We start from the raw sequence: 144179 nt of genomic DNA, 5'->3' as shown, positions 1-144179 counted from the left end.
TACGCCTTTTTTTCTCCCTCGGCTTACTTACGTACAGCCGTATCGTATCCCCCTCCACATGGATGTGTAATGGACATCAAAATGTGGAAGAGAAGGTCTTGCTGGCCGTCTTTGCCAAGGTTGAGAGTGCGGTGTATTTTTGATTGCCCCGGCCGTCTTTGCCTAGCTTGGTTAGTCGGGTTGCCGGCGGAGAATAGATACTTTTAGGAGTTTTCTTTGAGGAAGATGAGTAGGCAAAGGGATATGAAGGGGCGTGTTTGAAGACGCTTGGTTACTTTGCTTTGATTGACATTTAACTTTGCGTTGCGATTGACATTCCGTGTACGCATGCCTGACATGTGTCTCTTCGTTGATTGGATGACGCTTCATGGGCTGCGTTTTGATTGGTCCTCCTTTATGGGCCTTTGCCTATAAATACCAGATCTCTGAAGTGAAATTGGTTACTAATTTCACTCATTCTAAAAAATTTTCTTCTTTCCAAAAATTCAAGTCTTTCCCTCTCTTCCGATCTTCACAATTTTTACGTCGGCGTAGCACTTTTCTTCAAGGTAAACCGAAAAACCTTTTCAACTTTTTGTTTTGTTTAAGTAATTGTTGTGAACCATGTCTTCTGCTGATGCCGGTCCCAAGATTCGTGCGCCGGGGTTCCCCGTCGCGTTTTGATGAGGAGGAGGCGGTAGCCGCAATTCCGTTAAGGTCGAGGGCCCTAGGTCTCCTTCCCCCGAAGTTGACCGCAGAGTTCGGAGCAATGGGAAGATGATGTTGATGATGAGGAAAGGAATCCTTCCGGTGCGGAGAGGGCGCGTGATCTTGCATCATTACGATGTCCGCACCATCGGCCCCAATCGTGCTTGGACCGATGGGCTCGCCGCCGCTTCCGCTCAAATTTTTCAAGAGCACTTCTTTTTTGGCAAGGGGTACAACATTGTCATCCCTGGAGAGGGTCAGGCCGTCTGTTGCCCTCCCCCGGGTCACATTGGCGTATATATGAGGCACTTGGAGTATGGTCTCCGGTTTCCTCTCAATATGTACGTCTCTTCCATAATTCAGGCGATGAACGTTGCAGCGGCGCAGCTTCACCCTTTGGCCGTTAGGACTATAGTCGGCTTCGTGTGGGCCGTGTCGTCGGGGGGTGATCCCCACGGTAAACTTATTCCGCCGAATTCATTTTCTTCGAATGAATGTTCAAGGTGGCCGGGGATGGTATAGCGTCCAGACTGAGCCAGGCTATCTCACCGTGCCTAAGCTCACCTCTTGCAAGGGCTGGAAGGAACGGTGGGTGTATGTCGAGGTCCCAGATGATTATCCGTTGCCTCGGTCTTTTGAGCACCACGTTAACTTGCGGTGCGAGAGCAAAGGGGAGCGTGAGAAGATGATCCCCAAGGGCAAGAATAAGATGGACGCCGGAATGTCTATCTTAATGAGGACGAAAGCGAGTGCACCAAGCTTTTCGAGGTCGATGATGATGGGGCGCCGAAGGTTTGGTTGCCCCCGACGCAAGTCATCTTGATGGACGAGCCGCTTTGCTATGTCGGCCTCATACCGGCCCTAGCACAGGGTGAGTGGGGTCGGTGTGAGGCCCATTTCTGCTTTAATGTTTTTCGTTGTTTGTTTCTTGACATGTCCCTTTGTCTAAGTTTTACTTTGTTTCTTTTACAGAGCACTTTGGTCCCGAACTGTCTGAGCAACTCCTCGAGAAGATGGGGCTGGACAAAGACGGAAACGTTAAGGAGAAGAGTCCGAAGGTCGATGTGCATGACCGCCGTCCGTCGCCTACTGACCTCTTGAAGGGCTTGGACGAGACGGCGGCCCAGGCCAAGGTAGCTGCTGCCTTGCCTCGCCGGGTCCGAAAAGCCAAGTCTACGGCGGCGACGGTGTCAACCTTTGTTCCGCCTCCACCAGAGGTGGAGGTCGTTGACATTGTCGATGGAGAGGATTCCGATGCTGAGGGATCTCCGCTTAGGCGCAAGAGGAAAAGATCTACCCATGCCACCGATGCTTCTGCTTCCGTCGCTCATGTTAATGCCAGCGCCGAGGAAACGGGTCAACCGGCCAAGAAGAGCAAGCCCTCCGGTACAGGTTTAACTTGCGGCTCAGATTTAGCCGGCTCATTAGATATACCTGATGACCGGCTCTCTGGTATGTCCATGAACGTTGACGTGGACTCTTTGGTTGAATTTTTTGTAGATCAACCGGCGCGATCATCCCAATTACGAGCGGCGAGTTGAGAAGAGGCCTATGCAGACGGCGGGAAAAAATGTCGACTCCGTACTCGCGTCGATATCCAACGACCGCTCATAGCGGAGGGTACAAAGCGAGCCGAAAGATTGGGATTTGGTCCGAATCGGCGGCTCTCGTATTAGGGAGCAAGAAAAGGCCTTGGCCGAGACGGGACCGTTGATAGAGCAGCTGAGGCTCGATGTTGTTGCCGCAAAGGGGGTGGCCGGAAAGGCTAAGCTTGACCTCCTTGCCGCACAAGCGCGGGTCGAGGAAATTGAGAAGCTGCTGTCGGCCGAGAAGGCCAAGGTAGAGGCTGCTGATTCTGCCGCCGCCAAGTTGAAGGAGGAACGGACAGTACAAGGGCGGCTACGACGTTGTTGTCGCCCAAAGGGAGGAGTCGAAAAAGGCGTATCGGCTCCAAGCGGAGTCGCATAGGGAGACTAGTGCTATCCTTGCCCAAAGGGAGAAGGATATTGAGACGCTTCAAAGCACGATTCTCCCTCGCATGTGTGCTCAGTATAGGGACCTGACCGAAGAAGCTTTCAGGGAGGTGATAGATGAGGTCTATCCGGATGGCTCCTTTCTATGGACAAAATTTGACGAGCTGTTCGACGATAGGCTCGAGGCTAAAGAGAAGGCTGCGGCGGATAAGGCTGCCGCGAGGATGCGAGGCCAAGAAGGAGGAGGAGGCGACCGCCGCAAAGGCGGCCCTTGCGAGAGAAGACGAGGGCGGCCAAGGAGGAGTCCGCTAGACAAGGCGTGAGGATGCTAAGGCTGCTAAGAAAGCTGCGGCGGATAAGGCAAATGAGGATGCTAAGGCCGCCAAGAAAGCCGAGGATGCTAAGGCGCCCGGATCGCATCTAAGTCGCTCACCGAGGGTAACGCTGGCGATGGCGGTAAGGGCAAGCAAGAACAGCATAGGGAGACGGGCGGTCGTCACCGCTCACCCGGCGTCTCGGATAGCTTCAAATATTCGGGGCCAACTATTAAGCTTTTTCTCCCCGCCATCCTTTTGGCGCTTCAAAGAACCAGTCCGTAACCTTTTGCTTTACTTTTCCTTGTATTTTGTAAGACCTTGGTAGGTAGAGTCTTGGCTTTATCCCAAAGGGGACGGCCGTCGTCTGTATTTCTCCTTCTTGTAACTTTGTTATCTTTTTCTTAATGAGAATTTGCTTGTTTTGCCTCCGGGCTTGGCCGAGGCCTTTGATTTATTCCTTCACTTGTCTTCTTGCGTTAATTAATTGAGCGCTTTTCGTTTTACCTTTGGCTTCAGCCGAGGCGCTTTAGAATGCGTATCTCAACTGTGTTTAACGTCTTTAAACTCGGTCTTAATTTGCCGAGGGCGATTCGTTAATTAATTGAGCGCTTTTTCGTTTTTACCTTCGGCCTGGCCGAGGCGGTTAGAATGCGTATCTCAACTGTGTTTAACGTCTTTAAGCTCGGTCTTAATTTGCCGAGGCGATCGCGTTTCACTCGTCTCTTCCCGGCCAGCATTCGGGCAACGGAGTTTACGTTTTGACCGCCGTTGAACATATGTTAGCATATCGGCTCGTCCCCCCGTCACTCCCGTTAAAGGCCGGGATGATCGAGGTTTTGCTCTGTCTGCTTTGTGTACCTATGTTAGTATGCCTTCTGATTGGGGTGGATTAACACTTTGATGAAAAACTTGGATGACTCCTCATTAGATATGAATATGCATTGGGGTGCCAATAATTGTTTTGGGCAACTCCGCTGTTATACAAAGTATTTTCTGAGATTGTCGGTGTTCCAATGGCTCATCAAAGGTACATCTCCCATGTCCGTTAGCCGGTATGTACCCGGCCTCATTTCTTCAACTACCTTGTAGGGACCCTCCCGATTGGCCGTCAACTTGCCATGGATGTTTCCTTTGTTGGTGGCAAATGACTTCCTTAGGACCAGATCTCCTACTTTTAAGTCCCTTTTGTGGACTCTTCGGTTTGTAGGCCCTTTTCATTCGGCTCGATATCTTTGCTAAGTTGAGGCGTGCCGTATCTCGGCTTTCTTCGACCAGGTCCAGGGAGGTTCTTAGGCCTTCCTCGTTTTCATCCGGGTTAAAAGTGGCCGTTCTCGAATGTTGGCACCGTCGCTTCAATCGGCGGGGCGCCGGACCCGTAGACTAGGTGAAAAGGATCGTACCCGTTGCCTCTTTCTCCGTGGTCCGGAGGGACCATAGAACGCCGGGTAGTTCATCGGCCCATCTTCCCTTGAGGTCTTCAACTGTCTTCTTCAAGCCGTTGAGGATCGTTTTATTGGTCGCCTCACTTTGTCCGTTGCTCGGGGTGGCGGACGGAGGAGTATGCAAATTTGATGCCGAGTTCTTCCAACCAGCTCATTATTGTGTCACTCCAAAATTCTCGGCCATGGTCGAACACCATGACTTGGGGTAACCCAAAGCGAGTTATGACATTTTCCCGGATCACCTTTCTTACGGCCGCCGCAGCTTCGCAGTAATCGCTACGGCCTCAACCCATTTTGTGAAGTAGTCGACGGCGACGATTAGGAACTTTCTTCCTCCGGATGCCGTTGGAAATGGCCCTAGTAGATCCATTCCCCACTGTGCAAAGGGAAGGGGATTAAGCACTGTTGCGAGTCTCGGGAAGGTGCGTGTATCACCGAGCGTGCATCCGACGCTTGTTGCATTTTCTGGTTTTGTTTCTGGAATCCTCAAGCATGGTGGGCCATAAGTAGCCGGCTCGGAGAGCTTTGTGGGCTAGTGTTCTTGCCCCCATGTGATGACCACGATGCCTTCGTGTATTTCTCAAGATTAGCTCTGCATCGGCCGGACCGACACACTTCGAGAGTGGCCTTGTCACGGACCTCCTGTATAACTCTCCTTCGAATACCAAGTACCTTGCTGCGATCCTCTTTATCTTTTGTGAGAGGTTGCGGTCCTCCGGTAATTTATTTGACGATTTATACCCCTTTATCGGAGTCATCCATGTCGTCTCGGTTTCCACGTCGCACACCATGCCGATGGTTTCGTCAATGCTTTTAGCGTTCTGATGTCCACCAAAGACGGTTCGGTGATATTCTTTATGGTTGAACCGCCGCTTTTGAGAGAGCGTCGGCCGGTTGTTCTCGGACACGGGATGTGTCGCATTTTGAATGACTTTAATTTTGAGGTCTCGGCTTTTACCTTTTCCAGGTATCTTACCATCCCATCGTCCCGAGCTTCGTACTCTCCTTCGTATTGGTTAGTCACCAAGAGAGAGTCATTTTCAAAATGATGTGTTACGCCCGGCGGCTCTCGGCTAACTCAACTCCGGTTATCACTGCCTCATATTCGGATTCGTTGTTTGAGGTCGAGAAGGTAAATTTCAAAGCGTACTCGAACTCGTCCCGTTTGGGCCGATGATAAGGATGCGGCTCTGAGCCGTTCGTTGTGGAGGATCCATCGGTATATACTTCCCACATGCCGGGACATGACTCTTCCGATCGTGCACTCGGCCAAGAAGTGCGCGCGCACCGCCCTTTTATCGAAGGCCTTGGTTTGTATTGAATGCCGAAGCCGGATAGCTCCACTGCCCATTTGATAAGTCTGCCTGACTGTTCGAATTTTTCCAATGCTTTTTCCAACGGCTGGTCGGTTAAGACCGTCATGGGATGTGCGTCGAAGTAGGGTTTCAACTTCCTTGCGGCAACAACCACGGCAAAGGCTGCTTTTTCAATCGGGGGTAGTTTCTCTCGGCAACAACAGTATGGCCGGGTGATAAAGTATATTGGGTGCTTTGCTTGTTTTCTTCTCGACGATTACGACGATCGACCGTGGCCGAGGTTCTTGCTAAATATAGATATAGCGTTTCCCCCGGCGTCGGTGGACAGGGTCGGGAGAGTTTGCGAGATGGGCCTTGATTGTTTGAAAGCCGTGCTCTGTTCCTCCCCCCTGAAGTCTTTATTCCCTTTTAGCACTTTGAAGAATGGGGTGCTCTTGTCGGCTGACCGAGAGATAAAACGGGCAAGGGCCGCCATCCTCCCGGTCAGTATCATGACCTCTTTGCGATTCCTCGGCTCCGGCAGGTCTAGAATTGCTCGCACTTTTTCTGGATTGGCATCAATTCCCCTGGCGCTAACAAGCACGCCGAGGAATTTGCCGGCCCGGACACCGAAGTTGCACTTTGTAGGGTTAAGCTTCATCTTGTATTTCCTTAGTGAACAAAATGTCTCGTGTAAATCGGCTAGGTGCTCGCCGTCGGACTTGCTTTTGACAATAGCATCGTCGACGTAAGCCTCAATGTTTCGCCCTTTTTGATTTTGGAACACTTTGTCCACCAGTCTTGTGTAAGTCGCGCCGGCTTTTTTCAAACCAAACGGCATCATCTTGTACATGTAGGTGCCGTGTATGGTGATGAATGCGCATTTAGGCATGTCTTCCTCTGCCATGAATACCGATGGTATCCTGAAAAGGCGTCGAGCGAGCTCGGATTGTGTAGCCTGCCGTTGCGTCTATTAAGCTATCTATCCGAGGCAAGGGGTAGCAATCTTTCGGGCATGCTTTATTAAGTTGCGTAAAATCAACACACATCCTCCACCCCCCTGACGATTTTTTAACCATTACAACATTAGCTAGCCATTCAGGGTATGTACAAGGGATGATAAAGCCTGCATCTAACAACTTATCAACCTCGGCCTTGATGGCATCTTCCTTTTCGGCCGAGGAGTTTCTCACCCTCTCGCTTCACGGGCGAGCGGCCGGGGAGTACGTTCAGCTTGTGAACGATGACTTCTCGGCTTACACCTGGCATCTCGGCGGCTGAGTACGCGAAGACGTCTTTGTTCCTTCTCAGCAGGTCTAGGAGGTCGGCCCTGAATTTTGGTTCCAGGCCGACACCGACAGTCACGGTGCGTCCTGGATCAATCTCGATCTGTTCGGTCTCAGCCCCTTCGACCATGGCGACGTGGTTGGTGCTCATCGGTTCGTCCTCCTGTCTTAAGGATGGGTTCTTCCCTTTTTCCTCTTTCTTTGCCACTTTGAAGGATTGCATGTTGCATCCTCTGGCCGATATTTGGACGTTGACCACCTCGTCTTTTTCGTTCTTTGAGACGAGTTTATGAACCTCCCCGCGGTCCGAGACATACATCAGTGTCGGGGCCCGATGGACATTACAAAGATCGACCTCACTCAGGGTGACACGACCGATGAGAACGTTGTATGCGGATGAGCCGTCGATGACCACGAACTCGGACATCGCATTCTTGGCCGCGTCGGGATCGGCCGCCGAACATCACCGGTAACTTGATAGACCCCAGGGGGACCAAGCCTGCCCCGGAGAAGCTGTACAATGGGTTGGTGCATGGGCTAAGGTCCGCAATTTTCAGGCCGAGCCCTAGAAAGCACTCCCTGAACATGATGTTTGTGTAGGCGCCCGTGTCAATCAGGCATCTCATGACCAGGTGGTTAGCTATGTCTAAGTGGACTACGAGTGGGTCGCTATGTGGGGCGATGACTCCTTCGTAGTCCTTCTTCCCAATAGTTATGTTCGGGATGTTGGAAGCGCGGGCGGCTGTAATGGGCACGAAGTTGACGGCCCGATCTGATTCGTTCAGTGCGCTTGTGCCGTGAGCGGATCCGCCGTTCTCGTTTCCCCGACAACAACATGAATTGTCCCTATCCGTTCAAAGACGGATTTTTTATCCGAGCCACCGGTGTTAGTCTTTTGGCCTCGGCAATATACTTGCCGAGGCTCCCTTTTGGATCGGCTCTTCAATGGCATTCTTCAAATGCCGGCGATCGTTGGTTAAGTGACCGGTGTGGCCGTGGTACTCACGATGCAGGCTCGTGTCACCGTCCCCCTAGGTTTGGGGGCCTTTCCCACTTCTGCCCCTCGTTTCGCTCGGGAGAAGACCTCGGCGGCCGATACGACCAAGGGGTGTGATCTTTGTACTTCTTATGGTAGTACGGACTGAACTCCCCGGCGTCCGGCGGGTTACGCTTCTGGCGGGCTGTCGGTCCGCGACCTATTATTGTCACGGCGCCCTTCGTCCGGCTTGTCCTCCCGGTGGCTCTTTCTTTCGAGTGCCGGCCTCGCCGTGGCCTATCCATATTTTGTGATAGTCTTCGACCTTAATGGCCTGGTCGGCCAATTTCTGGCGGACTCAAGGCTCGAGCCACCGCACTTGATGAGCTCGTTTTTCAAGTCCCCTCAGGGGAGGCCTTTCATCGGTCTGCGAAGGCCGCTAGTTCGCTTGTTCGCTCCCTAATCTGCTGAACCCTGGCATCGAACCTCTTCACATAGCTTCGGAGTGACTCGCCTCCCTCCTGCCTGATGGTCAGGAGATCCGACGTCTCGACGGCTCTCCTTTTATTGGTAGAGTACTGGGCCAAGAACGCGTCTCTTAGGTCGGAATAGGAGTATACCGACCCATCGGGTAGCCCCTTGTACCAGCTTTGCGCCATTCCAACCAAGGTGATTGGGAAAATTCGGCACCAGACCTCGTCAGGTTGCTCCCACACCGACATGTGAGACTCGAAAGCCTCGGCATGATCGGTTGGGTCGCCCTCTCCTTTGTATGATATAGATGGTAGCTTTAGCTTTGGCGGCACTGGTCTCTAGGACGTAGGCACCGAGGGGTGTCGACCACGTGTCTAATGACACGCGGCGATCGGCTCCTCGCATCCCTAGTCCGGCCCCTCTCCCCGTGGCGGGAAGGGCTTCTTCTCCGACTCGGTGAGTCGGACTCCTTCTTCGACTCGGTGAGTCGGACTCCTTCTCCGACTCTGGTGAGTCGGACTCCTTCTCCGACTCTGGTGAGTCGGACTCCTTTCGCTCGTCTGGGGCATGCCTCGTGGGTGTCGCGGCGACATCGTCCTTCCGCGAGTGCGGGAAGGGCTTAGTTCTACCACTGACACTCTGGGCTCCCCCGGCGTCTTGGTAGGCTCAGCCTCTCTTAGTGCTTCGTTCAGGTTTCTCGGAGTCACCTTTTGGGCCCTAGCTTCCTGGACGGGTCTCGCCGCTCTTGTCGGTGTGACAGTGTGAGCCGGCGCGCTGACAATCAGGTCCAGGAGCTGCTTCAGCTTTGCTGCATCAACCACACGCCCCATGATAGTGACCTGGTCGGCGGGCAGCGGCGTATCTGGCATTATTGGCATCCCGAACTCCGGTTGAATTATCCGGCTGGTGGAGGGCTGCACAACTCCAGAATTGTGGACGGTATCCTCTGGGTGAAGGGGCTCTTCGGTTACGAACACCTCTTGTTCTTTTGACATCTTCTTAGCTTTTTGGGTGGGTTTCTTTTTTTTTTTTTTTTTTTTTTTTTTGTGTTTAGGGAATGACTAGCTTCTAGTATCTGTTTTCCCACAGACGGCGCCAATTGTTCCGGGTATGATTTCCGAAGCAGGTTTGTTTACCACGCTAGCTTTGTCGAATAATGCCTCTTCTAGCCTTGACTGCTCTCCTCGGCCTCTCCTGCAACGATGAGCAAACTGAGGGCTTGGCTTTGTGCCAAGCGTACTCACTCCGACGCTCAAGTCAGTGAACTTATTGTGATTAAGTAGTATGTAGCTTGATGACGTGTATTGTAGAGAGATGAGAGAGATAATACCGATTTAAGTGGTTCTTAGGTTAGATTCTGGATCCCTTCCTCAGTGAGGATTGAGGAGTATTTATAGACTTTCACCTTTTGTCACGTAGTGGCCAAGTGGGCCAAGTGGCGTAGCAGGTGGAAAGACTGATCTACCCTCGGCCGAGAGACCTATGGCAGGCCGGCGAGCCTGGTTGACTCCATGCCGAGGGTTCTTGGATATGAGTACGCGGGTATGTGCCCCGGCTGGTAGGTTGCCATGCCGAGACCCAGGCTGGCAGGCCGAAAGGCTGCATCGGCTGGGATGTCTAAGTCATTGGTTTGTTGTGGATATCTTTGACCTCGTTCAATATGTTGACTTGGTCAGCGGGCACAGAATATGCCCCATCAATATATATATATGTAAAGATCATGTGAGTCCCCCTCCTTCCTTTGAGTCTATAAGTCCTCCTTATGGCCATTGGATGAGCAAGTTGGAGGGTTGAGATTGAAAACAAAAAAGAGGGAGTAATATCTAATTAAGCACTCTCCCTCTCTACTCATCCTAATTAATCACAAAATCTTAATTAATCACTAATCTAATATATCTACTTTTCCATTCACCATTCCCTCTCTCATCTCACATAATTTCAATCCTCCCATCTCTCTAAAAACTCAAAATCTTTCAAAAAAAACCAAATAAATAAAAAAACTCAAAAAATCACCCAAATAAAAGAACTCAAAAAACCAAATAAATAAGCCAGATCTGACCGGCGGCCTCCCTACCAATCTTCGATCATTAGCACCCTCTTCTGCCGCCTCTCTCTTCCTCTCTCCACCACCGATGGCCGCCCCACGCCTCTCCTCTGCCGCATATCTGCCTCTGCCACCCAAAACCGCCACCCCTCTAACCCGTCACCCACCCTAGGAAAATAAAACCACCCTAACCCGTCACCCACCCCCGCACAACCACCCACAACAACAACCCTGCACAACCCGACAACAACAACACGATGCACAACCACAACACACAACCCGACAACAAAACTCTGCACAATCCGACAACCCGCAACACCCCTGCACAACAACAACATCATATCGACACCGACACCACTGAACGCCACCACTAACCCACCTTTCTCCTCTTTCAACCTCCACCACAAAAAAACCAATAAACGAGATCAAACCACCTCAACCCGCACCTCCTCCTCTCAGATCCGACATCCTCATTTGATCCGACATCCTCCTCGCACCTCCTCCTCTCAAATCCGACATCCTCCGCGCGGCTGCTGACACCACGCATTTCCTCTTCTCCTTTTCTCTCTATTTTTTTTCCAGATCTGGAGGTGTTTGGTGGTGTTGTGGCTGTCGTGGTGGAGGTGGTGGTAGTGGGATGGGTTTTTGTTTTGTGTCTAGAAGATAGAGTTCATGAATTATACGAGTCATCGAAAACAAACTCGAAAATACCAAAAAATGTCGATTCCACATGAGTCTGTTGGTTTTTTAAAAAAAACAAACTCGAAAAATGTCGATGATGGTGTTTGTTGTGTTACATCCGACGCGGTTGGTTTTTTAAAAAAATAACAAAAAACGATTCCACATGAGTCTTGGTTTCAGATCTGCTTTTGGTCATTTTTTTTTTTTTTGAATTTTTTTAAATCTTATTTATATTTTATGACATCTTTTTATTCTATTCTTAGATCTATCATATAAATCTCATTGTTTCTAAATAAAAAAAAACGACTACCACGCACCCCTCATATCTTATCTTAAATCTCATTGTTTTGGTGGTGACGGGATGTGTTGTAGTCGGGGGTGCTAGAGATCGGTGTTCCTCAATGTTTTTAATTTTTTTTGGTTATTTTAGTTTATAGATCTTCAACAAATGAAGATAAATACTAAAATCTAAGTATATTTGTGTTTATGTGTAGATCTTCAACAAATGAAGATGAAATACGCATGCATCCTCTCCTTTCATTTTGTCTTGGTTTTTATGGGTGTTCCGGGTATGATTTCCGAAGCAGGTTTGTTTACCACGCTAGCTTTGTCGAATAATGCCTCTTCTAGCCTTGACTGCTCTCCTCGGCCTCTCCTGCAACGATGAGCAAACTGAGGGCTTGGCTTTGTGCCAAGCGTACTCACTCCGACGCTCAAGTCAGTGAACTTATTGTGATTAAGTAGTATGTAGCTTGATGACGTGTATTGTAGAGAGATGAGAGAGATAATACCGATTTAAGTGGTTCTTAGGTTAGATTCTGGATCCCTTCCTCAGTGAGGATTGAGGAGTATTTATAGACTTTCACCTTTTGTCACGTAGTGGCCAAGTGGGCCAAGTGGCGTAGCAGGTGGAAAGACTGATCTACCCTCGGCCGAGAGACCTATGGCAGGCCGGCGAGCCTGGTTGACTCCATGCCGAGGGTTCTTGGATATGAGTACGCGGTATGTGCCCCTACCGGTAGGTTGCCATGCCGAGACCCGTGGCCGGCAGCCGAAAGGCTGCATCGGCCGGGATGTCTAAGTCATTGGTTTCTTTGTGGATATCTTTGACCTCGTTCAATATGTTGACTTGGTCACGGGCACGAGAATATGCCCCATCAATTTGCCCCCAGCGTAGTCTATGCCGTGGTATGGGCTCCGATGTATCTTTGAGTGTATATTCTCGCGCAAGTGAAAATTTTCTCGCCCCGCTTTTTCTCCCTCGGCTTATTCTCAGACAGGCCGTATCCGTATCCCCCTCCACATGGATGTGTAATGGACATCAAAATGTGGAAGAGAAGGTGCCGCTGGCCGGTCTTTGCCAAGGTTGAGAGTGCTTAGGTGTATTTTTGATTGCCCCGACCGTGCTTTGCCTAGCTTGGTTAGTCGGGTTGCGGCGAAGAATAGATACTTTTAGGAGTTTTCTTGAGGAAGATGAGTAGGCAAAGGGATATGAAGGGCGTGTTTGAAGACGCTTGTTCTTGTTGCTTTGATTGACATTTAATCATTTGCGTCGATTGACATTCCGTGTACGCATGCCTGACATGTGTCTCTTCGTTGATTGGATGACGCTTCATGGGCTGCGTTTTGATTGGTCCTCCTTTATGGGCCTTTGCCTATAAATACCAGATCTCTGAAGTGAAATTGGTTACTAATTTCACTCATTCTAAAAAATTTTCTTCTTTCCAAAAAATTCAAGTCTTTCCCTCTCTTCCGATCTTCACAATTTTTACGTCGGCGTAGCACTTTTCTTCAAGGTAAACCGAAAAACCTTTTCAACTTTTTGTTTTGTTTAAGTAATTGTTGTGAACCATGTCTTCTCGCGATGCCGGTCCCGATGCCGTGCGCCGGGGTTCCCCGTCGCGTTTTGATGAGGAGGAGGCGGTAGCCGCAATTCCGTTAAGGTCGAGGGCCCTAGGTCTCCTTCCCCTGAAGTTGACCGCAGAGTTCTGGAGCAGTGGGAAGATGATGTTGATGATGAGGAAAGGAATCTTTCCGGTGCGGAGAGGGCGACAGTCTTGCATCATTACGATGTCTGCACCATCGGCCCCAATCGTGCTTGGACCGATGGGCTCGCCCGCTGCTCTGGCTCTGAATTTTTCGAAGAGCACTTCTTTTTTGGCAAGGGGTACAACATTGTCATCCCTGGAGAGGGTCAGGCCGTCTGTTGCCCTCCCCCGGGTCACATTGGCGTATATATGAGGCACTTGGAGTATGGTCTCCGGTTTCCTCTCAATATGTACGTCTCTTCCATAATTCAGGCGATGAACGTTGCAGCGGCGCAGCTTCACCCTTTGGCCGTTAGGACTATAGTCGGCTTCGTGTGGCTGTGTCGCTTCAGGGGGGTGATCCCCACGGTAAACTTATTCCGCCGAATTCATTTTCTTCGAATGAATGTTCAAGGTGGCCGGGGATGGTATAGCGTCCAGACTGAGCCAGGCTATCTCACCGTGCCTAAGCTCACCTCTTGCAAGGGCTGGAAGGAACGGTGGGTGTATGTCGAGGTCCCAGATGATTATCCGTTGCCTCGGTCTTTTGAGCACCACGTTAACTTGCGGTGCGAGAGCAAAGGGGAGCGTGAGAAGATGATCCCCAAGGGCAAGAATAAGATGGACGCCGGAATGTCTATCTTAATGAGGACGAGAAGCGAGCACTCGAAGCTTTTCGAGGTCGATGATGATGGGGCGCCGAAGGTTTGGTTGCCCCCGACGCAAGTCATCTTGATGGACGAGCCGCTTTGCTATGTCGGCCTCATACCGGCCCTAGCACAGGGTGAGTGGGGTCGGTGTGAGGCCCATTTCTGCTTTAATGTTTTTCGTTGTTTGTTTCTTGACATGTCCCTTTGTCTAAGTTTTACTTTGTTTCTTTTACGAGCACTTTGGTCCCGAATCGTCCGAGCAACTCCTCGAGAAGATGGGGCTGGACAAAGACGGAAACGTTAAGGAGAAGAGTCCGAAGGTCGATGTGCATGACCGCCGTCCGTCGCCTCGACCTCTTGAAGGGCTTGGACGAGACGGCGGCCCAGGCCAAGGTAGCTGCTGCCTTGCCTCGCCGGGTCCGAAAAGCCAAGTCTACGGCGGCGACGGTGTCAACCTTTGTTCCGCCTCCACCGAGGGTGGAGGTCGTTGACATTGTCGATGGAGAGGATTCCGATCTTTGAGGATCTCCGCTTAGGCGCAAGAGGAAAAGATCTACCCATGCCACCGATGCTTCGCTTCCGTCGCTCATGTTAATGCCGCCCGAGGAAACGGGTCAACCGGCCAAGAAGAGCAAGCCCTCCGGTACAGGTTTAACTTGCGGCTCAGTTTTAGCCGGCTCATTAGATATACCGATGACCGCTCTCGGTATGTCCATGAACGTTGACGTGGACTCTTTGGTTGAATTTTTTGTAGATCAACCGGCGCAGTCTGTCCCAATTACTGAGCGGCGAGTTGAGAAGAGGCCTATGCAGACGGCGGGAAAAAATGTCGACTCCGTACTCGCGTCGATATCCAACGACCGGCTCATAGCGGAGGGTACAAAGTGAGCCGAAGATTGGGATTTGGTCCGAATCGGCCGCTCTCGTATTAGGGAGCAAGAAAAGGCCTTGGCCGAGACGGGACCGTTGATAGAGCAAACAGGCTCGATGTTGTTGCCGCAAAGGGGGTGGCCGGAAAGGCTAAGCTTGACCTCCTTGCCGCACAAGCGCGGGTCGAGGAAATTGAGAAGCTCGCTTGTCGGCCGAGAAGGCCAAGGTAGAGGCTGCGATTCTGCCGCCGCCAAGTTGAAGGAGGAACGGACAGTACAAGGGCGCTACGACGTTGTTGTCGCCCAAAGGGAGGAGTCGAAAAAGCGTATCGGCTCAAGCGGAGTCGCATAGGGAGACTAGTGCTATCCTTGCCCAAAGGGAGAAGGATATTGAGACGCTTCAAAGCACGATTCTCCCTCGCATGTGTGCTCAGTATAGGGACCTGACCGAAGAAGCTTTCAGGGAGGTGATAGATGAGGTCTATCCGGATGGCTCCTTTCTATGGACAAAATTTGACGAGCTGTTCGACGATAGGCTCGAGGCTAAAGAGAAGGCTGCGGCGGATAAGGCTGCCGAGGATGCGAGGGCCAAGAAGGAGGAGGAGGCGACCGCTGCAAAGGCGGCCCTTGCAGAGAAGACGAGGGCGGCCAAGGAGGAGTCCGCTAGACTGAAGGCAGCTGAGGATGCTAAGGCTGCTAAGAAAGCTGCGGCGGATAAGGCAGCTGAGGATGCTAAGGCCGCCAAGAAAGCTGAGGATGCTAAGGCTGCCCAGATCGCATCTAAGTCGCTCACCGAGGGTAACGCTGCTGATGGCGGTAAGGGCAAGCAGCAACAGGCATAGGGAGACGGGCGGTCGTCACCAGGCTCACCCGGCGTCTCGGATAGCTTCAGCTATTCGGGGGCCAACTATTAAGCCTTTTCTCCCTGCCATCCTTTTGGCGCTTCAAAGAACCAGTCCGTAACCTTTTGCTTTACTTTTCCTTGTATTTTGTAAGACCTTGGTAGGTAGAGTCTTGGCTTTATCCCAAAGGGGACGGCCGTCGTCTGTATTTCTCCTTCTTGTAACTTTGTTATCTTTTTCTTAATGAGAATTTGCTTGTTTTGCCTCTGGCTTGGCCGAGGCCTTTGATTTATTCCTTCACTTGTCTTCTTGCGTTAATTAATTGAGCGCTTTTCGTTTTTACCTTTGGCTTCAGCCGAGGCAGTTTAGAATGCGTATCTCAACTGTGTTTAACGTCTTTAAACTCGGTCTTAATTTGCCGAGGGCAGTTGCGTTAATTAATTGAGCGCTTTTTCGTTTTTACCTTCGGCTTGGCCGAGGCAGTTAGAATGCGTATCTCAACTGTGTTTAACGTCTTTAAGCTCGGTCTTAATTTGCCGAGGGCAGTCGCGTTTCACTCGTCTCTTCCCGGCCAGTTACCGGGGCAACGGAGTTTACGTTTTGACCGCCGTTGAACATATGTTAGCATATCGGCTCGTCCCCCCGTCACTCCCGTTAAAGGCCGGGATGATCGAGGTTTTGGCTCTGTCTGCTGTGTACCTATGTTAGTATGCCTTCTGATTGGGGTGGATTAACACTTTGATGAAAAACTTGGATGACTCCTCATTAGATATGAATATGCATTGGGGTGCCAATAATTGTTTTGGGCAACTCCGCTGTTATACAAAGTATTTTAAGATTGTCGGTGTTCCAATGGCTCATCAAAGGTACATCTCCCATGTCCGTCACCGGTATGTACCCGCCTCATTTCTTCAACTACCTTGTAGGGACCCTCCCGATTGGCCGTCAACTTGCCATGGATGTTTCCTTTGTTGGTGGCGGCTGACTTCCTTAGGACCAGATCTCCTACTTTTAAGTCCCTTTTGTGGACTCTTCGGTTGTAGGCCCTTTTCATTCGGCTCGATATCTTTGCTAAGTTGAGGCGTGCCGTATCTCGGCTTTCTTCGACCAGGTCCAGGGAGGTTCTTAGGCCTTCCTCGTTTTCATCCGGGTTAAAAGTGGCCGTTCGAATGTTGGCACCGTCGCTTCAATCGGCGGGATCGCTTCGGACCCGTAGACTAGGTGAAAAGGACTCATGCCCGTTGCCTCTTTCTCCGTGGTCCGGAGGGACCATAGAACGCCGGGTAGTTCATCGGCCCATCTTCCCTTGAGGTCTTCAACTGTCTTCTTCAAGCCGTTGAGGATCGTTTTATTGGTCGCCTCACTTTGTCCGTTGCTCACGGGGTGGCGGACGGAGGAGTATGCAAATTTGATGCCGAGTTCTTCCAACCAGCTCATTATTGTGTCACTCCAAAATTCTCGGCCATGGTCGAACACCATGACTTGGGGTAACCCAAAGCGAGTTATGACATTTTCCCGGATCACCTTTCTTACGGCCGCAGTCTTCGCAGGCACTGCTACGGCCTCAACCCATTTTGTGAAGTAGTCGACGGCGACGATTAGGAACTTTCTTCCTCCGGATGCCGTTGGAAATGGCCCTAGTAGATCCATTCCCCACTGTGCAAAGGGAAGGGGATTAAGCACTTTGGTTGCGGTCTCGGGAAGGTGCGTGTATCACCGGAGCGTGCATCCGATGCTTGTTGCATTTTCTGGTTTTGTTTCTGGAATCCTCAAGCATGGTGGGCCAGAAGTAGCCGGCTCGGAGAGCTTTGTGGGCTAGTGTTCTTGCCCCCATGTGATGACCACAGATGCCTTCGTGTATTTCTCGTCGATTAGCTCGCATCGGCCGGACCGACACACTTCAGGAGTGGCCTTGTCACGGACCTCCTGTATAACTCTCCTTCGAATACCAAGTACCTTGCTGCGATCCTCTTTATCTTTTGTGAGAGGTTGCGGTCCTCCAGTAATTTATTTGACAGTTTATACCCCTTTATCGGAGTCATCCATGTCGTCTCGGTTTCCACGTCGCACACCATGCCGATGGTTTCGTCAATGCTTTTAGCGTTCTGATGTCCACCAAAGACGGTTGGTGATATTCTTTATGGTTGAACTGCCAGCTTTGAGAGAGCGTCGGCCGGTTGTTCTCGGACACAGGGATGTGTCGCATTTTGAATGACTTTAATTTTGAGGTCTCGGCTTTTACCTTTTCCAGGTATCTTACCATCCCATCGTCCCGAGCTTCGTACTCTCCTTCGTATTGGTTAGTCACCAAGAGAGAGTCTGTTTTCAAAATGATGTGTTACGCCTCGCGCTCTCGGCTAACTCAACTCCGGTTATCACTGCCTCATATTCGGATTCGTTGTTTGAGGTCGAGAAGGTAAATTTCAAAGCGTACTCGAACTCGTCCCGTTTGGGCCGATGATAAGGATGCGGCTCTGAGCCGTTCGTTGTGGAGGATCCATCGGTATATACTTCCCACATGCCGGGACATGACTCTTCCCGATCGTGCACTCGGCCAAGAAGTCTGCCGCCGCTTTTTTATCGAAGGCCTTGGTTTGTATTGAATGCCGAAGCCGGATAGCTCCACCGCCCATTTGATAAGTCTGCCTGATTGTTCGAATTTTTCCAATGCTTTTTCCAACGGCTGGTCGGTTAAGACCGTCATGGGATGTGCGTCGAAGTAGGGTTTCAACTTCCTTGCGGCAACAACCACGGCAAAGGCTGCTTTTTCAATCGGGGTAGTTTCTCTCGGCGGGCAACATGATGTATGGTGATAAAGTATATTGGGTCTTTGCTTGCTTGTTTTCTTCTCTCGACGATTACGATCGACCGTGGCCGAGGTTTCTTGCTAAATATAGATATAGCGTTTCCCCAGTCGGTGCGGTCCGGACAGTCGGGAGAGTTTGCGGATGGGCCTTGATTGTTTGAAAGCCGTGCTCTGTTCCTCCCCCCAGTCTTTATTCCCTTTTAGCACTTTGAAGAATGGGGTGCTCTTGTCGGCCGACCGAGAGATAAAACGGGCAAGGGCCGCCATCCTCCCGGTCGAGATCATGACCTCTTTGCGATTCCTCGGCTCCGGCAGTCTAGAATTGCTCGCACTTTTTCTCGGATTGGCATCAATTCCCCGGCGCTAACAAGCACGCCGAGGAATTTGCTTGGCCCGGTTCACCGAAGTTGCACTTTGTAGGGTTAAGCTTCATCTTGTATTTCCTTAGTGAACAAAATGTCTCGTGTAAATCGGCTAGGTGCTCGCCGTCGGACTTGCTTTTGACAATAGCATCGTCGACGTAAGCCTCAATGTTTCGCCCTTTTTGATTTTGGAACACTTTGTCCACCGTCTTGTGTAAGTCGCGCGGCGTTTTTTCAAACCAAACGGCATCATCTTGTACATGTAGGTGCCGTGTATGGTGATGAATGCGCATTTAGGCATGTCTTCCTCTGCCATGAATACCTGATGGTATCCTGAAAAGGCGTCGAGCAGGCTCAGCATTGTGTAGCCTGCCGTTGCGTCTATTAAGCTATCTATCCGAGGCAAGGGGTAGCAATCTTTCGGGCATGCTTTATTAAGTTGCGTAAAATCAACACACATCCTCCACCCCCCTGACGATTTTTTAACCATTACAACATTAGCTAGCCATTCAGGGTATGTACAAGGGATGATAAAGCCTGCATCTAACAACTTATCAACCTCGGCCTTGATGGCATCTTCCTTTTCGGCCGAGGAGTTTCTCACCCTCTGCTTCACAGGCGAGCGCTGGGAGTACGTTCGGCTTGTGAACGATGACTTCTCGGCTTACACTGGCATCTCGGCGGTGAGTACGCGAAAGACGTCTTTGTTCCTTCTCGGCAGTCTAGGAGGTCGGCCCGAATTTTGGTTCCAGGCCGACACCGACAGTCACGGTGCGTCCTGGATCAATCTCGATCTGTTCGGTCTCAGCCCCTTCGACCATGGCGACGTGGTTGGTGCTCATCGGTTCGTCCTCCTGTCTTAAGGATGGGTTCTTCCCTTTTTCCTCTTTCTTTGCCACTTTGAAGGATTGCATGTTGCATCCTCTGGCCGATATTTGGACGTTGACCACCTCGTCTTTTTCGTTCTTTGAGACGAGTTTATGAACCTCCCCGCGGTCCGAGACATACATCGGTGTCGGGGCCGGATGGACATTACAAAGATCGACCTCACTCAGGGTGACACGACCGATGAGAACGTTGTATGCGGATGAGCCGTCGATGACCACGAACTCGGACATCGCATTCTTGGCCGCGTCAGACTGGCCGAACATCACCGGTAACTTGATAGACCCCAGGGGGACCAAGCCTGCCCCGGAGAAGCTGTACAATGGGTTGGTGCATGGGCTAAGGTCCGCAATTTTCAGGCCGAGCCCTAGAAAGCACTCCCTGAACATGATGTTTGTGTAGGCGCCCGTGTCAATCAGGCATCTCATGACCAGGTGGTTAGCTATGTCTAAGTGGACTACGAGTGGGTCGCTATGTGGGGCGATGACTCCTTCGTAGTCCTTCTTCCCAATAGTTATGTTCGGGATGTTGGAAGCGCGGGCCGCTGTAATGGGCACGAAGTTGACGGCCTGATACAGTTCGTTCAGGTGCCGCTTGTGCCCGTGAGCGGATCCGCCGTTCTCGTTTCCCCCGATGACAACATGAATTGTCCCTATCCGTTCAAAGACGGATTTTTTATCTGAGCCACCGGTGTTAGTCTTTTGGCCTCTGGCAATATACTTGCCGAGGCTCCCTTTTTGGATCAGCTCTTCAATGGCATTCTTCAAATGCCGGCAGTCGTTGGTTAAGTGACCGGTGTGGCCGTGGTACTCACGAAGACAGCTCGTGTCACCGTCCCCCCTAGGTTTGGGGGGCCTTTCCCACTTCTGCCCCTCGTTTCTGCTCAGGGAGAAGACCTCGGCGGCCGATACGACCAAGGGGGTGTGATCTTTGTACTTCTTATGGTAGTACGGACCTGAACTCCCCCGGCGTCCGCCGGGTTACGCTTCTGGCGGGCTGTCGGTCCGCGACCTATTATTGTCACGGCGCCCTTCGTCCGGCTTGTCCTCCCGGTGGCTCTTTCTTTCTGAGTGCCCGGCCTCGCCGTGGCCTATCCATATTTTGTGATAGTCTTCGACCTTAATGGCCTGGTCGGCCAATTTCTGGCGGACTCAAGGCTCGAGCCACCGCACTTGATGAGCTCGTTTTTCAAGTCCCCTGCGGGGAGGCCTTTCATCGCTGTCGAAGGCCGCTAGTTCGTGTTCGCTCCCTAATCTGCCGAACCCGGCATCGAACCTCTTCACATAGCTTCGGAGTGACTCGCCTCCCTCCTGCCTGATGGTCAGGAGATCCGACGTCTCGACGGCTCTCCTTTTATTGGTAGAGTACTGGGCCAAGAACGCGTCTCTTAGGTCGGAATAGGAGTATACCGACCCATCGGGTAGCCCCTTGTACCAGCTTTGCGCCATTCCAACCAAGGTGATTGGGAAAATTCGGCACTGCACCTCGTCAGTTGCTCCCACACCGACATGTGAGACTCGAAAGCCTCGGCATGATCGGTTGGGTCGCCCTCTCCTTTGTATGATATAGATGGTAGCTTTAGCTTTGGCGGCACCTGGGTCTCTAGGACGTAGGCACTGAGGGGCTGTCTGACCACGTGTCTAATGACACGCGGCGATCGGCTCCTCGCATCCCTAGTCCGGCCCCTCTCCCCGTGGCGGGAAGGGCTTCTTCTCCGACTCTGGTGAGTCGGACTCCTTCTTCGACTCTGGTGAGTCGGACTCCTTCTCCGACTCTGGTGAGTCGGACTCCTTCTCCGACTCTGGTGAGTCGGACTCCTTTCGCTCGTCTGGGGCATGCCTCGTGGGTGTCGCGGCGACATCGTCCTTCCGCGAGTGCGGGAAGGGCTTAGTTCTACCACCGACACTCGGGCTCCCCGGCGTCTTGGTAGGCTCGGCCTCTCTTAGTGCTTCGTTCGGGTTTCTCGAGTCACCTTTTGGGCCCTAGCTTCCTGGACGGGTCTCGCCGCTCTTGTCGGTGTGACGGTGTGAGCCGGCGCGGCGACAATCGAGTCCGGGAGCTGCTTGCTTTCTTTGCATCAACCACACGCCCCATGATAGTGACCTGGTCGGCGAGCGTGGCGTATCTGGCATTATTGGCATCCCGAACTCCGGTTGAATTATCCGGTGGTGGAGGGCTGCACAACTCCTCGAATGTGGACGGTATCCTCTGGGTGAAGGGCTCTTGATTCGAACACCTCTTGTTCTTTTGACATCTTCTTAGCTTTTTGGGTGGGTTTCTTTTTTTTTTTTTTTTTTTTTTTTGTTTAGGAATGACTAGCTTCTAGTATCTCTGTTTCCCCACGACGGCGCCAATTGTTCCGGGTATGATTTCCGAAGCGTGTTTGTTTACCACGCTAGCTTTGTCGAATAATGCCTCTTCTAGCCTTGATCGCTCTCCTCGGCCTCTCCCGCAACGATGAGCAAACCGAGGGCTTGGCTTTGTGCCAAGCGTACTCACTCCGACGCTCAAGTCAGTGAACTTATTGTGATTAAGTAGTATGTAGCTTGATGACGTGTATTGTAGAGAGATGAGAGAGATAATACCGATTTAAGTGGTTCTTAGGTTAGATTCTGGATCCCTTCCTCAGTGAGGATTGAGGAGTATTTATAGACTTTCACCTTTTGTCACGTGGTAGCCAAGTGGGCCAAGTGGCGTAGCGGTGGAAAGACCGATCTACCCTCGGCCGAGAGACCTATGGCGGCCGGCGAGCCTGGGTTGACTCCATGCCGAGGGTTCTTGGATATGAGTACGCGGGTATGTGCCCCTTACTGGTAGGTTGCCATGCCGAGACCCGTGGGCAGCCGAAAGGCTGCATCGGCTGGGATGTCTAAGTCATTGGTTTGCTGTGGATATCTTTGACCTCGTTCAATATGTTGACTTGGTCAGCGGGCACAGAATATGCCCCATCAATGGGTAGAGATGGCTAAAATTACACTTTTTGTTGTTAGAATTACACTTTTTTTCTGTTAAAATTACTCTTTTCTCCATTAAAATTACACTTTTTTCTGTTAAAATTATACTTTTTTCTGTTACAATAACACTTTTTTCGGCTAAAATTACACTTTTTGTTGTTAGAATTACACTTTTTTCTGTTAGAATTACATTTTTCTGTTAAAATTACACTTTTCTTCATTAAAATTACACTTTTTTCTGTTAAAATTATACTTTTTTTTTGCTAGGATAACACTTTTTTCGGCTAAAATTACACTTTTTGTTGTTAGAATTACACTTTTTTCTGTTAGAATTACATTTTTTTCTGTTAAAATTACACTTTTCTTCATTAAAATTACACTTTTTCTCGTTAAAATTATACTTTTTTCTGCTAGAATAACACTTTTTTCGGCTAAAATTACACTTTTTCTGCTAGAATTACACTTACTACTATTGGACTAATGTTACACTCTCCATGGACTTGGTCATATTCTCATATTCTCATTGGACTAATGTTACACTCTCAATGGACTAAAATTACATTCTCAGTGGACTGAAATTATACTTTTCTGGACTAAAATTACACTTTTCTGGACTAAAATAACACTCTCATTGGACTGAAATTACATTTGTCTGGACTAAAAAAATACTTTCCTGGACTAAAATAACACTCTCATTGGACTGAAATTACACTTTCCTTGACTAAAATAACACTTTTTGTCGTTAAAATAACACTCGTAAAATGCTAAATTACAATAACTTGTGATAAAATTACAAAAATTCAAAATATTATTCGTTAAAATCAGTCAAAAAAGACTGAAGTTAAACTCGTAAGACGCAAAATTCTCGTAAACATTCCTTAAAATTACAAATTTCAAAATAATATCCGTCAAAACCGCTTCGTAGATTAAAGTTACATTTTTTGCTGTTAGAATTACACTCGTAAAATCCTAAAATGTCGAAAACTTGTCTAAAAAAAACGAAAAAAAACTGAAACTGGAAAAGTGTTAACAAAATTTTCATAAACTTTGAAGTATAAGATAAATGGTGGTGTTAATTGTGTATGATAATGAATTAGTAAATGTATTATTAAAACTAGAGAGAGAAGTGAATTAATTAGGGTTAAGTGTGTTTTTTACTTTCAATCTCAAGCATCCACCAAGCATGATCTAAGGGATATGGGAGGGACTTATGGACTCAAAAGATATGAAGGACTTAAGAGAACTTTGCTCTATATATATATATATATATATATATATATATATATATATATATATATATATATATATATATTTTTTTGTTTATATATTTAGGTTACATATTATTTGATACGAATTATTTATCTACTCGTAGTCTCGTACTCACCCTAAATATGTCACAGGTGCACGAGCTTTCGAGTTTGCTAAGCGGGAGAAGTGTTTGTGTCAACAAGCTGAGAGATATGAAAGCAAGTTGCAGATGCAGGCAGAGGACCTTTGCACGCTAGTTCGCAGTCTTTTAGGTAGAGCTTTCCACCCCACCATTCTTATGGAAGAGGACATTACTACAGGTGGTTTACTTCTACATGAGGTAGTACTTTACTTCAACGATCGTATGCAGCCAATTGAGGTTAATGCTCCTCGTTATAACTGTGAGCCTAATGATCTAGTTACTTTCTGATTAGTCTTATAGAGAGAGTAGTCGTTCTAATCCCCTACCATCATTAAAAATGTCAAGTTGTAGACTTTAGCTTGAAACTCGGAAGTGTGCTTATCTGCATTTCTTTTGTTACTCCGTCCGTGTCTATATCCAAGATGATGAAGACATTGATCCTATGTCAAATGGATGGACATTGTTTTGCAAATGGCTATGTAAATTTTGTCCTTTCGTTACTGATCAAGTAGCGAGAAACAATTCTTCTTGCATTCATTTGAACTTTGAAAGTTTGTATATAATTGATGGTTTGCTGATTACTTTGGTCATTTGGTTCCTTGATTATATCATATTTTTCACATTACTTGACTAATCAGCTGATTGAGAATGCTGTCTTCCGGCCTGTAATTTTGGCCTGCCTCGACCATGGCACATTGTCTTAAATGCTTATTTACAAGCTTATGCTTATTTACTTTGGTCATTTGGTTGCTTATTTACCTTCTTTTTATCTCGAGCCACTTTTAGTGGCCGTTTGATTACTTTCGTAGTTTCGTTTTTCATCAACACTAAAAATGTAGAGGAATGCTGATAGTTTCTGTGCATGGCGTGTAGAGTTTAAAATAAATAATAAAAACTGATAATATTTGCATGTTTTTGTAAACAACAAATCTACATACCAAATAAGAGTCGAGTCTAAACTTTGTTATAAAATAACTAGTTTTGAAACCCGTGAAAAATCACGGGTCCTATACAAATTTTCTTTTTTTTATTAATACTACTTATATAAAACAGATTTTGATTTGGAAACATTGCAGACGATAAAATAAGATAGAAATTATGAGATTGAACATAATAACACGGTAATATAAACAATAATAATATGAGATTAGTGGGGAATAGAGGCATATCATGAGTAACTCTTCTTCTCCTCTATTAACAACCTAGTAAATTAATGGGATTTAGGCATTTAGTAGAGAGTTTTTTTGAATGTATATGTTGAACGAATGACGTTGCTCATTGCTCTGATGATTCATGATTTATGTTAACTCGTAAATTTAATGATTTGCATTCTCAATTCATCATACTCAAATTAAATAGTCTAATTACATGTATATAGAAATAAGTTGTTTATATAGAAATCAATGATTAATACTTATACATGGGTTATGTATTATGTAACTTCAAGATATTGGTGCTCCGGAGATTGAAGATTTTCTTAACCGCCGATTTACCAAAGGCGGTCAAGTTTTTCTCCTTCAATAGGTAAAAGAAAAATAGCCTACAAAGTGAATGAAGTAAGACTAATATAGTAATTGAATACATTGAATACGTGTCTCTCCATTTCAAATTTAATTATCATTTGATGGTTTTTTTTTCTCTTGTAAGATTATCCGTGGATGTTGTGTCGATACTATCACTACAACTAAAAGGCCAAGAATAACTAATAGGCTAAAAACCTTAGCATAATTATTGGAACAAAAATAGATAGGCTAATATCAATTAAAATGTCAACGACATAAAAATACATCCTCAATATGGTGATTACTCCATTCACGAGCTTCAGATTTGATCATCCATATGAACACATCCTCCAACATCAAATATCGTGTTAACTGATATTGAACTAGTAATATCTAAAATAAAAAAAATTGATAATTCTTAAATTGTGTTCTGTACTCACCGATTGTCATGTATTAATAATTAAAATAGGAAAATCTCCCAAAAAAACAAAAATTCCAAGAAAAAAATGAGAAACATCAAGCTACCTCTTAAAAAATCCACATACTTCTCGATTGTCATTTGCACGTATTGATCCCCAGGTATGTCATGCTCCTGAAAATTCAATCAATTGTACAAATTAGTATTATGCCAAAATCAATTGTAAACGAAATACAAAATTGCATAAGATATACCGAGTATATTTAAAATATTATCAAATAAGTTTGACCAATATAGTAAAATCTTATAATGGAAAAGAGAACATGAGAAAAACGAATGAGCTGTAGGCTGATAAAAAATTATAAAAAAAATGCATGTCTATTGTTGCTCATGAAATAAACATTATCATCTCAAAAAAAAAAAAGTAGTAACTAAGAAGTCATAATATCATCAAAAGATTTAAGGTAAACTAAAAATATGAATCATTATAAAGAAACTTGAGAAATGAGTTATGGAGAAAGAATATGAAAAGTATGGTTAAATGCTTGTGGTGAATTGAATAAAGTATTGAAGTGGAAGAAGATAAAAAGTTTGTTGTCTTCTTTAATTTTTTTTAATATTGTAATTGTAAGAATAAATATTAGGGGACATAAAAGACAATAATGATGATATGATGAGACTTGTAATATGGCTTCTTGAAATCATGTGGTTATATCAAATGTCATTTAAAAGTGTACTCAATGTTAGCCTTTTTATACTATTTATTATATAGATTTTAAAGAAATAAATAGATGGAAGTAGAGGAGAGTAAATGACAATAAGTGACCTTATCAAACCGTGTTGGATTATATTGAATTCAAGCCATATCACGTCGGGTCAAGTCGTGTACCAGCTTGGGTTTGGTCACTATTAAGTCTAATTATTTATCGCATTACTGCAATTTTTATTTCTAAATTTAGTTTCGACTATTATTTGGTACTCCCTCTGTACCACACCAATAGAGGTGATCATGGGCCGAGCCAATGTAGGCTTGGGTCGGGCTTGGATGTGAAAACGGCCCATATGTATGGGCCGGGCCGGGCCTATTTAGCGAGCCCAAGCACGGGCCTTATGGACTAAATAGGGCTTTTTGTTCTAAAATGGACTTTTTTGGTTGTAAAATTTACGACATACCGAAAGATATTTATTAATGTCCTAATTTGTATTTAAATGATTTTTTTTTGAGAAAACTAAGGATTTCATTTATAAATTTTCTCAACATGAATTTTTGTTGTCACGAAGCTTATAATTGCAGTTTATAGTTTGTTTAATGCGGAATTAGTTTAGGACCTGTGCAATACATGCACGATAAAATAATTTTTTTTTTCAATAAATTACTTATATAATAGTCTCATTAATTTTTCATTGAAGTTTTCTATTCATTGTACTCTGATTTGAGGGAAAAAAAATTGAAATTGAAAAATAATCAAGAATATTGAGTAATATGTTGAAATGTATTTTAAAGTTTTTTTTTTATACCACAACCAGAAAGGCCAAAAGCTGGCGATTCCAGTTTAAATTCTCTCAGTTTTATTTTGTCATGAAATAATAAGAGCGATTTGTAGTTTTGTTTGAGTCGTAGTATTGTTCAAGTCATTCTCAAATAATAACATCAATTAAAGATTTAGCAATTTATAATTTTATATAAATTTTATTTATAATTTTAATTAAAAGATTATAGGTTAGAATTTACTGAAAATAATATAATTTGATGAAAATATTAATTTTAATGAAAAGTAATTTGATAAAATAAATTATAAATTAATAGTTTTCTTATTTCTATGAATGCACATAAATCGTAATTAGCTTCCTTAATAAAGATATGCTTTTTAAAGGGGAAAATTGTGAGATCACCTATTTTTTTAGTATATATAGGATAAGTTTCTGTCAAGCCATTATTTCTAATAATAGCATTATTGAAAGATAGAAATTTGTGCAAGTAGTTTATAAATTAACAAAAAAAATATTTTATTTCTCATTTGAATACCATTATATCTCATGTGGTATAACAATAACCGTATAACCAACACATATCTATCCGAGCTTATGTATAACTTTTTTGAATTTTTTTTTTATGTTTAAGTGGACGAGTTCAGTTTCATTGTAAAATGAAATAGGTAAGCAGATGATCGGGATTCTGTACGCAATAAGAAAAGATCATAATTCATCAGTCAAAACGTTTAGAAGAATTTAGACTCATGCATGGTTGCTTGACATTAAGTTAGGACACAATTTCACACACATTCACATGGGAATGTTGCAAATCATAGCACTCAAATTAAAGGCATATACAATGACAAAGCAACATATGAGTTCGTTGATAACTACTTATGACGTATTTGTAGAATCGTCACTTCGCATTTTAGACGGTCTTAACTTAAGACGAGAAAATTGTCACAATTTTATAATAAAAAGCGACTATTTAATAATAAACTAGACAGTTAATTTTCATCAGAAAATGTTAACATTTTATCGTAAAATGATCACATGTTAGTATATTAATTAGAATACAGCCCGTCTGAAACGGGAATTATATGACTAATTTCATATAAACATTTGGGATGTTCAGATGAATCATACTCTTCAACTGTAACATGTGGGACGAAAGAAAGATCGTCGAAAGAAACAAGAGTTATTGCATTTCCAATCTACCATAACAAAGCCATGTGATAAGAGCCTTCATTTGTTGGGTCATCACATTCATGCATACTATCCAATTCGTAAACTTTCCATACCAAAAAATACTAGAATGAAACCGTCATACAATTATGTTAATGTAAAACCGCCTCACTTTTAAAGTTGGACATTATCCACTTCTTCAATTTATGATCGATAGTTTATGTAATCTCACTATATTACGACTTCATAACAAAATAATTTACCGACTCTCTTGTCCTTATAACCAAATTTCTTGAAGTGCTAGTTTCAGTACTACCATACTCACATCTAATTTTATATCAGTAGTAATATAATAGAGGCTAAGCTGATGGTCACACTGGCTCTGATACCATCTCAAAAAACCATCTGAATCAAAAGTTTAAGCTGTTGGTTGAAGTCTCAAGATTGGTGTTATACTCTAACACTACCATCTTCCTATAAATACCTATCTCAACCATAGCAAAAGCATCACACACTTCAAACTTTCCATCCAACAATCCCATTCAATTCTTTCAACCTCACAACAACTAATCTCCAAAGCGATTTTCGAGATGGCAATCCGATTCCAAAGAGTACTCACTACCGCGAAACAAGTCCTTAGTAACAAAGTCCCTAAGGGATACATTCCAGTTTATGTAGGTGATAAAGCAAAGAGATATGTAGTGCCACTTTCATACTTAAAACACCCTAATTTCCAAGACTTATTACACAATGTTGAAGAAGAATTCGGGTTTAATCATTCGATGGGCGGCCTTACTATTACTTGCACTGAAGAAACATTCTTCAATCTTACTTCTCAACTCAAGTAATTAATATTATATCTTGAGCAACATGAACATAAACAATGTCATGTTGTTTCACAAATTGTTCCACTAACTTTTTTTTTCTTTGGCTTTTTTTGGTGCTGATAAGGAGCATCCCTTACCGACAGCTAGGTAATATCCGACGAGGTACAGGAGGGAACTAATGGACAAACCCCTCTTAAGTTTGGTTTTTTTAATTTATTCGCAAGTGTGTCAGGAATCGAACCCTGACCGCTTGTTTAATTTTTTTTTTTTTTTGAAGATGTAAATACTTCTTCTACATATCCATGAACTTAGGAGAAAAATCGTACAAATGTTGTACTTTTCACCCATTTGAATTATTCAGAAGGGTGGTTTAATTTTATATTTATATATACATTGATGAATTCATATTTTAGACATGATAATCACTGTTTTTTACGTACGAACGTACCTTTTTTTTCTTGCATGCACGATTATTGAGTACTTAGCCTACATAATAATTTTCAAAATTGCTTTTAATGTAAAACCATATCATGATTATTGATTAAGAGTAGTAAAAGGTCACTTACATTATCAAAAGGACAATTACAAAGTGCAAGGGGTAGTATCGAGCAAGACTCGTATAGTACCACCCTCTCACGTACTTTATGTAAGGTCTACCGATCCTTGCATTTTGAATAAATAGAGTCACTAAAGTTCAACAGAATTGTTATATAATTTAAATTCTAATTCAATAGTTTCTTAAGATTATATCCTAATTATAATTATAATTTTTTTAGTGATAATAGGTTACAAATTTCACTATATATGTAGCAAAAGATAACGTGTTTGTGGAAATCATGGTTATTATGATCATTCGACAACAAAAATAGGTCATTGTTCTTTCGTATACAAGATTTACTAAATTGTATACTACTTTTTCTATATATCCTTCTTATTTCTACTTTGGTGTCAAATGAGGCACAAGATCAGTATACTATGATATAGGGGCAGGACATTCTAACCTTTGACCTATTAAGACGATACCTCTGCTATAACCAGGCCCCGACCCGACTCCTTCCCCGCCACCCCTTTCCCCTCACCTGACATACCATGCAGCAATTATTAAGACGAACGTAATCGTCACAATTATCACAATCGCAATTATAATCATCACATTTACTTGCAATTACAAGAAATCACAATACAAATTATTATTATCACCCATATTCTACTCACCAACTTCACAACAGCTAGAAGTCTCTAATTTAATCGGTCAACATATTTTGAAAAAAAAATTACGTATGTTTATAATTGATCAACGTATTTTGATAATATAATTGATTAGTTCAATTATTTTATGGATAAGTGGCCTTTAACTCCTAATTAGACTTTAATATGACAGTTGAGTTGACAATTACGTTTATAGTTTACCAAAAACCAAAAATGCATTTTAATATCCAACAAATTTCTTTTAATACGGTCTTAACCTAAGATGAGAAAAATATCGTCATTTTATAATAAAAAAAGTGAATATTTAATGATAAAAAAATGTTATAACTTAAATTGTCACTTTCTAACAATAAACTGATATTAACTTTTTATCATAAAATGTCCACATTAAATCGTAAAATGATCACATTTTATAGGTCTTAATTTCAGACGGATACCACTCGTCTGAAATGAGAATTTCCATTAATATCAAGTTGAAGACTTGAGCTACAAGTATTCATTCTTATTAGTTTTCCTTCTTATTATTATCGTGAGGTGGTGGACTTTGTTATTCGATAAGTCTCTATGCGTTATTTTTTGATTTCACACACTTCATGAATTTTACATAACATAGGTTTGGAAAGTTCGAATTCAATAAAATTAAATTTTCACCCATGACACTTTTGCAAGAATAAGTAAATATCTTGAGAGACGATGGACTTATAATAAGTTTATTATATATGTGATCATTTTATAATATAAAGTAATATAGAATGGTATAATAAAAAAAAAAGGGGTACGAAGCATATAAAATAGGTTACTTACTTGTATAGTCACGGTCATTGACAAAATAGGTATGCTTATTATAAAGTACTCGTAGATAAAATTGCGTTAAAAAGCCACTTTGGGTCACGATAAAGCGGCGTTCACTCGTTTGTCAATGACTGTGACCATACAAAAGTGACTTTTTAACGCAATTTTATCTACGATATTGTGACCCAAAGTGACTACTTTAAAAAGCCACATAGTACCATAATCGACAATGAACTTTTTTTTTTCTGGGTTAATTTCAACTCATTTTAGTTAAGCACAACTCTATTCAGTTCAGCTACATTCAGTTCAATTCAGCTCATTTCTTTACAAATAACTCTTATTTAAGCTTCATTTAATTCAAATCAACTCCATTCAATTCAGTTCAGCCCAGCTGTCAGTTTAGATGTTTAGTTCAGCTCCTTTTAGTCGAAAAGAAAATGCCCAAACACATAAAAAGGTACGAAAAAAATAGTCTTACATTAACTTGATGTGAAACGGTCTCTCACAAGTATTTGTAATTTTACATAATAATGATTAATGATCCACTCGGAACTAAATATCAAAAAGTGTCAAAATCCAAAATTAACTTTCTTTACTTATTGTGTATGGACGAATGGTACAGTGTTGAATTGGTGCTTCTTCAATCCAGTACTTGTTTACGGCTTAATGGTACGGTATTGAATTGGTATTCCTTCACAAAAATTAATGTTTATCACGTACATTCACTGGACTTTGTACTTGCATCTGGATCTTTCCTAGATTTAATTAGGTCAATTTACATTGTTACCGTCAAGTCCGACGTAAAATCTTTATATACGTACTTTAAATGTATTAACCGTACACTCTAACCAAAGAAAATTTTTATATTTTACGGAGTATTCTATTTAGATTATGCTTAATTATTCATAGCCAATTTTATTAATTCCGATTTTCTTATAATCCGACGAACATAAGAATTACCTTTTTGTAACATTCGATATTAGTTGAAACTTAAAAAGAAAGCTTGAAGCTTAAAAAAACATAAAATTAAAGATTTGGGAAAGAGAGATCATTTCCTTTCCATGGTTCTACATATAAAATCCTACAACTAGATTTTTTTACTTTGGAAAAATCCTAGTAATCTTGATCAAACATACATAATCTAAAGAAAATCCAAGCAAAAGAACACTCACAAATTTTAGGCAAAACTTTTAATTTTGAAATCTTGTTATTCTTATTTTGCCCCTTAGTTTATACTCCCACCGTCTCATGCATTGTTTACTTTTTTTATCCTTTGTCAGCCGTATCTTAATTAAAGATAAACAAATAATTGAAACGGAACGAATATCTTACTACTCCATATAATATGAGCAAGTCGCAAGATAGTACTTAAGAAAAATTCTACATGTTCCAAATATAATAATTATTCTCCAACCTAGCAAAAATTGCCCTTTCTTTCCCTCTTGTACAACATAAAATAAAAAATCAAAAAAAATAATAAGTCAATTAATTAATTATTTTTAATTAAGTCTAGAGAATCTTTCAACATGTAATTATTCATAATTAAATTTTTATAATATTACAAAAAAATCCTTTAGGGTTCCTATAAATTGATGGTGCATAATGCACAATATTATCAATTCAATCAACCATAACAATAACAATATAACATAAAACATTATATCAACCATGGCAAACTACAATGCAATGTTGCTTCTGTCCTTAATTCTTAGTACAAGTATTATGGTTTTAGGGCAAAGCAATGGTGACATTGGAGTTTGTTACGGACTCATCGGCGATAATCTCCCACGTCCGAAAGAGATTGTAAGTCTCTACCAAAAACTCGGTATTAAAAAGATGAGGATATTTCAGCCTTACCCTGAAGTGCTTGAGGCTCTTAGAGGTAGCGGTATCCAACTCGTCTTGGGTACGCTAAACCAAGATATACCGTTCATTGCTTCAGGGGAAGACGCGGCTCGCGAGTGGTTTATGTCTCGTGTTCAACCTTACGTGAACGATATTGATATTTTGTATATCAGTGTTGGGAATGAGGTTATACCGGGGGAATTCAGCGAGTCGATTTTGCCTGCCATGGAAAACCTTCAGAAAGTTCTTGACAGTAATAATCTTGGTATGTCTATGTACTCTCTTATCATGTGTTTTAACTTGTTCGGTTTATGCCTTGAATCTGTTAGTTGTCATTCTGAAAGACTGACACTAGCTGATATAAACTCTCTAAGTCGCACCCTATCAGTTATTCTGAAAATGTGACTTCTGAATCAATAAAACTCTCTTCTCATATCTGCCTATGGACGTAGTTAACACACCATTAACCACGTAAATCTGTATGGTGCTTTCTTTACGTTTGCTTGTATCTTTTTTTGCTTTCTGTTGTAATTTAACACAATTATTTACAGCTTTTGGTCGAGTTTCTTTCTGACGACTTAACAAGGTTAAATGAGCAAGTTTGGATTTTATTGATTCAGCCTCATCCTAGGTCAAATTAGCAAACATTTATCATGTTTTTCAACTATTTACGGGTTTTGGTCAAATTGAGTCAAGGCAAGTTTCGATTTTATTGATTCAGCCTCACCCTAGGTCAAGTCTAGTCATGTTACTAGCAAACATTTATCGTGTTTTTCAACTATTTACGGGTTTTGGTCAAGTTGAGTCAAGGCAAGTTTGGATTTTATTGATTCAGCCTCATCCTAGGTCAAGTTAGCAAACATTTATCATACTTTTCAACTATTTACGGGTTTTGGTCAAATTCATCAAGTCAAGGCAAGTTTCAATTTTATTGATTCAACCTCACCCTAGGTCAAGTCAGGTCATGTTATTAGCGGACATTATTTATCGTGTTTTTCAACTATTTACAGTTTTTTCTAAAGAATTCATTTTCCATTATTTACAGCTTTTGGTCGAGTTGGTTCGTTTCTGACGATTCTGTTTCTTCCTTGAAAAAAATAGGTACGAAGGCAACCACAGTGGTACATGCAATATTATTAGGAACTTCATTCCCACCCTCAGAAGGCAAATTTTCGGACAAATCCGGTCCGTTTATCACTGAAATCCTAAAGTTTCTATCTTCACAAAAAACACCCCTCTTAGTAAACCTCTACCCATACTTTCCCTACGCTGAAAACCCGACTGAAATACCATTAGATTACGCGCTATTGAGTTCAACCGACACATTCGTCCAGGACGGACCTCTAAGTTACACAAACCTCCTAGACGCAATGCTTGACGCTTTCTACTGGGCAGTGGAGAAAGAAGGCGTAAATGACGTAAACATAGTAATATCGGAAAGTGGTTGGCCACATGGCGGAAATGGAGATCTTACGACTTCTGAACTCGCTTCGATATACAATAGCAATTTTGTAAAGCGGGTTGAGAGCGGTAATGGAACGCCAAAGCGACCACAGGCGAAAATTGAAGGGTACATTTTTGCATTGCTTGATGAAAATTTGAAGGAACCTGGAGTTGAAAGAAATTGGGGACTTTTTACTCCCACTTTGCAACCAAATTATGTTTTGTTTTGATTGAAATTGTAAATTATTTTTGGTTTTTTTTCATGTGTGAAACAAAGAAGGTTGGAAGACCATTATTTTGTTGATTTAATATATACGGAGTATATATTCAATTATTTATTTTTCATTTCTGATGTACTCCGTTCTAATCATTTGTTATTTCTCATAATTTATCAAATATATATGAAAACTTACTACGTCTTTTAACAAAATTTTGATTTCGGCCTCGTGAATTGTGATAGTCGATAGCTCAATTTCTGACTCTAAAAATGTACACAAAAACTTAAATGTGAAGGCCGCGTGTATCATATGTGAGACCAATCCAGTAACCTTATATACGTATGTAAATAAGCAATAACACGTATGTAGGCTTGGTTTCACATAATCACATGAGACGAAACAACCAATATGATAATGACCAACTCAAGCAACTAGACTTAACAAGGAAGCAAAAGAATCAATGAAGTTTGATAGTAATAAAGAGTACATTAGAAGTCAATAATTAGGCTTTGACTTCTAATGTACTCTTTATTAGATAGAATGTGCTCTAAGTGAACCACAAGCTAAAATGATTGTAATAAAAGGACACAGGAATTGTGGGCTTGGAGCTGAGACATTCTACCAATAATATCGATCACGATTAATAATAAAAGGGTCAGGGACCATAGTTGAATGACCCTAATAATACAAAGAGATTATTAACGAATGAATTGCAGGTCACTATCAAAAAGCCTAATATATAAGATTATCACCTAATATAGAAGGGTTAGTAAATGATATATGTAAAAGGTCTATAGTTTTACATAAAGTTAGTCTAACTCCGACTTACATAAGAATAATGTGTTCGACTAAACAATTTTGCATTAGATTTACCGGCTAGGTAAATACAAATTCGATGAGAATAAAGATTCCAAATTAACAAAATAAATATAAAATTTCAAATTAAAGAAAGAGCAGGGATCATATCCTTTCCATGGTCCTACAAATTCTTAAAAAATGATCATCTTTCCAAGAGACCGTAATTATATTGAGCAACAAGTATAATCTATAGGAATTTCCTACAAGAAAATAACTATGGCATAGTAGAACACTCACAATATTTAGAGCATGTTTGGCCGCGATTCTGAAAAATGAGTTTTTTTTTATCAAGCTTAATTTTTTAAAAGTGTTTTTCAAAAGCAGAAGCAACAAATTGCTACTTCTATTTCTATGAGCAAAAATATGGATTTTTAGCTTTAGAGAATTTTTTGTTTAACTTTTAGAAAATGTTATGTTTGGCTAAAAATTGTTTTTGAGTCCAAAAACACTTTTACAAGCTAGGCCAAACACACACTTAGCCAAATTTCTAATTTACATAATTTATGATCTTATTTTTATACTCCGTATCGCCAATTTACCATACCTTTTTAGCGAACACTAAAATACCCGTTCATCCCAATAATTTGTTTACCATAGGTACAAAGACTCGAAGAATATATAAAAGGTAAACGAGATTAAATAAGTGCATAATCACTAGATTCTCAAGAATATTTTATACTCCCTCGGTCTCAATCATTTATTTACCTTTTGATTAAAATATACTCAGACCCACCAAAAATTACACACTTTTACTCTCAAAAATATTGAAGAAGCAATCTTTTGGATTTTTTTGCAGATTTTTCAACATTTAAATGATGGAAACTTCCCTTAATATCACAGAAATTTCCTTGTATAAATTACATCGATTTCTTATAAATTTGCAACGCACAAACATTCAATTCTTATTACTCCATCCATGGCAAACTACAATGCAATAATACTTCTATCCTTGATTATCCATACAAGTTTTACAATTTTAGCACGAAGCGAAATTGACATAGGAGTTTGCTATGGACTTAACGGAGATAACCTTCCGTCTCCAAAAGAAATCGTAAATCTTTACCAAAAACTCGGAATAAAAAAGATGAGGATATTTCAGCCGTACCCTGAAGTGCTTGAAGCACTTAGAGGAAGCGGTATTAATCTCACCTTAGGTGTTTTAAACGAGGATATACCGGTTTTGGCGTCCGGGATAGAGGCGGCTCACTCGTGGTTTGTGTCCCATGTTCAACCTTATGTGAATGACGTTGATATTATGTATATTGGTGTTGGGAATGAGGTCATACCGGGTCAATTCAGCGAGTCGATTTTGCCTGCCATGGAAAATCTACAAATTGTTCTTAAGAGTAGTAATCTTGGTATGTGATCTGTTCTTACTGTTTTACTATTACCTTTCTATGTTTTACGTGTTGTACTCAGAGACGAAGCTAGGATTAAAAACTACTAGGGCTGAAATATCAATTTTACCTATATTTCTAATCGTAGTTATTTCTTATGGAGAAAAAATGTTATTGCGTATGTTTCTTTCCCAAAAAGTCCGTCCGAACCAGGGCCTGGTCGATTGTGTTTAGCTTCGTCCCTGGTTGTACTCAGGGACGAAGCTAGTATCAAAAACTACTAGGGCCAAAATATCAATTTTACCTATATTTCTAATCGTAGTAGTTATTTCTTATGGAAAAAAAATGTAACATTGCGTATGTTTCTTTCCCAAAAAGTCCGTCCAAACCAGGGCCTAGTCGATTGTGTTTAGCTTCGTCCCTGAAAAACTACTAGGGTTGAAATATCATTTTACCTATATCTCTAATCGTAGTTATTTCTTATGGAAAAAAAGTTATTGCGTATGTTTTTTCCCAAAAAGTCCGTCCAAATCAGGGCCTGGTCGATTGTGTTTAGCTTCGTCCCTGGTTGTAATAATTTTGTTAACATTTTTTTCCCAATGTCACTTTATTAATCGAATGATTATAAACCAACCCAACACGACTCAAAATTCAACCAATTCGTTATCGAGTAATAATTTTCTAACATTTTTGTTATCTTCTTTGAATTAAGGTACAAAGGCAACCACAGTGGTGCATGCAGGAGTGTTAGATACTTCATACCCACCTTCAGCAGGCAATTTTTCCGAGAGCGCCCGTCCTTTTATCAGTGAAATAATAAAGTTCCTATCATCCCAGAAAACTCCCATCTTAGTTAATCTCTACCCTTACTTCCCCTACGCTTCGGATCCGACTCATATACAATTGGATTACGCGCTACTGGGTTCAAGTAAACCATCCATCCAAGACGGAGCTCTAAGTTACTCTAACCTCCTCGATGCAATGCTTGATTCTTTCTACTCAGCAATGGAGAAGGAAGGTGTTAATGATGTCGATATAGTAATATCGGAAAGTGGTTGGCCACATGACGGAAATGGCAATTATACCACTCCGAAACTTGCAGCTACTTACAATTATAATTTCATACAGAGGATTAATGGTACTGGGACACCGAAAAAACCCACAAGCACAAATAGAAGGATACCTTTTCGCCATGCTAGATGAAGATTTGAAGCAACCCGGAGTTGAACAGCATTGGGGACTTTTTAATCCCAGTATGCAACCAAATTATGTCTTATTTAGTTGAATTTATCCAAGCTTGCTTTTTAAGTGAAGCGGATATAAACATATACTCTCTAGTCTCTACGTCTTATTTAGCTGAATTTATGTAGGTTTTTTAAGTGGAGTCTCTACGTCTTATCTAGCGACGTCTTATTTAGCTGAATTTATCTAAGTTTTTAAGTGAAGCAGATATAAACATATACTCTCTAGTCTCTACGTCTGATTCATTTGTTCTCTCTAGTCTCTACGTCTAGCTGAATTTATCTAAGTTTTACATATCTAAGGTAGCTTGTACTCGAATTGCATTGATTATATATAAGCTTACGACATAGAGTATTCGACAAAATTTGGATGTTACTCTGTACTTGATAACAAAGTTTTAAAAGCACTTCTCTAACTGTAAATAAGATCACAAAAGCTTGAATGAGACGGTCTCACGTGCAACACAAGATACCTAAGTATCCAGAATTGGTCTCGAGTGACACTAATTAATTGTATAATTTGAGAGGAAAAGAAAAAAGAAAGTTATTTGTATCAATCAATAATATTATTATCACAAACGACGCTACTCAAATTGTTTATCAGACACACTCTAAAACAACACAAACTCAAACTTACGTTGCTACATGCTCCCTAAAGAACGTTCATACAACTTAAATTTGGACCTCACAAACTCACACAAACAATTAACAAAAAAGTTATAAAACGGTCATAACATAAGATGGACCATTATCTAACCTATATACTAAAATGAAAATTACACACTGGTTTAGGCTTTTATTGTAAGACGGTTTCATATGAGAGTAGCTGAACACACAAACAAACGGTATACCCGAACAATAATCAACAATTTTCCGAAAGCTAGCGTGACAATCTTCGACGATGCTTCTCTTTTTCAGTCCTAGCGCAAAGCAATACGTGTTTCCCCAGGCGATCATAATGTAAAAACGGGTATTTAGCAATAACACCCTCTGTTAAACTATTGAATAGCGATGCTAGTCTTTCCGAATGGCCTGCTACCTACAACAAGAATACAAATAATTACATATATGTAAAAGGATCGTTTCACATGTTAAAACGGTTTTATGCAATAATAGGAGTAATGGAAGTACTAACCTCATTGCATCGAGTAATTGCAGTTTGAACGACATAATTACCCGTTTGGTCGAGAAGGATTTTCAAGAAGTTTTGATCTTCCATTATTTCTTTGATTATGCTTTCCAAATGTTCGTTTGTGCCAAACAAGATACATTTTTCCACAACGTGACAAGCGTATTTGTTCATACAAAAGTATGCAAATTTACCATACAAAGACCTTATTATTTCATTCGAAAACCGTTCTTGTGGCTTCGAAATTACATATTGTACAACATAGTTTCTGCAACAACCGAAAAAAAAATCAAAAAGGCGAAAAGAATTGATGTTATTAAAAGCTAGCATATTAAGGTAGCTAAGCGATGAATATGTGACTCATTTTCCAAGGAAAAAACTTGTATACCGCATAGGCATATAAGACCGATTTATACGGAGTATGTGAGATCACCTCATTTCCGAAAAACTAAATGAAAAGTATATATATGAGTATTTGGGCTGCTCTCACGTATGAAATAATGTCATACAGTACGGGCATACAACACTCGGTCCGCGTTCGCATGTTATGGCTAATCAGATGCTACCTATGTTGCTACGTATAATAGGCAATAAGTATACTTTCCCTAATCCATTACCTAAAAAAATGTACTTTTTTCCGTTTCAGCCATTTATTTACTTTTAATCAAACGTAAATAAATGATCAGGATGGAGACAGTATGTGAGTACTAAAGAAACAATACATAAAATTGCATATCCATGGTCAGGTAGGACATACCCATAATCATTTTGGGACAACTCGACTGCATGAGAAACGATTTTGTTCAGAATGCGATCACGGTGTGGACCTCTATGGCCATGTTCTAGACATATATGCAACGCACAACACCCGAATTTGTCCACAGCTATCTCCATAAAATGTTCAGCTATATCATCAAAAAGGGGCTACATTCAAACAAAAACACAATTATAAATCGATAAATCACTATGATTCGCCATTATCCTTCTTCACTTTATTTACGATTAGGATTATTACTACGATCCTACGAGTATACGACTATACGAGGTAGTAGAGTAGTGTCGACCTATAACATTTTATTTACCAAAATAAGCACACAAAAGAGCTTGATAAGTTAATAACTACTTGTATCAAGATAATTACATAAAACAACAAGCGGTTTTACAATGATATCTACGTAAAATTATCTTATACTAGTGAAAACCGATATAATGACAATGTATAAATATTCAATGAAGAAGAGAAGATTATAAATCATACCATAATGAGATCATATGCAGCTGGTCCTTTGAGAGAAGAAAATAATTCTGTGACAAAATAATAACTGTTCATATTTGTAATAAGAGTCAACATGACTTCCTTCATCATTGACAAAATTATTGACTTTTGTTCAGCATTTTTTCCATCAATCTTCTTGATTAGTTTCTGCATCGCACGAGACCTATAACAACCAACACAAAATCAATTAAAACGTATACATACAACATAAAATCACAAAAAAATTCATAAACGACTTCTATTATTACTATAAAGTTTCAATTTTGAAACAATCCTTTGGTTGTTTTGCTCATTATCGTGTGATTTTCAAGTTCTGGTCAATCTCGAGTCATACCATCCATCATGTCCAATTTGACTTGAGTCACTCGAGTCAAATAACTTTTGTTAGACCCGATCTCTTTGTTTGGTTGGTTATTCTTCAACTAACCAACCAAACAAAGTCGATTTTTCTCATGACCTGATTTCAAAACCCGTCAACACCAAAAACAACATCAATCAACAAGTACAATAGTTCAAGGTATGTACCCATGATTATCCAAGCAAATATCAACAAAGTATCTCTGATTAACCATAGCAGCCTTTAAAATTAGGGTTACATCTTGATCATCACAATAATCCAATAAATTCTGAAAAAATTGACCACCATTATGAGTAACAATTATCTCCCTTAATTCATCCTTAATCTCACTAATTATCATCTTAATCTCTTCCTTATTTGCTTTCTCCAACATTTGATGAACTAATTTACACTTTTGATGATCTTTCACATAATTACCAACATTTCCTCTTAATTCTTCCCAACTAATCCCCAAATTAATTCCATAATTCTCATTCCTAACCCTATTAGGATTATAATTATAATTATAATTACCCCTAGAACTATTATAATTATAATTATAATTATTATTCCGAACCCGGTTACGAGAACCCGAAAACTGATTATTCCCAGTAATTTCAAGATACCATAACATTGCTAAATATTCATCCTCAATTCTACTGTTAATTGCTCTTCTCCTATTCATCGCCGCGGTTGCCGAAGAATTAGGGATAATTCTAGGGTTTTGATAGGAGTAATTATTATTGCTAAGTATATGATTAGCAAGAATATTATCATGATTATTGTAGTAATTAGGTCGTCGGAAAAGTTCGGAATTTTGAACATTAATTGGGGATTCTGAGATTAAATTGAGATTGAGATTATTGAATTGTTGTTCTAGGGTTTGTTGTTGTTGTTGATAATTGAGTGAAGAAGAAGAAGGAAATGAACGCCATTGAAATTGATTAGGGTTAGGATTAGGGTTAGGGTTCATGGTGGAAATTAGAAAAGGGAAAATGAGGTTTTAGGGTTTATGGAAATGAGGGTAAATATTCATACAAATGAAGTAAATGAGGTAAGTGAGGTAAATATTTAAAATATAAAGAATTGGGTAGTTGATTTGGGTTAAAGTTCTTAATTATGTGGATTTCTTGGTGATTGGTTTAAGTAAAAAAGATTAGATTTTTTTATTGTGGAAGAAGATTGAAATGTGATATGTGATTATTAAGAGTATATTTTTGATTAAATAATTATAAAAAGGGTAAAAATAATCAGTTTAGTGTATATGTTAAGTATAATATAATATCAAGGATGATTTTTGTCCTATTTTATAAAATTAGTTTCTATTTTCTATCATAAAATGCTAAAGTTTGTATATTTTATTCCCTAATGCAAAGTTTGTATATTTTCTTCCTCAATGCAAAGTTACACTATTAAATATCTTTATATGTTAAGGACGAAGCTAAGCACGTGCTGACCAGGTTATGCCTCGGGTGAACTTTTTGGAGAAATGTCATTCATGTTTTCGAAAAGTTAACTTGATCAGAAATGTTGATAAAATTTGTATTTTGGCCACTGTCGATTTTGAATTTAACTTTTTTTTTTTTAGAAGAAAGGAGCAATAGATAAATAGAACAGAAAAAGAGTTAAGAGTACATCACGGGGGAAGGTCGGGGGAAAAAGGCGCACAGGCCAAAACAGAGTCTAAAGTACAAAGGTCTACAACAAAAGGAGGGGGGTGATCCCACTCAAAACAACCCGACAAAGTACTAGAGTCTCTAATGGAGTGGTGGGCAATGGCATCTGCGACACGGTTGGCCGATCTCTTCTCAAATACAAGCTTCAAATGCGGGTAGTCCTGCAAGAGGGTCCTACACTCAAGAATAATGTTAGTAAACGGTCCACAGGGGACAGAGGGGCATAAAATTGAGGTAACCGCATCAAGACAGTCAGAGGCGATCAAGACATTATTCACAAGGACTCTAGAGCGTAAAATCCCATCCCGAATAGCAAGGACCTCACAAAGGTAAGGGTTAGGACCAAGGAAGCGGGTGGACCAACCTAAAACCCAGGAACCAAAACCGTCTCTGATGACACACTCCAGGCTAGCTAAGGAAGAGGAGAGGGAAAAGGTCGCGTCAACGTTGGTCTTAAACTAACCAAGCGGCGGAAGGGCCCAGCTCAAAGGGTAGCTAAAGGCATCAAGGTGGGTGGAACTCGTAACGGGGGCAGTGAGAGAACGGTTAGAGGCACAGGTCCAGGCAAAGGATTGGGAGGCGACCGAGGCACAGAAGGTGGAAGGGGAGGGAGAGGTGGATGCGGGGGGAGGGGGGGAGGTTAAGTCACAGCGTCGCAGCCAAAGGCGCCAGAGGATGAAGGTGAAAAGGGTAATCCAACTACGGGATTGGGAAGTGCAGTTGTCATAGATCCAGTGATGAAGGTCAGCATTGAAAAAGGAATCAGAGACGTTAAGGATAGACCAAGAGTGGGAGGCAAAGCTACAGTCACGGAGGGCGTGGAGAGAGGTCTCGGGAATAGAGGGGTTAGGACACAGTGAGCAGGACTAACAGGGCAAAATGTTCTTACCAAAGAGGGAAGCTTTGTGCGGTAGTTTGTTCCACCACACAAGCCAGGGGAGGACTTTGATTCGAGGTTGGGTTGGGAGGTCCCAGAGCCAGTTAAGGTTATCAGGGAAGGGAGAAAGGGTGAGGGTGTGGGTGGGACGGCACAGGGAGGAATAAGCATCACTGACAGAGAACTTGCCTTTGGGGGCAAGGGAGGTGGAAAGGATATCGGGTCTAGGAATAATTGGGATGGGGATGGAGAGAATGTTGTTGGTGATGTAACCGGGGAGGACGAAGTCAAGGGAGTCAAGGGCCCAAACTCCATTGGAGATAATAGAGCATAATTTAGCAGTGGAGGAAGAAAAGTTTAGGGGGCCTAGAACGAGGGTTCTGAGAGGACCAAAGTCAAGCCAAGGGTCATCCCAAAGGCTGATGGTGGAGCCGTCTCCAATCTAACTTAATCCCTGACTATTCCTCCATTATGCAAGGGAAATGAGATAGCAACGCTATGGCATTGGATGATTTGGAGTTCCAGTTTTTTTTATCTCATATGTGTTTTGAATTTGATCATTATTGCATATTTGTATCGGGTTAATATTTTATTTGTACTTTTTTTTTCGAATTTATTACACATTTTTACCAACTTTCTTATATATTAATACTTGCTTTCCACTTTTAAGTATCCCGGACCCTTAAGTTTTACTTCGGTTCTCAAAATCGTTTTAATTTTTATTCTTGATTTAAATTCTAAGTTTTTATAAAACACATCCGGACTTCGATTTTTTAAAGCCTATAAATTTACTTTGGCTTTTGTATTACGTTTCACTCCCTTTTTGTTTTTTACTTTTCCTTTTTATATTTTCGTATTTTCGTATTTTGAGGTGTACGTTCATCCATGGACGGTTTTAAAGGATGATTTATGTCAGCCGACTCCAAATCATTTTGGGATTAAGACTCTGATGTTGTTATTCGAGACAAATGATGAGAACACGGTACTATACCTCAGTATCACATGATAATTGGCCATTAATTTTTTATATTATTAGGTCTATTTCATTTTTCACATTCCTTGTCTTTTTATATACGAGTACAAAGGAATAGATAACAACTCATTGGGATGGAGGAAGTACCTTGTAAGGATGAATGTTTTCGACGTCATATTGATCTAAGATCAATTGAATAGTTCGATTCGGGCCGACTAATGAGTCTTGGAGTAGTTTAATATCAGCCCAACTTATCTACTAATTGGGCTGGGATAGAGATCCAAGTTTATTGGGCCAACATACACATGCGAATATTCGGCCTATAATCAATCAAGCTAAGTTATTGTTCTTCCTTTGCTAAATGCTCAAGAATTATGACATCTTGTCCACACATTAAGGTTTTGTATGAACATGAATTAGTTGATCATGAGTCTGTCACCCTCGGGTGGCTTATCTATTATGCCTGGTTTGCTGACTATCACGTATGCCCGAAGGTTTACCCAGTGCGCACCAAAGTCTAAGGCCTTGTTTGGATAGAAGGATTTGGAAGAAAAAGAAGGGGAGGGAATTGGAAGGAGACAATATCCATTGTTTGGATAGCAAAATAGGGGTGGAGGGATTTGGAGGGGAAGGATAATGGATCCCTTCATTTCCTTCCTCCAAGCCAAAATGTTTCCCTTCCAACATAGACAAGATTTGGAGGGAAAACTCCACCTCTCCATTCTCCCTCCCCTTCCCTTCTCTCCCTTTCCCTCCCCTCCATCCCCCTCCCTTCCCTTTCCCTACACTTTTGCTATCCAAACACACCCTTAACATTATTCATTTTCTTACATCCAAGTTATCGGTTCATGGCTACAAAAGCACTGATCGGATGCTTGCGTATTATCTAGGACTTCTCTGAGGGCTATGCCAAAGTGGTTAGTTTCGTCTTCTGAGATATTGGGTGGGGTTTTCTGTCTCTGTGTAGACTCTTCAAAATCTAAGTATGAGTTCATGTTAACGAAGAATACTCTAACGAGTATACTCTGAAATCTGTAATTCCTCAAGATCAATAATATTCTTCCCTTCTGCCTGTGGACGTAGCTAACAAATTGTTATTGAACCACGTAAATCTGTTCTCTTTTTCACGTTCTTTATTTATCTTTCTTACATCTGTTATAATAATTGCAGCTAATGGAATGTGTGAAATGTTGGTTCATTCGAGTTGACTTATCTGTATGTAATACTGCAGAAAGCGTATCCAGTTGATTGACGCCTGCATAAAACAATAACGTTATGAGGACTCGCCTTTTGTTTCACAGAAGTTTTCCATAGATTTAAGCAAAATTACTATTTTCATATAAAAAAATCCTAGAACGGTTGAGCTGAGCAAACAGAGCGACTAATACAATGAGTTTTCCTTAAATGACTTATTGGACTGAGATTTCGTCTTCTACTTGTTGAATTTACAGATATCGAATACATTAAAACAGGCTGTTTGACTGTTTCTGATGTTCGGCATCATATCAGAGTCTAAGGTTCAAGTCGAGGTTTGATTCAAGTGGTGGAGCCAGTGTTGGTGGCGGTTGAGCCACTTGAAAATCAACGCGATAACAACCTGGCCACATCGTATTTGCAGGGCCATCAATAAAAAAACAGGAACTGCTATTATGCTCAGCATCTGAATCTCTAAATCTTGCAGCAATCGCATACGCTTCTCTCTGTGATTTCTGTACCAGGGACTGTGAATGCACACCAAGCGACCGATGCATCTGTGAAGAACCAACTGGCCAATCCATCACCGACATCATCCGTTGAGAATGAAACCTTCTGGCAGCACCTCTTTCTCGCTTATGCGCATTCTGATGACCACCTAAAGCCTGAGAACTGAAAAACTTTCTCCTGCAGAAATTGCAGGAAAATGTCTTGACAGGAACTTCTTTCGAACCTGAACCTTGTCCTTTCGATAAACCAAGATTTAACCAGCCTCGATCATTTGTTTTCCGCTCGCCTTGATCATTGTTTGATGATGCATCACTCACTCCCTCATCCTGAAACCTCATCCTTTCGCCGTAACTCTATAAACTCAAGAGAATATCAGTAGAAAATCGATGACTCGGAAACTTTGAATTGTATGAGTGATTTTAAGGTGGGAGATGTAGACATTATATCAGATGTTTAGTATGTGTGGACCCATTTAGTGATGCTTTGCAACTTGCTAAAATAAGAGACAATCATGTATTAGTCATACTGTTTGGCTATGTATATGAAGCTTAGGATTCCACTTTGATATGTTTGTCTACTTTTGCTTTCTCTAGTTAGTTATCATCATACTTATACCAACTTTACATGCCACTTATCTACTCTTTGGTGTGACCTAAACAACACCAACACCAGTTGACTACCTGACAAACTTCTTCACCAACTCGATTGTCGGCATCTCTGTAACCTATCGCTCAGTTTAGTTCAGCTCAGCTCAACTCTATGCAAATTTCAGCTTATTTCAATTCAGTTCAGTTCATTTCAGCTATTTTCAACCTCAAAAAGAACAGGGCCTTTCAGCTTCATTCATTTTAGTTTAGCTCGGCTCTATTCTGTTCAGTTTAATTCAGTTCTGTTCATCTCTTTTTTGCAGAAAAGAATATGGCCAACATGTTTCACCTTTATAAGATTAGGTGGGGTAGGAGATCATAGCCAAAGTGTTGATAATAGAGATATCATACGAAGTATGTATTTTTGGTAGTATATGCATTATTGGTTTAGCTCCATCACTATGTTATCCTATTAATTAAAATTTAAGAGGCTCATATTTGTGATGTTCCTGATGTATGGTTCTCGTTCAGCTAATATAGTAATGTCATATCCAATGAGATGGAAACCACTCAAATGATAACCTAAATCAGTGTCAAGAATCATTAATTGGGTTTTAGCAATATCGGATGAAAATTTTCATCCTGGGATTTCGAGGATAATATTAATGCCTATTTCTACATGAAAAATATAAATTTACTCTTTTTTGACCTAAAAATTGGACCGAAATTCACCGAGAAAGCTTTCGTTTCTGGTGTCCTGGGCCCTCGATCGGAAAAGAGCCCGTGGCTCTGCCACTGGCCGCTGTAGTTAGGTTGAATTTGAATGATCATAAATTCTCAGGTGAAATGATTTCATGTACCAAAGTGGAACGAATTGAGAGGTCCCGGGTTCGACTCCTCACGGAGAGTCTTTGCGATTCTGTCATCCTAAGGATGTCTTACATGACACATGTGGTTTGCGGGATATTGCGTATCGATGCGCTTTGATTCAACCCCTCGTCACCAAAAAAAAAAAAAAAAAAAAAAAAATGATTTCATGATGCGAAAAGTCACTTATATTCTTTTCCAATTTTTTGTCGATTAGTAATTTCATCTTTTTTTTTTTTAGTGTAAAGATGTCTTTTAAAAGACTTACTAGTGGATAATCGTGTTTCGTCGTTATTCGTAAAGTTTATTATGATGTTTTTTTTGGTCTCATACTCACAACTATCTTATGAAAGTTGAAAGGATATGTTAAGACTCTTTTAGTATAGTAAAAATAGTGTAGTAATATCAAATCCTAAATTATTTCAACCGCTGCCACTCTCTTCCACACACCTCCTCTCCTCTTCTCCCTCTACTCGATCGCCGGAGATGGGTTCTCCTTTTAACCTATCTCCAGCGATTACCCACGTCTCTTGTGTGTCTCGGTCCTCTTTGGCTTCGTTTTACTCCGCTTGCTAGTGTCGGAACTGCGCTCCTCGATTGTCCGGTGGACTGGCCTGGTTTGGGTGTTTCGTTTCGTGTCTCTGAGGTCGTTCTGTTCCCTCGTTCTCCTGTCCTGTCATCGAAGGTCTTGCATGCAACCTATGGGTGTTTCCCCTCTCCCTCGCCCCTTCCCCCACCCCTGGTAGGTTTACATCGTCCTTGAGGTCGTCTGTCTTGTCGACGAGCATAGCTTTGTCTTGGTGTCGTTGTTTTTGTATATGGTGGTGGTTTTGGGACAATCTGGTGTTTTCCCTTCCCCTCGCCCCTTCCCCCACCGATCGGTCCCCTCTCCTGTTCTTGTTAGTGTCGGTCTGAGTCGTCATCTGGTTTGGTTTTGTTGCATGTAAGCCGATGGTCTTGGGGGGTTTGGTTGGAATTTGGAGTCTCGGAGTCTTTGTCGGGGTTTGGTGTGGGTCTGCCGTGTCTTCGTGGTTTGTTTGTGGGGTCCGTTTTCTTTCTTTGGTGGGAGTGAGCCCTTGACTGCTAAGCTCCTTTGTGTCTGTTTGAGGCGTGTTTGGTAGGGTGGAGTTGGGATTTTGGTAGTGGCGTTGATTGGGTCCGATGCGGTGGTTTCCACTTGTTAATGTTTTATCTGTATGTACCGTGTTTTTTTATTGTACCGAATAATAACCTTTATAGGTTTATCTTATCGACTTCTTCATGGATGTCTGTGGTGTCCTGTCCCCTTATCTATGGGTTGTTTGCTTTAGTTGTCGGGTTAATAATGGCAAGGGTTGCTTTACATGCAGTTTGTATTGTGCCCTTCTCTATCCGGATTTCAGAGATAGTTTTGGTTTGGAGGTTGTTCAAGTGGTTCTCTTTATTGCCAGGATTTCACTTACTCGCTTTCCTGGAGTATGAGTCCTATGGTCAATGGGTTCAATTTCTAAGGTGTAGGAGAGTCATCTCCGCCGATGGCAGACTTCGTCGTCTTGCTTATCTCTTTTTCTTTCTTCATTCTTTTCGTAAGAGTGGAAGTACATCTTGTCATAGCCACTCTGTGACTCGTATGTGCAGAAGTCAAGCGTGCTTTTGAAGCTGGTTCGGGTGTTCATGGTCAATCCTCCGTTCTTTTCCATTCTGCCATCAATCTAGTTTATCTTAATGTTGTAGTTTTAGTTTCAAATAATGTTTATGTAACCACTAGGTATGGCTTTGTAATGCTAGATTTAGCTGTCGGGATTCTAGTGCTACCTAGTCGAATAACTTACTTTGTAACATTGTAAGTTATTCTCCTTATGCTGTCAAAAAAAAAATATCATATCCAGAAAATTTTCTATCTAGGATTTCAAGGATAATATAACGCTTATTTCTACATAAAAATATAAATTTATTCTATTTTACCCTAAAAGTTTGACCAAAATACACCAAGAAAGCTATTGTAGTTAGGTTGAATTTGGACGATCATAAATTCTCAAACGACATGATTTCATGATGCGAAAAGTGACTCATATTACTTCTTTTCAATAATTTTGTCAGTTAGAAATGACGTGTTTTATTTTTTAACTATTGAGTAAGACGTCCTTATTAGTGGGAATTGTGGAAACTGGTTAATCGTGTTTTTGTCGTTTATCGTAAAGTTTATTATGGTGTTTTTTGGGGGTGAAGTGGGTCTTACTCACAATTAGCTATGAAAGTTGAAAGGATATGTTAAAAGTCTTAAAACTGTTTTAGTATAGTAAATGTTGTCTGTGTTTCAAAGAACAAGACTATCTATGTGGGTGCTTGCATTTTGTTTGGGAGATCTTATTTGCATTTGGAGGCATGTCAAATGTACAATAGCAAAAAGCATTATCAACCACTAGAATTTTTGGTGAACTCTTTGTCGGCTTTTTTTTACAATGAGTCCGTATAACACATGTTAAAGATACGTAAAAAGGTAAGTTCACACAAAAAAAAAAACCAACCTCCTAAAGCCTCGCTCTTTTAGACCGAAACTATATGAAATTATGAACTGAACTGAAGAATAAAAATGAACTTAGCTTAACTACATGAACTGAATTATTTTCATAACAACATAAAGACTTCTCTATGCATAAATATCGAAAAATTGCTTGATGTGATAAATATGAACATGTACGAATAATGCGAACGATAATTTTTCTCGAATCTTGATTCTAACATGGTATTAGAGCTCATCGCTTTGTGCCATGGGTTTGATGAACCAAAATTGGCCCGACGAACAAAAGAAAAAAACATGCGCGGCAAGGGGGTTGAAGATAACTCCCAGAGCGTCCTACAACGATGGATAAGGAAAGGATGGACTACTTTATATACCAAAAAGCTACTCCTATTCCTTAACTTCCGATACTTTGAATTTGTTTTTTTTTTTTTGGTACTTAAGAGGGGCAAAAGCCCCGTTATCTAACTACTAGCTATTACACGGGGAATAGCTACCCCAAGGATATCTTCTCTAAGAATGTTTCGCAAGTCCGTAGGTGGATACTCTAAAAAATGTACTATCGTACTAGCTTGTACTCCTCGATTAGCCATAAGATCAGCTGCCCTATTCGCTTCCCGATAAGTGTGCTCCAATTTTACCTCCCAATGAGGCTCGGCTATAAGCTTCTTACAGCTTTGGACGATAAATTTGAGGTTGTTGCTCATGAGCTGGTCTTCTAGCACAATCTTTACGCAAGGCGCATTATCCGTATGGATTAAAAGTTTGTTAAACCCAAGCATTTTAGCTTTCTTCAAACCGACTAAAAGAGCTAGAAACTCCGCCTTCATTGACGAACATGTGCCACAGGAAAAATAAAAGGCATTGATATAATTACCCGTCTCATCGCGGAAGATACCACCACCTCCTGCTGGACCCGGATTGCCTTTAGAAGCTCCGTCTGTATTTAATTGGACCCAACCATGTGGAGGGGGAAGCCATCTGATAAAGATTTCGACATTCGGTCTTCTAGGCTTAGGAATGAAAAAATCGTAAAAATCAAAGGCATGTTTCGAACTTGCAAACTGTTGGGCCAAAAAAGCATACGGGTTTGTAGGGTTTTCGTTATCCCTTCCGAAGACAATGTTGTTCCTCCATTTCCAAATCCACCAACACGTAATGGCGAATTGCATCGGCCAATCTTCCTCGGAATTTAGAACTTCATTGCTAGCATTCTTATCAATCCAAGACGGGAACTGGGAATTGTAGAAGGTATTCGAATTTCGAACACCCACCAGGTTCCAAATTTGCCTAGACACGGGACAAGACCTTAACAGGTGTTCCGTGGTCTCCTCCTCATTATCGCAGCGGGGGCAAGTTGGGTTGTCTCCCAACTTTCTTATCACACGGTTAACATTAACCATAAGACGGCCATGGGCCGCAAGCCAAAGGAACATTCGGATACGTTGTTGGACAGGTAGCCTCCATATCATTCGCCATGCCGGAGACTCGGGTACGAGAGAAGGTTCATCACCCTTTAAGAATCCTAATGCCGATTTAATGGAGAATTTCCCTGATGTAGTACCTGACCAATACAAGGTATCCTCGAGCTCATGATCAGATTCGAGGTGAATTGATGCCATTTTTTGAAGAACATCTTGCGGCAGATAATTAGAAAAATCATCCCATTTCCAACCATTATTTTCACACCACATATCACTCACGGTGAAGTCTTGAATTTGTTCAGGTACGGGTGCTAAAATATAGTCAGATGGGCGTAATCCGTCAACCCATGCGTGATTCCAGAAAGAAGTACGTCTTCCATTACCGACTGCGTTAGCTGTACCTCGAATAATGGTCTTGGATTGCTCTGTTATTCCTGCCCAAACATTGGACATACCATTTCTTGGCTGGAAGACGTCTATATTACACCGGTTGTTACAATATTTAGCGCGTAAAACTCGTGACCAAAGCCGTGTTGGCTCAGCTAGTACCCTCCACCCGAGCTTCGTCAAGAATGCTGCGTTCGCTTGCCTCGCTGAAACAACCCCTAAACCACCCATAGACTTCGGTTTCTGTAAGTTCTCCCAAGACACGAGATGTATCGACCTTTTGCTCTCGTCCCCGCCCCATAGAAATCTTCGAGATTTCTTATCAATAGTATCGCATATAGAGCGTGGGATTTTAGCCGATTGCATACTATAATTGGCGATTGTAGTCAAGGTAGATTGTACGAGAGTAGAGCGTCCTGCTATTGATAGACGTTTGGTTGCCCAACCCGCCAGTCTCTTGTTGATTTTTTCCTCGAGATGGGCAAAAGTATGACGGGTAACACGACCGTTGATGGTCGGCATTCCTAGGTAAATTCCTAGGTCATCCGTTTCTTCAAATTGAAGGATGGAACTCACTGCATCTTTTATATTATGGTCCGTGTTGCTAGAGAAGAAAACTCGGGATTTTGCCTCACTAACTTTTTCCCCTGAAGCGCGGCAAAAATTATCAAGAACGTACCTTAACACAAGAGCTTGATCCTCTGTGGCCTCAGCAAAAAGTACCATGTCGTCGGCAAAGAACAGATTAGTTATGCTTGGTCCATTGCGACAAAAAGTAAACGGTCTCCAATTATTATTACGAACTTCCTGATCGATAGCTTGTTGAAGTTTCTCCAAGCACATGACGAATAAATAGGATGACAGGGGGTCTCCTTGCCGAACTCCCCTTGATGGGATAAATTGAGCAGTCGGTTCTCCGTTCCATAGAACTCTCATTCGAGTTGAAGTTACACAATCCATAATAACATCAATCATTAGCTGAGGAAAACCCATATCCTTGAGAGTGTCGTATATAAAACCCCAACGAAGACGATCGTACGCTTTCTCGAGGTCGATTTTAATGGCCATATACCCTTTTCTTCCCTTCTTTTTCCGCATTGTATGAATCGCCTCCTGGAAAATAACTATGTTGTCCGTTATTTGTCGCCCCGGAACGAACCCACTTTGCGTTTCTGAAATCACGTGTGGAAGGACCCGTTTCAGTCTATTTGCCAGCGATTTGCTAATGGTTTTGTAAGCTACATTGCATAGGCTGATCGGGCGGAATTGGGTGACTAACTCCGGATTATTTATCTTTGGTATAAGAACTAGGTGTGTGTCATTGAGTCCCTCTGGCATTCCTTTTCCTTCTAGTGCTTTTATAACCATTTCGCATAAAGAGGAAGAAACGAGATGCCAATTCTTTTGATAAAAGAGAGCTTGAAACCCGTCAGGACCCGGAGCTTTAAGCGAACCCATATGATTAATAACTTGCTCTATTTCAGCTATAGAAAACGGTTTATTTAGCCACTCCCAATCATCATTGTTAAAATCTTGGAAAAGATTCCAGGGTAGTTGATCATTTTCAATTTCTTGCTGATCAGCAGTATATAACTTCTTGAAATAGTCCACAACAATATTCTTTATACCTTCCGGATTTTCAACCAGCTCTCCTTCTTCATTTTTTAACGTGGTTATCCGGTTTCTCCATCTTCGTACTAGAGTACTTACATGAAAATATGAGGTGTTGCGATCTCCGTCCTTAATAAAATCGACTCTTGATTTTTGGTACCATAATAATTCTTCCTGTGCTAGAACATCGTCCAAATCTTTGCGCAAATTCGCTTCCAAAATAATCAAGTGTCGTTTGCGAGCAATGGATAATTCACGTTGGCATCCTGCAATGCGCGCTAAGAGTTTATTTTTTCGTCTGAATATATCGCCAAAAACTTCCGAGTTCCACGTCTGAAGCTTCTGAGAGAGGCAATCTAACCGAGATGGAAAATTACCCGTGGAAGGCCAATTGCTATCTAAGAATTCCTGAAATTTTTCGTGTGTGAGCCAGCAAGCTTGGAATCGAAACGGTCTTCTCACTGCGTTAAGAGGGGCAAAACCATTTGGTGATATCAGGAGCGGACAATGATCAGATTGAATCGCAGGTAGGTGGCGAACCATAGCATCTTCAAAAATAGTACTCCATTCTGAATTGCATAAAGCTCTATCGAGCCTCGCACTTTGACGGGTTTCTACAGAATTTCCTCTCGCCCATGTATGAGCAGCTCCAGAAAAGGCTAACTCGATAAGATCGCAATTTTCGATCCAATTGTTGAAGTTGTTACATCTTCTCGCCATGTTGTCGTCACCCCCATGCCTTTCACTAAGTGTTCGGGTTTCGTTAAAATCTCCTGCCAGTAACCACGGTCTGTTATTGTTCTTAGCAAATTCTTCCAACTCAAACCATAACTCTCGTCTATTTGAAGGATCCGGACTGGCATAAATTGCCGAGAAAAACCATGGAGGTTCACCATTCCTAGAAATTTCTAAGGTCATATACTGAAAGTGCTCTGCAACTGGGTGTATTGATACAAAATCGGTTTTCCAGTACAACCAAATACCTCCTCTAAATCCTATAGCGTTAACTCTCGAATGCCCATCATAGCCTAAGATATTGCCGAGTTTGATGGCATGATCACCATCCATATGAGTCTCAACAAGCGCAAGAACAGTTGGTTTATACGTTTTAACCACGTCTTTAATGGCGATTATTTTCTTTTTGTTTCCTGTACCTTGGACATTCCATACCATGAAAGTAATATGGGGTAGGTTGGGACATAAATTTGGTATTCTTGTATTCATAAAATCTGGTAAATAATTTAGGGAAGATAGATATGCATTGCTTACAAGTTTGAGAATTCTATCAATACTCCATGGTATCGACATCTCCATTGCTAGACTCGAAGGTTTGTCCTTCACTAGGTTGATCTTGACCTCCATTACTGGGCATTCTGATATCATCACTGTCAAGTAGGGAGCTTCCATCTCCGGTGACAACGACACTTGTATGCTCGATGTCGGGGGGATCACTATGAATTGCGGGTGTTGTGGAAGAAACTGTGATTAGCTCTTATCCTAACTCCTCATTGATTGGACTATAACCTAGAAGTACAAAAATGATTCCCAAATTCTTCAATCAACTTTCATTATTAGACCTTGCATTGTGCACCTAAGCTTTTTTCTACTTTTAAGGAATTATTTCCTTGTGGTACAAAAACTACTTGTAGAAAGCAATTACAAAAAGAGGCTTTCCAATTTCGCAAAGGCCATTTACTAGTTGCCATAGTACAACTGATATTTTAGGCAACATAACATAAAACAATAAGTCTTATTTCCGACGATTTTATTTTCAGACCAGAAAACGTTACCAATTTTTAATAAAATGTAACTATTTAATGACAAAATGTTATAACTAATAAACTAAAGTTTCACTTTTTTCCTTGAAAATGATGGTAACATTTTATCAGAAAATAGCTTCTGAAAGAAGAATTTGCGAACATAAAAATCTCATTATCAAGAAGTTCTTATAGGTAGTCGGATTCGTGAACAGAAGCGAAACTTTAACCCAGATAAATGTCACAAGTCACAAGTCACGCGGTACAATCTCGCGGTATAACTCACAAGTAACGCCTATTAATAAATTTAACAAAGGTGAAAAGACCCGAAGCCTACACCTTTGTCCAACAATAAGGAGGTTTATCTATGAACCTCTCAAATAGTGAACAAATCCCGATGACAGACCTCTACTGCTACTGCCCTAACAAACGAGGTTTGGAGCCATTAACTCTGGTAATAGAAAGAGTTTTACAAAAGTATAATGAAAGAAGCGCGATAATTTTAACAGACTATTTATCGATCTCATCTCTTATCTTTTGTTCCGAGAGGGAAGTAAATGGTAAACAACAAAACTGAATAGACATGTCCGAGATAGCGATTCTAGCCAAGCTTACAAGTAACGAAATGAAGCATCTATTGATGGAACTATGCAAAGCTAAACGAGAAGAGACTGAAGTTTATGGATCTCTGATGTTTCAACATCAGAATGTGTTTTCTCTGAACCTCAAAGTCGATATTGGTTCGATCCCAAGGTACGTCAACGTGAAGAGTCAGATTAACATAGATGGCATCCTTTTTTCTGCTATAGGGATTTAAATTCCTGGAGTTACTGTGGTTCGATACACACGTCCTTTAACGTGAATTGCATCAGGGGATCAAAGTTTTGAAACAGCATAAGTTAGTCAGGATAAGTTTCAGTTGGTGCCGAAAGAGACCACCACCAGATTGACCAACAGGAGCGGGAGTGATCGATCTAGGCGGTAAAGGGTAACAACTAACTATGCCTATGGTACATAATTCACCAATGACATCCATAAAACAGGATTGCGCTTAGAAGAATCTAAAAAACAAAGGGGCAAGTGGAAGAATGTTGTGAGAGATTACAAGCTTTTGACCGTCACAAGCAAGACGGACTGAAAAAAAAAAAAAGAGGAGTGGGACAATGCCATTTCGCTCACATCTGCACTTCAGCGACTATCAGTCAGAACTCAGCGATACTGAAGAAGAGTATAACGCAGCAATTACGCGACTATTTATTAAGGCATCACAAACTACTACTACAAAAACAAGTCACTGATGGATCAATCTATCTATAACCCAAGAAAAACAAACCCTGTTCGGTTTGATGGAGGCTCATTCCACAAAATACACAAAAAAGTAAATCAGATTCTCAGAATTCAGAACTCGAGCATCTTGTGGGTCTACCATGGTCAATAATAATACGCCAATTCCTGTTTAAGATTGTCTTAACTTAAGATTGCTCACACCCGATTAAAATAGAGATGGAAATAAAAGGAGGCTATGGGAGGCTTTAAGTTAAGACGGTCTTAAGCAAGAGCAACTGGTAAGAATAATTACAAGTGTGCAAGAATCTAATGATGGATTTTATGTGCTACTTGCAGTTCTAAACTAAGTACTTTAGACCAAAATAATTGGCCACTATGGACAACAACAACAACATTAGATCTACCAAAGCAACAAATCTGGAAAGGCCCTACATAACACAATTCAAGTTTTACAAATTCTCGTTTAGAATCGATATACGTGTGAAACGGGTACAAAACAATCACATTCGTGATTAACAGTGAACATCAGATGTGTAGAGAGTACACATAATTGTAGCTGTTTCACATATACAACGGTTTTAGTGAGACTTAGTTTTCATGTTTTCCTCTCCATACCACGCCCGAACTTGAGATTAAAACACAATTAGCTGCAGAGTGCAGACTGCAGGAAGAAAAAGGACCCCTTCACATAGACCTGGCAAACGGGTCTACTGGATCAGGTGCGGGTTGGTCCATTTCGGGTTTGACAGACTCTCGAACACTTGACAGTTGTAATCTTAGACAAATCGACAACTCATTTTAAGCCTAAAACACGAGGATTTTTCATAAATGGTTGTGTCGACACTAGAAAAATGCACCAACTGTAGTCAATCACTATAGTTCAGACTTCAGAGATCCCCACTGGCTACAACCAAAGCCTACCAGCTATTACAGTTACCATATATTAATAGCGAAAGCGAAAAATAGCCATGTGGTAACTGCAAATCCCTCAACTGACTCTCTTCTGTAATTGTAATGAGTTGTATAAAACTATAGATGCGGCTTTCCAAAGCTATTCGGTTTCATGCTCTATTATGGCTGGTCTAGCGGTTAGCAACTTAGGATAAAGTTATTAGGTACATCAGGACTTAGGTTCCTTTCCTCTCACTGCACTACCTTGCATCTCATTGCGGCTAAATTAACGATGCTCGTTTACAAATGGTAGTTTTACATCACAGAAACCTGGTTATGGCTAGGGTTCCTAGTGGGTATAAAGCTGTCCTAAACTCAAATGAACATATTTGAAAAGAATACACAAACACTACATCTTTACATAGAATGCTAAAGCTTTGGGGTATTATTCTCGGCATTTCTATCTTTTTCCTCGTGAAACGAGTAATTAGCCAAGCAGTGAAATATAAAAAGGTTCTTTGAGTTATGTATTAACACATACAGATAATTGACTGAAAACAAGAGCCCGCAAACATAGCATAACGAGTTAACAACTACAGTCAATCATAAAAAAACAGCGAATACTTGTTGACAAAAAAAAAAAAACTAAAGGTAGAATTGACGCAAATTTTGTTTTTCTTCTTTTGTTATAAAGAACCACCACTGCTACAGCAAATTGCAATACGAAAGAACTAACAATGTCGACTAAACTTGACCGTTTATAGAAATAGATGTATGCCCTAAGACGAAAAACTGATTAAGTCAACTGTAATCATGTGCTTAACAAAAAAACAATAAGCATTATTTTCATAGTTTATTAATTCCAAGACCAATACTGCGTACCAGACACCCGCTGGTATCTTTGAAGAACTCTTGAGTCAAATATGCTGATATATGATCCATAACTTGTTCAAGTACCTGAAAATAAACATAAAGCCGTCACAGTTTGTACACAATTAGTCTTCATAAACACCAGAAATGTAGCTTCCACAGATCAACATTTATAGCACAACTTTGAAAATAAAACTCAAACCCAATACAAAGAGAAAATTGATTTTTTTTTAATGGTCGTTCCACCAAGGTAATAAGACGTGCGTATACTGTTTCACTCTACCTAAAGCAACTCTTTTCCATTGCCAATGTGCCTAAAGAATCCATTACTCTTCGTTATATACAATAGTCGAATAGAGCAAAATGGTCTACTAAACTGTTTTCACTTCGCACATTGTAAAGTAATAGCCGGTCAACCGTAAGTCCGTAACTCTCATCATTTTTTCCGTCTATTTTCAACATAGGATAAACGTCTTTGACATCCAATGCCACTTATCACGTTATAGGCGAGACATGTGAGACTTCAAGTCATTGAAGTAACATTGACATGTTATATATTGTACTTTGACCTAAAAGAGCTTTTTTTCTCACAATTTTCTTAAATCCTACTGCGTAGAAGAAACTTTAGAAGCCAGAGTACTGATAAACCTTAATGTATCATGCATGTAGTCGTATCTTTAATAAGAAAGTGAGGTTTTTTAGGACCCTTCACAGAAAAAGAATATAATTAAAAAATATGTCAAGCAAACTACTGCACATAATGCTGAAATGGACATGTTGAACACTTGAAACCATATAATATTAACATATGAGACAGAAGGCAACCTAAGCAAAGTAAAAATTAAGATCCCACATCATCAGCCAACAATGTATTATCACAAACGCGGACTGTCTAGAGATAAATAGGTAGATACGCCTAAATTCGAACTGGATATACTCCGTAATTTAACAACCCCAATTCATGAAACTCCAAACGATCCAATAATGTGAGCTCCCAACAGAAGATGTTGTAACTAAGTTTATTGACTTGCATTTCAATTTCACAAAATTTCCAAACAAGTTCGACAAGGACATTAAGAACAGAACAAAGGGCCGCACATTAAGAAACTTGTTGAAGTAGCAGGGTCTATAGCTCGTGAAAGTTGTCTTTAGTGCTCGTGATTTTAAGCCAAGGAATTGTACATTTGATTCAAAAACAAAAACAGAAAAGATGTCCCATTAACAAAACATTGAGGAAAACTTATGTTACTAAAACTGAAATGCATAGAAACAAGGAATAAGGAACAGAATAACAACCTACACATTCAAACTTCAGTCCTTTTGATGATTGAAAGCTCCAAGAACGATCACCCATCTTTTCCATTTTTCCCTAAAGACCCAATCCCAACTTTTCTCAAACAACCATACATCAATTTAGAAAACAAATTCTAACAAAACCTTCACCATCTTATTAATTCTACATGCAAGTTATTTGAATATTTCATTTAAATGTGCTGTGTCACTGTGTCAACAGAACACATCATATGGCACGGCAAAATACTTGGGCACTTCATTATAGGCCAAAAATACAAAAACATTTCATAACAAAGATTTGTCGATTCTCCGACATGCATTCGTGTTCGACATTTGTAGCGGAGTCTAAGTAACATAGATCTAATCACTGATTTGCAATGTTATAGCACCAATTCACAAAGCAAGACATAACTCAACATAATGTCAAACAGAATAAGCCAGCACAGTTTTTAGAACAATTATCATAAAATGCGCCCTAGAAACGGACTCACGCAAAGTGAATACTAGCGATCCTGACAAGAACGGCAGAAGGTACCATTGCATAGCTCACTAAAAGCCCGCACATCAAGAGACAGGTGGCCGGTCAAACACGGCATAGTGGCAGCATTACCAAACGGTAGAAGCGACTGTACACATCCAAGTTCTCCGAAGTTCCTACAATTGTAGCACACCACACACAAGTCAAAAATGCACCCAAAAACCCACATTAACAGCACTGAGTTTCGGAAGCAGCAAATCAAAAATATCTAAATAACCAAAACAAAAAAAATGCTGTGGCTAGTAGTTCTAAGGCAATCTAGGTATACTTGACACAGTTACACTATAACAGTATTTATGTAATTAAACTATTTGGCAGTAATAATAACCAGAAAAAAGACCAAAAGTTGAAGAAGAAATGGGTGAAAATGCACGAAAAAAAATACTAACTGTGCGACAAATGCAGACAACAATCTGCTCCCTACAAGGGCTACAACAACAAAATTACCCCAATAGTTCAAGAGCTCCAACATATAGTAGAGTAACAGTGAATTCAAGGGCTCCCCCAAGTCTTATTTCTGACACATAAGTTGAGCAAGAAATAGGTGAAAATGCAATAAGAAAAATGCCAGATTGAGCGACCAATGTAGAATTGCAGATAATAATCTAACCCCCATAAGGACTACAACAACATTACCCCAATAGTTCAGGGTATCCAACAAATAGTAGGGTAACAGAATTCAAGGCCTCCTGCAAGTTGTAGGTAAGAAGGAACGAGATGTACACAGTCTTATTTCCAAGGGACACATAAGCAACACGCCAACACAAAGGGTGGTTCAAAATTACCCAAAATGAAAACTACGTCCAGATCCACCTCAAACAGCTACCAGCCTACCACTTCCAATAAGAAAAGGCAGTCATTTTAACAAGTGATTTTGCTATATTTTTTTCATTGGTAATACAAGATCAAAGAATAATGACACTTCGGCTGAATTGGAGACGAAAAACTTGATCAAAAGCTAATGCATTGACCCAAACAGGTTTGAAACTTGATATAGAGGAGACAATACACTGACAAAGAAATAACAAGAGTAGCAAAGAAAATCACGAACTTAAATCCGACGAATGAATAATCACCCAAAAGTCTCAATAACATGTTGTAGTTAAAATAAGACGACAACTTTGGACAGTAAACACAAAAACAACAAATACCCAGTAACAATTTTGATAAAAAAAAATGAAGAGGATGCAATTAAATAAAGACAGTTAGTACTCTAATACTCCCTCTGTCCCGGCCATTTGTTGTCCTATTCCATTTTTGGGTGTCTAGCCAATTGTTGTCCTTTCTATTTTAAGAATAAACTTGATGAGCAATTTGATCATTCACGCACAATTCGGTCCACTTGTCTTTTAGTAATTGACCCCCTCCTCTTTCATTGGTCTTTGTGCCAAAACCAAAGGACAACAATTGACCGGAACGAAGGGAGTATAACATTATAGTTAAAAAGATCGCAACTTTTCACAGTAAATACAAAAACAACAAATACCCCAGTAATTTTGATGATAACTGAAGAGGGTACAAATAAATCAAGATAATTACTATTCCAATACAACATTATAGTTAAAAAGATTACAACTTTGGACAGAAAACACAAAATCTACAAATACCCAGTAATTATTTTCAAGAAAAATGAAGAGGGTACAATTAAATCAATATAATTAATTCACTAATATACTACTCCGTCTTATTCATTTGTTTACCTTTAATTAAAATACGCTTACGAATAACAACAACAAAAGTAAACAAATGATTGATACGAAACGAGTATAACTGAAAGAAAAAAGAGGGTAGACCTTGAGGGAGAAAAGGAAGGATGGCGGCGAGAGGACGGCGGAATGCGAAAGCGAGGGGCGGCAGAAGGCGGCGGAGAACGGATGAATGAAGAAGATCTTGCAGTTGACATTACTGACCTTGTTATTGAACCAAATCTAGCTGCCATTTTTCTGGGATCTGTGAAATTCAACTGTGGTTTCTCGTTTTCTTTGCACTACTAAGGTTTTTCCAGGGTTTAGGATGAGGTGAAGGTTGATTTTTGTTTGACCCAATTTGCTGGTGGGTTGGGTCGTGTTTCGTGTCGGTCCAAGGTACGGGAAGGTAGGTTTTGTGTCGTGCCGGTGAAATAGAATTGGTGGCCTAGACACGGTTTACGGTACATGACCTGGGGTGCCCAGGCAATTCCTTCCATTCAACTTTATTTCTATGTACTAGTTTGGATGCCCGTGCGTTGCAACGGGGTAATTAACTTAGTAAACAAAAATTGGTTATAAGGTCTTAATATTTACATCTTATGTCTTATCATTTATTTAGATATATCAAAAGTCAAAACATCTTATTTAAGAGACTCAAAAGATGTTAGGTTGGTAACTAAGTTTCAAGGATGCCTCATGTTCCGGGTGTAATTCCAGAGCAAGTATTGTTACCACCCGTGGCTTGTAGAATGATGTCTTGAGTTGAATTCCTCTTGTCTTTATCGTTCCACTCGGCCTCTCCTGCAACAATGAACGAACTGAGGGCTTGGCTTTGTGCCAAGCGTACTCACTCCGACGCTCAAGTCAGTAAACTTAAGGGATAAGTTGTTACTTGGCTAAATGTATATTGTAGAGAGATAAGGAAGATATTACCAGATGAATAGTGATTCTTAGGTTAAATTGTGTATCCTTTCCTCAATGAAGGTTGAGGAGTATTTATAGGCTTTCACCTTTTGTCACGTAGTGGCCAAGTGGCCAAGTGGCTAGCAGGTGGAAAGACCGTTCTACCCTCGGCCGATGGACCCATGGCGGGCGTAGGGTCTTGGATATGTGTCCCTGGTGATTGGCGGGCCGAGACCCGGTGACATGCCGATGGGTTACATCGGCTAGAGTGCCTAAGTCGTTGACTTTGCTGTGGATATCCTTGACCTTGCTCAATATGTTGACTTGGTCAGCGGTGCAGAATATGCCCCATCAATTTGCCCCCAGCGTAGTCTATGCCGTGGTATGGGCTCCGATGTATGCTGAGCGTATATTCTGCGAAAGTAATTTCTAAAACTTTTTCTGTATCGGCTTCTTCTATCTCGGCCTGGTTCTTCTTAGGCCGTACCATATCCCCCCTCCACATGGATGTGTAAAGGGCATCCGATGTGGAAAGGGAAGTGACGCTGGCCGAGACCAGAGTTGGGAGTGCCGGTTGTTTTTGATTGCCCCCGGCCGGTCTTTTGCTAGCTTGGTTGATCATGTGGCCGGCGGAGTGCAGATACCTAGGAATTTGTTGAGGAAGATGAATGGGCGAAGAGAGGTGAAGGGGCGTGTTGAAGACGCTTGATCACTGTTGCATTGATTGACGTTTGACTGTTGCGACGATTGACTTTCCATGGTTGCATGTCTGACACGTGTCTGTTAGCTGATTGGCTGACGTTTCATGGGCTGTTCCCTGATTGGTCCTTCTTCATGGGCTTTTCCCTATAAATAGGGCAGTTATTCCGCGAAATTGGCCACTAATTTCATTCTCTCCAAAATTTTCTTCTCTCTAAACTTTCAAAGGCTTCTTTGTCTTCTAATTTCCAGAGTTGTTACTCCGGCGAGTGTTTTTCTTCAAGGTAAACAAACAAATTTCCTCACTTCTTATTTTGTTAAGTAGTCATTGCTATCATGTCTTCTCACGACGCCGGGGCTAGTACTTACACGCCGGGGTTCCCCTGTCGCGTCTTGATGAGGAGGAGAAGCTAGATGCCCTCCCGATGAGGCACAGGGGCCCTAGGTCTCCTTCTCCTGAAGTTGATCCTCAAATTTTGGAGGAATGGGAGGATGACGATGATGTCGATGATGACGCAGACGATTTTGGTGATAACGCTGAAAAGGCTCGTCCTAAAGAGGGGAGGCGATGATGCTATGGATCACGGTGACGCCTTTGTAAGGTCCGCCTTGACCGTGCTTGGACCCATAAGTTCGCCAGTTGTTCCGGCGAGACATTTTTCGAGGGCCATTTCTTCTTTGGCAGGGGGTACAAAATTGTTATCCCTGAGGAGGGTCAGGCCGTCTGTTGCCCTCCACCGGGCTACATCGGCGTATACATGCGGCACTTGGAGTACGGGCTCCGGTTTCCGCTGAATGAGTACGTTATGGCCATCATTAGGGCCATGAACGTTGCCGTTGCCCAACTGCACCCGTTGGCTATGAGGACCATAGTCGGCTTTGTCTGGCTTTGTCTCTTCAAGGGAGAGGCCCCAACGGTGAATTTATTCCGCCGGCTTCATCATCTCCGGCCATCAATCTCTCGGCGCGTCGGATGGTACAAGGTGTGCACATGGAGCGGGGTTATGTCTCTGTTGACAAACTTACTTCCCGCAAGGACCGGAGAGATCGGTGGGTATACGTTAAGGTGCCGGATGACTATCCGCCGCCCCGCTTCTTTCAAAGACACAAGTTAATTTGCGGTGCGAGACTAAGGCGGAGCATGATAGATGGGTCACCGGAAAAAGCTCAAGATGGATGCCAAAGCAAGGTCCTTCTTAAAGAGGATGAAAACGCGATGAGGCTTTTGAGGCGGACAAGAGTGGGGTGCCGAAAAGATGGATTCCTCCAACGCGATCATTCTTCGGGATGAGCCGCTCGCCTGTCGGCCTCATACCTGCCCTAGCGCAGGTGAGTGGGGTCGGTGTGAGGCCCATCACCGCTCTCAATGTTCCTGTTTTTCGAACTTCGATTTATTTCTTCTACTTAACTCTTGCTTTGTTTCCTTCGCACCACTTTGGACCGGACTTGTCGAGGATATCCTCCGGAGAATGGGCCGCACAAAGATAAAACCGTTGCTAACTTGCATCCCAAGGCTCTAACCCATGACCGCAGGACGTCGCCGAATGATCTCATGGATCGGCAGAACAAGAGCTTGAATGTGGTGGAGGCCCGTGGCGAAATTTGTTGGTAACGTGCCGCGCCACACGCGAAAAACAAGGTCTTCGGCGGTGATGGCGTCGACATCGCTTCCACCTCCCATTCCCCCTGTTCGAAGGCAACGGTGGAGATCGTTGATATCACCAATGGGGAGGACTCTGATGAGGAGGGGTCTCCCCTTGTCCGTAAGAGAAAGGGGACACCTCTACCGCCGCCGTTGCTTCGCCTGGCGGCGAGGAAACGCGTCCTCCGGCCAAGAAGGCCAAGCATGGTACTTGATCTATTCTCGGGCTCGATTTAGCCGGTTCATTAGGCGCTGCGATGACGCGCTCTCCGCATGTCTATGCATGTTGATACTGATGCTTCCGTTAAATTTTGCGGATCGGCCATTGTCGGCCGTCGCTCTTAATGAGCGAAGTGGAGGAGAAACCCGCGCAGTGGTGATCATAACGTCACCATTGACTCTTCATCCCGAAAGGCTTCCCCCTCCCGATTGCAGTCGGTGATCGAAACGTCACCACCGACTCTTCATCCCAGAAGGCTTCCCCCTCCCGACTGCAGGCTGGTGATCGAAACGTCACCACCGACTCTTCATCCCAGAAGGCTTCCCCCTCCCAGCTTGTAGCGGAAAGCGCGAGGTTGATCGAGGAGTCGGCGAGATGGAACGAGGCGACCGGTGCTCGCATTATAGAGCGAGAAGAAGGTCGTGGCTCGATCTGCTCTTGAGCTTAATGCCACTAAGAAGGTGGCCGCGAAGGCGAGGCCGGATCTCCTCAATGAGCGAGAGGCTTAGGGAGATGCTTTGAGAAAGCACTCTTGGCCGAGAGAAAACTTAGGGAGGACGCTGAAAAGGAGGTCCTTCTTTGAGAGAGCCAAGGCCGAGGCTGCTGCGGCCGAAGTTGCAAAGTCTGGAGAAGTGTGACCTTGTTCGAGGCACGCCGACCTTTATTTCAAAGCAGAGGAATGAATTTAGGGGCAAATTTCAGATCCAGGGGAAGGTGATTCGGAGCAAGGAGGCCATTATTAGACAAAAGGAGGAGGACATTGAGATGCTCCAAACCGTCATGCTCCCTAACATGTGCACCGAATTCCGGGATCTGGCCGAAGAAGCTGCCAGGGAAGTGATTGAGGAGCTCTTCCCTCTTGCTGGTTCCTTCCCGTGGGGCAAATTTGACGAGCTGTTTGACGATAAGCTCGAAGCTAAGGAGAAAGCCGTGGAGGAGAAGGCCAAGGAGGCGGTGAGGGTGAAGATTGAGAAAGAGGCGGCCGCGGAGAGTGCACCCTTCTTTGAGAAGGCTAAGGCGGCCAAGGAGGAAGCCGAGAGGGCAAGGGCAAACCGAGGCCGCCGAGGCTAAGGCCGAGGCCGCCGGCCGAGGTCGCTAAGAACGCCGCCGGGTTGCCCATCGAAGAAGATGCCGCTACCGCTGCGATGGCAAGCAAAGAATAACGGCATAGGGAGACGGGCGGTCGTCACCGAGCCCACCGGCGTCTCGGATAGCCAAATTGCTTCGGGAGCCAATCATTAAGCCTTCCCTCCCTGCCATTTTTGGCGCTTCAAATGATACCTGTAATCTTTTGTTTTTCTTTTCCTTGTATTTTGTACAACTTTGGTAGGTTGTGTTTTGGCTTATCCTTATGGGGACGGCCGTCGTCTGTATTCTCCTCACTTGTAACTTATCATTTTTAATAAGAGTTCGTTTCTTTTGTCTTCGGCTTGGCCGAGGTCTTTACCTCACTTTGAGTTTCCTTGCGCTAATAGTTGAGCGTATCAACCGTACTTAGCGTCTTCACTTTGCCTCGGCTTGGCCGAGGTCTTTTTCGTCTTCGTCGAGTTGCCCTTTTGTTTCCGCCTCGGCCTGGCCGAGGCAGTCTAGAGTGCGCATCCCAACTGTGTTTAAACGCTTTTAAGACGTTTTGATCGTTTCTGCGAGTATCAATCGCTACCGGCCGTAATCGCTTGCCGCGCGCGCTTCCTACGAGGGTGATTGCCTCTCTTGTCGGTGTGACAGTGTGAGTCAGCGTCTGCTTATTGGTAATGACGGCCGCTCTTGTCGATGTGACAGTGTGAGCTGGCGTCTTATTTCTTGATGACGGCCGTGGCGTCTACCACTTGGAGTGACTGCGACGGCGTCAGACCTCTTGGGGTGACTGCCGTGGCGTCTACTACTTGGGGTGACTGTGACGGCGCCTGCTTCTTTATGGAGACTACCGCTCTTGTCGGTGTGACAGTGTGAGCTGGCGTCTGCTTCTTGATGATGACGGCCGTGGCGTCTACCACTTGGAGTGACTGCGACGGCGTCAAACCTCTTGGAGTGACTGCCGTGGCGTCTACTACTTGGGGTGACTGCGACGGCGCCTGCTTCTTTATGGAGACTACCGCTCTTGTCGGTGTGACAGTGTGAGTTGGCGTCTATTTCTTGATGACGGTCGTGGCGTCTACCACTTGGAGTGACTGCGACGGCGTCAAACCTCTTGGGGTGATCGCTGCTAGTGGCGTCTACTACTTGGGGTGACTGCGACGGTGCCTGCCTCTTTATGGAGACTACCGCTCTTGTCGGTGTGACAGTGTGAGCTGGCGTCTATTTCTTGATGACGGCCGTGGCGTCTACCACTTGGAGTGACTGCGACGGCGTCAAACCTCTTGGGGTGATCGCTAGTGGCGTCTACTACTTGGGGTGACTGCGACGGTGTCTGCCTCTTTATGGAGACTACCGCTCTTGTCGGTGTGACAAGTGTGAGTCAGGGCGTCTATTTCTTGATGACGGTCGTGGCGTCTACCACTTGGAGTGACTGCGACGGCGTCAAACCTCTTGGGGTGACTGCCGTGGCGTCTACTACTTGGGGTGACTGCGACGGTGCCTGCCTCTTTATGGAGACTACCGCTCTTGTCGGTGTGACAGTGTGAGCCAAGATCTTCTTCCCCGTTAATGATGATGGGAAAAAATGGACACTTTGATGGAAGACTTGGACGATTTTTCATTAGGTATAAACATGCGTTGGGGTGCCCACACTATCTTGGACACCTCCGCCGCTATACAAAGTTTTCCGAGATTACCGGCGTCTAATGGCTCATCAAAGGCACACCTTCCCAGTCAGCCGCTAGTTGCATCCATGAGGTCGCCCTCCTGTTGTAAGGATGGACTTTTTCCTTTTTCTGACTTCTTTGCCACTTAGAGGGATTGCATGTTGCATGCTCTGGCAGCTATCTGGACGTTGACCACCTCGTCCTTCTCATCCTTGGAGACGAGCTTATGCGCTTCCCCCCGGTCCGAGACGTACATCAGTGTTAAGGCCCGGATGGACATCACTGCGTCGGCCTCGCTCAGAGTGACTCGGCCTATGAGAACGTTGTAGGCGGACGAGCCGTCAATGACCACGAACTCGGCTAGGACATTCTTAGCCGCACTCCCTTCGCCGAACATCATAGGCAGTCTGATTGACCCCAGTGGTACTAGGCCGGCCCCAGAGAAGCTGTATAGTGGATTGGTGCAGGGGCTTAAGTCCTTGACTCTCAGACCGAGGCTGAGGAAGCACTCCCTGAACATGATGTTCGTGTAGGCGCCTGTGTCAATCAGGCACCTCTTGACCAGGTGGTTGGATATGTCCAAATTGACTACAAGTGGGTCGCTGTGAGGAGCGATGACTCCTTCGTAGTCCTTCCTTCCAATAGTCATATCGGGGATGTTGGAAGCGGGGATCGCTGTGTTGGGCACAAAGTTGATGGCCTGATATAGCTCGTTCAGGTGCCGTTTGTGCCCATGAGCGGACCCTCCGTTCTCGTTGCCCCGATGACAACATGGATCACTCCTATCCGTTCAAGACGGATTTCTTATCTGAACCGCCGGCGTCGGTCTTTTGGCCTTTGGCAACGTACTTGCGAGGCTCCCCTTCCGGATCGGTTCTTCAATGGCATTCTTCAGTGCCGGCAGCTGTCGATAAGGTGACCGGTGTGGCCGTGGTACTCACGATCGGCTCGTGTCACCGTCTCCCTTCCGGCTTGGGGGCCTTTCCCACTTTCGGCCCTCGTTTTTGCTCAGGGCGAAGACCTCGGCGGCCGATACGACGAGGGGGGTTTTATCATTATACCGCCTCTGGTGGTACGATCCCGAACTCCACCCGGCGCCCGTCGAGTCCTGTTTCTGGCAGATTTATCGACCGTGACCTATTATTGTCCAAATGTCTTTCGCCAGCATCGTGACCGATTATTGTCACGACGCCCTTCATCCGGGTTGTCCTCCCGGCGCTCTTCTTTTCGAGGGTTTGGCCTCGCTAGGGCCTACCCGGTTTTGTGATAGTCCTCCACTTTAATGGCTTGATCGCCAATTTCCTGGCGGCGTCAAGGTCGGCCGCCGCTTTTGATGAGCTCGTTTTTTAGGTCTCCCCTTGGGAGGCCTTTCATCAGCGCGAAGGCTGCTAGTTCGCTGTTCAGCTCGCGAATTTGTTGAACCTTGGCGTCGAACCTCTTCACATAACTTCGGAGGGACTCGCCTCCCTCCTGTCTGATAGTCAGGAGGTCCGATGTCTCCACGGCCCTCCTCTTGTTGCAGGAATACTGGGCTAGGAATGCGTCCTTTAGGTCGGCGTAACAGTATACCGACCCGTCGGGTAGCCCCTTGTACCAACTCTGTGCCATCCCATGCAGTGTTGTTGGGAAGATTCGGCACCAAACCTCATCGGGTTGCTCCCATACTGACATGTGAGACTCGTAAGCCTCGACGTGGTCGGTCGGGTCTCCTTCCCCTTTGTATGCTATAGGTGGTAACTTCCGGCTTAGTCGGACACCGGGTATCTAGGACGTGGCGCCGAGGGGTCGACCACATGTCGAACGACACGCGGCGATCGGCTCCTCGCATTCCTAGTCCGGCTTCTCTCCTCGTAGCGAGAAGGACTTCTCCTCCGACTCTGGTGAGTCGGGCTTCTTCTCCAACTCTGACGAGTTGGGCTTCTTTCACTCCTCCGGGGTGTGCCTCGTTCGTGCCGCGGCGACGCTGTCTTCTCACGAGTGCGAGAGGGACTTAGGTCTACCTCGACCACTTTGGGCCCCTCCGGTGTCTTGACAGGGTCAGCTTCTCCTAATGCTCCGTTCAAGTTTCTTGGGGTCACGTTTTGGGCCCTGGTCTCCTGGACGGTTTCCGCCGCTCTTGTCGGCGTGACAGTGTGAGCCGGCGTACTCCCAATTAGGTCCAGGAGCATCTTCAGTTTTGTTGCGTCAACCACATGTCCCATGATGGTGACCTGGTCGGCAGGCAGCGGAGTGTCTGGTATTATTGGCATCCCGTACTCCGGTTGAATCGCTTGACCGGCGGAGGGTTGCACAACTCCAGATTTGTGGACGGTATCATCTTGGTAGAATTCGGTTTCGTCGGTCACGAATGCCTCTTGTTGTTTCGACATCTTCTTGGCTTTTGGGGTGGGTTTTTTTTTTTTGTGTGTGTATTTTTTGTTTGGGAATGAATGTGACTAGCTTCTAGTGTCTATCCCCACAGACGGCGCCAATTGTTCCGGGTGTAATTCCAGAGCAAGTATTGTTACCACCCGTGGCTTGTAGAATGATGTCTTGAGTTGAATTCCTCTTGTCTTTATCGTTCCACTCGGCCTCTCCTGCAACAATGAACGAACTGAGGGCTTGGTTTTGTGCCAAGCGTACTCACTCCGACGCTCAAGTCAGTAAACTTAAGGGATAAGTTGTTACTTGGCTAAATGTATATTGTAGAGAGATAAGGAAGATATTACCAGATGAATAGTGATTCTTAGGTTAAATTGTGTATCCTTTCCTCAATGAAGGTTGAGGAGTATTTATAGGCTTTCACCTTTTGTCACGTAGTGGCCAAGTGGCCAAGTGGCTAGCAGGTGGAAAGACCGTTCTACCCTCGGCCGATGGACCCATGGCAGGCCGGCCGAGGGTCTTGGATATGTGTCCCGGCTGGCTGATTGGCAGGCCGAGACCCAGGTGACATGCCGATGGGTTACATCGGCTAGAGTGCCTAAGTCGTTGACTTTGTTGTGGATATCCTTGACCTTGCTCAATATGTTGACTTGGTCAGCGGTGCAGAATATGCCCCATCACCTCATATTTATAATCATAAAATCACTATATCTTATGTTAATCTTTCAATGTGGGACAATTATATTATTTTTATATAATCCTACATTATTTTTCAATGTGGGACATATAACATACTAAGAAATACACAATTTTTTTGATAAAGAAATACACAATTTTATATATATACAAATTATATGAAATTTATACGCTAATGATATCATTTTTACCACGAATCAAATTATGTTATTTTCATAATTTTCTTAACGATATTTTTTTGCCAATTGAAATGTAAATTTTTTTATATAAAAATTAGAAACCTCACTTGAATATAATATAGGAAATATATACGGAGTATTATAATAATTAAAAGATTCTCTACTTTTTTTTACGTCAAAAAATATTATTTATGATACTTTCCTAAATTAATTTTTAAGATCACCCACCTTATGATAATTTTCTGATGTGGGACAATTCAAATATTTATATGTAGTATATTTACTACACCTACATTATTTTTCAATGTGGGACAAATAACACACGAAAACGTACACCATCTTTTTTGCACCTATTTCGATATCCAACCCGATTTAATAATGAGAAAATATTATACTATCTATTTATATTTGTACGTTTTTTCCATTTTTTGTCATAATTAAAATATGTACAAATGATATGATTTAAATTACATTTTTTTTCCTAACACGACTTTTAAGATGTAATTGAGGGACAATAGAATGTATAAACAAATGCAAAATATTTCTTTTTTCTGGTGCGATTTTGATTAAATTATGATGTATTTTAGTTATTCAAATGTAATGACTCATAATAATTACCTATATTTGAAAGTTAAAAAGATTTAATTCTACTATTTATCAAAGTAAGAAAGCTCATTATTGATTTGTTTGTGGATTCAAGATCTTTTTATGCAACACTTGATTGTATTATAATTCATAAATTTTCTATTTTAGTGCAGAGATTATCATTATATGACACAAACAAATTTATGTATATTTAGCACCCATTTTATTTTTTAATTATGACTTTGTCTTAAATAAAGTCATTCTACTATCGATTGTCTTAAAATAAATATTATAATATTACTAATATAGTAATATATAATCGCTTTTATAAATATCTACGTGATTAATATTTGTATGGTATTGTTATAATTAAGGTTTGCCGTTAATACAAACTCTTATAATAACTCTCTAAGATAATTTTTAAGCGATTCAAAAGATTTTGTGTTGATACCCCTAAGTTATGACTCATATTTATAATCATGTGATACTTCATCTCATGATAATCTTCTAATGTGAGACAATTCAACTATTTATATGTAGTATATTTACCACGCCTACATTATTTTTCAATGTGGGACAAACAATATACTTAGAAATACACCATCTTTTTCACACCTAATTCGACATCTAACCCAGTTTAATTAATAATAATAAGCAAATACTATAGGAGTACTATTTATTAATATTCGTATAATACATTTTTTTAACTTCTTATCGTAATTAAAATATGTACAAATAATATGATACTATATTCTAATGCTAGCATTTATTTACCACGAATCTAATTATATAATTTTTCAAAAAAAAAATTATGCTACTTTGTTGCTAAATGAGATTTATAAGTTTTTATATAAAAATTATAAACATTACTTGGACATATAAAAAATATATATATCATATCGTGGAATTAATGATATAAACTCTTAAGAGTTCTCCAAGACAATGTTTAAGAGACTCGGAAGGTTTTGGGTTGGTATTTAGGTTCTAAGGATACCTTCTATTTATAATCATATGATCACCCACCTTATGCTAAACTTTCGATGTGGGATAATTCTATTATTTATACGTAATATATTCACCACACCAACATATTTTTCAATGTGGGACAAATAACATACTTAGAAATACACCATCTTTTTCGTACATAATTCGACATGTAACTCAGGTTAATAATAATGAGCAAATACTATACTCCCTCGATTCAAGACCAAATACAACATTCCTTTTTTTACACTATTCATGAACGAATAGAATATTTACGATTCCTTGCAATATCTAAGACAAAATATGGTCATGTGGGATCTTATTTGATTCACCTATAAAGTACAATGAGAATATCAAATTTTAAATTTTTTATAATGTAAACTTAAAGATATTTACGTTGTACGTTGTAATTTGTGTCTTGGCAAGTGTGTAAATGAAAATGTTGTATTTGGTCTTGAATGGAGGGAGTACTATTTATTAATATTCGCACGTTTTTTTTATAATATTTTTTTGCAAATGAGATGTATAAGTTTTTATATAAAGATTATAAACATCACTTGAATATAATACATAATATAGAAAAAATATGTATATATCATATTGTGAAGATAATGATATAAACTCTTAAGAGCTCTCCAAAACAATACTTAAGAGATTCAAAAGGTTTTTGGTTGGTATATAGGTTCCAATGATGACTTCTATTTATAATCATAGGATCACCTACCTTATGTTAATCTTTCGATGTGGGACAATTATATAATTTATACGTATTATAATCACCACACGAACATTGTTTTTCAATGTGGGACATATAAGATATTAAAAGAAGTACACCATCTTTAATACTCGTATGTGCAAATCATATGAAATTCATACTCTAATGAAAGCGTTTTTTGCCACGAATCTAATTATATTATTTTCATAATTTTTATAACGACATTTTTTTGCCAGATGAAATGTCAAAGTTTTTATATAAAAATTAGAAACTTCTCATGAATATAAAATAGGAAATATAGATATTATAATAATTAAAAGATTCTCCACTTTATTTTTTATGTGGAAAATATTATTTATGAAACTTTCCTAAATTAATTTTTGATGATGTGGACGCTCTAGAATCGCTCGAAAAAACTCTCTTTTATGTATATCTATATATATATATAAAAGAGAGTTTTTTCGAGCGATCTGAGAGCGTCCACATCATCAAAAATTAATTTAAGAAAGTATCATGAATAATAATTTTTGATGTAAAAAATAAAGTGGAGAATATTTTAATTAATATAATATATATATTTCCTAAATTATATTCAAGTGATATTTCCAATTTTTATATCAAACTTTTACATTTCACTTGACAAAAAAGTATCGTTAAAAAAATTATTAAAATAATATAATTAACTTCGTGGTAAAAAATGCTATCATTAGAGTATAGATTTCGTATTATTTGCACATATTAAAAAATTTTAATATGTAAAATTGTGTAATTCTTAAAATGTTTTGTCCCACATTGGAAAATAACATAGGTGTGGTGAATATACTACATATAAATAGTAGAATTGTCCCACATCGAAAGATTAGTATAAGGTGATGTGATCCTATGATTATAAATAGGAGGCATATTTGGAACTTATGTATCAATCAAAAAATTTTGAGTCTCATAAATATTTTTTTAAAGAGCTCAGATTTTCTATCATTATTTACGATATGATATAAAAAATAAAGTGAAAATCGTTGGGAACTATTCGGGAAAGAGTTAATAACATGAACAAGAAAATTAAAAAAAATAAAAAAACTAAAGGTTTTATTAATGTTAGTCTCTTGACACAGTACAAAGTTAAAGATTTTACTAATGGTTGTCTTCTTAATGCAGTAATAGAGCGTTAATGAGTCCTTATATGTGCAATCTAGAGATCTCTATCTAATGATCGAGTTAAGTGCTTTTACCTTCAAAGAAAAATAATATGTATACAATAGTGGTTTTTCTTTTTTAAGAAGAGATATGTACTTATCTTTCACATTGAAAAATAATGTAGGCATGATGAACATACTACGTCTAAATAATTAAATTATGTATCTCACATCGAAAGAATAGTATACGGTAGGGTGATTATATAAATATAAATAGGAGGCACCCTTGAAACTTAGGTATTAACCCAAAATTTTTTGATATAAAAGATATGTAATATATAAATCCCACATTGAAAAATAATGTGGGTGTGGTGAATATATTATGTATAACTAATAGAATTGTCCTCTATATATATATATATATATATATATATATATATATATATATATATATATATATATATATATATATATATATATATATATATATATATATATATATATATATATATATATAGAGGAAGGATCAACTAAGGTCCTTACATATATTAAGTCCATAAGTCTTAATGTGGACGGTTGGATCAAGCAAAGCAATGGCCACGATTTGGCAGTCAAACCCCACTAAACCCCATTAAACTAATATATTTGATTTACCTCTCTCCTCAAACCCACTAACCCATGCATGCAACACTTTGTTTGTCCATCGACAATGATCATTTCCCTCCTCATTTTCTAGACAATTCAAAACAACTTGCGGGTATTTTTCCCTCTATTTCCTGTCATTTCGTCTTCCTTTTCTTTCTTCACAATTCTGATAACTCCATTTTCATCACTACCAATTAACTCCATCCTAACAGACGCCATTTTCATCACTACAAATTAATACCAACTCGCGTGCAAACTCGCCTGTCTCCATTTTTTTATAAGGTATTTTCTCCATTCCTTATTCAGTGATTTGTAGTTTGTTTTTTTTGTTAATTATTGCCTTTGTTAAACTATCATAAAAAGAGTTCATTTGATTTTTCAATTTTCAATTATGGGTTTGTTGATGTTTATTTGTTCAATTGTTAATTATGGTTCTGCAGATCAAATTCGAGGTCATTTTGATAATTAACAATGGTTTTTGCCAAGAAAAATGCCAAGAAATCTTCCAAGAAATCTGAATCGAAGGTAAAAAATCTCGTGTTGCTGGTATAACTCTTATAGAATGATTTGTAACTTCAATTAAATATCTGTATAACTCTAATCCCAATTGTTTGTCATCTACAGATGGATGTTGTAGAAAGTATTGACACGGGAGTTGATATCCAGGTTAAAAGTTTCGATTTTGATTTATACGTTACTAGATGTCTAACTCTGCTTACTAGATGTATAACTATAGTACTCAATATGTATAACTCTGGGTAATTAATTTAAAACTCTGGTTAATAGATGTATAACTCTGGGTAATTAATGTAAAAAACTGGTTAATAGATGTACTCAATATGTATAACACTGGGTAATTAATGTAAAACTGTGGTTAATAGATGTATAACTTTAGTACGCAATATGTATAACTCTGGTTCATAGATGTATAACTCTGGGTTCTAGATGTATAGCTCTTCTGATTCTGTGACCAACTCCTTCTTTATAATGTCAAACTCGAATTGTTATATGTATGACTATACTTTTAATTAGTTTCCATTCATAGAGTTATACAATATATGCCTACAGTTATACAATTTATACCTGGATATATACAATATATAGCTAGAGTTATACAATTTATGCTTTGAGTTATACATTAGATGCCTGGAGTTATTCCCGGAGTTATTCATTATATCGTATATGCTTACGCTTATACATTGTAACTCTGGGTAATTAATGTAAAAAACTGGTTAATAGATGTATAACTTTAGTACGCAATATGTATAACTCGGTTCATAGATGTATAACTCGGGTTCTAGATGTATAGCTCTTCCGATTCTCGTGACCAACTCCTTCTTCATAATGTCAAACTCTAATTGTTATATGTATGACTATACTTTTAATTAGTTTCCATTCTAGAGTTATACAATATATGCCTACAGGTATACAATTTATACCTGGAAATATACAATATAAAGCTAGAGTTATACAATTTATACTTTGGAGTTATACTGTATATGCTTACAGTTATTCATTATACTGTATATGCTTACAGTTATACATCTAGGACTAGAGTTATACATTACATGACCAGAGTTATACTTTCTATTGCTAGAGTTATACATCTAGGACTAGAGTTATACATTACATGACCAGAGTTATACTTTCTATTGCTAGAGTTATACATTTTATCGCATCATTTGTTGTATAACTCGATTACATGTTGAATAACTTCTGCTTTGTCATAATGTATAATCGAGTTATACAATATTTGGTTAGAGTTGTACATTTTATTCCTGGAGTTATACATTATATGCCTAGAGTTACACATTAGATAACTTGTTATTATATGTATAAGTGTCTTTGTTAATCAATCCCTTTTTTGTTTGTCACCTACAGATGGATGTTGTACCAAGTCTTGAGAAGGAGTCGATTCTCGGGTTCAAAGTTTGACCCTTTTATAATCGTTGTCATTTGTTGTATAACTCGATTACATTTTGAATAACTTTTGTTTGTTAGAATGTATAACTCTTGATATTTCCCGATTAACTCTATTATCGAATGTATAACTTTTCTTATATTTTGTATAACTCGACTATCTATTGTATTACTTTAATTCACAAAGATGTCTATTTCTTTGTTCCAAATAACTCTAATTGCAACTACAGTATGTCTAATTTTGTGTGTTGTCCTTGCTTATCCATGAGATGGTTGAGGCCAAGCCAAGGGTAAAGAGGGTGCATGAAGTAACGGTTTCGTGTCGACCTCAAAGACTTGTCTCTGTCATTGAAAAGCTTAATGAGGATCGGTGTCCGCTTTGTTAAGAAAATTGGGTTTGGTGGCCTTTTGGAACTCAAGATTAGCAGCCTTCCCACTTGCACACGTTACTGTTCTTGAGTCCTTCTCGACGGGTCATATGTGTTCGGGGCTTCGCGGAAGAAGGAGTTTATGATCGATAAGCATGACGTGCATGACTGTTTCTTGTTACCTTTCGGACCCAGCCCTCTCCCTTTGGTGCCTGTGAGCTCGCAGAAGGGGTCCACCGATCCCGAGAATAAGGAGTCAAGGATAAATGGCGGCAAGCGTACGGGGTGGCCAAAGGGAATAGTTCAATACCCTTAGGGAAAGTTTTCAGGCAACTTATGGAGTACGAGGAGGCGGACGATCAATTTTGCCGCCTATTTGTTTTGTTCTGTATGTCTTCATTCCTCGCACCCATGCCAAACAACGGGATAGATTGGAAGTCTGTTAAGGGCAGTAGAAGATCCTAAAGCCATCCCGCATTTTGACTGGTGCTCTTATATTTTGGACATGACGGTGAAAGCGGGGTAGACTTTAAAAACGGGTAACAATGTTGAACGGGTGTATCCGTTCCCTTATGATAAGCTACTTTCAGCGATATGATTACAAGGGTAAGCCTTGTAAACATGATCTACCTTTGATCAAACATTGGGATGAAACTGCGCTTGTAGAGAGGGTAAAATTTGAGGGTGGGTCAAGGGGATTGGGTACTTTAACCTTGTCTAAGACCAGGTATCCAAGGTGCCTTCAAGACCCCTCTTATGGAAGGAGTGTGGACGAGTGCAGCCCTCGGCGGCCCGCGTGAACCCAAACAATCTGTTGCTAACAGCCCCCACGCTCTCTCTCCCGCCCAAGTTCTCGAGAAGAAGTTCCTTCGATAGAACTACCATCAAAGGCCGAGGATGACCAGGAATTGAAAGCTAGGGTCATCGATGTAAGTGCAAACTATTATATATTTCTGCAGATGGATTCTGTTTCAGCTTAACGTACCCATATATTATAATATAACTAACTTAGTGTACTTCTTGGATTCAGGGTACCCACGAGCTTTATCTACAAATGCAAAGGAACGCTATTGTGTTCTATTCATGGTACGCACATGCAACCGCACGGATCAAAGTCAGAACTAGTGATCCGACGGGCCTAAATCCTAGTCTGGCCTCTCAAGAATTCTTTGAGGGTGAAAAGATTCAAAAGTACGTCGCTGAAGCAGAACAGATTGCAGAAAGGCTGAAGGTTTCTGTGGGTAACGCTCCTGCATTTGGAGAGGTAGTTACTGAGCCTCCCAAAAAATCTGACGGAATCGATGCATCTACGCGTCAAATAAGTGAAGTTCTGTCTAGTCTCGCCAATGATGCGGGTGGCAGGGGTGGTAACCCCCGTGTTGAGCCGCTTCTAGAGTCCGTCAAAGCCGAGACACCAACGAAATCGATTGCGCTTTCATGGTCAAAGATTATGGAGGAAGTGGGAGGTGATACGATGGTTTCTAAGCCGTTGTCACCGATAGCCCGGGTTAGAGGATCAAGTTGTGTGCACCCCCGCCCCAACTGTCAGAGAACTGTTGTTGGAGGCGCGTTACACCGAGGAGGAAATTGACGAAACTCTTGGACCGTCAAAGGACGATGAGGCTCGCCTCTGGACAGGTGATGAGGGGCATGAGCACGTTCATGAGGACGGATTGAATGAAAATGCTGAAAATGGTGGAAGATTGTCAGTCACTGACCATGAAGGAGCAAAGCGACATTGTAGGCCAAGGCGACGGAAGGTCGGATAATGCAATCTCGCCCGTGGTAGGTGATGAGGTGCATGAGCAAGTTCATGGGGAGGGATTGCAAGAAAATGTTGAAAGATTGTCGACAATCAACCGTCGAAAAAAGGCGATGGAAAAATCTACGGTCCCAGAATTGGGTTTGGACACACAAGAATTGATGGAGTGTCTGTTTTCTACTGCTGAAATGAAGGAAGCTGCATGTGGACTTCCAGCGTACGGGAGTGGTCCTGGTGGCGAGGTAATTTTTTTAATTTGCGATAAATACTTTTTATACAATGTTTTTTTTTTTTTTTTTTTGTTTATTGGTAGTGTATAACTCTATGTTGATATAGTATAACCTTGTTGAAACTTATGTTGAGGCCTTGAATCGTAGTATAACCGTAACGGCCGGTTGGTACAACTCTTAACCAAAGATATCGACCACGATTATACAAAGATATGACTAGAGTTATACAATAGATGCTTTAGAGTTATATATTAGATAGCTGGAGGTATATCTAGAGTTATACAGTAGAGTTATACATTATAGTGTATATGCTTACAGTTATACATTATATGGCCAGAGTTATACATTTTATGCTTACAGTTATACATTTTATGGCCAGAGTTATACGTTTGGCGTTTAATTTTGTTATTTTTCATTCAGGCCACTTTGAAAAAGGATGTAACTGAGAATGTTGAACAACATTCTAACAATGGGGGAGTAAACGTAGATGTTGTCGAGGGTGCGGAGATCACCCGGGGGAATCCTTCAACTGAATGTACTGGAAATGAAATCCCCCTGACTTTCATGAGCACGGCAGATTTGAATGAGGCATTTGCCGGGGTTGAGGAGCGAATGATCGGTGCTGCCAAAGAAGGTTTGGTAGTTGAAATCGCTGGTGCTAGGGTTGAGCCGGTTGCACCACATCCACCCCCTATTTATGTGCCGCGATGTGACATGATCCACCATCCCTTCTTGCGCATTCAAACCGACCCCCTTCCGTGTATGGACATTGTACCCGAGAACCTAGGTTGTTCTCGGGATTGCGGGGCACCCGAACCTGACCAGCACGTATGCTCACAATTGTTGCGATTTAACAAGGAACGTTTCAGGACGGTGTTCAGGGTGAGGAAGGATGTAATGGATTATGTATTTGATGAATTCCACGACCATAAGAAATCGTAAGTAAAAGATAAGTTTTACCTATATTTCAATACGACAGACAAACAGGCCATGAATGCATTCCCTTGCTGCGTGTCTCAATTTTGCTAATCCTTTGTAGGGAACAATTGGTCACATATCCCACACCAAACCGCATAACGCGTATTGATCTCCGATCGTTGATGCCCGGAAACAGATTCTGGAAATGTCATCGATCACCGGTCCGTGCTACTCAATCAGCTTACGCACGCGAACACCGCAGCTGTTTCAAGTTCGCGGGCTTTCTTTGGCCTAAGTCACTCTGTAAGTGTGCTCGAACTCCGCAAGTTATTTTGTGACAAACTGTACGTAACTTGTGATACAAGCCGCCAACCCCGTCTATTATTTTTATAGGACCTAGCAATTGCAATTTGGCAAGGGGAGAAGAAAAACTTGGTTGTTGATCATTCTGAAGGCTTTTGTTACGCGTGGGACATGTGGCAAGAGTCGTGTCCTAGTCCATTCCAACTGGACTCCGATATGGTGAGCTCAGATATCAATATAGAGACATTTACATACTGGAATGATACATTATTTCCGTAGAGTTTAACAAAGATATGCTTAGAGTTGTACAATATATGCTTTGGAGTTAGGCCTGGAGTTATACCTAAAGTAATACCTGGAATTATACACTACACCGTATATGCTTACGTTATATATTTTATGGCTAGAGTTATACATTCTATTGCAAGAGTTATACATTATATAACTCTAGCTTTCGAAATGACTAGAGTTATTCGTTGCGGACTGAAGTTATACATTATTTTGTGTAGAGCTATACAAAGATACGGTTAGAGTTTCGATGAGTGGCTAACTTCACTCCATAACTCTGGACATATAATGTATAACTCTTGCCATAGAATGTATAACTCTATGCACATAAAGTACAACTGGAAGCATATACGATATAATGTATAACTCCAGGCAAATGCTTATCGCACATAATGTACAATCGCAACAATATACTTTGTGTAACTCTAGCAATTGATTGTGCAACTCTACTCATATAATGTATAACTCTAGCAATAGAAAGTATAATTCCAACTACGCACAATATGTATGCCTCTAATCTGCTTATTATGTTTTATAACTCTTAGATTTTTGGTGCATGTGTGTAGGTTTTCGTCCCGGTAAGCACTGGTGATGAAGATCATTACTCTTGCATTTGTATAAATTTCCTGTCGGAGCGGATCGAGTATCTTGATAATCGTTCTTACGAGGACGATCTTCTGAAATTACCGTACGGAGGGATTGCGCGTATTCATCGTAAGTCCTATCAAACTGGTGACTAGATTATTTATTATCTCCATTTGTTTTCTTAATTGGTAATCCGCTTTTAAACGCCTTGCCTAACCTCCGCCAGGCTGATGCAATGGGAAAGTATATGGCCTACAAAGGGCTCGACAAAGGCAAGAGAGTTGAAGGGTTCCCTTTTGTCAACATTAAATTCAACTGGCGGGAGCAGGGACATACCGCCAATGATCGCGTCTCGTACGTCATGGTTCATATGTTCTTTGTACCGTGGAGAGCCATTCGACTGTACCCTAGGGACTGAGGAAAGCAATGACCTCATGCGAGCGGAAATTGCTGCAACCCTTGTCCTCAGTGACATTAACGTGGACAGGGAAGATGTGTTATCCAGGGTATCAGCTTTTAAGGAGCTTAAAGACCGTGAATTGGAGGAGGTGCGTGATAAACATAGGTCACCTAAGAACACAAGTGGAAGCAAGAGAGGTGTTGGAAACGCCGGTGAGAACAGTCTGCTAAACGACCTTGCTCTAAGGTCGTTCAACCTTCCGACTCCACCTTCCAAAGTAGCCCTGGGCGGACGCCGTCCGCCCGGGCCCTCTCGATTGTTAGTAGCCGCTCCCGGGGTAAGGGCGACGGCCTTGGTTGCACCAAATATGTCGGCGAACTAGACGCCGACCTTACCGTGGTCGCCAAGATGATGAAGATGAACAAGGCATTAACTAGGGACATCCCGGCGTATCGCAAACAAGTGGTGACTACGTTTTTTGATGACTACAAATTTCCAAATGAGTAAGTCATCTAAAATCCTATTTTTTTATCATATTAAGTTTTATTAATATAGTCACATTTCCATACTTGGGAATTCTACCGTATTTTGAGTAGAGTTTTACAAAGATATGGTCGAGTTGTACAATATATACTTTGGAGTTATACATTAGAGGCCTGGAGTTATACCTAGAGTGATACATGGAGTTATATGTTTCATCACTGAAGTTATAAATATCGTTAATGGGGTTACACATTCCTAAACTGCAGTTATACGTTTCACCAGTGAAGTTATGCGATCATTTTAATAGCGATTACCTTCCCATTTAGTATACGTTATAGCCGATTAACTCCTTCATCTGAACTACGGTGAACCACTTGTGAGTTATGGCCGGCACGGAACAATTAATAGGTTGAAAATGTTGTCTATGCTCCCCGAGACGCCAATGGATGAAAAAGTGATTGAGTGTTGGTCCTTGTTGCTTAATCGATTGGAGGCAGAGGATTGCGGGCTTTTTCGTTCGTCTTTCTTCGGTATCCGTCATATGGTATTGTCCTAATCAATCCCTTTAATATGTTATAAGAGTTGCACATACCCTCTTTAAAACTTTCACAGTGGAAATTAAGTCTAAAGTTATACATTCCTGCCCTGGAGTTAAACATTTTGCTTTGAGGAGTTACTAACAACCACTATGAACTCAGGCATTCTTCATTATGCTATAAGAGGTACTGTGCAACTCCAATGCACAACCCCTATAACTCCACTCGTATCCTCACACATATACTGCTACTTGAACATGAAATAATCTTGAACCTTGTGCGAGACCCTGTCCAACAAACACCGGACACCGACAGTTGTTGTACAATACGTGGGACGTATTCGAACCGATCGTGGGATGATTTCACTTCAAGGCTGATTTAATCTTCGTACCCATTAAGATTGAAGCCCATTATGCATGTGTGTGTATCAACTTTAATTCTAGGACGATTGATCTTCTGGACTGTAAGTACTATTCAAGTCCGCGGCAATCGGAGATATGCAAAGCTGGTCACATTGTTGTAAGTGGAATTAAATTGTAATTATGTTCAACAACTAAAAAGTGGGGTCACCGCTTTTACAATCTCACTTTTTGACGTTCTTGCCTCCAAAGTAGCCTCATGAGCGACTACGTGGAGTCCAGGGTCAAAGAGAAGAACGGAGGGAAAGACATACCGGCGTTCCGATTCCGTCGATCCCGTTTGCCTGGCATCATCAAACTATAAATGACACCGAGTCTGGCTTGTTCGCCATGATGCACATGTTAATGTACGAGGGGGAAAGGTTTGATCACGTTGATCTCGAGAGGAAGGTGAACCGTCGCTATTTGGTGATCCATTAGCGGCGACGCTTCTCCTAGCCGACATGAACATCATCGGGAAGCGATTCGGACAAGGTCAATGTTTTCATCGGCGATAAATTACGGATCGCCAAGCAATTAGAAAACAGACGGAAAGCGCGCGAGAGGACCAAAAAACCTGCTAAAAGATAGAATTTATTTCGTTTTGATTATGTATCCTCTTTTTTTGCAACTCTAGTATGTTGTCATGAAACTCCTTGACAACTTAGACAACTTTTTGTCATTGATTGTTACTATATCATCTTGGTCAGTGAATTAAAATCCAAGTTTCGCAAATAAGTATTAGAGTTATACACTCTGTGAAGTAAAGTTATATAAATTATGTACAGGACTTATACATCACATGACCGCAGCTTGTGAAAAAAGGCAAAATTTATCGACAAATGACTAAGAGTTATAGAAAAAACATCAACAGATTATACAAACGTGTACCGAGTTATACAACATATGACTGCAGTTATGTAAAAGGCAATTGTTATTAGACGATTATGAGTTTTACAAAAATAACAACATTATTCAATATGTGAACAAGAGTTATACACTCAGAAGTACATTTATCCATATATGGGTAAGAGTTGTACTTAAAGCCACTGAAATTATAATTCATTCTTAAAGCCACTTTTCAATATCGGATATGTTGCCATGAACAGAACTCGTCAAAATAATGTAAAAGAGTTATACAACATTAGCTTGAAACTTCACGGACCATATTATCGAAGTTATACAAACCGGAAGGTGCAACCCCCTTCAAAATAGACAAAAGCTAGCTATTAACAACCCCTTCCGTCTCACCAGAATTTTTACCTTTTAAAGAAAAAAAGATTGTAAATAATTTGTTGAGACGGGGTATTTTTCTACTTGCCTACTACTACAAAGATGTTAAGTTTCTCTATTCTTCTTCTTCGTCGTCTTCGTCTTCTTCTTCTTCTTCTTCTTTTCTTTCTTCTTCTTCCTCTTCTTCTTCTACTGCTTGAGATCTTTGGTGAAGACGGTGGATGCTCGAGAGAATGGGTTAGGGCGATTCCGTTTATCGTGGTGTGCCATTTGTTTACAGTTATTACACATGCGCTTTGGCTTAGAAGCCAAGGCAATGGCTTTAGCCTTAGCTGACACCAATCTTTTACCGCTGCCTTTGTTTTTCGATTGTTTTGGTGGAAGTATTGTTACCTCGTCACTGGGGGGGCAACCAAGGATTCGCTCAAATTCCTGCTGCTTGGTTAAATCCTTCTTGTACGGTAAAAGTTTCTCCTTGAACTCTCTAATTAACGAGCTTAAGTTCACAACTTCAGTCTCACTCGTGCCACGAAGTAAACCAATGGTTGCATGAACTTCTGACCACAACTTCACCATCGCAACTTCTTTTGCATCAGCGCTACTATTTGTTTCCATTTGTTCACCATCACATTCTGATAATCTGAATTGCAATGCATCCTTTCTCCATCTTGTAGAAACGTAATCACCCGGAATTGTCTTCATGCCGTTAGCCGACAAAATCCATACTATATGTCGGCACAGAAATCCCATTCTTTCAAACATCATACAGCTGCACTGTGTAGTCTGTGTCCCTGTAATCCAATTAAATCATGCCGTCAGTAGTCTTATACATATAATAACAGTTAAACATTATCACGTAGAGTTATACATATGGCAACAAGAGTTATACAGTCTGAAAGCTACAGTTATTCAAACCCTAATCAGAGTTATACTACAAATAGTCAGATTCGATTAAAAATTGAATTTCTAATGTTATTCGAAGTAGAGTTATACATTCTCAAAAGCTAAAGTTATTCAATATATAACCAGAGTCATACTGCAAATGACAACAGTTCAGTGAAAAATTGAATAACTCCTAATGGCAACAACAATTAAACATATGGCAACAAGAGTTATACATTCTGGAAGTAGAGTTATGCATATTATCAGAAAACTTATACGTTCAGAAAACTTTAGTTCACTGAACAATTGTATAACTTCTATCTTCAGACAATGTAACTTTGGCGCAATATCTACCAACTTTAGTCAACTACCACATAACGTTGATGCCAAAATGTTGTTACCTGGTTGTACTCTACGTTGAAACTTTTCTCGTCGATTGAATCCTTTACGGCGATCACTTCAACCCCATCTACTTCAGCATAGCCCCGGTCTTACATGTATCGATTGAGCAAATGACCTCTAGTTGGAATTCCTTGAAAACCTCACGGGTATAAACATTTGCCGCATATTCCTCCATGGGTAAATGCGTGCCCGGTGCCGGTGTTGAGTGTCGGTTTTCATGGTCAAGTCTCTTCTGCGTATGCCGTCGATGGTCCATAGCGCTTTCAAAACGCATCCAAAACTCCACTAACGTGCGACTTCTCGCTCGAACTTCTTAAAAAAACTATTATCGCTCTCTCGATCTCTCGGGTTGTTCTCATTACACCACCCATGTTCAAGTCCCTGCAATGTGCCATCACCCATTGTCTCCTTTTATCGAACGCCTCTGTAAACCACTCATTGTTCACAAGACCATGCGCGTCCATTATTTCTGCCCACCTAGCGTCAAAGTCGTCTGCTTCTATGTTGTCGTCCCATATAATGTTGTTCAATTTCTGAACGAACTCCTTATAATCCTCCCTTGTCACCCCGACCTTTGATGGCACCTTGTTCATTATATGCCACATGCAAAATCGGTGGCGTGCAGTCTTGAAGGCAAGGGGTACGGCCTTAATAATGCCCGGATCCTGATCTGTGATAATGTACTTGGGTTCCTTTCCTCCCATAGCATTCAAAAACCTGTTGAAAACCCACTGGAAGTATTCATGGTCTTCATGGGCAATCAACGCCCCACGTAATGTTATTCGATCGCTTATGGTGATCTATGCCGGAATGGCGTGAAAATCATATCGTATTTGTTTGTTGAGTATGTTGGGTCGTACGACACTGCATCTCCAAATACGGAGTAGTTCCTCCTAGCGGTTTTGTCGCCCATATTGCGCACCGAAGGTCATTATCCTTGTCAACTTCATAATCAAAATAAAACCCCGCCTATTCTCATGCCATATTCTTGAACCGGTCAATGAACAATTGACCGTCCCGTTTATGGATGAAGCACTTCACATCTCGGTGGAAGTTCTTAAAATCAATTAAGGATGCACCAATGTTCTCGAACCCGTTTACGAACTCCTTACACATGTTGTACGTCCTAGTTGCTCCTATCCTCAATTGCAGGGGACAACAAATCCTTATCAGTGCTTATTAATAACCAAGATTTCCTCAACTATAACCCTTTCAGCTATTCTTATAACTCCATCAAACATATGCATAACTCCGTTGATTTATTGTGCACCTACTTATTATTTTTAACTCTTAGGTTACATAACTCTATCATCTCGGTGAATAACTTTAGAAGTTTGCCATTCAATTAGTGGATGTTTGTTTAATAGTAAACTAACCCTTGAGTTGTACATTATCAAGTACTTGTGAAAATCTTCTATGTTCCGCGACATCTTTTGAAATTGACGATCCTCACTCGATACAAGCTCGTGATTATGCCCCATGTGGAATCGGTCAATTACTAGTACTCCATTCTTCATAAATAGCCCGACATGTGCTTTACACCCTACCCTCTTGATCGTATATTTCTTCCGGTTTGCAGTTCTTTTTCCCCATTGCATTTCTTCTTCCCTAACCCCGGTCTCTTTTTTTTTTTAATTACTGCCTCTCCTTTTGGGACATATGTGAATCCCTCTCTGCTGCAAACCAAAGAACTTTGTCTTTACTTCACCATCGCGCCATTTTTTCGTCGAGTACTTCCGAACATCAAACCCGGACGCCAATGCATAAACTTTATAGAATGTCACCGCCTCGTCGATTTCAAAAATTGTTGCCCTACACAAGGTGTAAACTCCGCTTTGCCAAATGCTTACAATACTCGGCTTCCACGCCTTACGACCACCGAGCGAATCAAACATCCATGAGATGATTAAGAAATACATAACTCTACGCATATCTTTGTATAACTCTATGCACAGATCGTATAACTCGGGGCACAGAGTGTATAACTTTGGGTATATAATGTATAACTCTTACCATTCAATGTATAACTCTAGACAAACTCCGTATAACCCTAGTCATTCAATGTAAAACTCTAGTCATACAATGTACAACTCTAGTCAAACTCTGTATAACCGTAGTCATTCAATGTATAACTCTAGTCATTTAATGTATAACTCTAGTCACGATATTTAATGTATAACTCTAGTCATTTAATGTATAACTCTAGTCAGTCAATGTAAAACTCTAGTCACAATTTGTATAACTCTAGACATACAATGTATAACTCTGGCATCTGATGTATAACTCTAGTCACACTGTAGAACTTTTGGCATTTGATGTATAACTCTAGTCACAGTATTTATAATTCTAGTCACACTTTGTAGAACTCGGGCACGAGAATGTAAAACTTTAGGCAGATAATGTATAACTCTAGACATACAATGTATAACTCTTGGCATCGATGTATAATCGTAGTCACGTATTTATAATTCTAGTCACACTTTGTAGAACTCGGGCACATAATGTAAAACTTTAGGCAGATAATGTATAACTCTAGTCAGTCAATGTATAACTCTAGTCACTGTATTTATAATTGTAGTCAAAAGATGTAAAACTCTAGTCACAATCATGTAACTCTAGACATACAATGTATAACTCTTGGCATCTGATGTATAACTCTAGTCCTTTTTATGTATAACTCATTCTACACAATGTATAACTCTGTCCATATAATGTATAACTCTAGGTATATAATGCATAACTCTATGCATACTTTACATTCTAAGAGTATACATTTAATTAAACGACAATGTCCGGAATGCGAAGGGTTATAAGATTTGAAGCAGGGATATGGCACAACTTCCTAAACAAAATTCGTATTAATTTAAGCATCAACCACCAAACATATTAATTAAAAAACCACTCAAAGGACACATTACTAATTATAAATTCATTCCACTGCCTCAATAACCAGTCCATTATATCCCTATCTCCACCCTAAACTCAAAAACCTAAATTCTTAAAACCTAATAAACTCCAATCTTCCTTCAAGAATGAATGATACCATTCGTTTAACATGCATTATGACCGAGTACAACAAAAGTTTCATAAGCCGCTTGAGGGAAATCGAGAGGAAGTACAGGGAATTCCTTAAGGATGCTCGGATCGCACTCAAGGACGCCAAAGAAAATGGCTTGTCGGAGCAGCAGATCTCAAATTTAGAAGATATTGCATCTGCAGAACGAAACCTCCAAATAGCAAAGGAGGAGAGGATGAATATCATAGAAGAGACTGCATCCCTATATGAACATCTAAGAACTGTTTTTTAGCAATGCATTAGGTTTATGTATCTATATATCTATTAATTAAGTTCATCTATGTTAAATGTTTTCGTCATTTGTTTTATTTTATTTGTTTTATTTTATTTAATTTGTTTTGGTAATAAACTCGGAAAAACTAAGCGACTCTTAATTACGAAAAAAAACCATGACGGAGAAAAATACAAGCAAAGAACACAACAATCCAGTATAAGTCTAGAAACAAAGATGTATAACTCTATGCTTTTAATGTATAACTCTAATCATACAATGTACAACTCTAGAGACAAAGATGTATAACTCTGTGCATTTAATGTATAACTCTAGGCACACAACATATAACTCTAGTCATACAATGTATAACTCTAGTCATACAATGTATAACTCTAGCTATACAATGTATAACTCTTATCATACAACGTATAACTCTAGTCATACAATGTATAACTCTAGCTATACAATGTATAACTCTTATCATACAACGTATAACTCTAGTCATACAATGTATAACTCTTATCATACAATGTATCTCTTATCATACAATGTACAACTCCATACACAGTCTGAATAACTCTAATAATACAATGTACAACTCTAGAGACAAAGATGTATAACTCGTGCATTTGATGTATAATCTAGGCACAGATCAGTATAATCGTAGTCATACACGATGTAAAACTCTAGGTACAAAACGTATAACTCTAGTCATACGATGTATAACTCTAGCTATACAATGTAAAACTCTTAGCATATAATGTAAAACGCTATAAACAGTCTGCATAACTCTAGTCACACGATGTATAACTCTAGCTACATCATGTATAACTCCAGGCATATCATGTACACCCAACTTCACTTAATGAATTTATAACTTCAGCTATAACATTAATAACTATATCAAAATTGGTTCTTTAGTAAGATTTTTACGCACAATTTAGGTTTTCAATTACCCTGTTACCTGAAGCTGCAGGAAATATTCAAAGAGTTTTACTACAAACGTCTGGAGTTATAATACTGTATTATTGAAGTTATACATATTTGGGTCAGAGTTTTTCAAAAACGCACTGGAGTTATAATTCCTACTTGATCAAGCTTTTCAATTTCGATCATTTTTTGCCATCAAGAACAAGCTACCAAAATGAAAGAACAATCTTGATGAACACCATGAACGTACAACAGTATTAACAATAATAACCTAGACACAAATAAGAAAGTAAACAACTCACCTTCGACGGCAACTTCAATCTGCATATGATCCACTTCACAAACACTGAATGTCATTTCCTGCTTGTTTCTCTGATGAAGAATGACAATTTTTTTAACGGATGAACAATAACGTACTTTATCTTATAACAATTTTTTTATCTGACGATCACTGACATAGTTTTCCATTACCGCTGATATTTCTCTTATTTTTTTTATGATTTATATTGTATTTTACAGTATTTAGGATCGTTTTTCTGGGGATTTTTATGGGTTTTTGCTTGTTGAGAGGTTTTGAATGGTGAAAAGAGGAGGGAAGCATGCAAAATGATATAGGAGGCTTATTTTATTCATAATGTCCGCGGGATTTGATATGGTGGCAGTACATAAACAGTGGAAGTGGTCCCTCTCTCACACAATCAACATTTTCTTTTTTTTTTTTTGCTCTGAAAAACACGCCCTCTCTCCTCATCTCATCCCTTCAATCCCTTCATCCAAGGGCTCTTATAAAGACTTAGGGCCTTATAAGGTATGAAGACCTTATAAGAACCCTTCTCTATATATATATATATATATACATTTTCTATATTATATAAAAGTGATGTTTATAATTTTATATAAAAACTTTATATTTTACTTGACAAAAAAGTATCGTATGAAAATTATATAATTAGATTGTGACAAAAAAAATGCTATCATTAGAGTGTAATTTGTATTGTATTTTCTCATTATTAAATCGGATTGATGTCTAAGTAGGTGCGAAAAAAATGGTGTATGTAGTATGTTATTTATCCTACATTGAAAAGTAATGTAAATGTGTTGAATATAAATATTAGAATTGTCCCACATCGGAATATTACCATAAATCAGGGTGATCTTATGATTATAAATAGAAGTCATAACCCTAAATCTTTTGATTTTCTTAAGTATTTTCAGATAGAGCTCTTAAAATAGTTTGTATTACTGTCTCTACGATAATGATTTCTAACCTAAGTTAAGCTTTGGAAAATCTTTTAGTTATTATAATATATACTCTGTATTTCCTATTTTATATTCAAGTGATGTTTGTAATTTTTATATAAAATTTTGTACATTTCATTTGGCAAAATAATGTCGGTAAAAATTATGAAATATGGATTTAGGAATTAGATGATGAAGTGTATGTGTAATAGATAACAAAAGAAAAAGGCGTCACACCTCATAGGAGTAATGGCGTTATGACGAAAGTTGTCAAATGGTATTCTGGGAAAGAAAAAGGTGAACATAGCCACATAGGGGTACCATTTGCAGAAACTTAAAACTAGGGGTACCATGTGTAATCTATCAAAGTTCAAGGTTACCATGAGAATTTTTCAATATTATAATGATATAGTTAATTAAATTTTCATTTAAAAGAGAGAGATATCCGTACCAATAAAACAATAAAGAGGGTATTATTTTTTAATTGTTATTTTATTATCAGCCCATCAAACTTAACATCCATTTAACAGCCTTTACATTAGGGGTATCATGGGAAAAAAAATGGAACCTCAAGGGTACCATAGGACATTGTTAAAAGTAGGGGTAACATGGAAAATCTGACAAAATTAATGGGTACCACGAGAAATTTCTGTATCACAATTATGATAAAAATTTTTTTGAAGAAAAACAACGTACAAATATTAATGGAGAGTACTTTATCTTATTATTAAATTTAAATATAACTATTAGATATAATAAGTAGCAATTGTTCGTATTTGGTATTCGGGATCTGGTTGGATGTCGAACTAAGTGCAAAAAAGATGGTGTAATTTTGAGTATGTTATTTGTCCCACATTGAAAAACGATGCAGGTTTGATGAATATATACTACGTATAAATAGTAGAATTGTCTCACATCATAAAAATAATCTGAGTTTGGTGAATATATTACTTATAAATAGTAGAATTGTCCCACATCATAAAAATAATCCGAGTTTGGTGAATATATTACTTATAAATAGTAGAATTGTCCCACATCGAAAGATTGGTATAAGGTGGGGTGATTATATGATTATAAATAAGAGTTAACCCACATCATAAAAAAATAATTTAGGGAAGTATCATAAATAATAATTTTTGACTTAAAAATTAAAGTGGAGAATCTTTTAAATATTATAATATATATTTCCTAAATTATATTCAAGTGATATTTCCAATTTTTATATCAAACTTTTACATTTCATTTGGCAAAAAAAGATCGTTAAAAAAATTATTAAAATAATATAATTAGCTTTGTGGCAAAAAATGTTATCATTAGAGTATATATTTCATATTATTTGCACATATTAAAACTTCTTAGTGTGTAAAATTGTGTAATTTTTAGTATGTTTTGTCCCACATTGGAAAATAACGTAGGTGTGATGAATATACTATATATAAATAGTATAATTGTCCCACATCGAAAGATTGATATAAGGTGATGTGATCCCTATGATTATAAATATGAGGGATATTTGGAACTTATGTATCCACCCAAAAATTTTTAAGTCTCATAAATATTAATCTTTTATTTTATTTTTTTGATAGAGATATTTTAATAATATGTAAACAAATCATTAGACATAGAATGTAAACATTAAACCCTTATAACATTTTTTTTTTTGCATTATAAATAAATTAATTACCCCGTTGCAATGCACGGGCATTCAAACTAGTATATATAGATTTTAAGCGTATTCAAGTGTGTCGCCCCCAATGGATCGTGTCGTGTCGTGTCTGGGTTAGGCTTTCAAACTTCCGCCCAAGCATGGTCCATGTTGATCAGTTTATACTAGGCCGTGTCAATCTCATATTCTCATATCGTGCTAAAATGGGCCATGGTGTGCTAGCCTAAGACTCACGTACCCAGTTCCATCTTTAGATGTAACTGATCTAGCCGGATCAGCTTGACCACTACAACCTGAGTTCGAGTCGAGTTTAAGGCTAAGATCGGAAATTCTTTTGAGCTTGTTTTTCTTGTAGCAAAATTTTAATATTTTTAAATTTTACCAAAATTTAGTTATATAAAAATTTATAACCTTCAATATACCACATAAAATAAAGGAGTTTTTTTTTTTTTTTTTTTTCATAATTCGATTATTTTAATAAAGGTAAACAAATAATCGAGATGAAGTATTCCGTTTCGCAAATCAATTCATCAAAGCCGAACCATAAGTCCGTAACCAAACCAATATCATCAAGTTTCGCCGACTTTGCTAGCCATAAACTAACCAATACTCTACAGCGCTTAAGCTCGCTCAACTCAATCTTCTAATCACTTCCTATAATCCTTACCATCAATCAAGATTCAGGTAAGCTACCTCCTTTAATTAGGGTTTCATCTCATTGTTTCAATTTTTGTTGTTTTAGTAGTAATTTTGTAGGGTTTAATCCTCCAAGATACGAACTTTCTCCCTGATCAATCAGTTAATATGAATTTTATTGATAATCTGTTGATTTTAAGGTGATTTCATGATTTGGGTTTGATTCTAGTTTGCCCAGATTAACAAAAGATTAAAACTTTGAAACCACCCAAATCTTTTAATTTGATGTTATTATGGGTTTTTCCCCTCTTGTTAAATCATGGGTTTCTACTAATTTTGAAGTTTGATACCCCTCCGTCTCAATCGTTTGTTTACCTTTGATTAAAATACTCCTTACAAAGAATAAAAAAAGGTAGACAAATGATTCGGATGGAGGGAGTATGATATATGAAAAAATGTTGGTGAGATTTCATATCACACTTCTAGTTTGATGAGTTATGGACTCATTAAGATTTAAGTGGAACAGTGTTGAGGTATAGAGGTTGCATTTTTTGATGCATTGAAGTTTGTTGTTTGGAAATCGTACTCGTTGTATTTAACTCTAAATTTCTGGCATCTAAATGGAGTAAAGCAAAACGGGTCGCTAAAGGTTCAAAGAGGGATTTGCATTCATGAAGTTGTGATGTGCGACATTTAGAACATAGGGAGAATGCGTGGGGGTGGATAAAACGTTGAACTGTTCAAGTAGTTAGGTTAATATTCCGATAGATGAGTGTTAAGTATGTCACATTAAGGTTTTACGAGGTTGTGTGAAGAGGAGTTTAGGTGCATTAAGTTGAAAAGTCCTAATATAAACTGATTTTGCCTTTGGTGATTGGTTTATGTGTTCGGTTGTTACGGAGTATTAGCTTGCACTCTGAGAGCAGAGGGTTGGATACTAGGCAGCTTCATATTGCAATAAATTGGAGTGTTAAGTATGTCACATTATGTTTTTTGGGCTGTGTGCAGGAGAGTTGTGCATTGAGTTGAAAAGTCGTGTTATAACCTGTTGCCTCTGGTGCTTGGTTTGTGAGGGCCGGTTGTTTTCTTTTACTGGTTTCATACATCTTTATTAATTTCTAATATTTTCATGTAATACTCATGTAATAATTTGTAAATTTTTATTCATATATTTTGAGAAATATTGAAAAGAAATAAATATTACCAAAAATTGATAAAATGTATAAGAGATATATATGGGTACATTAATTTCGCCGACATATTTAAGTTCGATGATGAAAATTTTAATTTCGGCCCTGCCTAGAATTCGGTTCTGGCTACGTCCCTGGTCACATTTATATTTTTAGGGGCTGCGTGCCGGAAATTTTACTGCATTGAGTTGAGATATAACCTTATTTTACCCTAGTGCTTGCTAATGGGGTTGGTGGTTTGTTGCTAAGCTTATAAGTATACTTTGTAACTAATGTTAGCAGAAAGGACCGCGTTGCCTCTCTTATGCCGTTAGTGGTTGCGGTGTGTCATAAGATGTGACATGTCGATAAAGTATACATTTAGTACTTGTTAGGATATGAAGATTATTGAACATAAATATCATCAGTTTAATTAATACTCCAAAGCCGAGTTTCAGACAACTGTGGGGTTATGGTATGAGCCTATGACTCTATGAAGACAACGCCTTTGTGGCAATAGAGAGACTGTTTCCTTTAGGCCTTTGTAATCTTTAGCCACGTGGAATGTTTTTCATTGATTTTTTTCAAAGCAACATAATAGTGATTTTTTTTGCTTTATTGGATATGGAAATGTTAGTTCAAAGGTGAACTTTGAACTTGCGGCAGAGTGGTGTCTTTGTTTTATCGTATCCATGGAGTCCTCTTTCTGTACTTTGTTACAGCTTTTAGGATGATTAGGAACGTAGTTCATTGTTTTCTATCATGTAGTTTTTTTTTTTCAATTACCCTTATTTGGCTACACCAATCACCAATCACTTATTTTCAAGTGGATCGGTGATGTAATCTGTTTTGAGTTATTGGCGCTTCATCATTTCAATGTTTGATCCTCAATACGGGCCCTTGTTTCTATCCAGGAAGCAACATGTCTGCTAGGTTATATAGGAAAGTTTTGAAAGAACAAGAGCTGATTAAAGAAGCGGAGGCGAGTGCAAATCAAGAAGGACTACAGGATAACGCAGAGGAAGACGAGTCAGATTCTGGCGGTCCTTCTGTTAACATATTCGACCTCCTCAACGACGACGATAATAATCACGAGAGTGATCAGGTGTGCAGCTTTCTTGTGCGTCTTATTTTACATTGGGTATTATATTTTGCAATTTGCATGGAAAAACTTTTATTCATGTAGTGCAAGGGCTAAGGCTAACATTAGTGGTGTTTGTTTAACATTTTGCTTTTTCTTGTTTCTTGATGGATTTGTCTCTGAAGGCACTACTACAACACCACCATTACCCCAGTACCTTAAAGTCTCCCGCAAATGGGTCGCTTGTACGCACCCTTATCTATGTGTTAACCAACCAGAGTCTGTGGATGACCCATAATGAAAGTTGCGTCAAGAATTGTAATGAACAACTACTTCAGAATAAGAACAACTTTTTTTTAGTGAGACATTTTCCTTTATTCCTTGATAAATAAAACAATGGAATAGTGAGTCTTTGATTTCAATGCAAACAGAAACGAAGGAACTGCTCTATGTGCTTTCTTTTAATTTGATGCTACATAGAGGGAAACTTTTGCTATTCGATGTATTACCTCCTGGTCAATGTCTGATGCAGGATGATGAGGGTAATGAACTTGATGATGAGTCGGTGCAAAAGGTTGATAAGTCGGGATCTGTTGATAAAAGTAAGGTTGCTCCGGTCTCAACAGCTAATAAGAAATTAAAGAAAAAGAAAAAGAAGAAAAATAAACCGTTGTCCTTGAACGGAGATGGATCTGCCGGGCCAGTGGAGGGGGACTTAGAAGAGCTGTGTCGAATAATTAACTCTTCCCATGAAGCTGGATCCAGCAAGAAGATCAGTAAGAAGGTCCAATCATATCAAAATACTGTTAAACAGACCAAAACCTCCATCCTAAGCGTGGATTCAAAACTCTTAAATGCTGAAAATGAGCTGAGGAGAATATTTGGGTCTAAAGTAGTGAGCCAATTTGAGAATTCTAACCAAACAGGCACTTCCAGGCAAGGGCGTGGGGGAAAACGTGGAGGATATGCTCATAGAAAGTCTCTTCTTGTCTCTCCATCTGAGCATTGGCCGCGATGGGATGGCTCTTTCTCCATGGAGCCTCTAGAGTGTAAAGACGGGAACCAATACTTTCGGTAAGTGCCTTTAGTAATGTGAGCTTTATAACATTGATTTTATTTAATAGCTTACACCCGAAGTATAGGGGCAAATCACGTGCCTTGAAAAATTATTTCGCGATCCCCTTGAAAGTTTTAAACCCAGTTTCCCAGCCTGAAATTATGAGTATGCATGCATGCTAGCATTTAACTTAACTGCTGACAAGGTGATGTTTAACATTAAGTGCCTCTTTACCTTTTCTATTGGGTATAATTCTTATAATTATGCCTCTTCGCTGATATTGTTTGCAATTTGATGATTCAGGTATGTTCACTCGCCTTCGTATAGCCAAGCTCAAAGACAATTTGAAGCTGCCAAAGCAATCCATGATCTCAATGGCGTAGCTAGTGTCCTAATGCATCATCCTTATCATGTGGAATCACTCTTGACATTATCCGATTATTTTAGATTCTCAGGGGAACATCAAACTGCAGCCGATTTCATTGCTAAATGTTTATATGCTCTGGAATGTGCATGGCATCCTATGTTCACTCCATTGCAAGGCAACAGCAGACTAGAATACACCCATGAAACCAACAAGCCATTGTTTGTGACACTCTTCAGTCACATGAGAAACTTGGACCGACGTGGGTGCCATCGATCAGCTTTAGAAGTATGCAAACTGCTACTTTCACTTGATCCTGCTGATCCCATGGGTGCAATGTTTTGTATTGATTACTTCTCTCTTAGGGCAGAGGAGTATGCATGGCTTGAACTCTTCTCCGAAGAATACCAAAGTGATAACTCGTTGTGGAATTTTCCTAACTTTGCGTATTCTCTTGCCGTTTGCCGGTTTTATCTTGAGCGTGAGGTGACTTTAAAGGATGGGGAAAATGATCACGGAAAGGAGACGGCAATTGGTCTCATGAAGCAGGCTTTGATGCTTCATCCTTCAGTTGTTAAGAGGCTGGTTGCAAAGGTTCCTTTGAAGGACCAAGCATGGACAACTATTACTAAGACTTCAATTTTTAAATCTGAAGAATCCGGAATCCCTTCTTTGGATCATTTGATTAGGATATATGTGGAAAGGAGTTATCTCATATGGAGGCTCCCAGATGTGCACAAACTTTTAAAAGATGCAGCTCTAGAAGTGGTCGAAACACTGAAGCATGATGCAAGTGAAGCCAAAACTTGGGCTTGTGTAAGGAAAGAAGCGTTTCCTTCCGAGAAGAATGAGTAAGTTATACCCTGATAGTAAAAATCATTTTGTGCCTTCACTTAACCTGTTAGAGATATTGTGTGGACCTAGCAAACATGTTATTCGAGTCGGGTTTGGGCCATTTGAGTGCGCTGTCATAGTGTTATCACTTATCAGGCTATTTCGAGTCAGCGGTTACATTCTTGGGCTGTGGCTATTAAGGTTTTAGACTTTACTTTCACATTAGTCATTCTCGAGGTGGTCAATTTGAGTTCGGACTTCAGATCTACTTCAGTCTTTTGGTTGTTGTTTGGTTTCGGTCAACTCATTCAAGTTGGATTGTTATTGCCAGGTCTACAGATTATTTGTACTCCTGAAATTATACTCATCTTGCTTTGTTTTCGCATTCTTTTCAGGTATGGGCATTTACTGGTTTCAGATTTCTCAGATACAGTGGCAACTTTGCCGCCAGACAACCTGCAAAACTTCCTTGTGGCCGATCCGAGAATGGGAGACATGGCAGAGAACCAGAACCAGGGACCCCGTGGGCCAGTTCAAGCACCTCGTGAGCTGGCTAATCGTAGCCCATTAGCCGTATTACTTGAATCAATCCTGCCGTGGGTGCATTTTGAAACTGATGGACCTGGTAATCATGACCAACCCCACGAAGATTGAAGACCATTGAGTTGATGAACATTCAATTATGTCGACATCTTGTTCTTTGATGATGTTGAGGTCACCTTTTGTCGTCATACACTCATACCCACCTTATAAATTCAGATGTAGATCAATGGAGCTGCAACTAATGTCGTAGACAGAAAAGGGAAGATGTAGTGTTTATTTCAGATGTTCCTGTACAAACTATATGATTTTGGTTTCGGAATGGTATAAATCCCTTTGATATTACCCTGTCGACGCTGGATGTCTCGTGATTTATCTTCAATGCTATTCCAAAATTTCAGGAGTTCTTGAGGAAACATATTTATTCTTACATTGCAGATCTGCGGCTTTGAAGCAACCTTGTTAGTTGTAAGTTACTCCGTACTTCATTGCAGTCTTCTATGTTCATTCTTAGACAAAATATGTTCCTTTGCTGATTGAGACGGAGGGAGTATTTATCTATCCTCAAAAATTATGAACCATTGGATTCAAAATAATGAAGTAAATCATACAAAAATTTCACTAATCAGTACAAAATAGAGTAGGTAAAACCAACAGAAATAAGAACATCAAGAGTTTTTTCTGCAAATGATCGAAAAAAAAAAAAATAGCCGAATAATGCCTCAATATCTGAGAGTTCTTACTGTTGTGTTTTAAGTGTATACGCCGTTTGCTTATAACCAACGAAATGATCGTCTAAGCCAGAAGATACGAGTTCACAAGCTGTAAACTTCTGTCAAATGTGTATACTTTGCCAGACATGATATTGGCCATTACTGTATTTCCTCTATAATGTACTGTTTTAACGACATTCCCGGTGTTCGACCAAAGCCCAACTTCATGCAACTCTCCTTCACTCCAACAAATCTTGACTGTAATGCCGCCTCGGGCCTTCAGTCCCTTGACACAACCATTGGCCCATTTATCGGCCGGAAGTGCAGGCAAAAGATAAAGATCTTTGACAGTGCTCTGAACTAGCATTTCTGCTACTGCAGCAGATAACCCAAAATTAGCATCTATCTGAAAAGGAGGATGAGCTGAGAACAAGTTACTATAAAGCCCTCCTTCGAAATTCCCCTCACGATCGGGATCGACTAGGTTGAACAAATGTCTGACCATTCTATAGGCATGCTCACTGTTATGCAGGTTTGCCCAAATAGCAGCTTTCCAAACAGTTGACCATCCAGGACCCTCTTCGCCTCGTTTATGTAGGCTATAATTTGCAGCCTTGCAAAGATCCGGATCTTTCTCGGGTGTTATTGAATGCCCGGGATAGATCCCAAATAAGTGTGACAAATGCCTATGATTCGGGTCAGGATCCACAAAATCCCGCGCCCATTCCATAAGTGTCCCTTCCTTGGATATTCTGTAAGGAGGTAGTTTTGCTTGAGCCTCGAGGACTCTTTGAACAAAATCATCCTCATTTCTACCCAATTCTTTAGATGCTAAGATAATTATGGAAAATACTTCTTTAGTAATCGCGATATCCATGGTAGACGAGTAGCTCACACTCGAAGGCTTCCCATCTGGTGCAGTAAACATATGCTCGGGAGAGGTAGACGGGTTAGTTTGAAGAAAGCCGTCTTTTCCTTCAATCCACCAATCTAACAAAAATGATGCAGCCTCTTGTAATAAAGGGTAAGCCGTTTTTTGTAAGAAGTTTTTGTCCATGGTGTAAGCATAGTGTTCCCATAAGTGAGTCGAAAGCCAAGCTCCGCCCATCGGCCATAAAGCCCATACAGCTTTCCCTTTATCAGGTGATGTTTTAGCCCATATGTCCGATACTTGGTGAGCAACCCAACCATGAGCTCCATAGTTCACCATCGCCGTCTTCTTACCATTGCTCGCGAGAGAGGCTATGAAATCAAGCAACGGTTCTTGGGATTCGTGAAGGTTGCAGGAAAGAGAAGGCCAATAGTTCATCTGAAGGTTGATGTTCAAATGAGGAGAGCAATCCCAAGGCGGGTTAATGTCCTTATTCCATATTCCTTGGAGATTTGAAGGTTGAGTCCCGGGTCGTGTGCTAGAAATCATCAAATATCTACCATATTGAAATAATAGCTCCACCATTGACGGATCTTCATCTGTTTGAAATGATCGGATCCTATCAGCTGTCGGAGTCTGATCTTCATCTGTTTTGCTGCTTTTCGACAGTTTCAGTGAAACCCGGTGAAATAATTCCTGGTAGTCATCCAAATGTCGGGAATAAAGCGTGGAATATGAGAGTTTCTTTATCGAGTTCATCATACTTTGAGCGTCTGAAGTCGGATCCTTATCTGAATCCGCAGGCCTGGTGAACGGCCCAACAAATGATGATGATGCCACCAGATGAATCACAGCCCAATCTGCATTTTCAACTCTGATTTTCCGATCATCTGACTGATGAATTTTCCCGTTTTCACCACCAATTTCTAAATCCATTACCAAAGAGAACACAATTCCTGATGGATAATCCTCAGACTGAGGCGGGTTTCGTACACTTGGACAACTACCTTCCAATATAATCTGGTTCTTGTCATTTTTGTAAGAAATATGATCCATTTGGCTATTTAAATAAGCCGTGAAAGAAATCGAGCTGTTTTTGTTTGCTGAAATCTTGGTAGCGATCACTTCATCTGGATTTGATGCAAAATGTTCTCGAGTGAACTCAATATCGCCAACTGAGTACCTTACAGTAACAGTTGCAGTATCTAAATCGAGCTCTCTATGGTACGTTTCTTCTTTAAATCCCGATTTAGTATGATCAAAATCCAATTTGAAATCACCCAAAAGCTGATATACCTTCATGAATCACAAGCATACCTAAAATTAGAATCTAACCGCACCAGACCCGTTTGACAGGTCTATAAAATTCTGATAAATGTAAACGGGATCTGTTTCCTAATCTAATCTCACCCGACTTATTTGACAGGTCTATAAAATTTCTGATAAATGTAAATGGGATCTGTTTCCTAATCTAACCGCACCAGACCCGTTTGACAGGTCTATAAAATTTCTGATAAATGTAAATGGGATCTGTTTCCTGATCTAACCACACCCGACTCATTTGACAGGTCTATATACAAGTAGTCCGAAATTGTACTCCTGCTAAATGCACTGCAGAAGGATTAGAGATACATACATCAGATAGAGACCCGGAAAGCTCCTTGTCAGCGACGACAGTAGCTTCTGAATAGTTTCCATTGTTTACCAGCTTTCTCACTTTTGCCAACGCCTTTCTAGCATTTGGGTCAGTGTAATTTCCGGGATAGCCAGTCCAAAGTGTGTCCTCTACTCGGAACATTATACAAGACAATGTCAGGAATTCAAACATTGCAGTGTATCTTGCTTCACAAATTCTCATTATAGACGGACACTATCTGTCTATAGCCTATAATGAGAATTTGTGAAGGAAGCAGTCTGTCTCATTATAGACGGCTATCCGTCTCTATAGCTATAGACGGATAGTGGCCGTCTATAATGAGACAGATTGCTTCGAGTTTCAGAAACCTAAACTACAATTACGTAGTAATCATTACTACTAATCGAACACAAAGAAGTTGTTTCCAGATGATCTTCGATAAAAATTACATTTTGAATTACATCAATAACTACTACTATCTCGCAATCACTAAAACTCAAATAAGACCGGACCATTGTACACCGTACAACAAACTCATTTACCGACAAAAAATAAAATAAGTATGTTGTACGGTTGCACCATACAACAGTCTTACACAAAACCAACTACATTGATGTAAAAATAAAAAAACATTAAACTTCATTTAATAATAATAACAAATAATAACTAGGGAGTATGTTGTACCATACAACAGTCTTAACACAAAACCGACACGAATTTAGGTAAAAAATGTGACATACCATTGAGATTAATAGTTTCAGAGAAAACAGCACCATGAATCATAGCACCAAAACGTCCATTACCAATAGGAAGAGCATCTGTCCAATTTCTAGCTTCTCCTTTAAACACTATCTTAAGAACCCTACTTTTTGATGCATTATCTTCACCTTCTATACTTTTTGATGCTTTCCATAATTCTCCATTACAACCCACTATCAATAGTAATAAAAAGAGGTAAAAACATAAAGAATTAAGGTTAATGTTGTGAAAGTAGTGAGAATGGTCCATTTGACAAAAATGTGCAAACAAAAATTCTTGGTCAAAACCGTCTTAAGTAGGGTTCTGACTTCTGAGGTCTTAACTTAGACGGGTTTTTAAGCAATGTGTAAAGTAGTGATGAAAAAGGTTGATATTGTAAGGATAAAATGAAAAGACGATTCTGAGGGGTTTTAAGTTAAGACGGTTTTGGTAAGTGATGTGTAAAGTAGTGATGAAAAAGGTTGATATCTAGTGTTTGAAAAAACATGGTCTTTTAATGGTTGGCATGATATTATTGGGTGGCATTTATAGCATTTAGGTACAAATATAGAGAGATATATAGACAAGAAGACATGGGGTTTTGTTACTCTAGTCTCTAGTTTGATTGATATGGTTGGAGCTTTATGAGTAGCAATTCAGTCAATTTATATTGGTTAGTGTGAAGCATTTACTCTGTTTTTATACCTCAATAATTTCGAAGTATGGTATGAGATCGTTTTATAATGTGATATAATATTAGTAATGAACACCTGTTAAATTAATAAAAGAAATGTGGTTTGCTTAGTTCTATTAGAGGAAATTGAAGAAAGTGAAAAGAGAAATAAAAATGAAGAGGATTTTACTTATCTATAGGTTATATCGACTTTCCTTACTGTGCTTTTTACTTGAAAAACATTATTTACAAATACGATGGCTTTCTCATCTTGAATACGGGTTACCTTTTATATTTATGAATTTAACACGATGGCTTTTCCAAAATGGGACATAAGAGGTGGTAATGCTAAAATGGGAAAAGTCCCAAGAGTTCCCTTTTGTCCCATTTTACAAATATACGCCTGAACCCGGGCACTGTAGGGTTAGGGGACGGGCTGGGTTGGGCATGGTGGAGGTGGGCCCAAAACCGGTCCAGGATAGGGTTAAGAGGCGGGACCGGGTATTAGGGTGATAATGAGACGAGACAGCTCGCGAATAACTCGAGATCGGCTCATGCCAGATCGACTCGAGCTCGGGCTCGGCTGGAGAACTTAACGAGTCAAGCCGACCAAACGCTGACTCGATTCGAAAAGCTTGTGAGCGGCTCGAACTTGTATGATTAGATAAGATATCGATCATATTTTATAAAAATACTTTATCATGATTATATCTTGATTCACACATATCAATTGTCTCACTGATTTGCCAAATATGTTTATATATAACCTTAAGCCTTGTGATTGAAAATATCAGAAGAAAAAAAAATCAAAAAATTAATCATTGTATATAGGCTCGATTTGAGCTCGACTTTGCCTCGAGCTCGCGTTAAAGCTCGCAAGTTTGATAATGAGTACATTTTTTACAAGTTCGGGTAAGCTCGAGATCGAGTTTTGGTTCTTTGAGCACAAATCGAGCAAGGTCAAGCTCGGGCTCGCCTCGACTCGTTAACACCCCTTGCCGAGTAGGATTTGCTCGACCTGGGACCGGCCCTAGTTTTTGACGGGTTGGGCACATGCCAAAAAAACACCAACCAGGGGGCTGATCGGGGCTGGTTCGGCCCTGAGGTTTGACCAACCCTAGCGGCTAGTTGTTGCTACACGCTATCATGCAACTAAAGGCTGCTTAGCCTTCCATCATTGCTCGGTCAGTGCACTGAATATCTTATTGGGCCAAACCCTTTCCTTGAAAGAAGACTTGTTGGGCCAAACCCTTAAGACTTGGGTAATTATGTTTCCACTATAAAGTATTGATTTTCTAACATGTTGGAGTATGGACACATAGCCCTTGTCAAACATTCGAACCGACCCAGCCCGTCTGACCCAACCCCGTCCCTCAAATCAATTTTTGCTCGGCCCCATAACATGTGACTAGCCCGGGTCGACCGTCAGAAACTAGGGTCGGGCCCGGTCGAACAAATTCAACTCGTCCCAGTTGTTGACCCGCTCGTCGAGCTGTTTTATTTATATAATTAATAGAAGTACTGAACTGGATGACCCGCCCCACCCCTCGACCTAGACCGATCCAGTTCCGGGTCCAAATCTGTCAGGTCTGACCCGGTCCGTGTTGACCCGTCCGCCACTCCAGGTCTGCCTAGCCAAGCCCGGTCTGCCTCGGGTCAGACATGTGACCCCTTTACTCTCATATATAATATGTAGAGATTATAGTGGACATTTTTGCAGAGTGTGTCAAATGATAGTACCGAGACTTGATACCACTCAATACTCAATAGCACGCTTTCAGCTTTCAACTTCCATCTTAATTAACGAAATATGTGTCTATAGTATATCCGAAATATGCTAGATATATAACATTACTTTATTAATCTACATACACGAATATGACAGCATACAAGTACTAAGTTAATTACATGGGACATATTTATCTATTCTACTAAACATGAATTACTCCCAAGGACTCCTTATAAGTACTATTTACAATAATATTCTCTTCGTCTCAATCATTTACTTACTTTGATTAAAATACCTTTATAAAATGAATATAATAGGTAAATAAATGACCGAGATTGAAAGAGTATAACACGATATAAGTAGTATTTTGGTGACTATTACTAGTACTTCTATTTGCTTGAAATTAGAGGCAAGTCAACCTCCTCATTCCATTCAATACACCTTGTCTCATAATATGAACTCTCAACATCACTTGGCCAATAAGTTAACCAAACTTTACCTCCAAGTCTCCATTTCAACACACTTCCCTCCATTTCTTTGCTCACTCTCCATTTCACCTCCTCTCCATACTCGTTTCCGGTAAATACCAATCCACCCGATTTCATAAACGGTCTGTTCACCTTAGAATATCTTTTTCCCAAGTCATCACTGACTTTATTAATATTGCCATTCACGCTACCCGAACTTGCACCACCGTGCAACTTTGTACTATAAACTTCAATCCCACTCGTATTTTCATACAACACCGCGTCAAACACGACTGCATTTCCTTCAACGTCTTGATCACACCTCCAATTCTTCATTTTCATCTTTGTTGATGTTCTTGACATTGTTTTAACCTTAGGAGTTTTCATCTTACCAAAACTACCTTTGACTAATTTTTGTGTCTCAATTTCTTTTTCCGTGTTGACCGTTGACTTTCCTAGACTTAATCCAGCAACGTAATTAGACCCAATTTCAGGCCCAACCCAAAACCCGATCCTAGATGGAAAATACAACTCCTCTCCAAACTCCACATCACTACTTATTTCCTCGTTTTTAAATCCTAACTTCGTTACATGAACCCGTATATTATCGACACGTGTACTAACTTGAATATGCCCTTCATAGAACACAACCTTGTACTCCAACTGAATTTGGGCCTCCAACTGTTGGTGGGCCAGGGCGTATCTTAACGCAGATTCCTTAGCCTCAACAAAAGGATACCCTTTGCTTACGTCACTTGAGCGCGTGCGTTGCATGGCCCACACAGGCGCGTAGCCTTTGAGCATCCAAAGACCACATGCTTCAGAAGCGTATGATATTCCAAGGTTAGAAGGTAAAGGCAACAATGATGCCAAGCCCACGCGCATCTCCCTTACAATTAACCACTTTGCCAACATGTACCCGACAGCGCGTGCGATACACATCTCGATGTCGACACCAACCGACGTCATGAAAGCCTTAACCACTGGCGCGTGAATAGCGCGTGAGAGTAGGTCAAGGTTTGGAGCTAATAGAGATTGCATGTAGAATGAGCCAACCTCGGTAGGGGCGTCACATGCACATAGCCAAAATAGGCGCGTGAGTAACAAAATGTTGAAAAAGTCGGATACGGATTCGGGTGAATGGGTTTGGAGGATCCAGTTTATTGGTTCGGATTTGACTTTGACTTGGTCGGATTTGTATTGTGTACGACTGTTGTGTGGTGTAGGTGCACGATTTATTGTTTCTTGAACAAGTTGGAGTAGTAATGGTAAAACGGGTTGATCAGATGATAAAAGACATGGGTCCGAAACCCATATTGTTTTTTGAGATTGGTCGGAGTCAAACCCTTGTAAGTTGATAGAAAATATTAACCATTTTTCGGCATTTAACTCATCGGATGAGAGTTTAGCTCGGAGTTGAATGGATCGACTCGACTTTATGCTCCCAATAGATGGATTGGAACTTGCTAATTCATAAACAAGTTCTGAATTTGATTGAGATAATTCACTAGAATTAGGTAACTCACATATCCATAACCAAACATCCATTGTTTATATGCCTTTTTTTCCCTTAAATCAATGAAAAATTGAAAATTTACAAAATTTCTAAATTTTAAATGAAAAATATTGAAAATAATAGAGCTTGTTTTTTTTCCAATTACGCCATTATTATAATTAAGTTCTGTGTTTGATATATAGAGTAGACGAGTAGTAGTGAATAATGAAGTGTTCATGCATGGATGTACATACGTAGGTCGATTTTATAGAACAAATGAGTGATTGAATGTAAGCCAACTCGGAACTAATATAAGCCACCTATTTTAGCTAAAATGACCTTTATTTGGTTTCATTTATTGTGACAAACCCTACATGGCTACATACCAAGTCTTAAAAATATGATAGACAATATAATTTATTAGACCCTTTCAAATAGGTCATTCAGTTCGGTTTTTGGTTAAAAGTTCTGGCTTGGTATGACTAACCTTAGTTTAGGTTTCACTTAAATTTTGATCTAAATCATTTCGGTTAGCCACATTAATATGTTTATGCTATGTCGAGTAGGTACACATTATTAGGTCGGGTCAATATCAATTCATGTGAGTTTCAAGTCATCTTTGGACGTACAAAAATTTGCTTAATATTTCTTATATTTATTCAATTTGATTGTACTCTGTAATAGTATAGAGTACCATCAATAAATAAAGAAATATTGAAAAAACTCATAAACTTAGTGTGCTTTTATGAGAAAATAAATATTTGTAATCCAAGTCAATTAATTAGTTGTATTCAAGTCGGTATCTTTCGGGTACATAGAATTCGGTTAAATTTCAGCTCGATTAGACTTGAATCAGGTTTCAAGCAGTAAGTAGATTATACATCTGATGTACTACATCCAATTCTATAGTTTTTGAGCAATATAATAAAGTTCTTGAGTTTTGTTTTAAAGTTTTTGAGTTTCACTATGAATTTTTTGAGTTTATTCACTTCAACATTAAGCTCTAAAAAATTGCAATAAAACTCAAAAACATTACATATAAGTTTAGTTAAATTTGAGTTTTGACGGAAAAAATATTAAAATCTAACTTATAAAGTTTAATATGCTCAAAAAAATACACATATGCTCAAAAACAAATAAAGTTTTAGGTAATAAACTCAAAAAAAAAATACATATATGCTCAAAAAAACCAAAAAGTTGAAGGTAGTACATCCGATGTATGTTCCTTTTTCTCGGTTTCAAGTGTTATTCAATTTACTCATATGAAATGTTCAATCGGCTATCTCTATTCACACATTTCGATCATTTTTTTGAGTTTGGGTTTAATTTACTGGGTCTAAATAAATATAATTCCACGTAAAATAGAATATAAATGGTTGTCAAATTTTCTTATTTTCATGGTCCGTGATTATATATTGCCAAAACATCATGTTCATGTGAATCAAGTCCAAAGGTGTATATTGTCTTTGGGTGGTGAGAAATAGTGAATATAAATAGATTTATAAATAGTTAACGTGGATATTTTGTTGTACTCACAAATATGCCAAATTAGAAATTGATAACAAAGATAAGAAGTAAGCAAATAGACAAATACTACGTGCTAAAACTTGCATCACTCAAAAAAGATAATCAATTGAGCAAGAACAAAAAAAATGAATTAAGATATAATTCCGTTATTGAATCTCGATTTCAATTATGTTCTGCTACGACTACGATGGACCCGTTAAGAGGGGGAAAAGGAACACGCATCTGATGTATTAAATCCGACCCCTTTTAGTAGTTGAGTTTACATGTAATTTTTTTGAATTTGTAAAGTTTCTAAGGTGTATTTTAATTTTTGACATCAAAACTCAAAATTAACTGAATTTATATATATGGTTTTTGAGCGATATTGTATTTTTTTAGTTTAATATTTAAGTGAACTAGCTCAAAAATTTTATTGTAAAACTAATACTAATTTTTAAAACAAAATTCGAAAACTTTACTATAAATAAAACTCAGAAATTACACAACCAGATATACTACATCTGATGTATAATATATGAACTGGATACGCTAGGTTCAAGATGATATTACATAGACGAGGTAAAACTCATAAACTCCTCATCTACTTCAAGAGCATTCATGGTTTCAGGATTAAGACAGATCTCTAAATCCACACTTCCACCTCCGTCGCGTCCTGGTTTAGCGCACACCCTACCATCCTCCACATTAGCATCTCCCGCTAGGACGGCTACAGCTTTACCTAGTACAAATTCGGGCCCATACATATCGAACCTTGGTGAACCACTTACGGTTACACCATAAGGCCGGTAATGAGGTGAGTTTGGACCGGATGGGTTAATACGAGGCATTTCTTCGACTTGTTTGGCTGTTTCTCGTATTACTTTGTCATCTTGCATTTTGATACTTTTGTTAATCAATAATGCAATATGGCCTAGGCCGTTTCGTAATAAATCACCCACTTTAGATACGCTCAAGGCGCCCCCGAAAAAACACCTAAAATATTCGGGTGGCAATGGTGGATTGATTCGGGGACGAGTATTCATTACTACACTCAAATTAATGTCTATATCGAATGACAAATTTCGAGCACGAGTAATGGACCGCCACGTAAGGGCACATAATGCTTGGAATGAAGAAATGTTGTTTTGATTCCCGCATTCTTCATTAGCTTGGGCCTTAAGCATTGCAATGGACTTGGATGAGAAGCGAAATATTCGTTGTCTTAATGGGCCTGGATCATATCGAAATATGAACTCTTCGGGTTCAAGGTAAGGCAATTTTAAAATTTTATCGTAGTCATAATCAGGAAATAACGTCTTTAAAATTGGTTTTCTAGATATCGGAATGACATCGCATTCATCTTCGTTTTCGCCGTCGTCTTTGAGTTGACGAAATATTTCGGATAATGAGGTTATGTAATGCCAAAAGGAGGTTCCGTCTGCTATGGTATGGTTCATGGTAAATCCAATGAAAATCCCATCGATTAACTCGGTTACTTGGACCGACAAAAGCGGTCCAGTATGACCGTCATAATTAACTGATTTTTCACCGCGATCAAAGAAAGAATGAACGATAGGATGGACGTCTTTAGAGGAAACGATATCAGATACCGTGTACTCCACAGAAGCGTGGATGAGACGTGCCCCAGGACCCTTATTGCAATCAATATAGAAGGAACACGCGTGTTCCTCCACAAATTTTTGGGTGGCAAATTGACCTGATAAAGTGTAGAAGTGGACGAGAGAAAAAGCCAATGACATTTTTATTTTGTTTATATAATCGGGTATAAAAAGATGTGAATTTTTATTAAAAAGATGACCCCGTTGAATTGGACCCATAGTTATCATGCCTATATCTTTTGCACCTAAAAAACAATGTTCTTTTTGTGCTTCATTAGCTACATTTGTGGGTTTCACATTACATTGTGATATGAGTTTTAGTGTAGGGCTTTTTTCACAATAATTTTGCATTTTTTTTTTGATGTATGGTAGAATTAAAATAAATGATAATGAACTTAAAAATATAAGTTGCTTGACTTACAATAACAAGCTTATATAATAGTAGATGAATAATTTGTTTGAAATTCCACTAACATTATTAAGAATATAAACTTCCTAATATTATTCCTAATATATATTGTATGTATATAGTTAATTTATTAATTAATGGGGAATTAATATTGCATGTTTTAGTTCCCTAAAAAAATTGCATTTTTAGTATTAAAAATCGATGAGATTATCTTGCGATCATGAATATAATAATGAGCCGAGCTTACATAATAGTAAGATGAGTATTTTTTTTTTGAAAATTAATTCACATTTATTAGGAATATAATATTTCTAATATTATTCCTACTACATATTGTATGTATAATAGTATATAGTTAAGTTATTAACTAATGAGGAATATAATATTGCATGTTTTTAGTATTGAAAATCGATGATTTTATTGTGATGATGATAATCAAAAGGTTCAAAGTAATTGCAAAATGTTTTCGAGAGAAGATCTCTCAGTAAATTTATTGTGAAACTAATTACAATTTAAAGTTTCATATAACAGAATCATTTGAGTCTTCTTTTATAATAAAGGGTCTACGAAAACACAAATATGTGCGGAAAAAAGTCTTATCTTGTCGAGACAGGGTTGTATTTAGGGCATTAGCAATAGACAAACATCTAAAAGGTTTGTTCTTATGCCACATAAGCTAATATACAAACTCATTTACTTACAAACCTCCTACCAACAACAAATAAACCTCTTCAAGGTTTATATCATGACCCACTATACTTTTTCTCCTCTCATATTCTCTCTCCACAAACCTGGTTACTAATTTGTAACCCCTCTCATCCATGAACCTCAACACTCATTCATCACTAACAATAGAAGGTTTGTTGACAAACCTCTAAAATGATGGACATGTCATCCTACAAACCTCTTCATGAATCTCTATTGCTAATGCCCTTAGTACTATCTCCCATCAAAACCAAAGGTAACACACTAACACTTGCTTTTTGTCACTATTCATGTTCGTGGAGAATCTTTGATATTATTCTTAATCTATAAGACAAAATATAGTCATGTGAGATCTTGTTAGATTTATCGTCATGAATGCCATAAGAATATCAATTTTTTATAATTTTTAATAATGTGTAACTAAAGATATTCACGTTGTAAAACGTGCATCGACAAATGTAATAAAACAACGATTACCTTTGGTTTGGATGAGGGAGTAAATGCTAGTTAAGTAACGAGGGTTGATATTGATGATATTGGGTCATGATACAACACAAAAAAAAACACCAAAAACAGTTGAAAACACTTTACCACTCAACTCGGATCGAACCCAAACGACCACCAACCTTGTTAGGCCAGGGTTGAACTTCCCTAACTCGGCCTGCCACCAACCCGTCCATAAACCATAACAAAAAATACGGTACAGTCCAACCCAACCCGTCCATGGGCCAAGTAAGAGTACAAATTGAGATTAGCGGTATCAGCAGTTGGACCTTATGCGACATGCTGTACCCGAGGGCCCGGACTGGGTTGGTTGGACCAACCTGGAACCGTGACCAGGTCCAGCCAGGTCGATATGCCTTGTGGGGCCACCTTTAGGTATTGGCTTATTGGGTCATCTACATTTCTAAAATTGTAAGAATTGGTCTCACCTGAGACGATACTAATTATCTTAAGTTTAAAATCGGTCAAATACCGATTCATATTGTTAGACGGGACAAGTTTTTCGCCATTTCCAAAGCATTTCGTTTTTCATCTCATCTAACTATTTGACCCGTTCCATATCCGCCTTAAACAAAAATCCCCGAACTTGTAATTCATGAAAACCCAACAAACAAGCCCAAAATAAAACACACTCACATCTACCGATCTAAATCATCCCTGAATTTCAACTCTTTGACCTGCAATTTCTTGCTTAATAACTACAAAATCAATCAAAAAGGGTGATGAATTAAATGAAGAAAGCACTAAGAGCATACGGAGAAGTACTAAGATTAGTAAGGCTTCTTCCAAAAGATTCTCGTCCATATTATGCTAAATATGCTCGTGAAAATTTCGTAAATTACAGAGAAGTTGATGCTAATGACACTGCCGCCATGGATGAGCTTCTTAATCGTACTTATAAGCACTCCATTTGGGTTCTCGATAAGGTCCTTTTTTTTATTTAATCTTTCAGTAATTCTGTATCTTTAATTGTTTTTGGTGTATACCATTCAGGTTAGTCCGAATTCGGGGTAGGACCAGAAAGGTGGTAAAGTTTCTCCTTCGTGAATTTTAACACTGCTGCATTCCTAGGACACTAACCCGAGAGGCCGAGACCTCTAATTAAGCTAGAACAATCCCTTACCGGTTGATCTAAGTTTTAACACGTCTGCATTTTTAGGGCACAAACCCGAATTTGGGGGTAGGACCAGAAGGGTAGTAAAGTTTATCCCTCGTGAATTTTAACACTGCTGCATTCCTAGGGCACTAACCCCGAGAGGCCGAGACCTCTAATTAAGCTAGAACAATCCCTTACCGGTTGATCCAAGTTTTAACACGTCTGCATTCTTAGGGCACAAACCTGAATTTGGGGGTAGGACCAGAAGGGTGGTAAAGTTTCTTCCTCGTGAATTTTAACACTGTTGCATTCCTAGGGCACTAACCCGAGAGGCCGAGACCTCTAATTAAGCTAGAACAATCCCTTACCGGTTGATCCAAGTTTTAACACGTCTGCATTCTTAGGGCACAAACCTGAATTTGGGGGGTAGGACCAGAAGGGTGGTAAAATTTCTCCCTCGTGAATTTTAACACGGCTGCATTCATAGGGTACTAACCTGAGTCCTCCTAAGTCCTAATTAAGTTAGAACAATCCCTTACCGGTTGATTTAAGTTCATGGCTATTAATTCTGTATCTTATTATAATCTTTTGTATTGTATTGGCCACTTCTTTGGAGAGAACTCGCCGTGAGAGGGATTAATGAGCTAGTCATTGTTGTCGATAGTGAACACCCTAGTTTATAACAAAAAGAAAGAATCTTTGTTAATTTTTGTTATTGGGTTTTTGTGGTTTTGCAGTATTCAGTGAATGAAGGTGCTGCTGAAAAGCTGAAGTTGGTTTGTTCAACCCGTAAACGTTACCAAGGTTGATGAATTTCTCAGGTTTTTTAGCTGTGGTTTTGCTTGGTGTAATGCGAAATCTCAATTGAGATCGTCTTAAGCTAAACTGAATACTGTGTTGGCATTAGCTTGAAATTTTGAGATCAAATCCTGTTTTGAGGTTATGAATTGTAAGTTGTAACTGTTGTCAAGATTGGTGCTTTTGTTCAAAATATACTATTCAATAAAGTGAAGTTGTATTTCCATTAGACCCCTTTCAAATTGAAGGCAATTGTCGGATGAATCGAATTAGCTATGATGTACTACAGTAGTAGACATGAACAATATTTGGGGCAGTCGAAAATTTTTCAGTAGTATCATTTTTTTGTGCATGGAGAGAGTAGTACTTGTATATTTCTTGCTCAAGATGCGATTTTCTGATTTTCTCCCTTTCATGAACTAATTTGGTGGTTGTGTTTCTTGTTTAAGGATGTGCACCACTGTATTACGTGCTGTCAATTGAGATCGCATAATAGAACCATAGCGAAATATTAGCTCATTTAGTCGGTTATGGACGTGTCATAGAAAGTTCGGCACACCTGAAAGCATTGAATCGCGGAATGTTTCTACTAGTTTCCTCGGTGATTCTTGTTTCGTGGAGTGAATGTAGGTTGTCCTTGTGGCTTATTAAAGTTTAGGTTAGCGATTAGCTTACTAACGCAGTAATGCTACTGTTTGAGCTTCATTATGTGCTCTAACGCGAAGATCCTGTGGCCAAGTTGATAGTTAGTGAGGTCTTCTGTTTAATGCTGTTGCACTTTCTCACTGACCTCAGAAAACTGAATAGACCTTACAATGATACAAGAACCGAGCCAAAGGACCCCGTAACCCTGCCGTAGGCAAGGGAGCCATAGTTTTTCAGGCAACTGTGTAATGCTGTAATAATGAGATACTGCAGCAGTTGATTCTTCTTGTCGTCTGTGACTCCGAAGCCCTCATTCCATCATAATCTGTTTTTCTCTCCAACGTATCCCTGTCCGATACAAGACACTTGGAAACAAGTATGACAGAGATTGGCACGAGTTAATATGTCGTATAAACGATATTTACCTTTTAACCGGGAAAAAAATTTCTTTTCCCATAAAATTACTGAAATTGGCACTTGGACAAGCAAGTATAAACGATACTTTCAGCCAAGTCTGAGTAACATAGCACAATTTACTTTCACACTGGTGGACCTCCTAGTCCATCTGAAACGAGCAATGTCGTAACCAGAGCGCCTCGAGCCTCCAGATTACCAAAGTCAGAGCCTGAGAGCCTCTGTCATGAGTAGGTCTGATCTTTTCTCATACTTCGAATAGTTTGCCTTCCGAATGTAACCTATAAGTGAGATCGTCTTATACAAAACTCATTGTTAGTATGCTGTCCTTTTAGATTAACCAGGGGACATCACAATATGGAATGAAGGTTATAGCATCAGGTTTAGTTTGGTAAAACTATTCTGATGGCCTTAATGCCACAGCCCTTAAGCCGGCTTTGTAGGTCAGTTGTTGGTTGACTAAAGAAGAACTTTTTTTTGGCAGCAGTAAAGAAAGTTTCCTTACAGAGTACCTACCCGACTCAGACAATCGGACTTTATTATTACATTATCTGAAAAGGAAATTAAACTAAGAAAGGGGTTAGCAATAAAAAAAGGCTTCTTGGGGGGACGATCTGAGCTCGCCAAATGAGTGAAAACTTCTTTTCTCTTCTTTGTCCATTGAGCTTCGGGGGAGTACCTGCAACGAGACACACTTACGCCTCGAGGACGTAGAAATTTACGGGAGAGAGACCTACTTGAAGAACAAGTAGATACATTGTGTCTCGGAGATTCATCCCCTTGGCAGATTCTTCTTGTAGTTAGTAGTTCTCTTTTTCTCACTCACTTGACGATTAGAAGGGTACCTGCAAAGCCTACGTGTAGGCGAGGCCCGTGACACTTTACCAAACGAAGAAATCTTACACTTCTTAGCTGAAGAAAGGGGTGACTAATGTTCACTTGAATCATTATGGGCTTGGAAGCAGAAAGAGGTATTGGCCATGTCATTCACCGAAGAACGAGTTACGCAGGAATTAGGAGCGACAACCGTAGGATGTTCTTGGAGGGTTTGAATACCAGAACAAGATAAACTGTCACAAGAAGAACTAGAATAGCTATTGTGAATACTTTATAGGAACTTGTAAAATGTTCGCAAATTCTTATTTGCAACGGTATCGTTTTATGAAAAAACAAATGACCGGTAAAATGGTGTAATATGTAGTTTCATTAAATCCTCCATTCTTTGCTTTCATTCCCCCCCCCCCACAAAAAAAAAAAAAAAAAAAAAAAACCTCGATTCATGAGGAAAAACAGATTAGCGAGATAACGTAAACTGTGTACAAAAAGGACAAAAAAGGTAAGTGTGGCTGCTGGGATTCGAGCCCAGGTCTCCACGGCCACAACGTGGAATTCTTACCACTAAACTACAGCCACTTTGTTGTTAAAACGCAGTTCTGAATTGTATTAGGCCTTAGCCTTGAGGCTAAATGACTAAATAAATTAAAATTAGCCATTTACGATTATTATTTATTAGTCATGCAACGCCTATTAGTCTTATAGATTTATTATAGTACTGTTATAAAATATGTATAGTGGATGACCATGATACCCTTACATCCCCAACCATTGTATCTATTCCCAACCATTGTAACTTTCCATCTCCTTATCTTTTAGGAACCATTGTTACCTTTCACCAAGAGGTATCTTTGTAATCTATATATATGTATCACATGTACATGGATGAATATATATATAACAACAATACTCACTTTCTCTTATATTGTTTTCTCTCATTATAATATTATCTTCTCTTATCAAAGTAGAATTATAATACGTTATCAGCACGATTCTCTATTCAAGATCGATAACACTTTTGGGAGAATCATCAAATTTAGGTTTGTTGCGAACTTATAGTTTTTCGTCTTTGATTTCGATTTTTGATCCTTGCTTAACAAATCTACCAAATTAATTTGTAAGTTTTCTATTTATACTAAATTTATATTATTGTGATTATGACACAAGTTTTTACGCATTCACTTGTATATATGAACTCTTTTGTTCACATAATCTTTGAATGTACATAATCATACATATAACCATAGTTAATCTCTTCAATGATAAATAATTGATATTAAAGATAATGATATCTCGCATTATGAGACTCCATTTGCATATTACACAATTTGTTTGATAAATTTGTTGATTTTCATGTTACACATCTATATACTATATTCATTCATACATAATTAATTTAATATATTTGGTCTACTGTATACTTTGTATACAGATTACCGCTAACCTTGGTGTCTACTATACACAAAGTTTTATTTTATTTTTTTATTTTTTTGTTATTTTTATTTCGTGATAATTTTCATGACCTAATTTAAATTATTATATTGTTAATAGTGAAAATCATGTCAAACCTTATAAAACTTGAATTTGCGGCCCTTGAAATTTCGGGAAAGAATTATTTACCTTGGGTGTTAGATGCTGAAATACACCTAGATGCAAAAGGGCTTGGTGAGACGATAAAAGATGGAAATAAAGCAACATGTCAAGATAAGGCTAATGCTATGATATTTCTTCGCCGTCACCTTTAGAGGGTCTTAAAAACGAATATTTGACTATTAAAGACCCACAAATCCTTTGGAGCAATCTAAAGGAAATGTATGATCACCAGAAAACCGTCATATTGCCAAACGCTCGCTATGATTGGATGCATTTGAGATTGCAAGATTTCAAATCCGTCAGTGAATATAATTCAGCCATGTTCAAAATTACTTCTCAATTGAAGTTATGTGGCGAGAAAGTCACAGATATGGATATGTTAGAAAAAACATATTCTACTTTTCACGCTAATAATATTGTCCTGCAGACACAATATCGTGAAAAGGATTTTAAGAAATATTCTGAATTAATATCTTGTTTGTTGGTGGCTGAGCAAAATAATGAGTTTTTGATGAAAAATCATGAATCACGTCCTATTGGTTCACCCCATTGCCAGAAGCAAATATTATGTCCTATAATGAAAAGAGGAATTATAGAGACCATGTCAGCAGCAGTAGTCAAGGTCGTGGCCGTGGACAATGGCGCGGCCGTGGGCGTGGACGTGGACGTAGATTTGGTGGTCGTAATGGAGGTCGTGGAGGTTATTTCAAAAAGACACATTCCCACCTGCAGTGGAATCGAAAAGATAAAACGGGTGAGAAAGATAAAAGCGAAACTGTTACTAATATATGTTATCGTTGTGGTGCAAAAGGGCGTTGGTCACGCGTTTCTCGCGCACCCAAACACCTTGTTGATCTTTATCTTCAATCAGTAAAGCAGAAAAGAAAGAATACCGAAACAAATATGGTGATTGAAGATGGTGAAGGTGACTTTGATTCAGGCGATACAACTCACCTAGAAGTGGATGATTTCTTCCCGACCCACGAAGGGAATTAGATAATAATTATGAACTTTTAAGACTATCAAATTATCTGTATCAATTCGTGTTAGGACGTTTTATGCTTGTTTTATCATTTATATGGTGTGTTTAGAATTTAAAGGATCCTATGTATAGTTTATATGGATTATTCAATATGGTATTTTTATTTAAATTTATATTTATCATTCTTATTATATTTATGTTTGTTTTAGTGACGCATATTTTATTTCCTTGAAGAAAATGAATACCCCACGAATTCGAATGGGAATAAATGATGAAGAATTATGTATTGCTGACAGTGCAACTACCCATACAATACTTAAGAATATGAAATAATTTTCTCATTTGACGATGAAAAAGACTAGTGTGAGTACTATATCGTGTAGTACAAACATTATTGAAGGCTCCGGAAGAGCAGGTATATTATTACCTTGGGGAACTAAAATTGAAGTTGTTGATGCATTATACTCTCCTAAGTCTCAAAGAAACTTGTTAAGCTTTAAAGATATTCGCCGAAATGGATATCATATTGAGACAATAAGTGAAGGGAATAATGAATTCCTTCAAATCACGAGTATAACCCAAGGCACGAAACACGTAATAGCAAAGTTGCCTACGTTCTCTACTGGCTTGTACTACACGAAAATTAATACGATTGAAGTCAATGCTATTTTAAACCAGAAGTTTAGCGATAACTCTATAATTTGGCACGACCGGTTAGGCCATCCCGGTTCAACAATGATGCGAAGGATAGTGCAAAATTCATGTGGACATTCTTTTAAGAACCGGAGGTTTCTACCTAATAATTTTCCCTGTGCTGCTTGTTCACAAGGGAAACTTATAATTCGTCCTTCACCAGTTAAGATAAATTTTGAATCAATTAGTTTTCTGGAACGTATACAAAGGGATATTTATGGACCAATACATCCATCAAGTGGACCATTTAGATATTTTATGGTTTTAATCGATGCATCGACTAGATGGTCCCATGTATGCTTGTTATCAACTCGAAACCTGGCGTTTGCGAGATTACTCGCTCAATTAATAAAATTACGAGCACACTTTCCAGACACACCTATCAAGAATATTCGTCTTGATAATGCTGGTGAATTTACTTCTCAAACTTTTAATGATTATTGCATGTCGATTGGAATAAATGTTGAACATCCTGTAGCCCATGTTCATACACAAAACGGTCTAGTTGAATCTTTAATCAAACGACTTCACCTAATTGCTAGACCATTACGTATGAGGTCTAAACTCCCAACTTCTGCTTGGGGACATGGTATACTACATGCAGAATCACTTATTCGCATCAGACCAACGAGTTATCATACATTATCCCCGTCTCAATTGGTTCATGGTCAAGAACCAAATATTTCCCATCTTAGAGTTTATGGTTGTGTGGTTTATGTACCAATAGCTCCACCATAACGCACAAAGATGGGTCCCCAAAGAAGTTTGGGAATATATGTTGGATTTGAATCTCCTTCAATAATTAAATATCTTGAGTCAACCACAGGGGATTTATTTAAGGCTCGTTTTGCAGATTGTCATTTTAATGAGTCAGTTTTCCCATGTTTAGGGGGAAAGACAAACAGTTGGAAAAGGAAATTAAATGGAATGAATTATCATTATCTCATCTTGATCCTCGTACTAAATAATGTGAACTTGAAGTTAAAAAGATAATTCATTTACAAAGCTCAGCTAATCAACTGCCAGATGCTTTTACTGACCCAAAAAGAGTGACTAAGTCACATATTCCAGCTATAAATGCTCCATTTCAAATTAAGATCCCAGAAGGACAAACTAGAATTGGTAATGAATCTTGTGCATGCCAGAAGCGTGGAAGACCAATTGGTTCCAAGGATAAAACTCCTCGAAAAAGAAAAGGAGCAAAGAATGAAATTGGCTCGTTCGAGGATGTAAATTTACACAAATCTCCTGAAGAGACTATGGACATGATTGAAAATTTAGTTCCGGAAGAAACTCAGGTACCTGAAAACGAAGAGATCTCAATAAATTATATCATGTCTGGTATTATTTGGAACCGAAATCAAGTCGACGTCGACAATATTTTTGCATGCAATGTTGCATTAGATGTTATGAAAAATGAAGAGGATCATGAACCCAAGTCTATTGATCAATGTAGACAAAGAGATGATTGGCCAAAATGGAAAGAAGCAATTGAATCAGAATTGAAATCTCTTGAAAAGAGAGAAGTTTTTGGACCAGTAGTCCGTACACCTGAAGGTGTAAAGGCAGTGGGACACAAATGGGTCTTTGTGCGAAAGAGAAATGAAAATGGTGAAATTGAGAGATATAAAGCTCGATTAGTTGCACAAGGATTTTTACAAAGACCTGGTATTGATTATGAAGAGACATATTCTCCTGTGGTGGATGCAATTACTTTTAGATTTTTAATCAGTCTGGCAGTGAAAGAAGGTCTTGACTTACGCCTAATAGACGTAGTCACAGCTTATCTGTATGGTCCATTGGATAATGATATATATATGAAACTCCCAGAAGGTTTTCAGTTGCCAAAAGCAACCTCATCAAGTTCTAGGGAACATTTCTCTATCAAGTTGAATAGATCTCTTTATGGATTAAAACAATCTGGGCGTACGTTGTATAACCGCCTCAGTGAGTACTTGACAAAGGAAGGATACAAGAATGATCCTATTACCCCCTGCATTTTTATAAAGAAATTTGGATCAGGATTTGTTATAATAGCGGTGTATGTTGATGATTTAAATATCATTGGAACACCAAAGAAATTTCAAAGTGTGATGGAATATTTAAAGAAAGAGTTTGAGATGAAAGATCTCGGGAAAACCAAATTTTGTTTGGGTTTACAAATTGAGCATTTAAATAATGGAATTCTCTTACACCAAGCAACATACACGGAAAAGGTACTTACCAATTTTTTTATGGATAAAGCACATCCTTTGAGTACTCCAATGGTAGTACGATCACTTGATATTGATAAAGATCCATTTCACCCTAGAGAAAATAATGTAGAGATTATTGGTCCTGAAGTACCTTATTTAAGGGCAATTGGCGCACTGATATATATTGCAAGTCATATTAGACCTGATATATCATTTTCCGTTAATTTATCAGCCCGGTTTAGTTCTTGTCCAACCCGAAGGCATTGGAATGGGATTAAACATGTACTTCGTTATCTTCAAGGTACAAGGATATGGGTTTGTTTTTCCCTAACATGTCCAGAGAAAATCTAGTTGGTTTTGCAGATGCAGGTTATTTATCAGATCCTCATAATGCCCGATCACAAACTGGATATGTGTTTACCTGTGGTGGTACTGCCATTTCTTGGCGTGAAACAAACTATAACGGCTACTTCTTCTAATCATTATGAGATTTTAGCAACTCACGAGGCAAGCCGTGAATGTGTATGGCTAAGATATGTAATTCAGCATATACGAGAAGATTGCGGTTTGTCCTTCCAGAAAGAAGCACCCACAGTTTTATATGAAGACAATGCAGCATGTATTTCACAACTAAAAGAAGGTTATATCAAAGGTGACAGAACAAAGCACATATCACCAAAATTCTTCTTCACTCATGATCTTCAAAAGAGTGGCGATATTAATGTTCAACAAATTCGCTCAAGTGAAAATTTAGCCGATCTATTTACTAAAGCTCTTCCTACTGCAACATTTAAGAAGTTGCTTCATCAACTTGGATTGCGTCGTTTCAAAGATCTTCAGTGATATACTTGTCAGGGAGAGTTTTTGCGCGCTGTACTCTTTTTCCTTCACCATGGTTTTTCCCATTGGGTTTTCCTGGTAAGGTTTTAACGAGGCAGCATTCCATACGCATCACCGGATATTATGTTATTTTAAGGAATGGTCATCCAAGGGGGAGTGTTATAAAATATGTATAGTGGATGACCATGATACCCTTACATCCCCAATCATTGTAACTTTCCATCTCCTTATCCTTTAGGAACCATTGTTACCTTTCACCAAGAGGTATCTTTGTAATCTATGTATATGTATCACATGTACATGGATGAATATATATATATATATATATATATATATATATATATATATAACAACAATACTCACTTTCTCTTATATTGTTTTCTCTCATTATAATATTATCTTCTATTATCAAAGTAGAATTATAATAAGTACACCTTAATCAAATTAATTTTTTTATTCTACTTTTATCGATTCTGATATACAATGACGTGGTACGACGACTCAACGAGCATACTGTTTTGAATATAAATCGACAAGTGAGTGTCCACATTGTTGGAGAAGATTGTATCATTTTTATAACATAAGCCCAAGGGAGCCTATAACCAATTGGTTTTAGGATGGAATCTCCCTTGTGTTATTGAGTGGTCCATCTCTCCTCTGTTCAAGAAGATTGTACCATTGTAGGTTCATTTGCACTTTGATGTGTAGGAAGCTCCACTTCAAGGCGGCTGATGTAGGGTGGCTTAGAGTAACATTCATTCACCCGCAGTCTCAATGTCCTTTGTATGAAAAACATAAAAACCTTTCTAGGAAAAGCCTAAGAAATTGACCAAAAATAATTCTTGGTTTAATTATTCCGAACACTATATAAACTCAACCATGTTTCATGCAAATGCACCATTGCTCTTGTGAAGAATCTCATATTAACCCACATATGAGTGTCTCACATTGAAGGAGAAAGAGAGATTGTACCACTTTATAACCAAAAGGGATACTCCTCTTATTGCCACTTGGTTTTAGAATGGAATCTCCCTTGTGTTGTTAAGTGATCCGTCTCTCTTCCGCCGCTTTCTCCTTTCTCTTTCGCTCTCTAAAATGACGGCTTCGAAGAAGAAAATTCGATTGGACACAGTTAGTAGAATGCTTAAATCACAACCATTGGAGGTGAAAAGTCTGTTCAAATATGCGTTTAGCGAGGGTTTCAATGACCTTGGTCTCAGTTATATAGTTGAGTATGATGTTAAAGATGATGATTTCCAAGGTTATAATGATGGTAATCCTCGTCATCTGAAACGACAACGACAAAGGTACGAGAACTCCAATGGCGATAATGATGGGAATCTTGCTGGTCTTTTCACATCGTTTAGTTTGACGCACTCCAGACAACCGTCTCCCAATCATCCACAGTCTCCCCATCGTTCACAGTCTCCCCATCGTTCATCGTCTTCCTCTTCTTCACCGTCTCATCCGAAGGTTCTAAACATCCTTTAACAAAAGGAAACGTTTTCATGGGGAGAAGTTCTGGCTCGAATTCTCGAAAAAGAGATCGTAATTTTGAGAAACAGCAGGAGAAGAAAGCTCTTCGTCTTCGACTGCAGGTGGAAAAGAAACGTCTGGAAAAGGAGAAGGAAGATCTTCGTCGGAAAAAGGAGGAGGAAGAGAACCGTCTGGAAAAGGAGAAGGAAGATCTTAGTCTTAAAAGTCTGCAGGAGGAATTGAAACGTCTGGAGAAGGAGAATGAAGATCTTCGTCTTAAAAGTCTGCAGGAGGAATTGAACCGTCTGGAAAAGGAGAAGGAGAATGAATATCTTCGTCTTAAAAGTCTGCAGGAGGAATTGAACCGTCTGGAAAAGGAGAAAGAGAATGAATATCTTCGTCTTAAAAGTCTGCGGGAGGAATTGAACCGTCTGGAAAAGGAGGAGTATGAAGATCTTGGTCTTAAAGTTTGTAGGAGGAATTGAACCGTCTGGAAAAGGAAAAGGAAGATCTTCGTCTTAAAAGTACACTACAACAAATTGTCATTTGCGCCACGAATTATGCCATGAGAATTTATAATTCGTGGCAAAATTCTGCTTAGCCACGGGAAAAACTTATTTATTATTTTGGAAAAAAATTTATGCCACGGGATAACTTTTCCCGTGGCAAAAAGTCACTTGCGCCACGAATTAGGCTACACCCGTGGCAAATAGTCATTTTAGCCACGAGGTATGTCACACCCGTGGCGAAGTTTTATTTAGCCACAAAATGTCCCGTGGCAAAAACAATTTTTAGCCACGAACAAACAAACACCCATGGCGAGTATCTTTTCCGACTTAAATTAAGATATTTTCATGTTAAGGCAAACCTAAAAATTGCTTTATTATAAAAAATACAAAATGTGAATGAAATTTAATTAAATATAAATAATATGAAAATACATTTAAATATAAAATTTTGGAAATACTTTGATTAATTTAATTTTTATTTATTATTGTTTTCTTTACGTTATAAGAAATTTTAAAATTTAATAAACTTATATGTAAGAAAAGAAATGTTTATCGTCTAAATTTTTGATTTTTTTTTTTTTACAAATCACAATTATGTTTTGTAGGTTCTTCAAAACATTGATAATTTAAGAAATTTGTTTTAATGTATAATTTTGTTTAATAAAGTCGTGAACTTCTTTCAATTTCTTTTACTTTTTAAATTAAAACTTTATAATCTTGAATAACAATCTTAAATAACCGTATCACATTTAAAGACATAGCATATCGAATTAAATAAATAAGTTATTTACCCTATATCTTAGAGAAATCTAAAATTATTATATTGTCAAACCGTTTTATTCAAAATTAAATTTATTTTTGTAAGATATTTATAGAAACATTTGAGTTTGATGTAAAATTTAACTTGTTGAGAAAAAAATTTGGGAAATTTTTTTAGGAGTTAAAAAGAAACAAAAATTAGATAAAAAAATTGATTAAATAAAATAAGTGCGCTAAAAAATGGAAGTAAAAAATGAGCTCCCACAAATCAATTAAAAGAAAACATATTAGAAAAATTATCAATATAAAAATTTAATATGGTGAATTTTTTTCATTCAAAATGAGCGCATAACAGGGAAAATATAGAAATTATAATAATTTAAAGTCATATGAGCAAATAATGTGAAATGTTTGAGAAAAGAAACGATAAACTATAACAAAGAGAAATCAGTTTAGGAAAATAAGCGATTCTGTTGTACGACAGTCTTTTTCGTGTTTTTTGGGGTAAAAAGTGACTACTTTTTGGTTAATAGTGACCACTTTGGGGGGAAAAGACCATTAGTTATAAAAAGCGGTCATTAATTTACAAAAAAAATGGTCACATTTTTGATATCACAGGTACGACGGTTATACTAAAGAATTTGCAAAGAAAAATATATGAAAAAATGAGTACACGAGAAATCAAAGAATGTTGATAAACTAAAAAAATAAAAAAATGTTAGGAAAACAGGATTAGGTTTACTTTTTGGAGAAAATGGTTTTGCTGACTTAAATAAAAAAAAATGACGTCAAAATTATAGTCGGGAGGTTAACATCAAAAATTTGATTGTCTTTTTATCGCAAACATTTGCAAATCATGTAACATTTTTGCAATTAAATACTATTAAAGGTAAATTTTGAAAGAAAAAAAATAAACTTAAAAGGATTCTAAGCGCTAATTATATCAACAAAGTTAACTTTCAATTTCGATTTCGATAGCACATCAAAAGAACTCTGTGGTTAAGCGTGCTCAGGTGAGAGTAGTGTTGGGATTGGCGACCTCCTGGGAAGGCGAGTAGTGTTGGGATGGGTGACCTCCTGGGAAGGCTCGTTCACATGAATCAAGTTAACTAGCGAAACAAGTATCTAGATTGTCACGGTTCCATATATGATAAAATATCCATTGTGAAAAAAAAAAATTATTTTACGTTTTGTTTATTTAATTTTCATATATATTGTTTGCCACGGGAATTAACTTTTGGCCATGGGAGTTATTAGCCACGAGAGAATTCGTGGCCAAAAATTCAATAATAGTCACGTTCTTGTTTTTCCCGTGGCTATCTTTTTGCCACGGCCACTTGCGTCACGGTAGGTATTCCCGTGGAACAATGATTTAGCCACAGAAATTTAGCACTTGCGCCACGAATTTAGCCGTGACCCAAGTGCTCATTTGTAGTAGTGGTAGTCTGCAGGAGGAATTAAACCGTCTAGAAAATGAGAAGGAGAATGAGGATCTTCGTCTTAAAAGTTTGCAGGAGGAATTGAACCGTCTGGAAAAGGAGAAGGAGAAAGATGATCTTGGTCTTAAAAGTCTACAAGAGGAATTAAACCGTCTGGAAAAGGAGAAGGAAGATCTTCGTCTTAAAAGGGAACAGGAGGAGAAGAGACGTCGGGAAAGGGAACAGGAGGAGAATAGACGTCGGGAAAGGGAACCGGTGGATGTGAACAGTCGGAAGCGTAAGGGTTCCAGCTCGGGTATTCAGAGAACAGGTCGTAAGCCTGCAAATCGGAGGAAGCTGCAGGAGGATACAAGGAAACGACAGGAGGAAGAGAACCGTCGCAAATAGGCGCAGGAGGATCGAGAGAACCGTCGCAAAAAGGAGCAGGAAGATCGAGAGAAGCGTCGCAAGAAGTTGCGGGAAGTTCGAGAGAAAGAGCGCAAGGCGCAGGAAGATCGAGAGAAAGAGAGATTGTACCACTTTATAACCAAGGGGGCTACTCCTCTTATTGCCAATTGGTTTTAAGATGAAATATCTCTTGTGTTGTTAAGTGGCCCGTTTCTCCTCCATTCGGGTAAGGCCCAGGCCCATTTGCATGATTTAACATGGTATCAGAGCCCATGGTTAAAGACCTGAGTATGATGATTAACTGGGCCATTGTTTGCCAGCTGGAACCGAGGCTTTGTGTACCTCTTATTTGGCCCAGTCTGAGCTTGTTTGCAGTCGGAGAAAATTACATCCGTTGATGGCTCCGATCTGATTTAAATGGGCCTCACATGTGTGGGGGAGTGTGAAGAATCCCATATTAACCCACATGTGAGTGTCCCACATTGAAGGAGAAAGAGAGATTGTACCACTTTATAACTAAGGGGGCTACTCCTCTTATTGCCAATTGGTTTTAGGATGGAACCCCCCTTGTGTTGTTTAGTGGTCCGTCTTCCTTCATTCGGGTAAGGCCCAGATCCATTTGTATGATTTAACAGACTTTAACTCCTTAAGTTAAATCTATAATTACATACATACACAATTTCTAAATTAGCTAACATGGGTAAAACTGTCACATTCATGTTCCTATACTGTAAAACCATTTATCAAAGGTGGGTAGCTTTACAACTTTGAATCCAACAATATAATGATAGAGTATATATAGCATGCATTTTTATTCTCACTTATTAAATATCGATAGTAAATTGTTGAGATTTAGTTGTTAATTACCGTATTCTTTGTTGATTTACGTCTATTTTCATGAAATTTACGGGTTTTCTCCCGTGTGATTTAAACCCATCGGTGTTTATTCCATTTTTTTCTTCTTAATTTTACCGTATTTGTTACATCCAGACTCCAGAAATCGACAATGTTAACCTTAATGCAGATAAATATTCGTATAAATTGAGACAGCATTTAGCCGTTTATGGCCATGTCGAACATTTATACTCCGTATATAGTACTTTCTAACCAAAAAATGCTTACACCAATGGAAGAGGGCGTATCTACATTCAACATCAAAATATTTTCATTTTTCATGTAAGCAAGCAAGCTCGACCGCAAATGAGCTAGGGTAAGCAACCAATACATCAAGTCGTTGAAATTACATTTAGCTTGTCATAGATTACATCTCATTAGTCACAACAATGCCCTCCTCCCGCAACCTATTTTCCTTTGAGAAAAAAATATTAATAAAAATATGGAAATTGGCCCTCGAGAAAAGAAACTACAACTCCCCATCGAAAACCCTTCTAGACAGTATTTCTGCATCTCAAGAGAAATCTTCCGAGATCTAGAGTTCTGAACAAGCACCGGTTGTCTTTCTGGCTCGATTTGCATGAACTTTTGTTAGCATCTTATGAAACATGATCATAGCCGGTGACCGAAGTACATGTTCATTACGTATCTTGAAGGATTAAAGCCACTCAATATTACTGTAAAACCATGACGATATCAAGAATGAATTAGATAACGTCAAAAATTGAACAATGGAGTTTTTTCAATGCCGTCAGCTGATACTTACAAATTGGAGAGAGGATAATAACGACGCCAATAGGGTAAAGGAAAAAGGTAGTCCTCTCCAGAAAGGGAAGCACTGCATTAAGTTGAAAGCAGCTAAAAATTTCAGACAGAAGATCCGGCTGAAGTGTTTTAAGTTTTAACGAATATTTCATTTCAACCAAATTATGCACATCAGGTAAAAAAATAGAAGTATGAAACATTATTAAGCTTACCGTCATAGCCTAAGAAGTTGAGATAATGGTAGTAGGACACCGCAACCATGAAAAGCAAATTTGACAGAAGAACGGGTATGAAACCATGTGCCAGAAGAAGAGGTGACAAGAAGTAATGAATCACTACGACAAAGACAGAAGGTCAATCAAATCAGAAATTTGTTTGTATAGGAGGAATTTGTTTGACAAGATGCAATCAAGGCAGAAGTTAGGGTGCATACCATACAGTAAAACAAACATCGGAAAGAAAGAATTGCAGTGCACGTCAAATGCATACAGCCTTCAACAAATAAAATAGCAGTTAGGAATTACATTAGAGGCGCTAACTTAAGAAGAGGAAAGCAGGCTATTATCTTGCATTTGTTAGACTACAAAAGTAAAGAATTAGAAGCCATGCTCACCATTCAACGCGTTGTTCAACCACATAACTATTAGGAGCCTCTTCTCTAAGGTAATTATTTGTTAAAAACCTGGGTACGGAATTCACTGCAAGATTAGTATTATCAAACTGCAACATGCATATATACACATAATTGACCTCTACATCGATGCACTGAGAACCAATATATGTAGTATGGTCACTGACTCACAGCCAATACCCTCCTCATCAGCCATCCTAATTATGCCACATCATCACTATTAATATACTAATAATCCAATTTATAACAGAACAAATAATTGCTTAGGCAGGGGATGTTGTTTGTTATTCAGCAGATGCAACTTTCCATTACTGTGTTTTGCAGTCAGACCAGTAGAAACTGCAACTAGGAAGAACACAATAGGCTACAGGAAAGCCAACAACAACAACAACAACAACATTACCCCAGTGCCTCAATGGCTCCCGCAAATTGCGGGGTAAGGGGGGGTCGGATGTACGCAGCCTTACCCTTGTGTTAGCAACACAAAGAGGCTGTTTCCGAATGACCCAAGATGAAAATTGCGTCGAGAACTGCATTGAAGGACCGCTACTTCACAAAAGAAAGAAGCGCAACCACTTTAGTGAGCCATTTTGATTTATTCCATTATAATCCATAACCAAAGAGTAATGAGTCTTTGGCTCCATTGGAAATATGGAAACATCCAAAGAAAAAGAAATAATGATATTGGAATCGCAGATGTAACTGTAAGCAGCAAGGATATTATATCAGTTTATATGCAGATAAATGCAGAGATGAAATTTAAGGAAACTCAATAAGGGTAAATCATGCATTAATGGTCCACAGATAACACACATGCAACTATGCAAGAAACATTGTCACTTTTAGACGATAGCTATTATGAAAAATAAAAGTTGCCCACTGCTTTAACCCCAAATATCTGAGACCACATATCCGTTAGCCTAGTTATCAACAAAATACTCTAGATAGAGAACTGATCACTAGCATCAAATGGTAAAGCAAATTCAGAATATTTAGGTATAATTCATTAAAGCATGCAGGCCCATTAATATCAGTCACAGCATAAATAAGGATGTAACAGAAAGAAACCAATGAGCTCCTGAATTCCTGATCATATAATCCAAGTTTACAGGATGGTAACAAAATGGAGATGTGACCTAGATGTTTGGTGAGTGGAGAGGAATAAACCTTACCAACAACAAGTGGCCAGAACAGCTCCAGCAATGAAGAAATGGAAAAGCAATACTGATAGAACTACATAAATTGCATGCCCTGCGCTATGGTCATACCTGCAGAATCAGCATAAATTAAGAAATGAAAGCTTGTTAACACCTAGAGACCTAGAGATCTAGTAAGGAATTACCATCACTATAACCTCAAACCGAAAAGTGGGGTTTAGTCTCTAAGATTTATTAGTTAAGTGTATATTTCATCATATTCAAAGTCAACCGTGGGTCAATTAGCGTACTTTAATCGCTTCATATCGTTCTTGACGCATACAATCTATCATTACATCATGGTCGCGGAAGGATAAAAACCGTTGTCTGCTCAAATATGTCCGGACTCCAAATTACAAACCTTTAGAAAACTAGATCACTAGATAATTGGCAACAAAGATAGGCACAATACACATAAAGTGGAACTAAAGACTTACGCGGCACAATAAGCCAAAGTTGTAACTGTTAGGAGAAGACTCAAGATAACAACAAAAGCAGGATCGTCACGAGCCCATTGATTCTTAGTTTCTGAAAGAAAAAAGTAATCGTTCAGATGAACATAGATATAATTGAGTCATTTGTAGTCGGTGCATGAAGTCAAAACCCAAACTGTATTCTCTGATGCCAAAGTATATATTCAAGAAGAGGAATAAGATCTCAGACAAGGTAGCTATTCCTATGCACTTCATGTTCTGTTGATGTATCTTCTGGTATCACTTATCAGGTTATATTCTTATCCAGGTAGAATTTCATATCAGGTAAGGTGAAAATGGTGTATCGGGATGACATTTACAGTCCCTCGCAGTAAAAGAGAGAATTGGGAGTGGTGCACTCAAAAATTCACTCTTGAGTGAGAAACATAATAAGGTGTGAAATGTTGTTTCCTAAAAAATATTTCAATATCCAACATGCATGTGCCGTGTATTCACGCGGCGTGGCAAAAGAGCTAAAGGATATCGCACAACATAGTCAATATACGATGTAGTGTTGTGGTCTACTTGAGAAGCTAGCGATATTTGCAGTGAAAGTAAGACGCCTAGTTAAGAATCTTTAATTCAGGGAAACAAAGCAAACTACAGATCAGAAAATAACCATATCGACTAGCACTATCAAATATAAAAGAGTTACACTGTATGGCATTACATGCTGAGCAATACTGGCTTTGCTAGAGCTACTTGAAACCTAAAGGCTAAAACATAATTATCAAAATAGACAAAAGACTTACGCTTGTGGTACTTTGTGTGCTGATAGCTGATTGAATTTCACCACATCACATGACATCACAAAGTAAAGGAAATACAAGGTTAGACAATGTATCTGCATGGTAGGAGCCTAATCTATCAAAGACTATAAATGAAGCCAAAACTAAGCTGAGAAAACATGTCAAGAAACTAATTGCGAGGGTGCATGAGCCAATAAGGTTCAAAGCAAACATCACTAACGACCCTGTACCTCAAGGTTGCTTAGGATGGGGTAAGTAGTACAGGGGTAACAGAGCTAAGAAGTAGGGACACGAAGTAATGATTGGTGGTGGTGGAGCGTGGAAGGGCAACTTTTACACAAGGCTAATGCATTTTTCCTACGAGGGAGATGAGAATTACTCTCCACCCCCTCATAATATATAACAATTACCCTCACTTCCGTCTTTCCACCTTCCATCGCCACACTTTTCCCTATTTTTTACTTGTTTTGAGCTCGATTAACCTCATGGCCTCATCCCAAGCAAGTCTTTAGGGAGGATGAAGAAATTTTCCAAAGTCCAAGTACTTCCATGTTTTCCCATAGAATAGAGTGACCCAATGTCTCAATATCCCAATATCCCCCCAAGAGAACATCTAGGTTGCTAGGTATTTCATAAGCAAAGGATCCCAAATCATATACACAAAATTTCAAAAGCAAGACCATAAAGAGGCCTAACGTCTACAAGACAACTGTGAAGGGAGTACTAAATAAATGTTGCTGGATCAAACACCTACAACAACAACAACAACAACAACATCAGAGCCTTAATCCCAAAATGATTTGGGGTCGGCTGACATGAATCATCCTTTCGAACCGTCCATGGGTGGACGCACGCCTCAAAATGCGAATAAAAAAGGGAAGATAAAAAACAAAAGGGAGAACGAAAATGTAATGGAAAGTCAAGGTGAACTTAGGGGTTTTAAAATCGAATTCCGTCTTTCTTTTATAAAGATTAAAACGATTTTTAAAAACCGAAATAGGGTTAAGGATCCGGAATGAACCAGGTAAAATCTATAAGAAAGTGGTTGTTGAAAAAGTGTGTAATAAAGGAGAGAAAAATAAATAAATTAATTTCTTTAAATTAAATAAATAAATAAAAACACTAAATCTGTCAAAAAACATCAAATACTAAAAATCCACATGTATCCTTTCCTCCATTGTGCCCTCTCTCCGTCACCATACTCTCCTCAAGCCCCGTAACTCTCATATCGTGCTCTATCACTCGAACCATGTCCTGTCTCGGTCTTCCTCTCGCCTCTAGGGACCTTTTTCTGTTCTCCAAGTCTCCACCTCCTAATCAAAAGGCGTCCATAGGTCTCCTTCTCACATGGCCAAACCATCTTAGTCGGTTTTCCATCATCTTGTCCTCTATTGGCGCCACTTTAACCTTTTCTCTAATCACCTCATTCCTTAACCGATCTTTCCTTGTATGTCCGCACATCCACCTCAACATGCGCATCTCCGCCACACTCATCTTTTGAATGTGACAATGTTTCACGCCCACTCGGAGTCGTAAAGTAGAAGCGAGCCTAATTGCCGTGCGATAAAATTTTCCCTTTAATCTTTGGGGCATATCTTTATCGCATAGAAACCCCGAAGCACTCTTCCATTTCAACCATCCCGCTTTAATTCTGCGAGCCACATCTCCGTCTAACTCCCCATCTTTTTGAATAATAGATCCTAGATATCCGAAGAAATCCGAACCCTCAACAACATTCCCATCGAAAATAATACTCCCCGCCTCTGTCGATCTCAACCCCGCCACCTTAGTGAACCGACACCTCAAATACTCGGTCTTACTCCCGCTCGGCTGAACCCACGAGTCTCTAAAGTCCGCCTCCACAATTCCAACTTTCTCTCCACCCCCTCTTTTGTCTCATCAATCAACACAATATCATCAACAAACATCATACACCAAGGGATGTCGTTCTGAATATCCCTTGTCAACTCATCCATAACTATAGCAAAGAGAAAAGGACTAAGTGCGGAACCTTGATGCACCCCGATGGTAATAGGAAATTCTTCCGTTCTCCCAACATTAGTGCGAACACTTGCACTAGCCCCCCCATACATGTCCTTTATGAGGTCAATATATTTTCGCGACACACCCTTTCTCGCCAAAGCCCACCAAAGTACTTCTCTTGGTACCCTATCATATGCCTTTTCCAAGTCAATAAAAACCATATGCAAATCCTTCTTCTTGTCCCGATGGTATTCCATCAACTGTCTCATGATAAAAATCGCATCCATAGTCGATCTCCCAGGCATAAATCCAAATTGGTTTTCCGAGATGTCTACATATCTCCTAAGCCTTTGCTCGATTACCCGCTCCCATAACTTCATTGTATGACTCATAAGTTTAATTCCCCGATAATTGGAACACTCTTGGACATCACCTTTGTTCTTGTACAAAGGGACAAGAGTGCTTTTCCTCCAAGCCGATGGCATCTTGTTGCTCCTCCAAATCTTGTTGAAGAGCATGGTTACCCATTCAATCCCTTTCTCCCCGAAGCACCTCCAAACTTCTATGGGTATACCATCCGGTCCCTCTGCTTTCTTTGACCCCATCTTCCTTAACGCCTTTCTAACTTCACTCTTTTGTATTCTACGCACAAATTCTCGGTTAACCATGCTTGGTGTTACCTCTACATCCCCAAAACCTTGTTCCTGATGTCCATTGAATAAATTATCAAAGTAAGAACTCCATCTAGCCTTTATCTCGTTATCCTGAACCAGAACCTTGTCGCCCATATCTTTCACACACCTAACTCTCCCAATATCTCTCGTCTTTCGGTCTCTTATGCGAGCTAGTTTATAGATATCCTTCTCTCCTTCTCTCGTGTCCAACTTGGCATACACTTCTTGGTTAACTTTTGCCCTCGCATCCCGTACGGCCTTTTTAGCGGCTCGTCTAGCCTCCTTGTACTTTTCAAAGTTCTCATCACTCATGCATTTCCCCAAAACCTTATAGCATTCACGTTTAGTCTTTATCGCTTGTCTCACCACATCGTTCCACCAAGATGTGTCCTTACTTGATGGTCTATTCCCTTTAGATTCCCCTAATACCTCCCTCGCCAACTCCTTTACAACATGCTCCAATTTATCCCACGTTGCATCAATATCTTTCTCTTCACAATCCGACCAAATATCGCTACTTCCAACCTTATCCAAAAACGCTTGTTGGTTTCCCCCTCAGTAGCTTCCACCACTTGATCCGTGCCTCACCGATTATCTTTCTCTTCCTCAAGTCTCTCTTACCCCGAAAATCAAGAACCACTAGTCTATGTTGTGTTGCGGCACTTTCCCCGGGTATGACCTTGCAATCGGTGTACTCTTTCCTCCACACATTCCTTACCAAAAGGAAGTCAATTTGACTAGCATTACCTCCACTTCTATAAGTCACCAAATGAGAATGCCTTTTCTCGAACCAAGTGTTCATTATACCCAAGTCATATGCCAAAGCAAAATCCAATATGTCACTTCCTGCTTCATTTCTCTCCCCGAACCCAAAACCCCCATGAATGTTCTCAAAGCCAACTCGACTAGTACCCACATGCCCATTGAGGTCACCACCAATGATCAATTTCTCTCCAATAGGGACACGTTCTACAACCTCTTCCAAATCTTCCCGTAAGGCTCGTCGAAAAGAAGCATCCAAACCTACTTGGGGTGCGTAAGCACTTATAACCGTCACCACCTCATCCCCGACTACAAGCTTAATACTCATAATCCTATCACTCTTTCTCGATACTTCTACCACATCATCAATGTAATCTTTATCTATGACAATACCCACTCCATTACGACTTTTGTCTTTACCCGTGTACCAAAGCTTATAACCCCAAGGCGCTATCACCCTTGCTTTATCTCCGACCCACTTTGTCTCTTGTAGACATATTATATGCACTCTCCTCCTTTTCATAACCTCCCCTACCTCAGCTAATCTCCCTGTCAAAGAGCCAACATTCCAAGTACCAAACCGTAACCTACTACCCTTCCTAAAGTCATGTCCTGATTTCTTTACCCGCTCTTGACCATGCATCCTAGATCCAAACCTATTTGACACCACACCCATACTTCGAGGTGGCGCGCCGCTTTTGGGCGACGACCTAACAACCCTTGCATATTTTTCACTACACCCGGGTCTAGAAGATGTAGCGCACCCTTGCCTATTTGACACCACCCCCAGATGTAAAGATGGCGCGTCGCTTCCGGGCGACGACCTAGCAACCCTCACATACTTATCACTACACCCGGGTCTAAGAAGTGCAGCGCGTCGCTTCTGAGGAGACGCCCCAACGATGTTCAAATTCCGATTCATGTAGGGTCCGAGTAACATAGGCTGGATCAAACACCTCTCCCAAAAAAAAGAGGGGAAAAGGGGAAAACTAAGAGCACAGTGGGTGGAAAAGATTACTTACACTACTTTCGGTGATGTACACAAGTAAAGCATCTGCCAGAATGAGTACTCAATATCCATTTGTTGCCACTGTAATCAATAAAAAGGACATTGAAACATATAAGCGCAAGAATAATTAACTTAGTTATTAAGCACAAGGAAAGAGAGTAAATAGCAGTTCATGAATATCCACCACAACTTTCTGTGGAGGTAATAATAAAAAGATGATAATCTCAATACCAATCAGCAGCAACTACTTATTAGTTATTCCACTACGCAATGGTAGAGTTTAAAAATGAACAACTTCACTCATAATTTCATATCCAGATGACAGATCATCAAAAACACATAAATTTATCCACTTCAGCATTACTTAATCTAAACTTAATAGGAAAATATCAATATAGTCACTAGTGATGTATATTACCAAGCTTGATAATGAAAAGCCTATGTTACTCGGACCCTACAATTTTTACCTTGCATACCCATGTCGGACCACTCGACACTCGGACGTGGGTAGGACACTCGGACACTTCATTTTAGACTAAAAACATGATTTTTTTTAAATAGATGAATCTGGCACATGACACGCACCCGTGTCGGATAATTTTAACCGAGTCCAAGCAACATAGTGAAAAACAAAAGAGTCTCCATAGTTGCCCCGTAACAGGATATACTCCATCCATCGCAATCATTTGTTTACCTATTCATCTTGGGGTGTCTCAGTTGTTTGTTTTCCTTTATATTTAAAAAATGCTGTTAATGAGTTAATTGATCACCCACTTGTATTTTAATCCACATAGCATCCAATAACAATAGCACCATCAGTCTCCTCATCCTTCCTCGGTCATTGTGCCAGAAGACAAAGGTAAAAACTACTTGGGAGTATGAGACTATGAGTGAACCGTAACCTTGTGTTTGAAAAGGGAGGAGGATTTTACTCAAAGCTAAATCAAAATCCTTCTAAGTTCTAACATAGGAATTTTTTTTAAGGAAAACAACATTGCTCTATTCCCCTCTGCTCACCGTCTCTCTCTTTCTCTCAACTTCGTCCCCTCCCATCTGCACCCCTTCCATCCTAATTTACCATCCAAACATGCTCTAAGGGTATGTTTGGATAGCAAATGTGGAAGGAAAGGGAGGGGAGGGGGAGGAGGGAAGGGAAAGGGAGGTGAGGGAAGGGGAGGGGGAATGAGATGTGGGTGTTTGGATACAATTTCCCTCCAAATCTTGCCTACTGTGGAGAGATTTTGATTAGGCTTGGAGGAGGGAAATTGGATCCCTCCAAATCTATCCCCTTTCATTTCCCTCCACCCTCATTTGCTATCCAAACAAGGGATTTTAAATCCTCTACTCTCCCTCCCTTTCTTTTCCCTCCAAATCACTCAATCCAAACACACCCCAAGGGTGTGCTTGAAAAGCAATAGTAGAGGGAAATGGAGGTGAGGGAATGTAAGGGGACGGGGAATGGAGTTCCCCTCCAAATCTCTACCTTGTTAAAAGGATTTTGTTAGGCTTGAGGGAGGGGAATTAGATCCCTCCAAATCCTTCCCCTTCCATTTCTTTCCTACCCCATTTCTTATTATTCAAACAAGGGATTTTGCATCCCTCCCTTTCTCTCCAAAACCTCTCAAGCAAATAAGCCCTAAGAGATGGGTCACATAAATGGAGAAGTCGTAGCTTTTAATTTTGCAACTATCATTAAGTCTATGGGAGAAAAACTATCTGAACATTTAAAACTTTGGCAAACTATCTGAACATTTAAAATTTTGGCAAACTATCTTATATACTCTTTCTCGTGAAGCTCTCCCTAGACCTAATCAACCCATAGTTAATACTACTCCATAAGGTATTTTGGCAATGTCTCATCAGGTCCTTTCTATTCACTTTTGTAGGGGAATTTTGCACACACGTAAGGAGATTGATGCCACGAACGCAATATCAAATGTCGATTTCCTTCCTCCCTGGCTTATGGCCATGAGTCCATGACAACCAGTATAAGTACAAATCTATCACATTTATCATATCAGAAGCCGCAACAAATTCACAAAAATGTTCAGCAAAAGAGCATCACACTTCATTCAGCTCCCCCTACATTAAACATTGAACATTTCCACTCCGAACTGCAAAACGCCATAAACTTCAATCCACACATTAAAATCTCACCAACATTATTAGGTAACCAACTCCGATCAAACTCAAAAGCCACAAACTCAATTCCACAAACCCTAAACTCGATCAAAACACAATATAACACACGCAATCAATCACATTTCATTCCAGCTCCTCTTTCACTAAATGTCGCACAATTCACACCAAACGTCAAAACACCATAACTTCTACCGATTCATAGCAATGTCACCAACATTAGCCGGTAAACACTTCCGATCAACCTCAAAAACAACAAACACAATTCCACAGCCCCTAAACTCAACCAACACACAATAAAGAACTCACAATCAATCAAATTTCCAGCTCCTCTTTCACTAAACATTGCACATTTCCACTCCGAACTTCGAAAAACCGTAACTCCAATCAACACACCAAAATATCACCAACACTATTCCGTAAACACTCCGATCAACCTCAAAAACAACAAACACAATTCCACAAACCCTAACCTCGATCAAAACACAATCAATCAATCACAAAATCCACTAAAACACACAAATCACTAATTCGCAACATCCAGATCCATAAAAAAAATTCAATTAACCGAAATTCAACAAAACAAAAAAAACAATTCCAAAATACAAAATGCAAAATCGAAGAAGAGAGAAATTATACTTTGATAATGCGACGAAGATAATGAGGAAAAACTGGATTAGGTTGTCGAGAAGATGACGTGGACCGACCGAGACCTTTCGATGTCGTCGGCAACATTTTCGATCTTTCTTGATCTTTCTTGATCTTTCAGTGTGTCGTCTAATCGTCGTCGTCCTCTTCTCTTCTCTTTTTTTTTTTTTTACAAGGCTCGAGGAGGTCTGGCGCGTGGAATTCTATATCTCCAAGAGAGTGTGGGTGTTAGTCGTTACTTCATGGAAATGAATTATGAAAATTTTATTTTTGTTTTCAAAATAACCGGAAAATTCAAGCAATACATTTGAGATTTGACATTTTGCCTAAAACACTCAACTTTTTTATCTTGAAATTTTAAGAAGTCATAACTCGTGTTTACAAGTTTAGAAATTGACTATTTTTTTCTTCAAATCGATCATCTTTCTGAGATCTGTGATGATTTGAAAAAAAAAATTGTCGTATTTGGATTTTGTGGCTAAAATTTTTTGTATTTCTTGGTCACGAGTTCCGAACTTGACAAATTTGTTTTTCAAATCGTAGTTCTCGGCAAGATGATCGATTTGAAAAAAAAAAAGAATCGTCATCTTCTGAGCACATAAATACAAATTATGGCCTCTTAAAGTTTTCTGGTTAACCAAAGTTGGCTGGTGTGAGTGGTAAGGGCTCTCATCTCTTAAACAAGTGGTCAGGGGTTCGATTCCTGACTCTTGCGAATGAAAAGGCCAAACTTGGGAGGGGTCAACCCATTAAATTGTCTTCAATACCCCGAAGGAGATTGCCCCAACTGTCGGTAGGGGATACTCCTGGTCAACACAAAAAAAAGTTTTCTGGTTAAAAAAATTGGGTATTTCGTACAATATGTCAAACCTCAGAGAAACCGCGTGAATTTTTCGCTATATAAGTTTTTAGTTGGGTCGGAAATGAAAACAACGATTTTCACTTCAGAATCGTCTGTTATGTACTCCCTCCTATTCACAATAAACTTTCCCTTTCATTTTGACACAAAAATTAAGGAAATACACTACCCCACCATATAATTAAATTTGGATCACACAAATACATTACCCCACCATACAAATAAATTTGGACCACACATTTACCAAAAATAGAAATAGGGAAGTTATCGTGAATAAAGGAGAAAGGAAATAGAAAAGTTTATTGTGAATATGAGGGAGTATTTGAAATGAAAGCAAATTGGTATTGGGAGCGACATTTAATAACGAAGCACCACTCCTAAAATCCTAAAGTATTCTATGAATTGTGATGTAGGGGTATATGAGTTATTTGTATAGTTGTACGAACACGATAAAACCATTAATAAAAGTTGAATGATATGGTAATAAAATTAGATTGATCATTTAAGGTAAGGCCAACAATCCAACATATCTCATCCTTTTGAATGATAGAGGTAAATTGAACTCACCGGTTTTCAAACCACCTCGAAAGAGTTAGATATGAATGTCCAATAGAAATCATAAAGTCGGCAACTTTGTTGGCTTCACAAAAGCAATGTTTAATTATCACTTTGTCAAAGAATTGAAAATCTAATTTTACATCTTTGCTAATATTAGAAATTTCCCAAGGAATTTGCGCGGTTCTTGATTTTAAAAGTTATCACTCCTAATGCGAGTTTTGGACAATTGAAGCCATCACTCTTAGCAGTTTTATGTTAGATCCATTTTTCTAAAACTACAATTATGTAATGTTCATTTAACACAAAAATCTCTTTACCTTTGTATTTCGAAAATACTTTGATTCAATAGGGTTATGTTGTATTTGGAACAATAGAAAGAGCTAATATTCGACTAAACAGAAGAAAAGAGATAATGACTAAATCTGCTCGATTTGAACTCGAGTTTAGCTCAAACCTTTCTTGAGCAAAAGCTCGAGCTTCAATTATTAAACTCATCTTGCTCCAAGAAAAGCCCGAGATTGAGCTCAAATTTTCAAGCCGGTCTCATGCCCATTCAATCTCGAGTACAAACTGGCTTGCTTACATTTATTCTCGCCTTCTCAGTATTGATTGACGGTTTGATACTATGTGAACTAAAAGAGAAAAAAAAACAAATACTTGGCATGATAGAGTTATTTTGTAAAGGATAATGATAGGGTAGGGTGTCACCGGGTAACGCCCAAATTAAGTGTCACCCACTCACAACCATTATTCTTAATTGAAGGGGTCCCCACTCATCTCATGTGAGAGGGTGACGCCCTTTCATTTTCCTTTTGTAAATGTAGGAACATGTCTTAGTTAAGTTTCTATGAGAGTTGTTATCTAGCTTCTTCCTCCAAACTTCTCTCTAAGCTTCTTCATTTACTCTCTAACAATCTATTAAACTAATATATATCACGTGGGGTCGAATGACAAGTGGATAGGGTAAAATATGTACTCATTTTTAACCGATTTTAAAAGTAGAAGATAAAAATAAAAAATAAAAATAGATAGCAATTCTCTATATCCTATATAACAACCGTACGTATATTAGATATTACTAATGATTAGTGGATCAAAAATGGGCAAGTAACCTTAAGAATTAAGGTAACTCAAAATCACATTCAGGGCATTCAAACACCCAACTATCATTACCTTCAACAAGCACACCCTCAACAGCATTGTAGCCATGAATGTTGCACCTAACAACACCTCTAGATGACTTCTCTCGAGACCCAATAATGGCCGCGACTAAGTAACAAACTGAAAGCAACAATGGTAAATAATCAAACTTCACTATACTCTTTTTAGTAATCTTTTGTGTGACATTGACGATCACTTGGACGACAGAACTAATTAAACCAAAGTACACCGCGAAACTCCCAAAACACTCCCCTTCCGTGCCAGTTGGATGGTAAAACCAACAACGACGACTTTTATGTACACAAATCACTCCTTTACTCTTCAGTTCATGGAAAATCTCTACAATTGACATCATTAAACAAATAGACGAAGCAAGTATGCTTAGTTTTAGGTAAACTTCGCGCTTGAGTTTCCCTTGTGACGATTCTTGAGTGATTGTAGCTTGGCATAACTCGATAAAAACATTTAGTACAATAATTACCCATTTAAACAGAGGTTTTTTTCCGACTACTGTTGACACTAACGTGTCTTGAACGACACTGCATGAGTCAAGATGACGATGTTTTCTTTCCACTACTTCTTTTAAATTTGGCAAAGAATTGTACTCTCTAGACGAGAATAATTCGGGTATGAATGGGAGTGGAAGCGGGTCAGAAACCGCCCAAGGATGTTGCTCTTTGAAAATCTCCTTCATTTTGTCTAAATTGAAGGCTTCATCTTCAGAGTAATGTATAGGCAAAAGCATGTTTTTCTCCAAGTATGATGTATAGAAAGAAACATGCTTCACATCATCGGCTAGGAGTCGAACCCTATCATCGTTGTGGTCGATATTATTCGTTTTAACAATCTGATCCGCACATGAGGATTCGGTAATGGTGTTGATCATTGTATAGATAAAATATGGATGATTAAAATTTGTTAGTGTTTTTACTTCACAAGTATTTCCTATGCTTATATATAAGTTCGTACCAAAGTTGGCTGGTGTGAGTGGTAATGACTCTCATCTCTCAAATAAGTGGTCATGAGTTTAATTCTTGACTCTTGCGAATGAAAAAACTAAACTTGGGAGGAGTCAACCCATTAAAATATTAATTTGCATTCAGTACCTCAAGAAGATTGTTCAGCTGTCGGTAGAGATACTCCTGATCAACACCACAAAAAAAAAAAATATATATATATATAAGTTAGTATAATCATGGAAAAGCAAAGTGATTTTCCTGGTTGTTTCATTGAAATTCAAGAATTATTTCCTTGTATAATCGATTCATGAAGTTTGCCAATGTTTTCTCTACTACTTTCGGCTCACTCGTACTCCAAGTCCACCAAGTAGTAAGTAGTAAGTAGTAAGGTATCTAGAATCGACCGATTGTGGGGTTAATTTCATTGTATAATTGCTCTATTTTTTTTATATAGTTGGTCTTACTTGTGACGGTCACTATCCGTCAGAAACTGAAAACGGATAGTGCTCCTCTCACAATAAGGTAAGTGGAAAAGGGGGTAAATGGAGCACCCATGAATAAATTTAACAATAAAAAACGTCTATTATCAGAAAAATTACGGAGTCTTGAGCCACCATTATCCTTTTTGTGGATACGCCACTGCCACCAAGTCAACTGCTGTTTTGACAAAAGTCATCTCAAATGTGTGTAGTTTCTCATCCTCTTCATTTTCTCTCTCCATTTCTTTTCACAAACTCATTTAATAATATCATCCTCTCTATACTCTATTAACCTTATATATCTATGCATAAATCGTGAATCGTTTAACGTTCACAGAATACAATCTCGTCGTCGAAAAAAAATGGACTCTCCATTTCATTTTAGGAAATGGAAATGATTTTGACTCGTAGTTTTCCCTTACAAGTTGGTATCATGGTAGTAAATTTATTATACTTTAGCAACGTGATTGCTCTCCTCAGGATTATTTATATATCTATTTTATTTTAGAATATCTTATTTTTTATATATTAACATGTTCCGTACTCAATTATCATATTTTAATGATCCAAAGAAAATATTTATACAAAATACTCACTAATTACTTAATTCACAACTTGACAATTTAAAGAAAACTAATATTCAGTTTGATTACCTTTTTTTTCCTCTATAAGGTATATTATCTGCTTTTAATCCCGCTTTAAGACAGGTATCATCATATATAGAGTAAATTATAAATTATTTCCTTTTAAGTTGCACTTTTCTAAACTTACTCCCTTATATGTTTCTTTTTTTTTAAATTACTCCCTTAAGTTGACCTCAGGCCAAAAGTTGCTACCATTTACCAACTCCGATGAGTATTTCTGTTTCTTTTTGAATTTTCCCTCCATATCTCTAAATTTATGACGAAAATACCCCTCACCATCTTCCCTCTTTATCTCCCCAACTACCCCACCAGCCACCACCCCCTCCTTCCTCTCCAACAACCCACCACCCGTCGTTCTTCTTCCTCACGAGAACCCCGTCATCCGCTTTTTTTTTTTGCCCAAAACGACCACCTTCAGTGAGCGACGTCGCCGGTGACTCAACCACGAAAAATGTCGACATACCAGTTTCGTGCTCTAATTTTGCCGACAACGTCACCGGAGACATTTAGCCTATTGAATTTGTCGGTGTATTAGGTGGAAAAGGGAGTGAGGTATTGCTTGTTGTCGGCAAATTTAAATGAGTATGGTGACACGTGTGGTGAGCCATTGTCGTACATCAGGTAGTGGGAGGGAGGTTCTTGGGGTGACGGTGGTGCGGTGGTGGAGGTTGTGCGGTGGCAGAAGGGTGCACTACTACAAATCCAGGCAACTACAACGCCCCATTAACAACGATTATTCACGAAAATCACAATAGACGTTGTAGAATGTATGGCGCGAATTTTACTAAAATTAATTACAACGGGTATAGTTATATAACCGTTGTTATAAGTTTTAACAACGGGTCACACATGCACAACCGTTGTTAATAATTTG

At 39.7% G+C, this 144179-nt stretch overlaps 12 protein-coding genes, 1 long non-coding RNA gene, 1 other non-coding gene and 1 pseudogene across 16 annotated transcripts; 6 read left to right on the top strand and 9 right to left on the bottom strand.

Moving 5' to 3' along the window:
* Positions 1–29032: 29032 nt before the first annotated feature.
* Positions 29033–29471, top strand: LOC141648441 (auxin-induced protein X10A-like). The gene has a single exon (XM_074457104.1). The coding sequence runs from the start codon at positions 29129–29131 to the stop codon at positions 29384–29386; it is 258 nt and encodes an 85-aa protein (XP_074313205.1). The 5' UTR covers positions 29033–29128; the 3' UTR covers positions 29387–29471.
* Positions 29472–32980: 3509 nt separating this feature from the next.
* On the top strand, positions 32981–35024 carry LOC141646460 (putative glucan endo-1,3-beta-glucosidase BG4). Its single transcript, XM_074454342.1, has 2 exons — positions 32981–33476; positions 34313–35024. Exons 1-2 carry the CDS (start codon positions 33035–33037, stop codon positions 34882–34884), a joined length of 1014 nt encoding a protein of 337 aa, XP_074310443.1. The 5' UTR covers positions 32981–33034; the 3' UTR covers positions 34885–35024.
* Positions 35025–36592: 1568 nt separating this feature from the next.
* Positions 36593–38536, top strand: LOC141648438 (putative glucan endo-1,3-beta-glucosidase BG4; annotated as a pseudogene).
* A 330-nt stretch (positions 38537–38866) lies between these two features.
* Positions 38867–42085, bottom strand: LOC141646459 (pumilio homolog 12-like). Its single transcript, XM_074454341.1, has 5 exons — positions 41239–42085; positions 40696–40876; positions 40195–40361; positions 39444–39705; positions 38867–39347 (listed from the first exon to the last, which is right to left on the bottom strand). The coding sequence occupies exons 1-5, from the start codon at positions 42021–42023 to the stop codon at positions 39189–39191; spliced, it is 1554 nt and encodes a 517-aa protein (XP_074310442.1). The 5' UTR covers positions 42024–42085; the 3' UTR covers positions 38867–39188.
* A 3996-nt stretch (positions 42086–46081) lies between these two features.
* LOC141649955 (zinc finger protein 7-like) lies at positions 46082–46618 on the bottom strand. The gene has a single exon (XM_074458619.1). The coding sequence runs from the start codon at positions 46616–46618 to the stop codon at positions 46082–46084; it is 537 nt and encodes a 178-aa protein (XP_074314720.1).
* Positions 46619–58248: 11630 nt separating this feature from the next.
* On the bottom strand, positions 58249–62320 carry LOC141648437 (protein NUCLEAR FUSION DEFECTIVE 6, mitochondrial-like). Of its 3 annotated transcripts, none has more exons than XR_012546027.1 (4): positions 62086–62320; positions 60290–60408; positions 59758–59830; positions 58249–58548 (listed from the first exon to the last, which is right to left on the bottom strand). XR_012546027.1 is itself a non-coding variant. In XM_074457100.1 (4 exons), the coding sequence occupies exons 1-3, from the start codon at positions 62229–62231 to the stop codon at positions 59808–59810; spliced, it is 288 nt and encodes a 95-aa protein (XP_074313201.1). In that variant the 5' UTR covers positions 62232–62320; the 3' UTR covers positions 58249–58548; positions 59762–59807. The 3 variants fall into 3 exon arrangements, 2 of the variants coding, with proteins under 2 accessions (XP_074313201.1, XP_074313202.1); XM_074457100.1 differs by having other exon boundaries at positions 59762–59830; XM_074457101.1 differs by lacking the exon at positions 59758–59830.
* Positions 62321–75872: 13552 nt separating this feature from the next.
* LOC141646458 (uncharacterized) lies at positions 75873–76402 on the top strand. Its single transcript, XR_012545561.1, has 2 exons — positions 75873–76008; positions 76108–76402. It is a non-coding gene; the product is annotated as an uncharacterized LOC141646458 (long non-coding RNA).
* Positions 76403–84366: 7964 nt separating this feature from the next.
* LOC141649953 (protein FAR1-RELATED SEQUENCE 1-like) lies at positions 84367–91257 on the bottom strand. Its single transcript, XM_074458618.1, has 3 exons — positions 90714–91257; positions 85197–85698; positions 84367–84430 (listed from the first exon to the last, which is right to left on the bottom strand). Exons 1-3 carry the CDS (start codon positions 90766–90768, stop codon positions 84367–84369), a joined length of 621 nt encoding a protein of 206 aa, XP_074314719.1. The 5' UTR covers positions 90769–91257.
* Positions 91258–93818: 2561 nt separating this feature from the next.
* Positions 93819–99351, top strand: LOC141648435 (uncharacterized). The gene is made up of 5 exons (XM_074457097.1): positions 93819–94000; positions 96036–96226; positions 96735–97276; positions 97563–98474; positions 98853–99351. Exons 2-5 carry the CDS (start codon positions 96044–96046, stop codon positions 99109–99111), a joined length of 1896 nt encoding a protein of 631 aa, XP_074313198.1. The 5' UTR covers positions 93819–94000; positions 96036–96043; the 3' UTR covers positions 99112–99351.
* A 207-nt stretch (positions 99352–99558) lies between these two features.
* On the bottom strand, positions 99559–103550 carry LOC141648434 (alpha-L-fucosidase 2-like). The gene is made up of 3 exons (XM_074457096.1): positions 102958–103550; positions 102218–102366; positions 99559–101877 (listed from the first exon to the last, which is right to left on the bottom strand). Exons 1-3 carry the CDS (start codon positions 103223–103225, stop codon positions 99793–99795), a joined length of 2502 nt encoding a protein of 833 aa, XP_074313197.1. The 5' UTR covers positions 103226–103550; the 3' UTR covers positions 99559–99792.
* Positions 103551–105429: 1879 nt separating this feature from the next.
* Positions 105430–107570, bottom strand: LOC141648432 (uncharacterized). The gene has a single exon (XM_074457095.1). It carries the CDS (start codon positions 107370–107372, stop codon positions 105747–105749), a length of 1626 nt encoding a protein of 541 aa, XP_074313196.1. The 5' UTR covers positions 107373–107570; the 3' UTR covers positions 105430–105746.
* A 1821-nt stretch (positions 107571–109391) lies between these two features.
* Positions 109392–110585, bottom strand: LOC141649952 (putative acetyltransferase At3g50280). Its single transcript, XM_074458617.1, has one exon. The coding sequence runs from the start codon at positions 110583–110585 to the stop codon at positions 109392–109394; it is 1194 nt and encodes a 397-aa protein (XP_074314718.1).
* Positions 110586–112588: 2003 nt separating this feature from the next.
* Positions 112589–114308, top strand: LOC141648431 (LYR motif-containing protein At3g19508). Its single transcript, XM_074457094.1, has 2 exons — positions 112589–112988; positions 113896–114308. Exons 1-2 carry the CDS (start codon positions 112794–112796, stop codon positions 113965–113967), a joined length of 267 nt encoding a protein of 88 aa, XP_074313195.1. The 5' UTR covers positions 112589–112793; the 3' UTR covers positions 113968–114308.
* A 2048-nt stretch (positions 114309–116356) lies between these two features.
* TRNAH-GUG (transfer RNA histidin (anticodon GUG)) lies at positions 116357–116428 on the bottom strand. The gene has a single exon. It is a non-coding gene; the product is annotated as a tRNA-His (tRNA).
* Positions 116429–127840: 11412 nt separating this feature from the next.
* LOC141648436 (uncharacterized) lies at positions 127841–138898 on the bottom strand. The gene is made up of 10 exons (XM_074457098.1): positions 138637–138898; positions 135872–135939; positions 131434–131459; positions 130646–130736; positions 130185–130280; positions 128995–129063; positions 128815–128873; positions 128594–128716; positions 128383–128454; positions 127841–128293 (listed from the first exon to the last, which is right to left on the bottom strand). The coding sequence occupies exons 1-10, from the start codon at positions 138730–138732 to the stop codon at positions 128229–128231; spliced, it is 765 nt and encodes a 254-aa protein (XP_074313199.1). The 5' UTR covers positions 138733–138898; the 3' UTR covers positions 127841–128228.
* Between the last annotated feature and the right edge of the window lie 5281 nt (positions 138899–144179).

Source organism: Silene latifolia, chromosome 3 (genome assembly GCF_048544455.1).
Source record: "Silene latifolia isolate original U9 population chromosome 3, ASM4854445v1, whole genome shotgun sequence".
Taxonomy (NCBI): domain Eukaryota; kingdom Viridiplantae; phylum Streptophyta; class Magnoliopsida; order Caryophyllales; family Caryophyllaceae; genus Silene; species Silene latifolia.
Note: the sequence above shows the minus strand (reverse complement) of the source record. Positions and strands in the feature narration are given on the sequence as shown.

Coding starts and splice junctions, on each gene's coding strand:
- LOC141648441 (XM_074457104.1), top strand. CDS start 29,129: ATGGCAATCCGATTCCAAAGAGTACTCACTACCGCGAAACAAGTCCTT.
- LOC141646460 (XM_074454342.1), top strand. CDS start 33,035: ATGGCAAACTACAATGCAATGTTGCTTCTGTCCTTAATTCTTAGTACA. Junction 33,477..34,312: donor TCTTGACAGTAATAATCTTG/GTATGTCTATGT, acceptor TGAAAAAAATAG/GTACGAAGGCAACCACAGTG.
- LOC141646459 (XM_074454341.1), bottom strand. CDS start 42,023: ATGAACCCTAACCCTAATCCTAACCCTAATCAATTTCAATGGCGTTCA. Junction 40,362..40,695: donor CTGCATATGATCTCATTATG/GTATGATTTATA, acceptor GTTTGAATGTAG/CCCCTTTTTGATGATATAGC. Junction 39,706..40,194: donor TTGTCCCAAAATGATTATGG/GTATGTCCTACC, acceptor CGGTTGTTGCAG/AAACTATGTTGTACAATATG.
- LOC141649955 (XM_074458619.1), bottom strand. CDS start 46,618: ATGAGGTTTCAGGATGAGGGAGTGAGTGATGCATCATCAAACAATGAT.
- LOC141648437 (XM_074457100.1), bottom strand. CDS start 62,231: ATGGCAGCTAGATTTGGTTCAATAACAAGGTCAGTAATGTCAACTGCA. Junction 60,409..62,085: donor CCTTCCTTTTCTCCCTCAAG/GTCTACCCTCTT, acceptor CTACAATTGTAG/GAACTTCGGAGAACTTGGAT. Junction 59,831..60,289: donor TTTTAGTGAGCTATGCAATG/GTACCTTCTGCC, acceptor TTGGGTCTTTAG/GGAAAAATGGAAAAGATGGG.
- LOC141649953 (XM_074458618.1), bottom strand. CDS start 90,768: ATGACATTCAGTGTTTGTGAAGTGGATCATATGCAGATTGAAGTTGCC. Junction 85,699..90,713: donor GATTGAAGTTGCCGTCGAAG/GTGAGTTGTTTA, acceptor ATTGGATTACAG/GGACACAGACTACACAGTGC. Junction 84,431..85,196: donor GCTTCTAAGCCAAAGCGCAT/GTGTAATAACTG, acceptor TTTACTTCACAG/AGTGTATAACTCTAATACTT.
- LOC141648435 (XM_074457097.1), top strand. CDS start 96,044: ATGTCTGCTAGGTTATATAGGAAAGTTTTGAAAGAACAAGAGCTGATT. Junction 97,277..97,562: donor GACGGGAACCAATACTTTCG/GTAAGTGCCTTT, acceptor TTGATGATTCAG/GTATGTTCACTCGCCTTCGT. Junction 98,475..98,852: donor TTTCCTTCCGAGAAGAATGA/GTAAGTTATACC, acceptor CATTCTTTTCAG/GTATGGGCATTTACTGGTTT.
- LOC141648434 (XM_074457096.1), bottom strand. CDS start 103,225: ATGGACCATTCTCACTACTTTCACAACATTAACCTTAATTCTTTATGT. Junction 102,367..102,957: donor TGAAACTATTAATCTCAATG/GTATGTCACATT, acceptor TGTTCCGAGTAG/AGGACACACTTTGGACTGGC. Junction 101,878..102,217: donor TTTCCGGGTCTCTATCTGAT/GTATGTATCTCT, acceptor TGATTCATGAAG/GTATATCAGCTTTTGGGTGA.
- LOC141648432 (XM_074457095.1), bottom strand. CDS start 107,372: ATGGATGTTTGGTTATGGATATGTGAGTTACCTAATTCTAGTGAATTA.
- LOC141649952 (XM_074458617.1), bottom strand. CDS start 110,585: ATGTCATTGGCTTTTTCTCTCGTCCACTTCTACACTTTATCAGGTCAA.
- LOC141648431 (XM_074457094.1), top strand. CDS start 112,794: ATGAAGAAAGCACTAAGAGCATACGGAGAAGTACTAAGATTAGTAAGG. Junction 112,989..113,895: donor CCATTTGGGTTCTCGATAAG/GTCCTTTTTTTT, acceptor GTGGTTTTGCAG/TATTCAGTGAATGAAGGTGC.
- LOC141648436 (XM_074457098.1), bottom strand. CDS start 138,732: ATGTTGCCGACGACATCGAAAGGTCTCGGTCGGTCCACGTCATCTTCT. Junction 128,717..128,814: donor GATGTTTGTTTTACTGTATG/GTATGCACCCTA, acceptor TCTTTGTCGTAG/TGATTCATTACTTCTTGTCA. Junction 128,294..128,382: donor TATTATCCTCTCTCCAATTT/GTAAGTATCAGC, acceptor ATGGTTTTACAG/TAATATTGAGTGGCTTTAAT.